Source organism: Hyalella azteca, unplaced genomic scaffold (genome assembly GCF_000764305.2).
Source record: "Hyalella azteca isolate HAZT.00-mixed unplaced genomic scaffold, Hazt_2.0.2 contig12078, whole genome shotgun sequence".
Taxonomy (NCBI): domain Eukaryota; kingdom Metazoa; phylum Arthropoda; class Malacostraca; order Amphipoda; family Hyalellidae; genus Hyalella; species Hyalella azteca.
Genome location: NW_025942046.1, coordinates 306,645 through 450,823, shown reverse-complemented (window position 1 = coordinate 450,823; position 144,179 = coordinate 306,645). Strand labels below are relative to the sequence as shown.

The 144,179-nt window shown below is 36.7% G+C and overlaps 6 protein-coding genes and 1 long non-coding RNA gene across 10 annotated transcripts in view; 2 read left to right on the top strand and 5 right to left on the bottom strand.

Annotated features, from left to right (window-relative positions):
- Window positions 1-12,765, top strand: part of LOC108666673 (cardioacceleratory peptide receptor) — a gene marked incomplete at its 5' end in the record, with an annotated part of 30,497 nt that extends 17,732 nt beyond the window's left edge. The window contains 5 exon segments of the mRNA XM_047883133.1: window positions 2,496-2,675; window positions 3,309-3,431; window positions 4,110-4,281; window positions 9,479-9,643; window positions 11,112-12,765. Coding sequence (XP_047739089.1) covers window positions 2,496-2,675; window positions 3,309-3,431; window positions 4,110-4,281; window positions 9,479-9,643; window positions 11,112-11,724 — 1,253 coding nt within the window.
- Window positions 12,766-36,309: 23,544 nt separating this feature from the next.
- On the top strand, window positions 36,310-73,759 carry LOC108666672. The gene is made up of 10 exons (XM_047883134.1): window positions 36,310-36,564; window positions 48,406-48,541; window positions 48,976-49,079; window positions 50,496-50,589; window positions 55,755-55,850; window positions 59,316-59,537; window positions 59,789-59,911; window positions 64,245-64,425; window positions 69,290-69,326; window positions 71,860-73,759. Exons 1-10 carry the CDS (start codon window positions 36,316-36,318, stop codon window positions 73,054-73,056), a joined length of 2,439 nt encoding a protein of 812 aa, XP_047739090.1. The 5' UTR covers window positions 36,310-36,315; the 3' UTR covers window positions 73,057-73,759.
- A 10,000-nt stretch (window positions 73,760-83,759) lies between these two features.
- Window positions 83,760-94,798, bottom strand: LOC108666676 (chymotrypsin-like elastase family member 2A). Its single transcript, XM_018153594.2, has 12 exons — window positions 94,774-94,798; window positions 94,453-94,577; window positions 93,608-93,723; window positions 92,271-92,401; window positions 91,030-91,102; window positions 90,637-90,742; window positions 89,364-89,473; window positions 88,437-88,612; window positions 88,064-88,162; window positions 85,922-86,023; window positions 84,516-84,649; window positions 83,760-84,172 (listed from the first exon to the last, which is right to left on the bottom strand). The coding sequence occupies exons 1-12, from the start codon at window positions 94,796-94,798 to the stop codon at window positions 83,990-83,992; spliced, it is 1,380 nt and encodes a 459-aa protein (XP_018009083.2). The 3' UTR covers window positions 83,760-83,989.
- Window positions 94,799-94,980: 182 nt separating this feature from the next.
- LOC108666675 lies at window positions 94,981-97,257 on the bottom strand. Its single transcript, XR_001930506.2, has 3 exons — window positions 97,155-97,257; window positions 96,851-96,923; window positions 94,981-95,090 (listed from the first exon to the last, which is right to left on the bottom strand). It is a non-coding gene; the product is annotated as an uncharacterized LOC108666675 (long non-coding RNA).
- A 3,969-nt stretch (window positions 97,258-101,226) lies between these two features.
- On the bottom strand, window positions 101,227-108,231 carry LOC108666671. The gene is made up of 9 exons (XM_047883129.1): window positions 107,986-108,231; window positions 106,223-106,312; window positions 105,818-106,011; window positions 104,977-105,096; window positions 103,954-104,596; window positions 103,057-103,254; window positions 102,079-102,559; window positions 101,717-101,850; window positions 101,227-101,371 (listed from the first exon to the last, which is right to left on the bottom strand). The coding sequence occupies exons 1-9, from the start codon at window positions 108,183-108,185 to the stop codon at window positions 101,227-101,229; spliced, it is 2,205 nt and encodes a 734-aa protein (XP_047739085.1). The 5' UTR covers window positions 108,186-108,231.
- Window positions 108,232-111,531: 3,300 nt separating this feature from the next.
- LOC108666680 lies at window positions 111,532-136,043 on the bottom strand. 2 transcript variants are annotated; one of them, XM_018153597.2, is made up of 10 exons: window positions 135,640-136,043; window positions 122,527-122,688; window positions 118,815-118,984; window positions 118,135-118,297; window positions 117,774-117,857; window positions 117,364-117,441; window positions 116,694-116,906; window positions 115,803-115,961; window positions 114,528-114,624; window positions 111,532-113,850 (listed from the first exon to the last, which is right to left on the bottom strand). In XM_018153597.2, the coding sequence occupies exons 1-10, from the start codon at window positions 135,844-135,846 to the stop codon at window positions 113,141-113,143; spliced, it is 2,043 nt and encodes a 680-aa protein (XP_018009086.1). In that variant the 5' UTR covers window positions 135,847-136,043; the 3' UTR covers window positions 111,532-113,140. The 2 variants fall into 2 exon arrangements, with proteins under 2 accessions (XP_018009086.1, XP_047739086.1); XM_047883130.1 differs by lacking the exon at window positions 135,640-136,043 and adding an exon at window positions 123,186-123,624.
- Window positions 136,044-138,819: 2,776 nt separating this feature from the next.
- The window catches only part of LOC108666681 (protein MCM10 homolog), a 9,803-nt gene continuing 4,443 nt past the window's right edge, over window positions 138,820-144,179 (bottom strand). For all 3 annotated transcript variants that reach the window (XM_018153598.2, XM_047883132.1, XM_047883131.1), the window contains exons 2-9: window positions 143,966-144,179; window positions 143,536-143,698; window positions 142,446-142,592; window positions 141,772-141,878; window positions 141,348-141,528; window positions 140,844-141,076; window positions 140,298-140,472; window positions 138,820-140,145 (exon numbers count right to left, since the gene is read on the bottom strand). The exon at window positions 143,966-144,179 is cut by the window's right edge and continues 738 nt beyond it. In XM_018153598.2, coding sequence (XP_018009087.1) covers window positions 139,315-140,145; window positions 140,298-140,472; window positions 140,844-141,076; window positions 141,348-141,528; window positions 141,772-141,878; window positions 142,446-142,592; window positions 143,536-143,698; window positions 143,966-144,179 — 2,051 coding nt within the window. In that variant the 3' untranslated portion in view covers window positions 138,820-139,314. The remainder of the gene's footprint in view (window positions 140,146-140,297; window positions 140,473-140,843; window positions 141,077-141,347; window positions 141,529-141,771; window positions 141,879-142,445; window positions 142,593-143,535; window positions 143,699-143,965) is intronic.

The following is a 144,179-nucleotide window of genomic DNA, read 5'->3' as shown; positions in this document are numbered from 1 at the left end:
AAGTAATTACTACGCTATAGCTACTAAATTCTCAGCCACCTTTAAAATGTTATAAAACGCCTGCTTTTTAATTAAAAACATGTTTTGCAAGGTCTTGAAATTAGTTAGTCGTTACATTTATTTGGTAGGGAAGACGATCGTTATCCTACGCTATCATTCATATATATACAATTTTTTCAATTTGATATTATTTTGATCTCATATTGTTATAGGAATTGCATTAAACTTTTGAATGTAAAATTCGCTTAGTTTGCGCGCTAACTAATCAGTAAGAGGACCAGTGTATTTTTCGTCGTTTTGAGGGACGAATTAAGAACTAAACTAAGTTGAAGTATTTGGTGCATTTAGAAAGTATGTTGTTTTAATCTTACTGGACCCGAAATTTACTGAACATAAACTGCAGAAAAACTAAGTAAATAGTCGCGGATACTGACAAATCACTTGAGCAAAATAAGGACCATTTAAGCCCGGAATAGTAAATCAATTATCTAAATGTCCACATTCCCTTGACTTGACAACATCAGTCTCTGACTTGCGTTATACAACCACATTCATTCTTTATTACCCTGTGTTCGTCACGGACGTAATTAGAGCGAGCAGCAGTCAATCCGCCTGGCAAGTTTGCTGCATAAGAGCGCAGCACTTTAATCAAGATTTAATGTTGCTGCGCGCGTTCTTTTTAGTAAGGATGCTCAATTTAGGGGTTTCCAGATAGCCGTAATTTACGACGCTTATTCTTCTTATCCGAGGACGCACCACGAGGAAAATGTCACAGATTTTATTTGTCATAAAACGTGCGTTACGAGGCCATGCGGTCCTTGGTAGTTTGGCCGCATCTTTTGTGATAGCGACGCCAGTTTGCACGCTCAAAAAAATGCGGAATTCAATGGTGCTTCAGGGGCCCCGTGCGGCGGCTACGCTGCGAAGAATTATTGCAAGCCAGCGAGCTTCTTCTGCCCGAGTTGCGGACTACAAACATGGGTTCCGGGATCTTGATTGTCCAGTGCGATGCTCCAGTGCGGTGCTCCAGTGCGGTGCTCCAGTGCGGTATGCGGTGCTCCAGTGCGATGCTCCAGTGCGATGCTCCAGTGCGATGCTCCAGTGCGATGCTCCAATGCGGTGCTCCAGTGCGATGCTCCAGTGCGGTGCTCCAGGTCACTGGGTGCGGAGCACAGATATACACGACTGGAATTTGAATTAATTGTACTAGCAAAGTATTTTTTGATGGGAGACAAATTCATAATAGTCCCTGAAACCATTTACAAATTTTGATAAGTCGAAAATACGTGTAATGAATTTTTTGCAACGAATCATGGCAAGACTCATACGGTCTTCTTTAATTTTAAATTCCACCAAAATCAAACAAAGTTAAACTAAAGCATTGAAAAAATGAAGTTGTGAAATACGTAGCATGTTAGTAATGGAAAAAATAAAGTTGTGAAATACGTGGCATGCCAGTAGTTGAAAAAATAGAGTTGTGAAATACGTGGCATGCCAGTAATTGAAAAAAATAAAGTTGTGAAATACGTGGCATGCCACTGCCAGTAATTGAAGAAATGAAGTTGTGAAATACGTGGCATGCCAGTAATTGAAAAAATTAAGTTGCATGCCAGTAATTTAGCAGTGTATGCAAGGCATGTTACACGCGCAAGCCACGTCCCGCTAAGATCGCTCGCTATTGAGCGCCCACTCGGGATGCCACTCCAGGATTTAACTAAGAACGCTGCCGTGTTCTAGAGGCTGTAGGTGAGCGTGATGATCTCAAACCTCTTTGCTTGTAACTTGTTTTGATGGACCGATTACCATAACAAGGATAACTAAAACTTGGGATCTATTGGCCATCGCAGAATTTTCTTATTTTCAAGAATGTTCAGAAAATATATTACGATGCAGAGATATATATGCGACTATGATGTTGTGCTGGGGTATATGCGAGAAAAACTGAGCTACGCGAGGAGGTCAACAAACTACCGGGCAGTTTTATGAATGAAACAATATGATGTATGAAACAGTAAAGTTCTATTTTATGCAAGAAGATTGCATTGATTGTTATTCAGAAAAGTAGCGGATAAAACTTAAAGTATAAATATCTACATATATGCACCAGAACAGTTAAATTTTATGTATGTATGCGACTATCGAGTTCTTCAACTTTAAACCATCGCCATCAGATATAAAGACCAATTGTGGTAAGCAGGCATGAAGCAGTGCTGGATATCGCTGTCAGAGCCATGGCAATGGCAGGTGTACATGGTGCTTGTGGCAGTTGAAGTACATGTGTCTAGTTAGTTGTTAATTTTAATGTAAATCATTGCTATTAAATATAAAGACTAAGAGTGTTGTTCAGGCATGAAGCAGTGCTGGATATCGCTACCGGAGCCGTGGCACCGTCAGGTGCATATGGTACTCGTGGCAGTTGAATTACATTTGACTAGTTAGTTGTTAATTATAATGTAAATAATTTCTATTAAATATAAACCAAGTGTGATGTTCAGGCATGAAGCAGTGCTGGATATCGCTGTCAGAGCCATGGCAATGGCAGGTGTACATGGTGCTCGTGGCACTCACAGTCTTCATCATACCGTGTGCCCTCATCAGCTGCTGCTACATCGTCATCGTACACACCATATGGAGCAAGAGTCGTCTCATGGTCGCACACAGCCCCGCGCACACACGTATGAGAACTTAATCAGAGGGTATTCTTCACATATCAATCTGTATTATATTTTGCCACATGTATGAATAACGTTAAAAATCTCCTGTCTATTTGTCTCTGAGAAATAGCGTTGAGCAATAAAATACTATCTGAAAGAAATACTTTTAACAATTTTCCTGTTATTTTAACTGTTAAATTTTTCATGTAAAGTAATTCAATTATGTATTTCCTTCCAAATTATTTATTTATTTATTTATTTTTTAAAATTATTTATTATTTATTTCTTTTACTTCTAACGGCTTTACTGTTTATCTATTTTTGAGTTTGAAATTAAGTCCTTGAAAACGTAATTTGTAACATCGATATAATATGCACTGTGGGACCACATAACACAGAGTACCTTCTGGCCATACAGTTAACACTTGATATTTTTGCTAATCGTAGTCATAATGCTACAGCTATATGATATTGCACGATTAAATTGCCAACACGAGTAGTGCTACGCTGCTCTGAAAAACTATTTGTATTATTATTACTATTATTATTATTATTGTTATTATTTTTATTATAATCATCATTATTATTAGTATTATTATCATTATTATTATTATTAAAATTATTATTATTATGGTAACTGTGGTGGATGGAACAGAGGGAGACAAGAAGAACGGCATAGCGGCGTATGTAGACGATGACTGCAGGCGCGCCAGCTCCCGAGGCCTCATCCCGAAAGCTAAAGTCAAGACCGTTAAGATGACCTTAGTTATTGTCGTAGGTGAGCTTTAAATTAATTAAAAATATTAAATTTAATCAACTTATATCTGTAGAAACTTTTTACCGCGGGTTTCTTCAAGCTTAAAGTATTTGCAACCAAGTTAGATTCATAAGGAAACATCAATATTTCTGTTGCGTTAGTTTATATTCACAGATGAGACCTCGACTGAAAACATCTGTGATGATTTGACAGTTAGGAATTTCTTTTAATATCTCAAACTTTAGAGAGATGAATTGAAGTAAACAGCACAATAGCAGTTAACTTTAAATGTTAACATACCCATTGGATTTTCACAACTAAAATTGGAATTTTCATGACAAATTTATTATGTTGTAAAATTTTTTAGAAAAATAAATAGTGAAGAATTTTTTTAAACTTGACATGGGAATTTTAGCCAGAAATTTAAATGATGTGACCTACTTGGTGAGTTTCAAACGCAAAAATTCCTGTGTTGCTTCCTTCCTATTCATTTCAATACGAATAACAAAATGAATCCTGGTGTTATGAGTAGGTTTTCTTCTCTGCAATAATCTATGTATTTCATTATGAAACATTGCAAAAATTTTCAAATCACAGAGATACCGGGGAATTTGATTTATTCAGACTGAGAAATGAACAAAACTGTTATATGACCATACTTGATTGCAATCATCTGTTACGTAATGCAACGATGTGCAGTGTTCATCTTATGCTGGTCGCCGTACATCGTGTTCGACTTGCTGCAAGTGTTCGGTCTCGCCCCTAACAACCTGGCCCTCGCTACCCTCATGCAGTCCCTGGCTCCCCTCAACTCTGCCGCCAATCCCTTTATTTACTGCTGGTTCTCTACCAGGCTCTGTAGGAATCTCAGGTATGCGGTCTTTGTTCATGAATATGTCCATATTTAATGGCAATCATCTGCCACCGAGTGCTAAGAACAAAACGTCCATGTAGGTAAATGATCTGCTGGTTCTATACCAGGCTCTGTAGGAATCTCAGGTATGTGGTCTTTCTTCATTAAGATGACCATATTTAATTGCAATCATCTGCCACCGAATGCTAAGAATAAAATGTCCATGTAGGTAAATAATCCGTTGTTTCTATACCAGGCTTTGTAGGAATCTCAGGTATGTGGTCTTTGTTTGTGAATATATCAATATTTAATTGCAATCATCTGCCACCAAATGCTAAGAATAAATGTCGATGTAGGTAAAAAATCCGTTGTTTCTATACCAGGCTCTGTAGGAATCTCAGGTTAGTAGTCTTACGTGATGAATATGATAATACTTGCAATGATGTGTCGCTAATTGCTTAGAATAAATCGTTCATGTATGTAAATGATGAGCAGATAGTTTTCAACCAGGAATTGTAGAAATCTCAATTAAGTGCTCGAACAAATGACGGAAGTTGTTTGGGACATTAGGAATATAAATGCTTATCGGTAAATGATGCGTCTAATTCTTTACTTTTAAATAACCGCTAGACTTGCTTGGTACGATCTTGTGGGACGTGTTTGAACCGATGATATTCTCAGGAACCATCCACAGCATTTCGCATAAGTATCCGTTTTATCACTTCAGTATACACATCCATCAACTATTATATTACTCCTACAGACTTGCCGGAAATATAGTATTGAATTTAAAGAACAAATCTTATTTTATCAGCGGTTCTATAATAGGCAAAGAATGTATTTGCTGATGGAAAACTTCCGTCAAACTTTTAGTGCTTCTTTCATTGTAAGGCTTCCAGGAACCTCATTTATTTATAAAATAAAAAAATACAGCGGTTCATAATGAGCAGCGCTACAAATAGCGTGCCAATCTCTCGAGCACAATAATGTCCTCGATTTCTTTCATTCAAACACAATTAGGTTGTTTGAAAGTCTCCATGATCCTTTTATAATTATCTTGAGCTTTTGCCTCGCGGTTTTCCATCGATATTTTTAGAACTCACTGTTTCATAAGTCAATTGTTCGGTTATTGAACTAATTAATTGGTTCGATTCAACATTCGATGATATGAATTTTCCTTTTGAATGAAATGAAAAACAGTCCCTGTTTACGTGCTTTGTTATCAATTCTTGAATGGGTTGAATGTTAAATTCTTTGTTAACATGTTCAAGGCCCAGCGAATTATTTATTTTTTGTGACTTAAAATGTTTTTCTAATCATGTGACTTAAAATGTTTCTCAACCGTACCTTAGCCATTGTTTGATTGATGCGTGTTCAAATCTAGGCCTTACTCGCTTGAATTTAAGACACGATATTTAACTCATGCAAGGGCGGTTTTTATTTTATAATACATCCTGTAATGTTCTTAGATAAATGCATGGTGTTATGATGAAGTTGATATTGTGCCCGAAATACAGACAAGCTCAATTTATATGTCGGACATGTCTCTCTAGACCTTGCCGGATGCCGGCACTCCCGAAGCTCTCCTTTGTAAGTCCTGCCTGCCATTGATGGCTTTTGCTGCGTCGATTACTTACTTTCCTTGCTTCAGAATCACGATATTTTCAAGATTTTTGCACAACATTAATTTATTTACGAATACACAGCTACTGGTACTTAATAATCATTCATGATAGTTGCACCTGTGATGACTATCATAATATGTCTACTGCATAGTCTTTCGCATTACTCAGACTGCAACATTTGCATCAAATTTCGTTCCTGGCTTTGAATGATAATTTTTTTTGTTCTAAACAATACTATTTTTGCGAGCTCAATGGCTGCAGTTTTGATCTACTTTTGTTAAGAAATAAAATACCACAACGTAAATTACGTGAGTGAATAATACGCTTATAAGGGACGTACAAATGCAACTACAATTTAGCACACAAATAAAAAGGACTTCAATGAGCAAATGAGTAACAAATTAGAGAACATATGAAGCTGTGGGAGACCCTGAACCGAGGCGAAGCAAGTCTTCATAGTTTTACCATTCAATTATAACGTCCAGTTCCAATAACCCAGCTCGAACGTGACTATGAGCCTTCGTTGAAATTTGAAGCGTTGCTTTTTCCCGACTTTCTTTTGAAGGTGCAGAGCAAAAAATTCGAGTGATGTCTGCCCACGTTTGAAGTTCCTTTTGAATCAGAGCCGAATGGATCTAGGCAATCCTGGCTATGATGCTGTAAAATTAATATCAACTTCAGCTCTGGAGAACCACTGCAGTGTCCTATTAGAAACGCTACCTTTCTATTACATTCAATCGAGACCAGGCGCGCTATCTCAAACACGACCAATATTGGATCCGTGCATGTTGAGTGGGCTTTACCAATACCTTACCAATTTACCTCAATGCAAAATACCAACATCAGAGCTGGAAAAATCGAGAAATTGATCGAAATTTCATGGTTTTTAATGCTCACGAACGAACGCTGATGAGTTCACTGTTTTTTGTTCAAAGCCGCTTCTGTTTTGGAGTACCTAACAAATAACCTTGAACAGGTGGGCCGTTCAGTCCTGAATACTACCCACTGGATTTTATTGTATGAAATTTATTCTATGTGAAATTTATTTATTTTGAGAATCTGCTTAGACACAAAAAAAAATAAAAATCTCTAAAAATACAGATAATGCATGCATGATTTATTTAGCGCCCGAAAATGCTGAGTCGTTTAGCATTCAATAAGTAGGGCCCAGATAAATAAACTGAGCCCTCACATAATTTTTATAATGATTGTAGGATTTCAGGTACATTGCCAGTATATGAACCCTTTATTTGAAAAAAAAACTAAACGCTCATAAGTTGTCGAGGTGATACTAGAGAACAGACGCAAGGTGTGGGCTGTGAGCGCTTATATTATCGCCTATATATACGATCGTCAAGTCTACCCGAGCGCGTACTATATGCGCGATCCATACAAAATACACAAGATGCTTGGTTTAATTACCGACGTCCAATGTATGGCAATGTCATCCAAGAAGGCAAACAATTCTCATTTTAATATATTTCGAATTAAAGCGCCAGGTTAAGGCTTCGCACAGTCAGAGTGAGATTTCAATAATCAACTACAAATATCTTTTCTGTGGCGTTTAGAAAAAACCATCAGCAAGCATCGTGGTGATTCTAAGCGGCCACAAAACTGATCTGAGTTCAATTTCACTTCTGCTATTTCTGGAGCATGGAAAGTCATCAATCTCTTTCGCAAGCTTCGTAATTCCAAGGGCAGTATTTTGGTCACGCATTGATCAGGGCGCCCGAAATAACCTTTCGTTGATTCGAGGCTTCAGGCTTTGTTCATATGAGAATAGGTTTCTCGTCTCATATGTGATTCGTTTGCATAGAATATTCATTTCTGTGAATTTTTAGCGAAAAATTTCAAAATAATTTGTGCACGTGGCATACGCAGCAAACGGAGGATCCTTTATCCAAGGCATAAAATTCAATATGATATCAAAAATCAATTCCTGAAACGCAAATTCCAACAGTCAAAACGAAAATTTATGTCTGCGAAGCTAGCATAAGATCGTTTCTCCGAAATTTTTATTTCGACAAAATTTTTTCCTCGCGATCTTCTTCAGGCCTGCACTGGCTTTGCATAAGTATTCATAGTAACGGCATCTTTGAATACGTTTGGCCATTCTTGTTCTTTGTTGGAAGAATCGAACCATATATATGTTTTGAATGTTAATTTTATGCAGTGACTCACATTTTTCAAAGCATTGGTAGCATGAAAGCGTTTAGCTGCTTCCAGTAGTAACAGCTTTTTTGGAATATTTGCTTTCCAGCTATTTAAATACAGTGCAAGAGATATACCACCGTCGCGGGCTATCTTCAATTGGAAAATTGATTCTATTTCTTATATTTTAAGGTTTTTTACTCTTCCATTCAGTCTGATTGCTTGTTTTCATGATAAAGAATACGATTTTCTTAGTGGAGGCATTGACAAATTAGACCATTTCAATCAGATAATCTGAAGTAAGCAATGGCACTGATAGTACTTATACTCCAGTTACGATCTCCAAAGAAAGCATTTCGCTGACAAGCACATCTCTGAACCTGTATACGTATTCGTTCTGGAAATTTCCGATTATTTGACAAATAAATTTGTTCGATTGCACTAGCTTTTTAATACTTCTGATTACCTGGCTTACACGTTTCTGCACCTATACGCTCGTTTTACATAAATGAAATCACTTTGCATTTTTTTGGCCCTCTCTTACTGTCTATAAAGTTTTCAAACCACTTTTGCGGCACAAGAATGTATACAATTCTCAAAAGTTTTTCGATTATCTAATTAAAAAAAACCTTTTCGACTGAAACGTCTAATTCGTAAATTTATTGCATATTTTTATATTTTCATTTAGTGCGGTTAATTTAAGAATTTTTCTCTACATTTTCCCATTTTCTTCCGATTGTATCTCGATTTCTTAAGATATAATTCTATGAAAGCATACATCAGGCTTTGTTCGACTGCACCAAACACTCTGACTTTCCTCATCAACTTTTTTCGTCGATGATGACTCATTGCGCGAGAAGTTGAAGACAAGTCACGATTAGGAGGTAACGTTGCCGCGGATCAAGCCAGAAGATAATGCCAGTTTACTGCATTTTAGATTGTTTCACAATTAATATAGCCTTCCATTTTATAATCACTCCCTGAAATGCCGCTCATTTAGGCCAAAAGTTGTCACAATTAATACAGCTTTCTATTTCTACAAACACTTCCTGAATGCAGTTCATTGTTGCCAAAAGTTGACACAATTAAAAAACTTTCTATTTCTACAAACAATTCCTGAATGCAGTTCATTGTTGCCAAAAGTTGACATACTTAATACAGCTTTCTATATCTATAAACACTCCCTGAAATGCTGCTCATTGTTGCCAAAAGTTGACACAATTAATTCACCTTTCTATTTTTCCGAACACTCCCTGAAATGCGCTCATAAACACTCCCTGGATGCAGCTCATTGTTGCTAAAAGTTGACACAATTAATACAGCCTCCTATTTCTAGAAACATTCCCTGAAATGCTGCTCATTGTTGCCAAAAGTTGACACAATTAATACAGCTTTTTATTTCTCCAAACACTCCCTGAAATGCGGCTCATTGTTGCCAGGAGGTTGCGTGCGGTTGACTGGTGTGCTCGCACTCTGGTGCCATGCAGCCCCTGCCTACACAAGCCCCTCGACGAGTCTCTGCGCCGCCACAACACCGAGTCCACAACCATGACTGACACTCGACGTGTTGGCAACTCGTCTTCAGTAAGATTTGCTTCATTCAGGTTCGCTCATATATTATTTGCACGTTGGCATCTACCCTCCTCTACATGTGCTTCTTGCTGGACCCTTACTGTGTCGATAAATCTTCGTCCAATCGCATCGGTGGTAATTAAACTTAAACGTGTAAGAATAACAGCCAGGCTTGGACAATTCAATATTATACATTGACTGGTTGTTGCCTGAAGATCTAGAAATTTTTAACAAGAATGACGTAGAATAATAAAATGCAGGAATTTACGAGAAGGATAAATCAAAAAGAATTATCCTACTTTTGGCTCAAATAAATTCATTAAAGGAAAATTTACGAGAACTTGTATTTGATATTGTAAGAATACAGATTGCTTGCTGTATGCAAAACAGGGTTTCTGGTTGCTTTCCCGACTTGTAGTAAATAGTTATCTTGCATCTATCAGCCCTGCTCGGTAGAAACGGAATGCTCGATGATAGATTCATATGCACGGATGTTTAGGATGTAAAATTCCGCCTGTCAAGAGCTATACCCTTTATTAACGGGACTAATTGATGTAGATAATTATTGAAAGAAGAATCATTGAATGCATATCACTGGTATAGAAAATCGTTTGCCCTTCGTTCATGTAAGATTCCTTGCATTAATCTTGTAGAATATAGTTAAAAAATTAGTAGCAATTTCTCGCTTGTCTTTGAAAAGCCTCATGGCAGGTTTGAGAATTTGTAGACAGATGTGAGGGGCTGTAAAATTCACTGCTCGTTTATTGCAATGAAAAAGACCTGGTGAATCAACTCCCCTCTCATCACTGCGATAACATTAAGGGTTAAATAAAGAATAATCTTACTTCCAGTTTTTTACGTACAAAATTAAAAATTGTTTACTTGGAAATGAATAATTGCACTACATGTCATGACGTATGTTTTCATGTAATGCATGCAGTTTATGATACATTTGGCTTGAGAGCATAGAAAGCTCGGTGCATGTTATTGGGATAATCCGGACATAAACTGCGCTGCACGCGAAATGGTCAGAAATGGCACGTGACCAATTTTATCGATGTTAAATTCCGCAAAATTGTTCCAACTTTCCTATGGCACTCTGATTTGATAGAAGTTTCCAGCCCCGAGCCATTTTTTGGTCCCTCACTCTTTCTACTTTAATAAAATTCTATAACACCAAGCTCTGCTACCGCAAACAACTGCTATTAATATCACTTCGAGAATTATACTGTTAGAATTATTCAATACCTATTTTAATGATCTGAATATGCAATTTATCCAAGCTATTTAAGATTTTACATTTTAGCATTACAAATTTTATTGATTGTGAGGATTAAAGAACCCAAGTGTTAACTTCATTCGTTACTAATAATTTTCGATTATTTCTCAAGTAAGGTATGAATAGTTTTACGCTAAAAAACTAATCTAATTGCTTGAAAATTTATGAGCAATAAATTTCAGCAATCAGCATTAACTAGAGCTAATTATATCTTTGAACAGGTTCAGGTCAGTTCGGTATGCGAACAACAACGGGGTCTTCTCGACGAAACAAAGAAAGTTCAGTCTACGCGAGCGCATGTGGCTTAACAACATCACTTATCGTGGCTACGATCCTGCGATAGATCGATCGCAGGCCCGCCTTTCTCCTGGAGCTCGTATGAACGGCAGCCATTACTCGGGGAGAGACCTCAGTCTCCGTACGACTTATCGTGGCTACGATCCTGCGATAGATCGATCGCAGGCCCGTCTGTCTCCTGGAGCGCGTATGAACGGCAGCCACTACTCAGGGAGAGACCTCAGTCTTCGTACGACTTATCGTGGCTACGATCCTGCGATAGATCGAACACGGGCCCGCCTTTCTCCTGGAGCTCGTATGAACGGCAGCCACTACTCAGGGAGCGACCTTAGTCTTCGTACGAGTCACAAAAACATGAGTGGATGCGAGGTCGAACTGTCGTCAGTGGAGTCGTTCAATGTAAAATTGTCTCCTAAAAGCATCAATCGCGGCGTTTCGTCTCAGAAAACTTCACTAGTGGTTCACCAGAGTCAGTCGAATTGCGTGGCCGAAAGCATTTTACTAGATCAAAGCTCGGTCTTGGGAACCTTTGTGTAAGCTCAACATGGAATATCATTACTACTGTCATAATCATCACCATAACTCTACATAATCTGCTGAGCTCCAATATAGGTTACTTAAAATATTGTTTGTAAGGAGAAAGTTCAACACTTAACTATATTCCTTACGGGACAAATAAAATTTCCTAATCGATTTAATGTAAACTGTCTGCATTTGTATTGAAGTCGAATGTATCTAATTAATTCTAAAGGTAAATAATTGTGAAAATCACTAGCTAAGTTATCATTTCCAATGACCGAAAGTGACCATAACATAGATGTACTTAATCTTAGATTTTAGTAGACAAACCAAAGATGAAGTTTTAGATGTTTGTGAAAAATGTTTCACGTGTTTGAGAATTAATAGATTGTTGTTCTAATCTTGTTCTAATATGTATCGTGTCGACAGAAAGTGATTTAAGAGCGTTATTTACAACGGAAAAAATTAGGCCAAACATGATGTGAAATCTCCTAGTATGAAATCAAGTTGCTTGAAAAAATTATAAAATAATTGAATTTAAGCTATCTTAAGTTCGTGCTGAGTATCATTTAATTGAAACGATAATATGATACAATTTTATATAAATTGCCAAAATATTCTACATAAATTGACTAGATTCGTTCGAGTTTGGACTGCGGATCCATATCACGTAGAGTGTTCGTGATTAGACTCCTGCGTTTGGTGCTTTTCTCCATTCGAGACGAGACAACAAGGTCTGTCCCAGTTAGCAATAACAACCGGGACAATTTACAGCACACCGTGGGAATTCCGGGACAATACAGTGACGATACTAGACGAGACGTCCCGGTATTTAATATGTCTCGTCTCGACGTCATATTTATATATTTAAGACATGTCTCGTCTCGCTACGTAACGTCTCGTTTTATATCCATCTGTCTCTTATCGTTTCATAATCACCGCTACACGAGTTTTGAAGTCCGGGACACAAGTCATGTCCAGCTTCAAAAGTTATTCCGTGACAAATGTTACCCTTTGTCCCGTTATTTTTTCCCCAAAATTTCTCGTCTCGTCTTGGTTGTCCCGGTTCATTTCGAGAAAATTATTTCTAGACGCAGGAGTCTATTTGTGATTAACGATCTCGAGCACAACCTATGTTTTTCTAAGTCATTCCTAGCGCCAGATCCACCACGCAGTATTATAAACTTATTGTCTATGTGTTAACATATAGTTGCATGCGTCCTAGATGTTAATGCTGTGAGATCCATTACCCATGGACGTTTTGAAGGCAGCTGCTCCCCAATGGTTGTGCATTCATGTCATGTACTGACGCAATTAAAATCTATGATTAATTACCTATAGTTTTGTTTACCTATTTGTATTAAGATTAAAAAGAATCTGGCTGACGTAATTCATTGAATGCTGTTTACTACGTTAATATACATTTCAAAACTATTAATTTTTCCTCATTGTTTCTGGCTTTGGTTCGCTTCATCAAAGTGAATGTATGATCCTACATCGTGGGAAATAATGCATATTACTGGCATCTGTTAAATTCATTAGAATGAATGAAGGATCTGACTATATATGGAAGTTGATGCATTATTGCATTCGTTCCTTTTCGCCAGAATATATTTTGCTTCATATATTCTGCAGCTACCACAGCAAAAGGTACTGATATTATGAAATGAGATGAACGAAATTATTTGATTTTCCACATTAAAATATATAATATATATATATTTTTAAAATATATGGATTAAGTTGCGAAGTGGGAATCACTGCACTAAGATATTCGGCTCAATTCAAGATAAGATTGGAAGTAGTGAAGTAGGCGGTAATGCAGCAAGATATTCGGTTTTAATCATCAGAATAATTGGACAATAATATGAGGGTAGGAGTTGAAAATTTTTGTATTCGGTAACTGCAAAACTTCAGCTGCTATGGTCAAACGGTACTGACATTAGGGAATCAAGTGAATCAAATTATTATTTGTACCTTCAGTTTTAGATAAATTCTCGTTATTTCAACTGAAATTCGTTTTCGTGTAATCATTAATACATTGACGGAGTTTTTTATTACTAACATCGCATTCATATAGATTACTATTTACTAATATATGTTGCGACAGGTCCCACCAGGTCTATTCTTCAGCGCCGACATCACTGAGATACTAAATCTGATATATGATATGATATTTTATATGAAATTTGAAGATATTGTTGGCACAGATTGCGTTGGGTTACCAACCCAAAATTTTCTATAGATTGTTCTCTTTTCATTTCGGACAGTAACTGTTGTATATCAGAACAAATGAATAAACTAAGACTAGAAGACACAATGTTGTTCAAATTTTAATTATAAGCTCCGGCCCAAAAATGCGCTCGGATAAACAAGAAATTGATTTAACTATGAAATTTTTTAATACCTGTAAATTTATTCATAAGTCTTCCACAAATTAAACAAAAGCCGGAGCATGGCAGTAGAGGGCTTTTAATAAAATTATATAAAAGGGAAAGAGATTAGCAATGATGGAAATGATTTCATCTGCCACTTAACTTTCGGTAGATAATGTTTCTGGTTTATAGAGCTGAGTGTATGCAGCCGTTGGTGTGTGAACTCTTTTTAAAAGGGCCATCTTGGCTAACCTAGTATAAACTTGATTTAAAACTTGCTTGGAAATTAGATGGAAACGGAATTAAATAGAATACTGGTTGTAACATCCGTAGATTTGTACAACAATTCAAAACTAATAATAATCTATCTTTATACACACAATTTAATTCAAATTCAATCAAACACTGGCACGTATCTTTTGAAACTATTGAATACTTTTATACTCTCAGTAACGTAAATTTTACCATAGATACAATTAAACATAAATAAAAAAATTATTGAAATATTTTTTATAGGTAAATATAGCGAAGAAGAAATAGGAACGCGACTCTAAGTCCTATTCTAAGCGCCTTCAGCTCATCATCTATTCTAATTACAGTTTATTGAGCTAATGTACATTGGATACAACTGTACATTACAGATTATTGTTCAATAAATGGTACATTACAGTTTATTTTGCTAATTTTTTTCAATATTTATACACTATATTTTTTCACTATATTACACTGCAATATATTGCATCTGTTATAAAATATCATAATATCTGTTCACTATATTGCATCAGTGATAAAAAGTATTCTCATTAGTTATTATAATAATTATTGGCAAAAAATATAATAACAATTGATTTAAGTAAAAACAACAGCGATTAAATATTTTTTATTAGACTGCTTCTTGATAATCATCTTCTTTAATTATCTACAATTTCCAGCGAGACGCATCAAGTGTTTAGCGATGCAAATTCATAAAAGAAAATACATTTGATTTTTACAATGTGAATATTTAAAACTAAATATATGTATTAACAAATGAACCGTAATAAATGACAGAGTGAACTGCTAGCTTCATTCATGCTAAATCAAGGCAATATTCTGATAACGCCGTCAGTTTATAGCATTAATCTGAGAATTGTTGAATTTTAGTACAGACAATATGTGTAAACGTTGACTCATTTAAAAAAAATAAATGAAAGTAGTTTGATTTCCGAAGACAGAATTTCACACCACACATGAATGAGAATCGAGATTAATTATTATTACAACACTTCTCTTTAACTTCACTTCTTGTCTGTCTGTCTTTCTGTCTGTCTGCTACAAATCTTGTAATTGAAATTTAATACACTTCTACTTATCCTATCGATCTGAAATTTTGCACACTTGTTTAAAGTTGGAGACAATGCATGAATTAAATGTCAAAATAAATGATTTTTAAAATTTAAAAAAAAAAAAATTTTTCAGAATCAATTAACAGAATAAATAATTTTGAAAAAAATTTATATATTAAAAAAATTTATATACCTATATCAAAAAAATTAAAAAATAATTTTTTTTTAATTTTCGAAAATTAAATGAGAAATTCATTGTATATCTGTAAGATTGGAGATACTGGATTCTTTGGAAGTGTTGTCTTTAAAAAGAAATTTTTAAACGTATATTATTTTTAATACGCAGTCATCTTTTATCTTCGAACCATTCTATATAGAACCATTTCAAACCAAGACCATGCCCTCGTTCGAACGCTAGGGATACACACCCGCCATAATAACACCCGACACACATATTTTCTTCAAGACTGAGATGTTTCAGCACAAAACGCTCGTTATGAGCCAAAAGAGTTCACGCCTTAAATTGGCAATTACATGTCTGGGTCTGAACTCCAAGCGACTATAGAATGAACGTAACTGCATGCGAGGGCTCAGTGCGCGCAGGCGGCCGTGGTGGGAGGAGTGCGCCGCTGCTGCCCGCTCTCTCATGAGTGCGGCCGACGCGTGATCGCACACGCGACTTACCCGGTGCCAAGATATAATATTCATTGAGAGAAACCACTGGATATTAGGCGACTGAAGTTGTGACGTTTATTAGTCGCTTAAAGGAATAGAGATTATAATGAATGACTAGTGCTGCCTGGAACAATACAACAAATTGTAACAAAAAACTTCTGTTCTGATTGACGTGAATTTTCCGGTGAGATTCTTTGCCCCGAGAAAAAAATTCTTAATCAATACTAATTGACTGGATGTGCATGTTTTTAAATAATGCGCAAAATTTCGGATAACACATTTCGAATAACCAAATTTTCGTAGTTATCTATAATAATAAAAGATCAAGAAGCATTCGCGCCTCAGCGTTAAGTTACTATCTCTAAATTCTAAAGGTAAGCGCCAGAGAAAGAACTGCAACTTCACATGCATAAGTCGCCCGCATTCGGAAACTTAGCATGCGCAATTAGACAATGAATCCATTCGTAAATAGCGGTATTTAAAATTTATAATAAAACCACTCTGTTTTATTATTTTTCACTAGGAATTTGTGATAAAACCACTCACAGTAAAACCACCCGTTATTGGCGATTTGAATATATAATGGGTGTAATATGTTATTGGTGATTGGAATATATAATGGGTTTAGTCCATTATTGGTGATTGGAACATATAATGGGTGTAGTACATTATTGGTGATTTGAATATATATTGGGTGTAGTCCATTATTGGTGATTGTAATATATATTGAGCGTTGTCCGTTATTGTTAATTGCAATATATATTGGGTGTAATCCATTATTGGTGATTGGAATTACTCGTAAATTCATTTAGTTACCGTTATAATTTATTTTGAATTAAATGAACGATGACGCCAGCAAGGCTTACATAATCGTCGACACTGGATACCACTGTGGTAGAATCTAGAGCGTGTAAACGATTCCAAACACATTTATCACGCTGGTCGAAATTAGAAAGGGAAAAAGTATATCGCTTCGCAGTGGCTTGATAAAGATTACCACCCACAGCTACCATAGCATACAAACTACTGCTAAACAGCACATAACTTGCAGCTACTACAGCAAATAACAGCTTCCACAGCATACAACAGCTACCACAGTAAATGACAGCTTCCACAGCATACAACAACTACCACAGCAAATAACAGCTTCCACAGCATGCAACATCTACCCCAGCAAACAACTTGCAGCTACCACAGCATGTCACAACTACCTCAGCACATCACAGCTCCACAGCATATCACAGCTCCACAGCATATTACAGTTATCGCAGCATTTCACAGCTATCGCAGCATATCACAGCACCACAGCATATCACTGCTACCACAGCATACTACAGCAATCAAATCTAACCTCAATTGCATTACTCGTATAAATGTTTTATCGTATAAAAATTGTACAATACTCAGTAGGCAAATAAGACCAGCTATGAACGACTTCTCTTATACCTCTAGCTCAGAGCTGACATAAGGTTGGACATTCGTCGGCCAGCCTTAAACCGGCCGTAACTGCCATCATGGTTAGTATTGGCGTGACAATTAACGATAGTTATCAGGCGCACTGCACGCTTCACTACCGCCCCCTGCATCCCCTTCCTTTATTGCCACGGCAACTGAGATATTTACATGCGAGTATAGGTCACTCGTGCCACCACCTCCGTCATCACTCACAATGCAGCGTGTGAGGTACTCACATGCGAGTATAGGCCACTCGCGCCACCACCTCCGTCATCACTCACAATGCAGCGTGTGAGGTACTCACATGCGAGTATAGGTCACTTGTGCCACCACCTCCGTCATCACTCATAATGCAGCGTGTGAGGTACTCACATGCGAGTATAGGTCACTCGTGTCACCACCTCCATCATCACTCACAATGCAGCGTGTGAGGTACTCACATGCGAATATAGGTCACTCGCGCCACCACCTACGATTAATTAACGTACAAATTTAACCATTGCAGCTATCTATCCCGCGCTAAACTATTGAGCACAGACTAGTTTATTTTATATTGAATATCGTAATGTATCTCCCATGTTTAATCAGGAGTTGGTATTAGTCGGCTATGCTAGATGCAGATCAATAATTCCTCTTGGATATGAGGACAATTTAATTACTGTCCTAGGAACTTTGAGCTTCCATTAAGAGGCCATAAAAATTAGAATTTTAGCTCCTAATTCCGCGAAATTTTACTCCTCAGAAATGGGGGCATTCAGAAATGAATGAAATGGTGAACATAGAAAATTTCCAATAATCATTGTTAAAACCTGACTCAAGCTTACTGCCGATGCTGATAAAATAATGATGGGCGATGCGTCTCGGTGATTTTGAAGGCAGAAGAGCAGTTAAAAAAAGGAAATTTAGTTTGAATTTCTTTCTTTAGACATTACGAGAAAAATGATGTAGTACTTGAGCAGCTAAAATACGAGCGCTTACTACGTTGGAAGAAGTGTTAAGCCGAGGTCGTCTCACCGTAACGAAGAGCACTCCATAAATACGAGCGCTTACTACGTAGGCAGAAATGTTAAGCCTAGGCCGTCTCACCGTAACGAAGAGCACTCCATAAATACGAGCGCTTACTACGTAGGCAGAAGTGTTAAGCCTAGGTCGTCTCACCGTAACGAAGGGCACTCCATAAATCAGAGGCACAGAATGACCTGACTCAAGCTTACTGCCAATGCTTATAAATGAGCGGCGATTCGTCTCGATGATTTTGCCTTCGGCTCTGCAAGCCTCCTCCTTTTTATTTGTTGAAGTTTCCCTCTAGTGTGGCCTTAACTCAGGCTTAGGGACGTCGCTACAGCCGCTGTGCATTAGCCAAGCTTCCTGCCACCTTCTTCGTAACGCCTTATGAATAAACGCAATTTGACCGCTGCATTTGGCTGGGTTAATCGGCTTGTCCTATACATTGCTTAGACCTTCTATCTGGCATAGCAGCCAGAAGCGTTTTTAAGGAATTCTCAGTTATTCTTTTATCATCTTGTATTCAGTAACAAACTATCGTGAACGAGAGCAAACAATTGATTATTCTGAGCAATGTTATTGGTATTATAATTTTTTGAGCACATGTTCGTGTATGTTTTTGATCAACGTCCATTGAGAAAGAATTTTAATTCATGCAAATTTTGAAATTTATGTTATCACCGAGCCTAAACAGGAAGAATCTAATCCCACAGCATTCCGCTTGACCCAACCTTTCATTAAAACACAAGAAAAAAGCAGAGACATATTATAGAGGTTAAGAGAGAGCGGGGATTTACCGCTAACGCTTCCCATTTCTCCTAATTTGGCGTCAAGAAAAACTTTCGCTAAGGAGAGAAACTGAAAACTTATACGAGTTTCCAAATTGATGGGCAAAAACCAAGAGCTTTTGGTTTAATCACAGCTAAGAGAGCGCTTGACCTCAACGGTCTCCGGGACCACGGGAGATCTAGAGGGCCATGGCACCGGCACTTCTTCGTTGCTGCTTGTCCCAAAAATTCTCGATATTTTCAGCAAAATTTCTGTTGCTTGCGCTTCTGTGCTTGTTATTTATGATGAAAGAGACAGATTTTTTTATATTTTTATCATAGCTACGTTAACTATGGGCTAGCAGGTTGATATGTTGTAATTGACATGCAATATATGTATCGTGTTATATATTGGTAATGTATTGGCTAATCTTCTGACATGTTAGAAGAAACAAATGCTATGTTAACGTACAAGGATAGTATCACTGGTCGGCAACGCTGAAGAGCGCAATATATTGGGTCATTCTTATCTAAAATAATAATACGAACTTCATAAATATTTCACATGTATACGCACATAACATAATTGAAGTCCAAAAATCATTTGAAGTTTACATCTGTGGGCATACATTAAGCACGAGAAAAAATTCATCTTGTTTCGCGTCATTAAAAACTCATTTGTAGTTAATGCCCCGCAGCTGATTAAGTGAAAGCTACTTCCCAAAACTGATTTATAAATATTTGTATTTATAATTCTGTTTGATATGTGTGGCGGCTGTTTGAAATATTGCACTGTCACTTAAGGCTTCCAAGTTATTGAATTTATCGACTGATGAACTGAGAGGGCATTAATGAATGTGTCTATAGTCGATCCTATAACAGTTACTGCAAACGTCTTCGTGAGCCTAAGGAATCACTCTTTATACATTAAAATACATAAAAGTTTCCAACATTCCATCTACAGAACTAATTGAAATTACCGCGGGATCTAATATATAGTTAAAAAAATTCAGTTCTTCTACTACTAAATATTTAGAAACAAAAACAATTTTAAAACTCCTATATACAAATTTAAAAATCTCTATTTCTATGTACTTTAGTCTTTAGTCTGCAGCAAGTTTTTTATTGACGATTTTTTGACATTGAACACCCACAAGGGAAATGCAGTCGACGGAAAGAGTCATACCCTCGGTGCCCTCGCATCCTAAACTTGCGGAACTGAATAGTATTTTTTTTGTCATACTTTGTTAAGGGACTTCAAGGCAGAAGTTGATAACAAAATCATGAGACGTTCTTGTGACTTCTCTTCCGAGAGAAAAGATTTTTAAGCCTGCTGTTATCTTATGATATTGCTCAATTATTTCACTTTAGTGGTACAGAAAACACTGTTTCTGTACAGAATTTCTACGCGACGTCTTAATAGAACTATTAACTTGTGTACATTTCTTGACGCGAACGTGAACCTGGTTGTGATACATGAAGGAAAGCAGTGCCACTTCTTATGCATTCAATTATAGGCTCAATATACTTTTATTAAGGAGCGAGTTTCTTTTTTATGAAATATTTTAACTTTGAAACTTTCAAATAATTATTAATATCATAAGTCACGTGCACAAAAAGTAAAAATGTTATGATTGACCAATTTAACTATTGCGAAAGCAATTTTCAAGTGCATTTTCAGAGCTCACAAAATCTCCCGCCCTCAATATGCTGTTTTTTCAAACTTATACCCGCTCATCCAGTGCTGGAGAAGAGCCAAGGCAAAACTTCAAAAACTTCAAACGTTCAATATGGGATAGACGAATTGTTCAGAACTATAGAGCACTTATGTTTGGTTTTTGATCCAATTATATATCATATCACGTCAAATATCAAAGGTTGAAGGAAATTATTTTAGGTTTCACGTGAGTTTGATTCAGTTATGGGGGTTTGGTAATGCAGAGATGAAGCTGAAAACGAGCAACTCTGTGCCGAGGTCCACACGACATGGTGAGACGGTCGACTGTCATGGTGGACGAAGTCCTGCGATCGTTTCTAAGCACGCAAATCAATATCGAAACTGCTGACCGCGGCTCGTATCATAACTCACCGCATCTGCATGGATCCACTGCTTACGCATCTGCCCTGAACTCACAGACCAAGAACATAGCGCAGTCAAACGTCTTATATAAACGTTCTTATTCGTGCAAATATACATTCCAAGCGTCTAAAAAGTCAGAGATGATTTACACTAATTGACTTTCTCCTTGGCATGTTATCCATAAATTCTCAAATTAAGAGAAAATAATTCCAGAAAGAGAAGTGTCATTGCATATGAGATATGATCCATTATTCCAAATATCACTTTTTATATCGCTAAAACTGCTGGCTGTCGCCCATTTCACTGTTTGCCAAACATGTCTCTATTTAGGTGAAAATCTACCCCTAGAACTAGCCACTTTGTGACCTATAAAGTTGCTAATAGAAAAAAATTTTAATGAAGATAAAACATCCGTTACGAGGACAAATACAGAATACGCCACAAAGCAAAATTACTATTGTTACTAGAAGGGTGACAATTGTTACTAGAAGGGTGACAATTGTTACTAGAAGGGTACACAGTGTTGCATCGTTGCATAAGGTCCTAGCAAGAGTTCAAGGGCCTCAACGCCCGCGCCTCCCACGCTGTGCAAACTCAACAAATGAGAGTCCCACATTCGCGCTCGCCCTTAGCGAAGATTTTTAATCAGAGTCAATGGCCGGGAAAAATCACAAGCCTAACAATACGAGCGGCAGATGAATGAACGAGACATACGCGGGCTGCAGCTGCTCATTCATTAGCCTCATTGTTCATTCATGGTTTGAATATAATGTTAGTAATTAGCTGATTTTAGTTATTGCTACAATCGTTGATTATTTATTTCGAATATTTGTTGCAATGAAGAATTTTAAACAAGACCCGAAAAATATTGAAAGTGGTTTAGTAGAAAATAATAGGTTAATGAGACTCAATTATCCCTTATTTGACACCTAAAGAAATGACAATAATTAATAAGCATTTAAAAGACAATAGACATCAATAAAAATACCGAATTCTATTTATAAATTTTGTTGAGATATATTCCTTTGCAATACACTCTTCGCCGTTGAACTGTAGGAAAAAATTGTGATATGAAATATTAGGGATTTTATCATTATTATATAGACATTAATACATTGTTTCTTCAATAATCAAGAGGTTCAAATTAACTCTCTACTGATGATCAAGGCAGCTCCATTTGAGGTAGTTAAATGTCAGGAGTTAAAACCGCAGACTTTTTACAGTGCCCACGTGCAACTATCAAAATGTTCGTTCAGAGATATGGAAATGTGATTAAATTATCAACTAGTCTTATCATAAAGTTGATGAAGAAAAAAATCCGGGAAATAATTTCTTCTGTCATTGTATTACACCATACCCATTGTATTACACCATACCGATTGTATTACACCATCACCATCACAAATCAAATTCAGAAACAGTTTTCTACTTCATTGACATCCACATTAATTTTAATGAAACCAAATTTAGTTATTAAAAATTTAATTGATAGAGCGCCAGAGTTGACATTTTATTAACTGTTTACTTCTGCGTTTGCAGATCGAGAAGCACTTTTCTAAAAGACATTTAAATGTAATGACGACGCATAGAATAAAGATTATTGAAGTGAAGAATTGAAGTGAAGAATTTTTAAGGCATTAAATTGTGATTTTAAAATTAAATAAGTACAATCATTAGGTTTTATGGATTCAGCTCGTAAAATAGAACTTAAATTAATTTACATTTGCAGTTTTACATTTGACTATACAGAAATGTCTCAATGATGTTTGTCGTGATGTTGCAATTACGTATGTTCAGGGTGTTTAAGGTTTTAATTTTTGATTGGTATCAAAAATGCCCACATTGTGTAGTTATTTTATTTTAAAATACGTATTTCACTGGTTGAAAAAAACTTCATTTGTATAATAATGAATAATGTTCACACAATACGTCATTAATACATTAAAATATATTCTGTAAACCTTATATTAGATATACCAATGCTAGTGATGAACAGCACTGGACTCATTGGTAGAAAAAAAATCACCAATAAAATGCATTATCTGACTTTCAATTACATAAAAAACAACTTATACTGGTAAATTTGTCAAAAATTAAAATTTATGCCCAAAATATCATGTATGTAAAATTTTGCATTAACAAGAACAGGGTTTATCTACTCAGTTTTGAAGGCAATTCCAGTCATAAAGAGACTGTAAGAATTGGCCACCTAGGCGAATGCAGGAGGATAGTTTGATATAAAATTTAATGTATTTTAATAAATTAGGCTCAACTTCTAATGAAGAAGGCGCTCGAATAAACCTAACTTAGTTTCATTTATTTGCAAAGTAAACAAGCAAGAGGTCGTCGACGATTCACGTTAGCAAACCTGAATTAATTATATAATAAAGCTTGGCCACGAAAGCTTCCCTGAATTTCAATGCTCCATGTTTGAGGCTACACTGTAATATGAGCCTAACACACGCCCATATATAGGCCTAACTTTTCGTGTCTTGGAGAAGGGAAGCTTGTTGCCTCACTGAAGCTCCTTCACAGGCGGGCGGTTGCTTTGTCCAGCCATCTGCCTAGAGCTTGGCATATGTGCCTGAGTTAGCGTTCACACACCAGCCGAGCAGATCTTGTAACAGACCAGCCTAGCAGAACATGCACAACTTCTGCATGGCGCAAGCTTGTTACATGTGTTATACAAAGCTGCTTCGCGAATAACTGAAAATAACTGAACACAGCTGCTTCGCGAATTTCTCGGACAAGTTGGAAATAATTGTCCACCGTCAAAGCATCACAATCGCAAAATATTTCTCAAATAGTTAAGATAAATTTCTCAAATAAAGAATTTCTCAAATAATAATAATATTGAAAAAAAGTTTGTTATAAATGCAGCTTCAAATCATTCTAAATCATGACATCTAGGTTCACTCTCGCGATTAAGAAAACATATTAAAAAAGTGGCATTTGTTACAAAGAGAGAAGTTTATGTTTTATTCGACATCGCAGGTAGTGGAAACGTATGAGTGATGCTATAACATGGTCGGCCGATGGATGTACGGCTCTCATGATCAAATGCGTTGCTATCAAAGCTCTCACGGTTAAGAAAGAAGCTGATGAACGCAAGGCTTGTAACACGGACACGGCCGAGCGCCAGGTTCGGTGTGGACGCGGTCTCATGCAGGCCTATTCCAGCGCGGTATTAACATCACAAAGAGTTACAATCTGGCCTGTATTCTTAACAACTCGCTGAGCAGCTCCTGTGCGAGCCCTCAAGAAGTTTTACGCACATAATTTAACTGCGAAATTCTGAAAATCGATGTGTATGCTTTAGCCCTCGTGGGATAGGAAACAAAAGCGTCACGAAAAGGGCCGCTTTAACAGCGCATATTCGGCAATTAATATCCAAAGACGTATCAAACAAAATTATAGACTAAAATTAACAGCAATGTAGTGCTGAAAACTCGATTCAAACTATTTCTATGAGTATCTTTACTGGAATTTACGAGGAGCAAAAATTCGAATTTAGTTTATATTTATTCAGTTTTCAATAAACTGTGGAATATCATGAAGCAGCGACAAACAGTTGAAAACAGCATGATGCTGTGTTCACTATTTTTCGGCTATCAGATGTTCATATTTTATGAAAGATTTTAAAATTCTAACATTTTATATAGCTTTCTGTAAATGATCTACGCTTAAGAGAGAAGTATTGAGTCAGAATTTTGTATTATTTAGCTCAAAATCATCGAATAAATTAATATTCGTTGAAATTACTCGCATATTCAGGCTTGATAAGTTATCTTACCGTCAGGAGACAAAGGTTCATTCACAACCACCAAATTTCATAAAATAAATGTTTCCTTGATAAAACCGGGAAATTCCTTTTCTTATTCATATAGGAAACTGTAGTCAAATGTCTCCAACATGAACCATGCTCTTTTTCTTAAAAACCAATTTGCTAAATAATCAAAACTTGATAACAAAGAATCACAGGGACGATGATAATCAATAAACTAGCACGTCTAAGAGGTCGCTAAGATTTTTAAGTGTTGTACCCTCCTTTAATTCGGGACAACGGTGCCTGAGGTTCATTTTTTACAGTGACCCCGCGCTCCATAAGTCATCTCGTGATGGGATAAGTTTTGTACTGAAAGCTTATTGATTTACGGGATGACCTCAATTAGAGCGATTCAAAGCAATAGCCAATAAAGACTTCATTTGGCGGCTCATGAAGACCCAAGTTTCTCGATGGGAGCAACTCAAAGGATATGATAGGGTCTTTTTTGTTATTTTTTATTGTACCTTTTTTGAATTGTTCCTTTTTCAGCACTTGGTATACGTTGCTGTTCGGATTCAAGATTACGTATAAATGTAATGTTTTAAAATTTTCATCTGGTTGCCTTGTATGATAAAACGTTTGTATTGGATGACTGGATCCAGATTATGGAAAATGGGTAAATAATAATAGACGAAATTTCAATTTACGCGTTAGCTATGAAATTTTCACAAATTCAATGCCGTTTAATTAAAAATCTGTTAATTTAAAGCTGAGATCAAAGACATGAAACTACTGATCTCTTCATATAATTAGTATCAATAAGTTTACCTTCCGATGGAATTAAACATGAGGCGGTTATATGAATGATGTAGACTCTGATAAGACTTTCCAGTACGCCTCAGGCCAAAGCCTGAGGCGTACTCATAACTCAGAACTCATAGGCGAACTGAGGCGTACTCATAACTCCAGAACTCATAACCTGCTTGATAATGAATATTGATATATTCGAAACGTATTCCAGTAAAATGTCATTTGGTAATCTGCTTTTTGACCTCCAAGACCCAGCAAGAAATTTCGTTCAGCTTATAGAAAAAAAATAAGAAAATTATTAATAAAAAGTACGATCTGGTCTTCAATCAAACCTGTATAAATGAAAAACTTCTGCCTAACAACACAAGTACCAGAACTCTGCACGTATACCATCCGTTGCAGGCCAAAGTATCACAACTCTGCACGTATACCATCCGTTGTAGGAGCCAAGCCTGCAGCGTGTCGCAGGCCAAAGTACCAGAACTCTGCACGTATACCATCCGTTGTAGGAGCCAAGACTGCAGCGCGTCGCAGGCCAAAGTACCAAAACTCTGCACGTATACCATCCGTTGCAGGCCAAAGTACCAGAACTCTGCACGTATACCATCCGTTGCAGGAGCCAAGACTGCAGCGCGTTGCAGGCAAAAGTACCACAACTCTGCACGTTTACCACGCTATTGCACAGCCAGCACGTCGGACTAGGCTACTTCTTCACCTGGCTTCTCATATCAAAGTTTCTGCGCTGTTTATTGCAGCGATTTTGTTGCTTCAGATGGAATTAATTGGCCCGTCAGTGGTGCAAGTTACGTTTTATTTCGTTGTTTATAAAGACACTCCCTGGGGACAGCGTAGAGCTAACATGTGCCTCGCTCTCAATGATGTTATTGACTGCACATCTTAACTATATTTTGAAAGCAATGAAAGGTTATGAGCTCATTTTAAAGGGTTTAGACTTTTTCATAAGTCCTCACCTGTATCTTGGGAGACATTCATTCCCAAATATTTTTCTGAATCAATTTAATATTGTGTAATGATATGAATAGAAATTGAATCAATTCACAAAAATTGCCTGAATGCATGGATGAACTTGAGACTATGTTAGACTCGCATGTGAAGACAGCGTTGGGTAACGAAATTTGTAGCCTTCACTATAACTTTTCCCAATGCATCCTGGAATCATTCATTGTATTAAATCATGCGTGAGAAATGTTATTCTCCGTAGGATATAAGTTAAAATGTTTTATTGGCTAAAAGTTGAATATTTCATAGAACAAAATGTGTTCGTTGATATACTACTAATTGCGGATTCATAGCATTCGAGCTTGATTTTGTGCAAAACAGAAATGAATTCTCTTTTAAATTTAACTTAGAAGACGGGATTTGCCGGTAGGGATGACATCATTTTTTGCCAAAATAAATAGCTTGTGTATTAAAATTTATCATACGTCAATGATAAAAGAAAGCAAAAGTGAAGCTGTCAGTTCAGCTGTACTGTGTATTGGAATTAGAAAAAACGTAATCGTCTTAAAATTACATAATTTATTTTATAAAAGCTCGGCTTTCAGGACAATGTGTTTTAAAACTTGCACAAATGTTCAGATAAATAAATATTCGATATCACTGCACAAATAACGCGTGAAAACAAACAATGCTTTCGTTCTTTCGTTTGCTTCTTTAAATTAACTGAAATAACTAAACTAGAATTTATATCACACAAATAACGAACATAAACATGGACTATGCAGGTGGTGAAAAGTAAACCCCCATTTAGATATAATCGTGAAATTTTAAATTATTTAATTTTCACGGTTTTGAAATTTTGTCTGCAAGCCAAAAATTTATGGAGAAAACAAGTCAAGTTTAAGATAGTTACCGCCATGCTCGTCCGCTGGCAGCGTCTGCATTAATTCAACGGAGTAAAAAGGATAAATTTTATGTTTCCTGTTGCAGTTAAAATTTGCATTTGTTGTTGGGAGGGCGTGCATGATATGCTGCAGAGGCTGCAGGACGCCCTTCACTCTAGACCATTTATGCTAGAGCAAATTTGATGCTAGATAAAATAGAGGAACTATAGTAATGTTCAAGATGGATTACGGCTAGAGAAAATAGAGAAACTACAGTAATGTTCAAGATGGAGTACGGCTAGATAAAATAGAGAAACTACAGTAATGTTCAAGATGGAGTACGGCTAGATAAAATAGAGGAACTACAGTAATGTTCAAGATGGAGTACGGCTAGATAAAATAGAGGAACTACAGTAATGTTCAAGATGGATTACGGCTAGGTAAAATAGAGAAACTACAGTAATGTTCAAGATGGAGTACGGCTAGATAAAATAGAGGAACTACAGTAATGTTCAAGATGGAAATGGAGTACGGCTAGAGAAAATAGAGGAATACAGTAATGTTCAAGATGGAGTACGGCTAGAGAAAATAGAGGAATTACAGTAATGTTCAAGATGGGGTATGGCTAGATAAAATAGAGGAACTACAGTAATGTTCGAGAAGAAACTCAAAGAACATATGTTCGTTAACAGAATGTTCAATCAGTATTACAATGAAATAAAATTTTCATTCAGCATTTTTCTATCATCGGAAAGAAATGACGCTGTATAATGAATTAGCTAGCAATATAAACGCTGAATAAATCTCTGAATATAGTGGGCCATGGTTTATAAATACAAATTGCATGAATCTTCTCGAACGAACTGCGTGAATACTGACAGTTCAGTCAATACGTCAATACAACAATACCAATATCATTTAAGAATATAACGTCAAAGAATAGCATTCCATCCCGCGTTATCTAATGTTATATGTCAATATATATCATGAGAAATAGGACGATTCTTTAACAAATAATAAAAAATATTTGCTAACCTCAAACGTCAGTAATTCACGGGTTTATGTAAGAAGGATTAATGATTAGGAACTGTTTCCAAGCCTCTAAGTAACGCCATAAACACTTTAAAACTTTATTTTATACGCTAAGAAAAAGGCTTTAATCTTCGAATTATTATAAAGAAATAGATTTTGCCAGGCAAGCGCATGAACTCCAGCATGTTGGTCTACAAGGACGTACTTTGAGGCCGCAAATTGCATTAATTTCGAGCTAATTTAATTTTGGGATCTCGAAGAAGGTCTGGCGACGCTAACAAGATCAGGCGTTTTCCTCCCACACTTGACCTCAGAAGACGCAGCTGACGAGCCCAATCTCACACATGAAGCCTGGTGGTTCCATGTTATTGCCTGAAGTCAACCATAATATAATTGAACTGATCAACAGAAAGAATGGTTTTAGATACTTTTGTGTGGGCTGGAAAGCATTTCGGCTGAATTTCATAACTGGCTGTGTTTTTTCTCTGTAACATTTAGTGTTTGGAATATTTGTATACTTTTGTGGCATATAATCAATAATTAAATTTCTATATATAGATTCTTGGCAAATCTCGAATTTTAAAATAGTCTCAAGGAAATTTATCATTCTTAAATATATAGGCACTCCATCCGTTTCCAAATATTTCAATTTTCATTCGTGACGCTATTGGTAAAATTATTCAATATCAATACCTTTAAGAGAAAATATCTCATGAGGTTGAATTTGCGCATCTCCAAGGTAATTTTTGTTACTTATAAAATTTAGTCCTCAGGAAACAATTTCAACTCCAATTAGTTTTGATCAATCGAGTGAAGGAGGTGAAGAAATTTCCCAGGGTACTCTTCCTATCTTACAATCCATTTAGAATGCAGAGCTTGTTTATAGGAAGACAGCTGATGGACAACGGTTGGCCGCTGATAATACTGCTTTAATTTCAGTGAGATGGGAGCAGCAGAGGCGGAACAGGGTCCCATTGTTGCACTTGTTTTAAGAGGCGCACACAAAAGGCACAAAGAGGCCCACAAGCGATCAAGAGAGCCCTAAATTGCCCCCCTGATTGCTGAACTCGAGACTGATACTCTTGTTTGTGCTCTTGAACTTCCCAGTTCCAATGGCAGGATGCATGCTGAATCTTTTTGTGCTGGCTAGAGTAATAAAATTATTGTCCTAGAGCCTGTGATGAGTTAATCACCTGTGTTGACTAAAGTAATAAACTAGGATTGTGTACCTACAGGAGTTATGAGCCCACTAGGGTTATGATTATACGGCACTGAGCCTACTGGTGTAAAAATTTAATCAATTGTGCCATCTGAGGTAATAAAGTTTTTTTTGCAATAATTAAAGAATTTCATGCCTAAATGGGCTGCATTGAAAGAGCTTCGTGCTTACACAGGCAGGAACCGAAAAGGTGTCGCGCTTATCCATATAATTATACTATGGTATATATGAATACATGTATAGTTTGATATATATACACGGTATTTCTAGTTGTATATATGATTTCCAGTGCCCGAGGTGACAGCAACATGATAATTGTGCTTGCGTGTGCCATATGATCGCAACATCTTCCGCCAATTTTTTTACATTATATATATATATAGCCAGTTCTCATGAAAATTTGATGCCTTTGCCTAAAAATACTCATCCAATACTTATATTTATTATTGGGATTATATAATATTGTCGGCAATTAAATTACTAAGCAAGTCCAAATGATTCAAATTATCATGTTCTCTCCGGCTGAATAATTTCCACGCTTCAGTCCTTCAACTTCAATTTTTTTCCAAGTTCCACGGGCCGCTTTTTCTTGTTTCGTTGCTGTAAGTCCTGTGTTCAGGGCCTATACTTCCAAAAAATGATAAGAGATCGTAAGTTCATCAGTCAATCATTGACGGCCTTTCAAGCAAAATCCACCAATCATAGACAAGAAAATAGTGCGTAAGTACTTACGTTCACTTAACGAGTTTTGAAAGTATGGCCCCACGACTGTATATAGGTACGATATTTCGTGAGTGGAGGATGTCGCACCTTGTGTGTTTGGCCAAATATTCTGTTAACCTTATAACTCATTTGGTTTCAAGGCTTTGGTTTCGAGTAGTTAATAGGCAATCAATCTTTGATGATGATCAAACTTTGAAAACCATTAATCCAGAACGCGTGACTAAATGAGCTATAGAGGTTATCTTGATTATGCATATCTTGATTATGCTGTGGCAGTGTACGTATTTGATTTCTGGCTAAAAATGATGAATAAATTATGAAGCCGCATGCCTTGTTCATCGTCCGAAATGCCACGACGTATCGTCAATCCGCAGGCATAACGCCTGGGGAGGAGCCAGATTAAATGACTCGATTGCGGGTTGAATTTAAATGAACATGCTGGGTTCCATAGTTCTACAGAAATATTGTTAATTAAATGAACGCACAAAGCTAACGGGCAGTCGTGCCTTTTAGCCAATAAAAATGGCGTTCGAGTATGGTGAGCTCCGGTTAAATATCGAAAATATACGACATGATGACTTTCACCGGTTGAAATCTGAATAATATTAATTTTAGCAATATTTATCTTAAACTAGCTTCAGCAAATGCGCAGTCCCATAAATAATAATTTGTCTGTAAATTAAAGCAAGAAGCCAATTCCCTCTCCCCGCCATAGATCAGCTCAAAAAAGAAGTACTCCTAAAAATGCAAGATGTTCGAAAGATAACGGGCAAAACTTGCGAACTTCAAGGCAAGTTTAAAGAAGTTCACGTGATAAATCACCAGTCTTTCCATAAATGAAATACAACCCTGAAAGCAAAACTGTTTAACAAATGAACGTTTCAGGTCTTCAGTCTAGAAATAGATGACGAACTTATAATGTTTGAATTAAAATTATTATATCTAGGCCAAAAAATTGTGTGAATGACTGTAAAGAAACCGCCTTGAATTGGTGTTGTCTTGATGAGCGAGTGTTTGGAAAATTTTCTTGCGGTAAACATCGAGGAGAAGAATTTAAAATATTAATAACCAATGGGTGATTTGTAATGGTTATCGATGGTGTAAGTCTTCTAAGTAATTACTTTGTACTTTAGCCTCGTCTACGTTAACTAACGAACAGAAATTATTAACAACTTTTTGAAATCATTGCGCATAACTACCATTACTCTGTTTGTGCTGATAAAAAAAAATATATGGAAAATGTTAACGATTATTGGGCGTCCAAGAATTTGCAAAACTGCGTTTTTATCCAGTAATGCCTTCCATATTTTACAGGCGTATTATATTGTATAAAATATAAGACATGAGCAAACAGACCCGAGACCTTGTGAACAGCATAGTTTAATGCTCGCCTCGGCTGAATAGATTCCCTTATGTGTATTTGTAATTTATGTATAGACAATAAGCATGGGAGCTTAAATTTGGGCTAACAAAAGCTGGAGTAATGTAGAATTTACTGGCGCACATCATTCTATAGCCTTATACATAATCATCAAACCACGGACCTGATGGTTCTAAAACTCACATTTATAATGAATATTCGTATTAAAGTACACTTGCTGGAAGTTATCAGTTCTTTTTAGTAGACGCAGAGCCCAAGCAAGCCTCGACTGGACGGACTGTCAGAAGGTTTTTCCGGCTCAAACGCAGCAGATGGGGCGGATGTACGGCTCCTCAGACTCCAGGAAGCTTTTGATGATTCCTCCCGTCCGTCCGTCTGCCAAACACACCAAAAACAATCCAGAAAAAACTCTCCACTCAAAAGCAACGGCCATTCAGACGCCAGCATCATAGAAGTACGAGTTTCTTTTAAGCTATAAGTTGGATCCTGCTCATGGAAGGCGAGTGATTTTCGAATGCCGGCTGGTAGTTGAATTTCAAATGTTATACGAAGTTTGATACGTCGTAAAGCGAAGTAAAGGTTAGTTATAAAATTGAGATTTACTACTTAAAAGATGGTAAAAGTATCGTATGAGATTAACCAAGTAATTCCCTGTTTCAAAATGTTTTCCGGCTCTAACAATTATTTTTACGCAGAAGTAACTGTTCGGTTTCAGCGACGCCAAAACCCTATTATGGCCTGGCTCATTTGAAAAAAATAATTCGTCAATAAATCAAAACAATAGTAAATATTTGGAAGGATTTGAACGCGATTTGGTGCAAGCAATCCTGAAGGTTAGCCTCACACGAGTGTTGGCTATGGGAAAGACTTCTCGCCCGCTTCACTTACGCGTTGTAGTTGTATTTGGCATGAAATTAAACTCAGTAATCCCTTAAATAGTTAAGGGCTCCACTATTCCAACTTGCCAAGAATAATAAGACAAAGGCCCCTACAAATACACTCAATAATTTTTGCCAGGAACGCCCTGGAAGACAAGGGAGCATCAAGCGAAATGCAGCGAAGCGCCTTAATTACGAGAAAGATTCTTACGCTTGTGAAGCCAACTTCCGTATGTCTGAGACCAGAGTAATTATAAACGTTCAAATTCTAGATGGCTTTAGCTTAATGGCTTCCAGAAACTATGCCAAGCTTTCGCTTGCAGTATGAATCCTGCTACATTGTGATCCGCATTACACAACGAACTTCTATTTGATCCCTGCACTTGGTGATGTGGGGCTGGAGCACTGAAATTGTCTTCGATTAAAACTAATAATTTCAGTAATGGGACTCTGTTTTATTGGAATACTTATCATAATTGAATTGTGATATTTGCTGACTCATTCATAAAAAAATTAATTAGTCCTGTAAAATTGATATGCAATGCGTAATAATTTAGTTTTTATATTGACTTTTTTCTAATTTTTGAACGTATCTTTTTATCAGGAGCCAGTTGGCCTTCGCCTGATGATCTCCCGATACCAGCTGTTTGAGTAGCATAAAAGAACCAGTGTCATATGAGGCAACATGTCGAGCTTACTAAAACCAAGCCCTGCCTTCAATAATCTCGTCAAACGTGAATAAAGTTTTCATCCAGTGTCTTTCAGCCTGTAGGTGCGCATGATCACCATTTCTGAATCTTAGATGGCATGAGTAACTTTTCTAATCCTGTTACTCTGCGATTAGTATGTTCGTAACTTGTTTCTGCCTCTGGTTGTCTACCATAGGAACCTCACCCGCACATAAATCATGTCGTCAGCCTGTGTCTATCTCGCAAAACAGTATAGCTCCTATCCCTGTGATGGATATTCGAGGGGCTACTTGTTCACTTGTCTACGGTCGCACTCACCGCTAATTTATGGATGAACTTTGCAGCTGATTTACAGCACAGTGTAACTGATGCTATTCTTGCTTGTGTCATCCACGATAGTAATTGTGCTGCACACTGTTGATAACCATGGAGGATGATCTGCTGCCTCCAAGGTAGGCATTAATACTGACGCTTTTAGCGAAATGAGATGTCGAATGTTTGTTAGCACACAGGTTTCTGGTGCCAATGTTTTGGTTACCTTCGTGGTTAGGCCATTCGATTGTCTGATAAATAAACATTGAAATTATAATAGTGTTTGACGACGAATTAATCCTCTTAATTTTATAGCGAACATTACATTTAATCTTTTGTGCCATAGAATAAAATTATAATAATAACATAATAAATTAGCATTATGCTACAGAGACTTGAAATAGTAGTCAAATAGTTGCAATACAGCAGGATAAGCCAGCTATCACATAACCATGAATCAAGTGATTCGAAACTATGAAGCATTAATTCCTTTCCTCAAAGGAGTCTTCGTTTCATATAAGATGAAATAAAACACATATATCATATAGAGACAAAAAAGATCTTATGAGATCTTATATAACATTAGATTAATTTTATGAGCAGTGAAATAAGGAATTGACTTAAATTGTTCGCTATATATTGTAATTGAATTTGCGAAGAACGAATTATTTCTCTAGAAGTTGACAATTTGTCCAAAGTACAAAATTAGAAGTAAAATTTTCCACAAACATATCTATTGATGACAAGATTATGCTTTTGTGCAAGGTCGTAAAGAATAGCTTACATTTCAGCGAGAAAGGCTCGTTGATGTTAAAGAAATGTTTTCGCATTAGCGTCAGGAAACAAGAGAAATTTTTTACCTCTTCAGACCTGCCGTAAAGCCTCGCTAAATGCAAAATTAAAAGCGTTACAAATCTCTTTTTGTCAGCGCTGCGGAATTTATACGACGGGAAATTCATCTAATTTGTGACTTCATTTTGCGCAGCACACGCGTTAAAACACGGCTGTTTGTTTGCCAGTCTCAGTTGCGAGATTTTCAATCTCGAAACGTTATTAAAATCCTTGATAAATCTACATAAGTCCAGAGAATTGCATTCCAGACCAAGTATAAGATTGACATTAATGCTGTAATGCATATTTGAATAGAGCCATTCATGTCAAAACCGCGCTATGTAATGCCGGGACTTTTCTTTTCTTTAACTATCGCAGAAAATTTAACAATGTATTCATAATTCGATTTCAAGCCATCATCATTTCTGATGATTTTAAGAAAACCAAGACGGATGTGATCCACAGCTAATTAATGTTTACACTATTACACTGCATGTGGTCTGATACAAAATTTGCAGATTTGCTGAATTTAACTGTCCTAAATGGAAATTTAATTTTTCAAAATGGTTTTTTGAATGCTCCATACACCTGTATTTAACTAAATGAATAAAACATGATTATTAAACCCCTGTAGCCTCTTGTAAGCACATGAAGCCGCGTTTATTTTCATCAAACCTTTTTTAAACTTTAATGAACCCTACGATTAAAGGTAAACTTAATTCTTAACAATTGAACAGCCGTTACAGTTTAAATGGATATTTTGATAGGTTGGGCAGTTGCATTGCTGTTTGCTATTTCTATCTAAAGTTAACGAAGAAGTAATTTCGTTATTAATCGAAAGTTTATATAAATATCTTATCATTCGTCAAAATCACTGTTATTTATTCGTTCAAGCAAAATTGTTCGTTACTTAACAAAGAGGCGACAATTGATTGAAATAACACTTTATAATATGCGTTTCCTAAGTTAAAACTATAATTACTAATTATTATAAATAATAAATTTAATTTAGCTAGATAAACATTGAGGAGCGCTGAGGAGTTTGCAGCTAATGAACAACATTCATGCCCTCAATAGTTCTGAATAATAGTCGGCTAATTAGGAATTATTGCTCATATTTTGCTTAATGATATAATATTATATGTTTTCATTTGAATATGACCTAATTACATGTATTTCGCTCCGGTGATTTGCAGATCTACAATTGAAGAATTTATCAGACATTTTCAACTAAACCGTGGAAAAGTTTCTCACTTTTGGATTAAAAATTAGAATCTGTGAAATTAGTTTACATTAAAAATTTGTGCTCAATTAGGTTCAAAGAAAGTGTTATACATACTTAATTATTTTGCTTCTCTAATAAAAAATAAATCTTGAACTTTTTAAAGCTATTGTTTATGTGCATACAATAATTCACGCAACCGAATTCATAATCCTAGGCAATGAGTCAGCCAGACAAGATGGCAGCCATATCCACATCGTGGAAGAGCCCCCACGATCCTCCCCCAGGCATCACATCCCTCACGTTCTCGAGGAGTGTGGATGTATGGATGGATGATGTAGACGAGGGAAATTGTAGCTACAACGCCACAACCTTCGAATATAACGCATGTACCAACGCCTCCAACGCTTTCTTACTGAACGTCAATTCCTCGACAACTGCAGACCAGCACTCCTACTACTTCTATGAGGTGAGTTCTATTATTATTATTATTATTATTATTATTATTATTATTTATTATTATTATTTATTATTATTATTATTATTATTGTTATTATTATTCAACCGGTTGATTACGGCAGCAAGTTACGAATGAAATCTCGACGGATGAAAACGTTACGGATAAAAAAGTGATTAGTGAAAACGTTACGGCTGAAAACATTACGGATGACAATGTAACTGTTAAAACGTTGCGGTTGATTTTTAATATTGCTTGTGTTGTACCCGAGCTTGGTAGTTACACTGCTATTAATTTACCCATAACAACCAGTAGTTGTATTCGTAACTCATTTTTCACGCAATTTTAGCTGCTACCATGTAGATTCTTCAGAGATAAGGTCGAGAGCCTAGCGTAACAAAGAGTTTATTGAATGTTATATGATTTTGTTTGCCACAATTTTTAAACAGAACTTAAGCGGAATTTCAAAGTTTAATTAAACGCGATATAAAACAAGAAGTTTTAATCCTTCCCAAAAAGAGGAGAATAAATAAGCAGTAATAAATAAGCAGTACAATAACTCCGGGCACAAAATTCCAAGTCCCAAGATCGCTTGGTACGAAAATCCAATTCAGAGTCGAGCATCTGCATTGCATTGGATTTTTGGGGAGGCCTCGTGCGAATTCTTAGGGAACAGGAGCCCATTGCAGGACTCATTCGGACCCACATTGCTCACTGCCTTTATCTCATCCAGGCTGAACTGCAAGCCACGTCGTCACCAAAACATGCACGTCTTGTCCCGATACCCGCTCTGTATTGTCGACGCAGCGTCGTGGGGGTAACGCTTTGTTGTGGCTTGCATCAAGTTTCCAAACAAGAGTTGTCCCTGGCACGCCAGGGATGTACTGGCAAATTAAAGCAAGCGGCGATAAGTTATTTTAACAATGCATCATCATTGCGGTATTATAATAAATGGTTTGGTAAAACACGAATATTGTAAATACAATAACGTTTGAAAACATGTTAATCCGTAAGAACTGATTTCCTTTTTTAAAGTGCCAACAGCAATTAAAAAGCGAAAAATACAAACGTTTGAGAAGAAGTTTGCCAAGATTTCTTTGACATGAGTTCCAATTTCGTTTTTTAAAGCGTAAAATATTCTTCAACATTTTCTAAATTTTAAAATTGGCTCGTTCTGAGTCAATTTGACTGAGTCGCACGATCTTTGCAAGTGCTGAGAAATATTTCAATGAAATGAATGAGAAAATATTGCAGCCACAGACATTGTTTTTCATAACAGCGAAGACAATCAAGCGAAAGGGAACATTTGCGGCAATTTATTAGTAAGGCTGACCCTGAACTGCGAAGGTCGTGTTTTGAAGTTGCCGTAGAAGCCAACGAGCGTCGGGTCTTCGATCATAGGCGTTTTCTGCTCCATTGAAAGCAACCGATATCTTCACTAACTAAAACCCGACCACAGCTGATCCCCTTTGGCCTCAGCAAGCCCAACTTTGGCCGGACTTCCACCGTTCCTTCTTCTTGATTTGAACGAGGACAAGTTTGCAAAATCAACACTACAAGCCAAAACTTAGATTACGATCGAATACACACATTAATCAAGAGCATTTATTAATCAATTAATTAATTAATTAATTATGAAAGCTCTAAATGAACTATACTATGAAAATTAATTGCACGTTTTCTTCTGTGGGAATTCATTCCATCAATGAAATCATTTGTATAGCAGGGCAAATGATTTGTAAACGTATACGAGATGATTAATTGTACGTTCCACAACCATCGAACTTCCATGTATCGACGAAGTTTACTAGGCACATTCTCGAACAATCGAACAATGAACAGGAATTTATATAATTATCGAACTACACTCCGGATGACATCTCATCTACTGGTAAATCTAGCCACGGATCGAAAATTGCCGCAGTTAAACCAATAGTTGCGAGCGTAATAAAGTATGCATCTTTTTCCGACAAAATAAATAATTGGAATTCAAGTCCATAAAAATCAAAATCCGTGTAGGTATGGATTATTCATTGCGGAAATCACAGATGGTGGATAACAAATGCCGATGGTGAGAAAGAATCCGCGTCGCTGGCAAGGCGAAAAACATTCGGACGAGACTGATGCGAGGCAATAAGGAACCAATCTGTTGTTTCATTTCAAGAAGTGGACAAATCTTAATGTTGTTCTTGAAATCAGAAACAGATACCTTCTACCCTCAGAACAGATTTCAATGCAATGAACAATAAACGAAATTGCTCATAGAAATAACTCACTGATGACTTGGAACATATGAGCAGATAATTATAATACATGAGCTTTAAAAAATATGCACGTTCTGATCTATGCACTATGAAACTAAGATGTTTTCAGGATAATTTACGGCATCCGCATGACTGGACACAGAGTCCTGAATATGAAAATATGAATTCCGATACGACGCAGTATATTGCAGCACTGCAACGATTAACTCATCCAAGTGCTCCGACAATTATTTTGATACGGCGCACTACAGAGGCTCTGCAACGCACTATTCGATCAACCCATTCAAGTGCTTATATAAACGCTCGTAAAGTAACGGCTGCACTTATCATCACTAGAGAGTCAGCGAAATATATGCTTTCAAGACGCAATTCTCAACCATAGCTAAGCTAAATAGTGAAAGCCCTGAATGGTTTTGAATTGCATTTGTTTCAAAGTTTAATTGATTTATTTTTCTAAAAATTTAGTTCGATTAACAATCTAGTTTGATGCTAACGAATTAGTTAGGAAAATATTTGCTGAATAAGTAATAGTATGCAAAATACTGCATCAAAAAACTTCAGAACACTTTACCTTTTAGCAATAAAATAAATAATCTCATTTCAAAACAACAAAAAATTCCATATCAATCTCCATCTTTGCAATACAGCCCCGACCAAACGATCCACAAATGTAAGTCATGTTTGGCTTCCACTGTATAATTAAACTTCTGTGAAAAAGTAATAGTCGAGTTGATGAGATATTCGGGGTGCGGCATATGTAATATGTTAGTTCCAAGGCAGTTTCTTGAATTACCCCATTTACAAATCACGTCATTGTGTGGTAGTTTGTTAAGTAACTACATAAGCATGACGCTTTGATGTTGCAGATTGATTATTTCGAGTTTAATCCAGTAATTTAAAGTAGTGAGAACACCTATCAGGCGATATCAGACTATATACATTTAAATTAATGCACTCAGCAAGTAGGCAGACAAAACAGTACTTTATTGCGATGCTTTCACGATCGCCATTTTTAATAAGTTAGAAATGAAAGTCTTTCAGTTCTGCCTGTTTTTATTAAGAGTACTCACAGGAAACATCGCAATAAAGGGCAAGCTCTACAATTACAATATTTCCTCATTATTTTGATGAGAAATTGATGTAGGGTAGATATAATTCTGAACAAATGAACTACGCAGAAAATCAAATGTCGAACAGACTCACGAAAACTTTCTGGACAAGCGGGAGTTTGGCCCGGACTCCAAAAAGCGAATCAAAGTGCAGTTTGCGCGGAAAAATCGAGTTTACCTCAGCATTGATTGGCCAGTCACCGGTGAGGCGGCATCTCCGCTCGACATCCTGCGACTACTGAAAGAACTTCGATTTATTCCGAAGGGATTCCAGCAAAATCATGTAACATTATTTTACTTTTTATTTGAGGAGAATTTAGTTTTGATCTCGATAAATCGTATATTTATCACATAAATGCGTTAATTCGTATTTTATTTCCTTCAAACCGTGACAATTTCAAGGAATAAACTAAAACTTCCAAAGAGAAGTTAGATTCATCGCAATAGCAGCGTTCCCTGGAGTCGGGTAAGAATGTGTCGTTTTGAGCGAGCAGAAAAGCAGTATAAGTTGGAGCGAGTCGAGTTTTACAAGGGCTCTAAAGACAGGCAATAAAGTGCACATGATACGCCCTTAGAAGGGCTGCTCTTGACGGCACAAGAGGGTAATCAAAGAAACTCAGCAGCTCTCGTGATGAGAACTGCTCAACGTTACATCACATTTTCAACACACTTTTAATTGTACATCTCAATAAATTCTTTTCGGAATTTTCTTTTTTTGTATGAATAAGTTACGTTCAACATTTCAAGAATATGCAGAAAGAGGTTGAAATTATAAATTCTTCTGTTAACGAACATTGAATCAATTCAGATTCTTATTATCTCTTCTGTTAAATTAAGCGTTACATTATAATTATCTCATCTGTTGAATTAAACATTAAATTGATTGAGATTCTTGACGTTTTTGATGGAATTTAAACTTGATTTTTGGAATGTCAGGTGTAGGCGACTGAAATCGATCGATCTGGAATCATTTCTGGGAACCGGTCTCTGGAAAAGTTCAATGCGACATTACGGAGAACCTAATTTGACATTTTAGAGTCACTCGGCAGGCATCAGGAGCGCGGCAGGGTCATCATATTTTATAGTCGCACTTTATTAGCATCGGAAATATATTCTGGCAGCATTTGCAAGTTATTCCGTCGTATAAACTTTCAGGGGAGATTCAATCATTTTTGTTATGCTTTCGTAGTCGGACTTTATTATTTGCGGCCATGAATAAGTGGATTCCATAAATACTTTTTCCTGCTTTCGAATATATGGTAAATATTTTTCCATTCGACGGTCTTGCATCACAATTTACGAAAACGGTTTAGCTAAATAATGGAGTTTTAAGGGATGTTGAATCTATTTTAGGTAAAATCCCTCAGCGTTTCTTGCAAACGTCGGTTCATTAGAATTAAACTTAATAATTTTAAATATCCAAAATTTGAAATGAGCATAAACTCCAATAGGGAATAAATTTTCGTAGATGCATTCGAAGGTTTTTACTTTTTCCACTGAAATATTATTTTACATTATTTTGCGACTTTATCAAATGACATTTGTAGATTTGCACAACTAAAATATAATCCTAATTTCCTTAAAACAAGTTCGATCTGTCAAGTAACGCCATCAATAGAGTTAGTGAAGTCCCTCAGCTGAATAAGAATAGTCAATTCTATCAACCAAACTGAATTTGTCAAGTCCCCAAACAGACACAATTTGAGAATTCCCATCACCAAATAAATCTTATTAACCAAATAAAAGTCCCTGAACCAAATAGGACATAATTGATAAATTCCCAAATTCGAATAAAATTTCTTTAGTGGCTCGACCGAGAAATACTTATCATTTCTCAACCCAATTACTTTTTTCAATATTTCGTTCAATCGAATACGATTTCTTGAGCCGCTGAAGCAAAGCGGATTTGTTGAATCTCTCCACTAAATGGGTTCCATTTATTCTCTTAACCAAATATTATTTGACCGTGAATTATAATTCATTGAGCCAACATATGGGTATGAGGGGCAGCGTGAGCTATAAGAGGTTGACGTCTATTCCTAGAGCTCTAGGTTTGTTTAGAAGCGCCATATTCTATTTGTACACGTCAGCTAAAGCAAACAGTTTGCCACGCCTGCTCGTGCACAATTAATACCCTAGTCATTGCTGCCTCACATCAAACTTTAAATTATATTTAGTCTCCTGAATTTAGCCTATACTGGCTTATATAACTGGCTATGAAAATAATAAGTGAATATCAACCATGTGGATGGAAGCAGGACAAATTAAAGTGTTCAAAATCTAATCTTCTTTATTGACACTCATACGTCCTTTGGTTTAAAAAAATACTTCTATAGTTTTCTGATTTCATAAAAATCAATTGCATATGTTAAAAACATCAATTGATTCAGTAATAAATAATCCTAGCACAATAATTGCATGCTTAAAATGTGTCATATAATAACCCTAAAACGTTCAATACATAAAAATTTCTATCATGACGTACACTCACCTTTTGTGCTACATATAATCTGAGTAAAAATTAAATGTTCTAACAATAATTGTCCTTCTTCACACCACCCTCACGACCAACCCAGCATTCATATTTTAAACTAGCCATAAATTCAGGTAGTAACACCATCAATAGTGCGTCGTTTTTAGGCAAAGATTGTGCCGATTTTCACGACGTCAAACCACAGTCAGCATTCGATAAACCTGCTACAGTCGACACTCTATAAATCGTTCAGTTGGGGGCCAAAAGCTTCCCTCGTTGCGACGACATGTAAAGAGAGCATAATCGATATCAGCATCCATCAATTTCAAGGCATGAGTTTGCATCAAACAAGATGTGTTTGGCTGGCACGAAAGCACCAGTCTCTGCCTCACTCTGGCTTATCGAATGACAGTAAACAAACAAGAAGATCTCACTGATGTTCGCTGTGTGAGAACTAGCGCAGCTACCGTGAGTTTAAGATATTGAAGGTTCTTAACTTCATCTCAATGCGAGAATTTTACGATCACGGTTTGTCGCTGGTTAGTGACACAAGGATGGCGAAAAAATAAGTCAGTCAAGATTGATGACGAAGAGAGTACCTGAAGTTAAAGATGTTTATCGCAGAAAATCTATTCTTAGAGGTAAAAGTAAAAGTGTTTCTAAATTAGTCTTACAACTGCGCACTTACTAAAGATTTTTATCTTGAATATATAACAGAAATATCGATATGCTCCAGAAGTAATTTTTTAGCGTTGCTAATTTTTGTCCGTCATCATCTGAGTGATCTTATAGGGCATAATACGTAGATACAATTTCGCAAGTATCACAATTTGTGGAACTTAACACATCGTTTGCCTCAATTGTACCATTAAAGTTATGATTTGCGATGATTAATGCAGCTATCAATGCAATAAGATAATCATCGTCCCTTGCTGTGCCCGACACGTGTGAAACCTTGCCAGGTCTTCATCATCCGACACCGCAACCCAGAAATCCTGGTCACGACTCCACCCCCTTAATTGTGAACGCACGCTAGAGCAGACATCGAGCAACACATTCATTTCTTCTACTACATTTTCCCAATCTTCCGACGTCACGAACTCGCCGTAGATAATCATTAATTGAAGGTTCATTGAGCGAATGCTCGTTTAAAACAAAGGGAATTTTCATTGTGTTTACATGGAGTCAACTGTGAGAGCAGTTCTGAGGTCAGGCAAACTTCATTAATTTAATCAGCGAGTGTATTACTTCCAAATGTTTTGTAAAGGCTTCATTAAATTTTTTAGCTAGTGTATTACTTCCAGATATAGTGTGAAGGCAGAAATTCGGGATATAATTATCCAGATTTTGGTCACGCAACTTATCACGAGGAGCCTGGGGGAGGGTGGTCCGAAGGAGTGTCCGGAGGGCAGTTTATTAACATAATGCATTGCCGCGGGTACAGCGAGCATCAAATACAATGCAATCCAGTACCAACTTCTCCTTATTATTCTAGAGAGGAAGTTTACTGCCAGGTTTGTACCACGTATATCAATCATAGGAAAGAGAGTTCTTAGTATATGTAGCTCGCCTTATCTATTTTAAAGTAAAACTTTCTCAGCACAATGATATGCACTGAAAACTTAAACCTCATCGTAACTTTACTATTACCTTTCTTCATCAGTGGCAAGTGTTATTAAAAGTATATTATGTACTTTTTTGAAACATTTGCCTTAAAAATAAATCATTCACTACATTTTATTCAATTTAAAAACATTAAATAGGGATAACTTGACATATTTTGATTGCACGTTCACTTCTCCGCTTCATAAAGTATATTTTGAAGTCATTTGCAATCAATACAGCCAGAAAAAAAACAACTGAGTTGTCGAGAAACAAGAAAGGATTTTTTGTTAAATAAATGCCTTGCTGCTATGTAAAAATACAAGAGTTTTCTGGGGAAAATTACATCAATTTTACAACACTTCTCTTTAACTTCACTTCTTGTTTGTCTGTCTGTCTGTCTGTCTGTCTGTCTGCTACAAATCTTGTAATCGAAATTTAATACACTTCTACTTATCCTATTGATCTGAAATTTTGCACACTTGTTTAAAGTTGGAGACAATGCATGAATCAGATGTCGAAATAAATGATTTTTAAAATTAAAAAAAAAAATTTTAAATATTAAAAAAAATTGAAAAAATAATTTTGTCAGCTACAAATCTTATAACTGATATTTGACACACTTTTACCTGTCTAATTGATCTGAAATTTTGCACACTTGTGTGAAGTCAGAGGCAATGCATGAATCAATTAACAGAATATATAATTTTGAAAAAAATTTATATATTAAAAAAATTTATATATATTAAAAAAATTGAAAAAAAATTTTTTCTAATTTTCGAAAATTAGATGAGAAATTCATTGTACATCTGTAAGATTGGAGATACTGGATTCTTTGGAAGTGTTGTCTTTAAAAAGTAATTTTTAAACGTATATTATTTCCATTATTATTACAACACTTCTCTTTAACTTCACTTCTTGTTTGTCTGTCTGTCTGTCTGTTTGTCTGTCTGTCTGTCTGTCTGTTACAAATCTTGTAATCAAAATTTAATACACTTCTACTTATCCTATCGATCTAAAATTTTGCCCACTTGTGTAAAGTTGGAGACAATGCATGAATCGAATGTCAAAATAAATGATTTTAGAAAATAAAATTTTTTTTTCAATATTAAAAAAATTGAAAAAATAATTTTTTCTCCTACAAATCTTATAACTGATATTTGACACACTTTTACCTGTCTAATTGAGCTGAAATTTTGCACACTGGTGTGAAATCAGAGGCAATGCACGAATCAATTAACAGAATAAATAATTTTGAGAAAAAAATTATATATTAAAAATTGAAAAGGTAATTTTTTTAATTTTCGAAAATTAGATGAGAAATTCATCGTACATCTGTAAGATTGAAGATACTGGATTCTTTGGAAGTGTTGTCTTTAAAAAGTAGTTTTTAAACGTATATTATTCTAAGTTAAGGAAGCATGTTTGATTTTCGAAAAGTAAGAAAAACAATACTAATTAAGCTTTTAAAATATATTTCTGCATTTACGGAAGGTCACCTTGGTCAGAATAGCAAAAAAAATCTATAAGGATTTATGCAAGAAAACTTGTTATTTCCTCAGAAGTTATCCATCTAGAGGCGGCGAATTGTGCGGTGACACGGCAGCGAGAAAGGCGAGCGGCCAACAGGAAATTGATGGATAGTGGCAGTCTTGAAACACACTTGATCATCTCCGCCATTTATTATACAGAAAAAATCCCCCCTTCCCAGGAGTGATTGATCAAATAGTTTTAGTTTATTGCTGCACGACTCCCTTGTGAGCTGCCACTCAGGAGCTCGCTTTGATCTCATTTGCGTGCACTTGAAATTATCAAAGAAATACCGAGTTTCCCATCGAAATTTTCAGTGCAGGTCACTATATTCTGTCTCTTTAAATATAAATCATGCAGTTGGAACTCTAATTTTTTCATTATACATTATTTTTTCTCGAACACTTACAGTCCAGTAACGCCTTACCAAAAAATTTCAACTCAATTTTTTTCTTCACTGTCTTGTAATATTTGTAAAATATAATTATTATCAAAATACAAACGTAAAAGAAAACGTAAGATAGCAACACAGACACACCGGAAGCACGCGAGCACATGATTGATATTTAGAACACGACTTAAGATCAAACTTCAAATTCGTGGTAAACGCGTGGAATATCTGTGGCTTTGAAACAAGTTGAAAAAGCGCCATTAAACACGTTAAAAACTTATGTTTAAAGCCAACATTTAATTGAACGTAGCTCCCGGAAGTGAATATAAGTAAGATCATGCCAGGCATATCATCGGCCGACGATCAGCCGCTAATAATTCAAGATCTACGCGACAAGAATCAGATCTACGCAGCCATCAACCGGAAGTACATAGTACGCACTATATACACGGTCATGGCCTTTAAATTGGTGCTTTTTTGTAGCCATTCTTTGCGACTGATAGAGGCTCGAGCACCTGCTTCCGTACCCGCTCATTACTGTGACTCGCAAGGGGAAATCGTGCAAGATGTCATAATTCACATAAATGGTAAAATTCGCTGAACCTTCCCGTGCAGAAAAAAATGAAAAAGTGGTTAACTGAATACTGAGTAGCAATAGGAAAAACTTTGTAGATTCTTACCAATTTTTTTAACAATTTACAACACAACATGAATGCTTTGTGTTTTGGAGAATGAACTGAATAATTTGTGATATATAGAAGTGCTAGCCTACAATTCCCTTGCGTGACGAAAGAAATCTTACGTTTTTTGAAGCAACGCAGTTAATTAGTTAATGTAGTTTTTCAGATTGAATAGGCATCCAGCTAACTTTTTAGAACGGGCTCGGTTGTAGCTGGCATTGACACATTAGAATTTCCTCAATTTCATTTCGAATCAATATTATTGGAGCGACTAGGTTAATGTTAGTTAATAAAGTTAAAATAATTATATTTAGAGTTGAATGTAACAATTAAATTTATCTCTCAAACTGAACGTCACCTCTGAATGCAGTATTACTTAACTTCGTCCGACTTTTATTTTTATAGAATAATTGCTTCAGAATCTATTATTATTATAATTACTAACGTATATGAGTTGCTATTGTGAGCTTAAAATAACATAAAATAATTTGAATTCGTATAATTGTATATTACTAATATATTTACTCATGTAACAATGTATGTATGACTTGTTCATACAGGATTCAATACTCAGACTGAAGAAAAAACTTAATGAAATGCGGCATCGTTTTCCTACCTCAATATAAGCCTCAGAATTTGCCGTACGCTTTAGTGTAAACTGTAAAGTAAACTACTGTTTTCTCTGAGCGATGTTGAAAAATGATCCTATAAGGGTTAAAAATCGTAAAGTATTATTAATGTTACATTTTGAGACTATTTTCATTTTAGAAATTGTTTATTATTCGTAATTTGATATTGTCGTTTTAGTTTTTAGTCTGTTGAGGTAAAGTGCAGGTGGATGAGACGGTGACATTATTGCGTCGTGTATAGTCAGGCAAGGAGGTATTTGCTTTGCGATGTGATACGTGAGTTGATTTGCGAATGAATTAGATTGTAAATAGATTTGTGAACATTTAGATTTCATTTTTATTGATACTTTTCTTATGTTTATTTCACAATTGATTATTTAACAATATTTTATTTGATTATTTTAGGAAAGCCTCAATACCAAGACTTAAAAACTCAAAGCGAACCACGTTGAAACAACAGCTCACGGTGCACAAGTTCATGATTTTTTATATAGGTGAAGAATATTGATTATTTAATTTGTTTACTTAAGGAACATACACACAATAAAGTGTTGTAAGCACCCCTAAACCTATGCAATCATGTAGGCAAGTTGAGAGTGTTAAAAGCCCTAATAACTCAAAATAAAGAACTTTCTTCATTAGAGCTTGGAATGTGTCTGAAACAAGAGCGAAAAAATACGAATTTTGAGCTTGATCCCACGTACATACAATATTTCAATTTCCACAATATTGATGGATTATAAACATACGTAAAACCGCTGCTATTACCCGTTCATTTTACTAACTTAGAGCATAGAGCAGGAAAGTTAGAGCCTTTCATAGAGAAGCAGCAAGACCCAATGAATTATTGGGTCTAGATGCTGCACAGGATAGGTCTAGCTGCTGCACATGATGGGTCTAGCTGCTACACACGAACGTGACACTGTTTTGACTGTTGACTGATTGGCAAGATATACAGCGCATCATATTGAAAAGTACAAAACGAGCATGGTTATTGTCGAGAGGCCTCTGCCAATTATTATTAAAAGCGTTTGAATTCATTAGTTAAATGGCAGCCAATTCTAAGCGAAAAATTCATTGTACCACTTCATATTATATAAACGTTTCCATCGCCCGTAAGGATAAATTTGAATTGCGCGCTGGTAATTTGATTTGATCGGTTGGCATGCCATCAGGCGGAGCAGTTCGCGGTGCTGTGGCTGCTGCTGCTGTCCATCGTGCTGGGCAACGCGGCGGTGATAGCGGCGCTGCGGCTCTCCAAGGCACGCAAGTCTCGCACTAACTTCTTCATCATGCACCTCGCACTGGCAGGTGAGTAAAATGCGTGAATTGCATTGGCAGCCTATTTCGATCAACTTTTAAATGAATGTGAAACACGAAATACAATACGCACGAGACGCGCGATGTTCCGATTGTGGTCGTAGGCGATGATTGTGGTCGTAGGCGATGATTGTGGTCGTAGGCGATGATTGTGGTCGTAGGCGATGATTGTGGTCGTAGGCGATGATTGTGGTCGTAGGCGATTTGTAATGACAACGAATAACTACTTAATTTAAATTTAGTTATCATTTACTTAGTTTTTATTTGGCAGAGGCACGGCGTATGGAAGACTTCCATATTTCTCGATCAGAAAATCATTTCCTCTGTATTAGGTAATTGATTGCATATTTTTTTCTTGCTAACGATGATTACATTAAATTAAATTTTGATCTCACCTTGTAATTCATGACTGTTGTTGTTGGCAGACCTGTCCGTGGGTCTGATCCATGTGCTGACAGACCTCGCATGGAAGACCACGGTGGGGTGGTATGCCGGCAACGTGGTCTGTAAAGCCGTCAGGTTTGCACAGGTAGGAAGCAATATGTGATAATGAAGTGTTTTTATGGAACTTTTAATAGTAAACAAAAATTATTTACTTAATCACTTTTATGGTGCAACATTTTTTTCTTTCTCGTAGATATTCATCATTTAAAAGGAGCATTCACTGGTAGGTACGCAGTACAATCACCGGTACGAAATGAAAACCAGAAAGGTGCTTCGAACTTGCAGTGTAAAATCATTCACTATTTTTCGACGCAATTTTATTTAGACATACATGTATACCATAATCAGGGCCGTAAAAATAATCAATTTTGTAAATGTTTTGTAATTCAAAATCATGTAAGAAAAATCACATACCTTCGAAAATAACTACTGTCGGCTGTGGAGGCTGAGTCACTGATATATTTCACCAACAAAGTTCGACTGCCAATCTCGAGTATCTTGCCTAGCGGAAAACATTTTACCCGCAATAAAGCGCAGTGGAAGCAATTTTCGAGCGAATAACTCCGACGACGACTTTCTTGAAGAAGTATATTTCGAATGTGGCTTGAGAAGTTTAGTGTGGCATATCTTGATCCGTTTACGATGTTATCAAAATTTATGAAAATGTTCACCTGTAAATTTACAACGGGTATCACGAGTGTTCTTTAACTTCTGTAAGCGAATTGTTTTACTACACCTCAAGCTAAATATGGATAATTTTGCACTACCATCGCAGTTAAACTTGTTTTTTTGGTGAGTTTTGGAAATAAAGTAGTGAAATTTATCAAGAATGGTGCAAGGCTTGGAAACAACATTTGAAAATAATATACGTTTAAAAATTACTTTTTAAAGATAACACTTCCAAAGAATCCAGTATCTCTAATCTTGCGGATGTACAATGAATTTCTCATCTAATTTTCAAAAATTAAAAAAATTAATTTTTCAATTTTTTTAATATATATAATTTTTTTCAAAATTATTTATTCTGTTAATTGATTCATGCATTGCCTCTGACTTCACACAAGTGTGCAAAATTTCAGATCAATTAGACAGGTGAAAGTGTGTCAAATATCTGTTATAAGATTTGGAGCTGACAAAATTATTTTTTCAATTTTTTTAATTAAAAAAAAATTTTTAATTTTTAAAATAATTCATTTTGACATTTGATTCATGCATTGTCTCCAACTTTACACAAGTGTTCAAAATTTCAGATCGATAGGATAAGTAGAAAAGAATTAAATTTCGATTACAAGATTTGTAGCAGACAGACAGACAAGAGGTGAAGTTAAAGAGAAGTGATGTAAAAAAACACACACATGCAGTTAGCATTTCTAACGATTTGTGTGAGGATTTCTCCGAATTTCACTATTTGATTATTGACAAGCGTTGCTAAAAGTAAATGTTATTGACAACTCTGTTGCATCAAAAAATATATTATTCATTATATGCGTTTTTCTCGCAGACGCTGGTGACGTACTCGTCAACGTACGTGCTCGTGGCGCTCAGCATCGACCGCTACGACGCCATTACTCACCCGATGAATTTCTCCGGCAGCTGTGAGTCAGATTGCAAACTGTACAACTCGTCTTTAGGAAAAATTGCAAGAGAACATTCATAAATGCTTTGATGCACTAGAAACTGTATAATAATGACACAGTAGATCACTATTTTAACCTAAATAAATCTGCATTCGGTTGATGACCTATGTCGATGTTAAGCTTACAATATTACAAGTCCCAATCATAAGAATTTTCGACAATATTCACAAAAATGATCGAAGTTTGATTTTGCTAGTCATAAAGAATTTGATTATATGATGTCGTTCTTTGTTTTGTCATCAATTCATCTAATCCATCATAGAAGCTACGTGGATTGCTTCCAACGCACAATATTTACCTTACTATAATCCATGGTTGAACTATATATCTACTAGTTCAACCATGACTATAATCTGCTTACTATATATCAGGTTTAAGGTTTAGTTAGGCTAGGCAAGGCAAAGTTAGGTTTGGATAGGTTAGGTTATATTCTAAACTGCTTATTTCATAGAATATACTACATCTACTACTGTATGCATATTTATTTTTTGTGTGCAAAATTAGAAAATTAATGCATCAGAGTTAGTAATTATTTCTGAACATATTCATTTGGTGATAAAATCCATCATATTGAAACATACCTAAGACGTGCTGAGGTAGTACACGTATGCTCCCGGAGAGCTACTGCATGACCGTTAATTCTGAGCAAGGCAGCACGTTCAGATATTGCTTGTATTCATTTTGTTTATGGCCCTTCATTGTACAAGTGGCCCATTTATTTGAACTACCAATGCAACAGGTAATTACTTCAGTTTCACGAACCACTCCATGTGCATAACTGATAATCATCAAGACAAATGGGTCAATTCGTCCAAATAATTACACTTTTTCTGCATATAGCACTGATACGCCCGTTCGCCGGGCCATACTGGGTCAGGGTGTCCCAAACAAGGGCAAAAGTGCATCGCTATTTAGACAAAATTTAACGCATTTATCCGTGAAAAGACATGCAGTTATAGCGTCATGAGTCAGCATACGATATGGTCGTCATTGATTGAAGGAAGCAATTCATTGTTCATTTAATAATAACACAGTGAAGAAAGAGGCGACTTCGCTCAGACTAGTCGTATAGGGTGAATTATCAATTGTAGTATGCATGTCATTATGATAAATGCGACTCTTTTTGCAGAGAAGGCTAACTCACATCAACCATATCGTGTGTATACAATATTAGCTACACACAAGTGCAGTGATCAGCAAAACCAACTGTCACATTAAAAATACTGTTATGCACGAAATCGCATTAAAACTGTTCTTTATACGCAAGGAACGATTTCAAGCCTACTGTTTATCAGGTTTTTACCCTTGTATTTGCTGAGGTTTCAAGCTGAAGTCATTAATATGAGGAATTAAAAAGCAGCAAATGATAATTGCCCCAGAAAAATCCTGCTACAAAGTCCAGACTGAGTTACTGGAGGCTCAACTGGGCTGAGGAAATCATGCATATCACGAGAGCCTTTGAAGTTCTGTCGTGTCCGGCGGCAATATTCGACGATTGCGTTAACATTTCACGCTAATTTTCTGGAGTATACGTGTAGTGATGTACACTTCAGTAACGATGCCATTTAGGAACGACTGAATGACTTAAGCAACGACTGTAGTGATGTACACTTCAGCAACGATGCCATTTGGGGACGACTGAATGACTTAAGCAACGACTGTAGTGATGTACACTTCAGCAACGTTGCCATTTGGGGACGACTGAATGACTTAAGCAACGACTGTAGTGATGTACACTTCAGTAACGTTGCCATTTAAGAACGATAGAAAGGATGTAGCTGGTAACTGCGCTACCAATACCCATGTGCAAATTATAATAAAATGTGTAATTCAAGAAACTCAATGACATACCACATAAATTAAGAATGCGAAAATTATCTGGAAGAGAGTGAAAAATTATATATCTTCGTTTTAAAATAAATAAATATTTCAACTAGTTTTCCGCGTCAAATCGAAATGTCATGAGGCAAATTCAATTACTGAAGTCAAGCACAATTTCAGCAGTTAAAGCACGCCACACTATTCAAAAAAAATTGAACCAGTTCTTGATTCTCTGATCAATTCTTTGGGACTACAAAACATATTGGTGCAAAATTCGCACTTTAATTTTGCATTTACTTTCAGTAAAAGTCTGATCATCACATGACACGCTAAGATGATGCGCTGAAGCTACGCCTACAAGTATATCAATTATAGATTTGTTTGATAGTTTTAATATTCATTTACGTTGAGCTACACATTTCGAATGTTACCTAAAGACACATTTGACATTGAGAGACGTCGAGTCATGTGACGCTGTGCGTGGGTTGTAGTCGAGCTACCGCCGCCAATATCAGGGACTGGAGACTAATTGAAACTCGTTCTCTGGGACGCGGCTGCAGCTCATTGGAGTTCTCATTAAACCGTCACTGGGAGTAGTTCAAGTGCCCGATACTTGGGCAATATCCACACCAAACTTGGAACTCAGAGCTAAAATTCACTACATTCTGGAATGTTATATGGGCAACGTGTGTGAATATTCCGGTGTATATTATTGATTGCGAATTTTCGCAATAGTCTTTTCAGATTTTTTTGTATGCATGTAGTATTCAAAATATGATGATTTTAAAGGGATAATGATTTGATAATATCAGATGAATTTCGGCAATTACGCTACATGTGGTCGAATTTGATTGTTATGATATATTTTTTATATATGTCCGTCGATTTTGCTGTAGTTGTGTGTTCACTATGGAGGGAACCATCTAATTTCTCCAGCCCTAGAACGCATTTAATATCTCCATGGATTGTACATGCCATCAGCAGTTTTTATCTTTAATATATTGGAGGATGAAAGGAATAAACTATCGGACAACGACAATGGAAATTTTCATTCATGAGAATTTACGATGAAGAAATCTATCACCAAAAGCGAAAACAAATGTTATCTACTTCGCTAATAACGAAGATAAAAAAATAAGGAAGAAAAATAAATATATTGTAAAGCAATAATTCAAGTCAACACTAATAGGACTGTAAGATCCTGGAAAATAGGCTCGTCCCAAAAGAAAGGGCGGCAAAATTATCTTCATTGTATCTTTTAAGTTGTACTCGCTGAGAAAATTCTAGGCTATCTTAGAGCCCTAGGCCTTGGCTACGCTCGGTCTACTGCCAATACACGGACCGATGGCCGGTCTAATAGAGCCAATAAAGCCAATGGCATTTATTTCCAAGGTCGTGAACAAACGGGCGTTCCGAGACAGACTGTAGACAAGAAAAAGAAAGGAGGGCTGTGAAGAAATATGGCGTAGATAGTCTGAAGACAAGAAATAGAAAGTAGGGCTGTGAAAGAACATAACGTCTGAGACGGACTGTAGGCATGAAAAGAAAGGAGGGCTGTGAAGATATATGGCGTTCGAGACAGACTGTAGACAAGAATAAGAAAGGGGGCTGTGAAGAAACATGAAAAACAGAGCTTCAGAACAATTGCATTGTGTCGTAAAAATCTGGTGGAATTAATAAGTTAATGAATTGATGGGAAGTCCACCATAATACCATGATGTGGAATAAATTCTACAAAGTTCCGAACAAGGATTGCTTTGGTCGTAAAAAGATTACTTCAGGATATATTATGTCATGTATTCACACCTGTGAAAAATATTTCATGGATGCGCGTATTAATTTGGAAATTCATTGGCGTATATTCGAAAATAAGACTACATTGGACTGAAACGGAACCAGTAACTTTATTCAATGTTTCATAACATGTGGGAAAAATACGGTAATATCAGTTAATTCGCAGTTAATATTGTATTGTAATACCAGTTAATTTGCAGTTAATATTGTACACACTGCACCATAATCAAGTCAATTGTTCATTAATTAACTATCGGGACAGAAGAAGAATAAATTCAATTAATTAGAAGTTTAACTTATCGTCAAAAATTCCACAACATTTTTATCGTAATGAGAGGTCAGTTACCTCACCTGAACCTCTTGCTAGGTTCGTTCAAATCTTTAGTTGAATGTAGGGTATGAGTCCACCTTCACTGGCCTCTGCCTAGAGTCTGCAAATATCTGTCAGTGTTGACGCGCCTGAAACAAAGGTAGAATTTTTCTGTAAGTGGTGTCGTTGGAATTCTAGATTTGATTCGCTGGCTTGTGGACACAGCAGAGGCTTGATAACGAGCAAACGTTGGCCTACAGATTCCCATTGTATTTTGCTTGTCATGTTGACGTAGTCGTCCTGTTTATGTTCCACCAGATGCATTACCAAGGAATTTTTGGGGTACATTTTTACATCATCAGAACAGCAAATTTTTATTTACTTAGTATTTATTTACTTACTCATTTCTTTATCACTTATTATTATTATTATTGTTCATGAAAAATGATGAATTTTTTAACAACGGTGGAAAATGGAGGCTGTTCTTTTTCAAAAATGAACATGACTAATTATCTTTGCAGTTTATTATTAGTGAAAAATTATAAATGAACTTCATGGTGGATGAAAATTGTGTTTAAATTCTGAAAAGATAACCCAATTCATCGGTACTAATTTTGATGATGTATGGGTAAGACGTATGGGTAAGATGTATAGGTAAGATGTATGAGTAAGATGTATTAGTAAGATGTATGAGTAAGATGTATGGGTAAGATGTATGGGTAAGATGCATGGGTAAGATGTATGAGTAAGATATATTAGTAAGATGTATGGGTAAGATGCATGGGTAAGATAAATGGATAAAATGTATGAGTAAGATGTATGGGTAAGATGTATGGGTAAGATGTATGGGTAAGATGTATGGGTAAGATGTATGGGAAGATGTATTAATAAGATGTATGGGTATGATGTATGAGTAAGATGTATGAGTAAGATATATGAGTAAGATGTATGAGTAAGATGTATGAGTAAGATGTACGAGTAAGATGTATGAGTAAGATGCATAAGCTAGGTGTATGTATAAGATGTATTAGCAAGATGTATGGATAAGATGTATAGGTAAGATGTACGGGTAAAATGAATAGTTAAGGTGGATGGATAAGATGTATGAGTAAAATGTATGAGTAAGATGTATAAGCTAAGTGTATGGATATGGGTTAAAGTTTGTTTGTTTATTTAAGTTTGTTGGTGTGGCGGGCAGGGAGGCGGGCACGGCAGTTGGTGGCGGTAGCGTGGGCGCTGTCTGCGGTGTTCGCAGCGCCCATCCTCGTGCTGTTCGAGGAGACAGAAGTTGACGGTAAGTCAACGATAATATGTTATATTACATCAACCGTTAGAAAAATCATCATTATTGAGAAGTTGATATTAAAATGTCTAATTTTTTAAACAAACTTAAAGAATTTCAACCATTTACGCTAATATGTAATGAATAAATGTCTCGAATACGTTGAAAATAGTCAGACATGGACAAAACCTGATTTAAGATTTGGGACCTGAAAATAGGGCTAAACTGCCTCATCCATTTCAATTCTTGTAATTTCGAGTTAGCGCTTATATAATAGATAATAATAATATCTGGAAAATAATTTCAAAGTCCCAACACATAATTATCTTATTACCATCTGATAAATATCAATCGTTTCGTCAAATTTAGAAAATAAAATAAAAAACTTTTAATAAAAAAAAATTTAATAAAAAAGTAAATATAAAAACTTTTTTTACTTCTACTTGAAAGTAGAAGTAAAAAAAGAACAAAAAGTTTTCTAGTAAAGCTAATTAAAGTTTTTTTTTGTCACTTAACTCAGCTTTTAAATAGTGAGTTGACGACGATGTGTTCGTTGGCTTAGGAAGCAATCAAAAGATGAATATAGGTGAGTATAAAATGTGAGTGTCCGTCGATTGCCGCCTGCGGTCTCTGAACGACCACCGTTTACTATATTAATGGAACTATATACTATGCTCGTATTGGCTATACTTATGGGGTTCGGGGTCCAGTAAACAAGCCGTTAGGCTGCATACATTTTCTTCAAGTTTATTTTGGTTTGAATTTTCGGTGGCAGAATTATTCAATAGTACATTGTGATCACACATCTGGAAATATATTTGCTGAATTGTATTCATGCCGGTAGCAAGCTTTTAATTAACTTAATCGAACAAATTTCTTTGTGTTAAATTCTATTGCATTGTGCGCCTATGTTCGAATTCAAGTTTAAATTTGAGATAAAATTTTTAGAAATGAAACAAGAAATCTGCCACGACCAAAGAACTTGTTAAGCATCTGCCTGCTCTAGTTTATTTGCCCAGGGAAGATATTGTTCAATCCGCAAAGGCTCTGTTCGAAGGCTGCAAATTAGGTTCAAAATTTGGTGCTGTATACAACCACCATTATTCATCTGAATATTTTTTTTATTAATTTATTTTTATTATATATTTCAATAGAGTTAACAGGTTGAAGTAGGAAAAATTAATGAAAAAATCTCTCTCAATTATTACAACTAAGTTTTTGTTAACCTATTAACCTGCTGCTTACACCTTGACATTTGTAGTAAAGCCAATTGATGAAGATACCCCAATTGATTAAATAGACAATAATCAAATGAATATAGATTGACCCCCAGGAAGGGAAAAAAGCAAATGTATATGTCAAAACGTTGTATATCAAAACCCTATTAACTAATGATATTAATAAATTTTCCCATCTTCAAAAAGGAGCAAAAGCATTGAGGTAACTAACCAGGAAACCATCACAAAGTGATTGAAATACGTTATTTTACTCAGCAAAATATGGTAAACGGAGTTGGAATAACAAACTCATGCATAACCATCAGTCATCAATACAGAGGGGTTAATTCAGCCCCAATAATGGAGTTATCCAGCTAAGGTATTGCGTGGAAACTTCAAATCGAGGTGCCACGGCGGAGTTTCTCGAAAGAAACTCGCGAGCCTTTACAGTGAGAAGCAAATGCGCATTTACATAATCTTGACGCGAGCTCATGACTGCAAACTGCAGAATAGTTCACGCTGGCAAATCTGGCGTCCTTTGCAATGCCGATGATCGCTCTTAGGACATTCGTAAGTAGGAGTGGATTTTGTGAATGCACTGCGATATCATTATCATTATCATCAAGAGTATTATTCGGCAAGGCTCGTGAATGTCGGAGCTTTGGCCGAGAATTCTCTAATGGATAACATTCCTTAGACGCCAATGTGAATGAGAATGATATTTATGCACTGTAATGGCCGAACATGCATCCTCAACGAGCTGGATACATTTTCTCCGCTTCATTAAGCTTGAAAAGAGACCATCAGAGATTGTGCAAGTCTTTCAATTTTTCATCTCAAAAACTGAGGTATAACTTTTTCTGCTGCCTATGAGATTCAAGAAGTGCGTTAGGAATATCGTCCAAAAATATGAATAAGAGTTTTGAATGTAATATGAATTTTTCGTGGAAATTTTTTGAGCGGGCTAAGGATAACCAAGCATCAGTATCTTCCACTACATCTTTCACTGCTGAACAACACGAGTCCCACAGCACGCTTCTGTACACGAACAATAAATCTTATGTCTTCACCGCACTCAACTCACCGGCTTCTAACAAAAGCCATCTATTGCTGGACAAAAACATATTTTCTTCAGTTTAAATTCGAAATTAGTAGAAATTTAAGTATAACTAGAAAGTTATGATGAAATTCGGTTGTTAAAATATTTGGTTTATAAAGTTGTGGAGCGACTCTTAAACAGTGACTACTCATGTTTAATTGAGTGTTTTAACGTTAATTATTATTTAAATTTAATTTTTCAATGTATTGATCCTAAATGTGATAATATGATATTTATTGTGTTCAAAAAATTTAGTGTTCATACTAAAAATTCTTTATTCAGAGGTCAATTGGATCTGCGTTTTTTATTCCACGCCTGGCAATTTCACTCCACTGACAAATCTCGATTGCTTCCGTGCAAGGACTCGTAGCATCAGAACATTTCAGTGGCCGACACAAACTGAAAAATGCAGAGCGATTCAACCGTCTTAGATTTTCATGCACTTTCCTTCAGTGATAGTGAAACGCTAAGAGATTCAATAACAACAACAAAAAAACCAAGCAGGATGATAAAAAAATTGAAGTCCAATCTCCACATTTTTAATTAAAATTATCTTCCAATGAATAGAAATAGTAATTTTGTTGTTACTGAAGCATCAAATATGATTTAAAATTATATCAAAGCTTGAGCTGAATTTAGGTTAGCACTCTGAAGCTTGTTACAATATTTTCGAATATAGACAAATTTCTTCTGAATTTTATGTTTTCAAGTAGGCGAAAAATAAAAATTAGGTCAACTTCCTAGCGATTCCAATTTAATTGATTGAATAGTGCGCTAAAAACGAATTTTGCAAATTTTACTGTACAATTTTAATTCTGTTTTGGCAAAAAATTAAAATTAGGTCAACATCCTAACGATCCCAATATAATTCATGTTGAATAGTGCACAAAAACTAATTTATCATATTTTACTGTTCAGTTTTAATTCTGTTTTGGCGGAAAATTAAAATTAGGTCAACATCCTAACGATCCCAATATGATTCATATTGAATAGTGCACTGAAAACTAATTTATCATATTTTACTATTCAATTTTAATTCTGTTTTGGCAAAAAAAATAAAATTAGGTCAACATCCTCACGATCTCAATATAATTCATGTTGAATAGTGCACAAAAAACTAATTTTGTAAATTTTACTATACAATTAAAATTGTGTTGTCAGGCGAGTTGCAGTGCTGGAACTGGCTGACAGAGCCGTGGCACTGGCAGGTGTATATGGTGCTAGTGGCACTCACAGTCTTCATCATACCGTGTCTGCTGATAAGCGCCTGCTACGTCACCATCGTGTTCACCATCTGGAGTAAAAGCAAACTGATGATGAACGCTCAGCGACCCATGACGGCCTCTGCCATCGTCACCGCTACGGCACCTCAATCTTGCCAGAGTTTGTTGCGCTCTCATTTATTATTTTAAATTTCTTCTTTTATTTTTTTTAAAGTATTCTCCTGTTTTTTTTCTTTATTCATTGTTTTATTTTCTTATCACTATTCTTTTCATTGAATATTGCGAAAAAAATTGAATAATGCACACACACATACCAGTAAATTGAATAGTTCGAAAAAATTTAATAACGCACACACACATACCAGTAATGAAAATAAAATAATGTTTTATATATATATGACCTTCCTGAAGACGGTGGTGAGCGAAGCTCAATGCGCGCGACGTGCGACGAAGACTCGCGCAGAGCGAGCTCCCGCGGACTCATCCCGAAGGCGAAGATAAAAACCGTCAAGATGACTCTCGTCATCGTCTTAGGTGAGTTGAATGATTCTTACTTCAATGTAAAAATTAATTTTCTGAAATTATAAACGGAAAATTATTGCAATTTCATTTTAACTCATAACGATAACAGTGCTATTCCGTAAGGACGTAAGTTTGTACCATTAGTATAAAATGCGAAAAATTCCCAGACGTATGGGTAAACCAACCCTGCCTCGAGGCATGAAAATGATGGCCCACGCGAGACGCTATATACTCGAAGGCAAACAGTTACCTGGAACGGACTCATGTCCGCACCTCGTTTGTTCTAAATTGAATTCTAAGTTATTCGGACCACCAGGGAACTGAGACAACAACTTTCCATGCAAAAGAGCCCCGAACTCCTCATGTTCCACGTGTCTCGACTCCTCCGACTCGCGCATACAAACGAGGTTGCTGGGTGCCAGGGACTGCAGCAAGAAGTTCATAATTCTCGGTAGCGCCAGACGACATTCAAAGACCAAGTCCATCGAGGGCGGCCACAAAAACTCTTCGCTTGAAAACAATGTCATCAAATGCTATCACGGAGACTATAAAATTCGGCCTTGAAGACGGTGACCAATTTTCAAAAGCTCTCGAAGTCGAAGTCTACATTTTTAGTGGCAAAACTACGGAGGTCGCGAGTGACGTTGGCGAATGAAGCACCTCTATTGCGGCCATCAAAAAAGACGACCTTCTCCGCGAAGGAAACTGATGGCCTTAAAAACACTCCCAAGAAAGAACACAAAGGCTTCCATATAATTCGCGAACGAATTTTTTTAGACTCATGCTGATATTGTAATCGACACTGAAAAGGTTGGATTTTTGTCCTATAATTAAGTAGCAACATTTTGATACTATATATTTATTATTATTTGATATCTTTACCTTCTTCACATTTCATACCGTGGAACAAGTGGCAGAGGCTCCGGTGAAATAAATGTGTGAACTCATATATGGCAGGTGAATGTGTGTTTTGACAGAATTATGTATTTTTGGGATGGTCCGTACGGGAAGATTGAGAGATGCCGAATTTGGCCTTCAGAAGCCCGTAACTAAAAATTCAAATCAAATGAATTAAAGTATTTTTCATTTATGATAGTCAGTTAACTCTTTCCTAATCTATAATAGGCATAAAACTTGCTCTATGAACAATTATTATTATTTTAAACTTGAAGTATTAAGTTATTCTACAGATGCCATCTGCAACATTTACCACTAGCAGACGTAATTGTCTAAAACGCGAGTTGAGAATGTCAAATTTATGGGTAACATAAACAATTTCACTCGAAACATAACAAAACACAATCGGGGGCTTCAAAGTTTTCGGTTGTCCTGAAACTTTGTTTACCAGCAGTAATGGCGGCTGCATGGCTTAATTCTTGAATTTTGACAGTTGTGTTATAGCTTGTATTTTGACTCCGCTAAGCCGGGATCATTTGCATTTCTTGCATGTAGGCCGCCAGGAGAAGTTCCACCCTTAAGAAATATCTTTACGAGAGGTACAAAGCGGAATCTCCTGAAGACGACGAGCCGAAGTTCACTTTATAGCCTAGACTTTCCTCTATGGGATCACTTGTACATACATGTACGTATATCGAGATACTCACGCTTTACTGCTGATAAGCCGTACTAAATGTTGGAGATTTGACAGGCATTCGCTGGACGAACTTCTGAGATAAGAGGCTGCAGCTCAAGAATTATGACGAGGCTGATATGTGCAATGATGATCGTGTCTGTGAGTTGCATGCGTGCGTCTCTACAAGATATCTTTTAGGGCTAATCTGGAGGCAAATTAACGGTACATGTTTATTGTTGATTATGTGACGCATTATATTTTACGCGTAGAAAAAAAATATGCACTAATGGGATATGTTGATAGGAAATACGAATAACGAAAGCTTGAGCTCCGGCCAAAATTTAAACATTTCATTTTTCGTTGCATTGAAAAGTTTTCGTTGGCATTATTTATGGTGTATACAGTGAATCAGTGATGTTATACTATATCCAGTATGCCAGTATCCTGTTGTAAAAATCCTCCAACATTTTCATTGCGGTTCAGACACAAAACTTACTTTTATATTCTTCATTAATCTGAAATATTTGTTGCTCCTATTCGTTATCCGTGATGCTGACAATCGACTTCGACTACCATCTGGAAACCCTCAAGAAGTAAAAAAATTAATCAATCGATACACAAGAAATAAATGTGACTAAAATTCAACGTGTGTTGATCTTTGTTCATGAATTATACCTGTGAATAATAATCATTCTCGAATTTTCGTGATAATTTTCGTGAGTTAATGTCAAAGGAATTTCCTGTGCCAGTTAATTTTCTGCACGTTATTTTAATAGAACCTGCGTTCCTGATGATAATGTGAGAACAACTGCAATGCTTCCCAATAGTGACGCAAGACAAAGTCTAAACGATGAAATACCGGTCTAGGAATTCAGGACTACAGCTAAATTTAATGGGTTAGTTGCGTGCTTTTATTTGTCAAGAAAATATTGCTATTGTATTGCATTAGTCTTTCAAAGATTTTTATCTCTAGGGAAATCCGATTAGCACTTGAGTTTTGTCAGAATTTTAATAAATACGTACAAGTTTCTGATTTTCTGATAAAAACTATTCCACGTGCTCAGAGGAGTCGTGAGTCAGAGAGAAAATCTCGCGTACATTCCCAGAAACCTCAAAAGAATCACTCGGGTAAATTTTACGATAAATAATCCGTGTCTAAAAATTTCTGAAGAATATTCTTTCGTTTCCAATCTATTCGACGATGAAGAGTTTTGTATCGTTTATTTACAAATCCACGTTTCCATTAGGACGGGAAATTCAGGCCAAAGAAGCTGCACGGATCTTATTACACGGAACGACGACGAGTTTAATACGAGGCCCGCTTGTCGAGGATCTTGGAAAGTCGTCGTTTTATGGTCGGTGGGGTGATTTTTTTACTTCATATTTTATTTCACAGTTTTTGTTTCCATTTTCTTCCCCGAAGCTCACGATCGACCTCGGAAGAGAGATTTTACGGGCGTGTTTTGTGGTGATGTTTCCAGCCCTAGGTTTTGGCATGGTCTGTACCGCCCACTGCTCCTTGAGATTCCGTTAACTCAACCGATTATTTCAAATCCGTGTTTCGTTTGGAGCTCTCCGACGTCAAGAGTTTGTCGTGACAATCCTCCATGAGATCTTTTATGTCTTTCACCAATCATAAACTCACCGTGATTGTCGCAAGTATTTCATGTAAGGAATTTATTCACATCGCATAACTCACCGAAGATAACCCAGAGATGTGTTGTTATGCATTGTATATTATCCCATCGTACCTGACACCGGAATCGTTGATACGAAGCGTCCGCAGAGACCGTCCTCGCTCGTTACTCGTACGTCCGTAACTGCCATTCGCAACAATTGCCCGGTGGGCCTTTGGCGTGATTCATTCCATTCCCGGAGGATGAAGACTGCAATCCACGTACATGTGTCTGTCATTATAGAGGATAAATGCAAGTCTTGTTTCCGTACCCTCCGTAACACGCGAAAATATAACTCAGTACTCACTGCAGTGAGTGACAGAAAGCGCATTTTCTCGTCGACGAAAACTTGAGGTCACGGACAGACGGACGGACAGACGGACGGACAGACGGACATGGCGAGCACAATAGTGCATTTTTTCCATAAATGAGAAAATGCGCTAAAAATGGACTGCTTTAAGTTATGCCACTTGCCATGTATTTGAAAAAATCTCAATATTTTCATTTTTTATTGAACTATTACATTATTACATATTATTACATCGACATTATTTGGGATGAAGTTAATTTATTATTATTAATGAAAAATTGAAGGAAATTATTAATGAAGATTTGAAGGAACATTTCCGAGGCTAGAATACTAAATGATGATTTATAGTGTTCAAGTTTCAGAGGCATGAATAATTGTGGAAGCTTTCACGCTCAATCTTTATCTTTAACAGTAAGTTTTGTTTAATATCTTGGCTATTGCCATTATATCATTCAATTGTACAATTCAAAATTTTATTTTTATTTTGTTGGAGTTATTACAGTCCACGTGTTGCGCCTGAAAAATACCAAGTGTTTTCTCTTTATCCGATGTTTAGATTTAGTGTCAGAAGCCTATTTTTCAATAAGAACTTAAATAATAATGATATTAATTATGAATCTAATACTTTCTTTCCCGTTGAAATTTTGATGTTCATCGCCTGAAAATCGCACTTCTCTCCCGCCCCCTGGAAATGGTTCTCTTACCAATACGGTACCTCAAATACATGACTCTTGTAATACATTCAAATTATAATCCATCTTCAACTATACCTATTCACACCGACAGTGTTCATCATCTGCTGGTCGCCGTACATCGTGTTCGACTTGCTGCAAGTGTTCGGTTACGTGCCACGAACTCCCAAGAACATGGCGCTCGCTACCTTCATCCAGTCCTTGGCTCCCCTCAACTCCGCCGCCAACCCCGTCATCTACTGCCTCTTCTCCACCCACGTGTGCCGCAACATCAGGTATAGTGAACCTTATTCAATAACTACGCTTGTTTATAATCTTTTATAATCTTTGGACTTTGACAACAGTCATTACTGCCTCTTCTCTACCCACGCGTGCCGCGTGGGTACCTCAGATTCACTGTACCTCAGGTTCAGTGAACTTTATTCCATAACTACGCTTGTTCATAATCTTTTTATAGTCTTTTACAACAGTCATTACTGCCTCTTCTCCACCCACGTGTGTCGCAACCTCAGGTACAGTGAACCTCATTCAATAACTACGCTTGTTTATAATATTTTTATAATCTTTGACAACAGTCATCTACTGCCTCTTCTCCACCCACGTGTGCCGCAACCTCAGGTATAGTATAGTAGTATAGTATAGTATAGTATAGTATAGTATAGTATAGTATCTTCGGCATTGAAGAATAGGCCTGGATAGGCCTGTCGCCGATTCTTGTACTTTTCTTGACTAGACTGGCCTTTTGATCAGATCTTTTCAACGGACGGTAGATTAAAAATCGCTTCTAGATATCAGTTGTTCCGTTGGGTACGAGGCATTTTAAGACTAAACATATGCTCATGCATGGCCTTGTCTAGTCTGTTCTTGAACGCGTTCATACTCGGAGCGTCAACAATATCTTCAGGGAGGCTGTTCCACATGTCAGTGACTCGAAGCGAGAAGAAATGTTGTCGCGTGGATAAGTTGCACCGCAGTTTTTTTAGTTTATAGTTGCGGCCTCTGGTGTTGGTTCTTGTTTCAAATTCTAGTAATCCTTCTGGGACCTTGTACAAACCATGAGGATACTTGTATACTTCAATGAGGTCACCACGCAGGCGACGACTGGGAAGCTTCATAATCTTCAATCTTTCTTCATAAGACTTGCCCTTTAATCCTGGGATTATCCTTGTTGCACGTCTTTGAACACTCTCAACTAAATTTTTGTCCTTTTCAAGTCTCGGTGACCACACAACGTTTCCAAACTCTAGGTTCGGGAGCACGACAGAGGTGAACAACAGCTTCATCATTTCTTTATCTAGGTACTCATAGGAGCGTCTGATCAGCCCAAGCAGTTTATTGGATGTATTAACTTGCGTTTCAATATGCCTATAAAATTTTAGCTCCTCGTCGACATAAACTCCAAGATCTTTTTCCACGCAAGTCTTCTGTTAATACTGTTAAAGGGCCGGCCAGGACAGTTGCTAATTCGTTGAGCAATCTAGGGTGGAGCATTCTAGTGAACCCCATTCAATATCTACGCTTGTTTATAATCTTTGACAACAGTTATTACTGCCTCTTCTCCACCCACGTGTTCTGCAACCTCGGGTGATTAATACGATGATTGCGTATTAAATGAACCTCTTTAGATACGTACGCTTGTTTATAATCTTTGATAACGGCCATTACTACCTCGTTTCTACCCTAACCCTTCAATTTAAGAATAATTCAAACCTCATTGAATATCCACGCTCACCTATTCCCTTTCATTATTTTATTATTATTATCAATTTAATAATCCCGAATCTAATGCCCCTATAATTATTTACAACTCTTTTACGATTTAGTCATGTTATCTCGATTGCTTCGAAGCTCAGTGCGGTAAATATGTAGGAGTTGTTTAAGTGTGTACTTGGGATGAAAATCTTACAGTTTTATTACCTCGACCTACATCATTTTCAGTTTTTAAACCTGGAACCCCCGTAAAGCTGAGACAGGAAAATTGGAACTGTATTTAATAAGAATTTGAACATGAATAAAAATCATCAGAAATTTAGGGTCTAATATTTTTCAAAATTAAAAACGTATGTTCGGTGTCACTTAAATAAAGTCCCTATTGCAGTATATACATTCTGGGCAACACTGTGTTAACTTGTTGGTTTATAACAACTGGCAGCCTGTCCACTCAATTGACGAAAATTTAATCGAATAAAATAATCGTATGAAATCATATAAATCGTAAAGGATATTTCTTCCTGACCTATAATTCAGAAAAAATTCCGACGTCGGTAAGTTTAATGATTTCGAATGAAATGCGCATCTCGCGAGGGACATTTTCTTTCGGGGCCACTGAATGCTTTAGCCAATAATCGATGGTCCAATAGCTTCATAATATTTCCTAGCAGAGCTCATTCCTCGAAGTGAAAATTACGTTTGAGGCAGAATGAAAATCCGAAGCGTATATCAAATCTCATGTATTGAACGAATGCGGTGTTGTGGAGCCCTAAAATTCAGGGAGAAATAATTCTGTTTATTTTGTCGTGGCAATTCTTTTCATTTTGACGGGAACATTCTATTCAGCTTAATGATGCTATTCAGTTTTTTATTCATATTAGATTAAGATTTTTACATTATTACCACATTAGATTTTTTTTATTTAATATTTTTATATTATTCAGACTATTCTTTTAATCGTTGACATACATTTCAATATCGAATATATTTATATTATAACAATGGAGATCATTTTGAGCAATGCAACGCGAAGGGACATTTTAGTTGATATGAATATTCCAGTTTATCTAAAAATTTAGTTCGACGCAAACATTCCGACGACTGAAACTGGATATCTGGCCGCTGAGTTTGCCAGTGAGCTGTAAAACTGCGTTCACCGTAAATATCTGCGGAGCACAGTCAGGATTCCACTTTGGTTGCTCAAGATCTTCGGGTAAATTCTCGGTGACGTGCAAACAGGCTGGGTGGCGACGAGGCAGCCTTTGCATTTAGATGAGAGTCAACAGAAAGGAAATGCCATGCTCCGCGGATTAACATGTTTTATCCATGGTTGAATTCAGGAACGTATCTCACTGTCAAGTGAGTTGTCGCAGCAAGTATTCATGTCTATCTTGAGCATGAAAAAATACAGTAGATCATTTCGGCAGTATTCAATACACGCCGATAAATGCCTATTTATTTCCTTCGGTGTGGTTTCAGTGTGACACTTTATTGTGTATCGATAAGTTATATGATTTACTCGCCTGTTATCTTCACGGTCTTAGAAATGAAAATGAAAGCGGAGAAGGCTTCATGCCCCCCGAGTTTATCCATTGCAATAAATTCATACCATTTGCTGTACATTCGTCGTAACTTAGAAAATTGGTATCTGGAACTCATGCTCTTCCACACCACTCGCCCAGCGTTCATACCATTGATGAATCAACTCACAACAATACTGGCATCACCAGTCGCACCATTAACCATTACGCCGTGCTCAACGTTATCTAAAATGCCAAATCACACACGCCATAATTGATAATGCAAATCATTATAATAATTATAACTGTGCGCAAGACCATACAATTCTACACTGTATTCAACACCACAAACACAACACCTCTCAATGCCCCACTCATCACAGCCCGAGCTCGCCTCAAGCAGCATTAATTCCCCAGCCCCCTCGAAATGATCCCTCCATCTAAACGTTCGAATTAATGGCTTGGAAGACGTCCGGCCAACGACGTAGCTTAGCTTCACCTCTGCCATCGCAACCCGAGCCTGCCTTCATATATTGTGTGTGTGCTCGTGCGTGCGTTGTGAACTTGTGAGCTGATATGCTGTGTGTGAACAAAAACAAATTGTGAATGTGTGATTCAACACTCTATGTGTGAGCCAATACGTGTTTTGATCGAGTGATATAATAAGTTTTGTGTGAGCACAAGACGCGTTGTGAAAATGTGAGCTAATACGCCAAGTGCATGCCTGCCCTTTGTATGCATGTGTTCTGATACGCCATGCGAACATGTACGCTTTTGAACATTGAGCTTGTTCTCAAATTAAAGGTAATTGTAAGAAGGCAGTTGAAACTACATCGAGTGAGTATTAAATTCAAGAACGAGTGAGTATTAAATTCAAACACTGAAAACTCTATTACAGTGAAAGACGAGTCAACCACTTTATTTTCCAAGTGCAAAATTATTCCGAAGCAATCTAGGCAGCAGACAGCAGTTCCTCTTTACAGTCTTCACTCAGGCACGGCAATCCAAAAGTCAGTTATTGTGATAGTGAAATAGAAACTCCGTATAAACTGACCGCCTGCTTGCGTTTTTCTCTATAACCCTGAGTAGAAAAAAAAAACAGGAAGCTTTCGAATGCTTTCTCTGCTGTGGCAGTGAGTTGATTAAATGTTCGGCATCTAAGACTGTAAACTCATTCATTGAAATTAAAGTTCGTCGCTATATTCAGAAGACAAAAGAAGGACGCAGCACAAGCAATATTGGCGAGGCGAGAGCGCAGTTGTGCTCGCCAATATCAGAATATTAAAGAACAATGTATGTTATACAGTAGCTCAATTACGTCAATGGACGGTAAAACATAGAGGCAATTTTATTCTGCAGGTTATTTGCATGGATGAACATCGTAATCTCTGGGAGGCTTTTATCGCCAATTGCATTTCGGTTACGCAAATTGACTGTAAAGTCTGGTTATACTGAGACTTAGTTTATTGTATTCATTGTGGTTATATTTTCTTGCTTTTTTATGGACGGAATATTATCAGGCTTTCCATGAAAATTTCGCGGAATGATAAGTTATAAAAATTATAGTTCCGTGCAAAGATTGCATTTGTGTAGGCGAACATTTGCTGCGTTAGTCTGAATCGGTGGAACGAATGTATTTTATTGAGAATTTTATTGTTTGTTCGGTGTAAAATTGGCATGACTACTCAAATTTTCTAAATATCTGATAAAATAATTTAAATTCAGTGTATTATATTCAATCCATAAGAGTGTGAAGAATTTTTTAGTTTGAATGACGTCTAAAAGGAATCACTAGTTATGATAATAATTTTTTTCAACATTGCATGTTCCACATTTTTATTTGATAATCTTTAAGTAAGTTGTTTATTCTTATTATAGGTTTTCTTTTAATGGCATTAATGTTCCGCAGGCAAAGGTGTTGTCCGAACAAGAAGCTACCGGCTAAAGTGAGTACTTCCATTAACTTATACTTTTACATTTATTTGCCTGTTACATAGTTATGCATATTATAATATACTGATTTTTATTCAATTTACGGAGCTACGCATCGGCGAGTGTAGTTTGAAAAAGCGTTTAAAAGTAACGTCAAGGCGTAAGATCGCCTGAAAATTCTTTACGGTAACCTCCTTGATGCGAATATTGTAGTAGGCTAATTATAAATCATAAATGATTCATTATTATTACCTTTTGGACATAACGAACACATTTAGAGTTGATTGTTCTAATTCGACGCTATGGTTAAATTTCAATATTAATTTCTTCTTTTTCCACCCGAACCAAATTTTTCAAATTAAATGGCCTATCATTTTTTGACTTGATGTTTTTCTTGTGTGGGACGAACATCCATAACGGTTCAGAAATGATGTAAAACTCTAGGAAGTCCCAGCATTAGCCAGCCCATTTTTCAAAATAACGGCCTCCTTTTCTCTATTTCTTGTAACTTCAACAGGACTTTTGAAGGAGATAAATTCCTACATCGAGTGCCATGTCTCACAACATCGGTTTCTGCTGCGGCCGATGCCAAGGAATGCATCGGCGTAGACCGCGTGGAATGTTTTTCTTGGGAAATTCTCGACCCAAATTGAGCGATTCAATGCCATTGGTGTTGCTCTTTGAGAACGAAAATTTGTTGCTTAAAAGCATCAACTGAAGGGACGAGTCTAGCAAATCCCAAATAACACGCTTGTCCATTGACGATGAAAATAGATGATTTTAATTTGTATAATATGAAGCTTGATATATTAATATTCCTGTATGCCATTATATACATTTTTTGTCAGTTATAATCATTAATATTCGTCATCAAATGGAGTGAAATAAATTTCTGCTCGTTTATTTAAATGAGCAGAATATTTAAATAATTTATTGAGCATAAATATGTTCTTCATGGCTGAATCGTTGTATTACTCAAAATACTTACATTTTGAAATGAATCAACCATGGCTTGGGGGCAACATTAAACTTCCATTTGGAAATCAAACGATTCTCGAAGCAAAACTCTTGCAATATTTAACCCAGCGTTTTGACGAAACCATTTCCTAGATCTAGAAATTTTCGACTCAAATCTACGAAGTCATTTGATCTTTCACGTAGACTTCGATTGGCATGTAGCCAGAAGATGGATCGTGACTCACCAGATTTAGTTACACTTTGAATTATTTGTTATTTTAGGCAAACCTGTGGATACAATATTTATTTCCTCGAACTCGAAGGCTTAGATGACCATTGATGATGATTTAGTTTCCTCGTTATAGGGTTTAATATGAATGCAATGTGTGGCCGTTCATACAACTAAAGGCCTATTGATTAAGGGTATAATAAAATTCACAGTCAGTAGTGCATGCAAATCTTCGTGAAGTTTGAGTTTGACATAAGTATTGAGCGTAAAGTAATAAGCGACCATAGCAGCATGAGATTTATTGCGACCGTTCAGCATGAGATTTATTGCATTGTTCGCGCCTTATTCGGCATATATTTACGCTGAAGCTCACACAGACAGTGAAGGCAGCGCTGAAGGCATATAGTTTAGCCGCGTAATTAATTGGTGTCTGTGAAGGCCATCGAAGCCGCAAGTAATGATGCTCGAAATTGATAAATGGAGCGCCTCTAAAATCTCTTCCGGATCCTGCGCCGAGACTTGGTTTGGGTCGGTCCTTTGCTTGTAGCCATCTTTGTTGCTTGAAGCTGAAATGATCTTAGCCATCAGCTAAAGACATCGACATCTTAGCCTTCATTTAAAGACATCTTATCCTTTAGATAAAGGCATCTTTTCCCTCAGCTAAAGGCATTTATCCTTCGGGTAAAGAGGTTTCATCCCTCAGCTAAAGGGATCTCATGAAATCTTATCCCTCAACAAAAAACATCTTATCCATTAGCTAAAGGCTTCTTATCCCTCAGCCAAAGGCATTTTAGCCCTCAGCTAAATATGTCACATTCCTCAGCTAAAGGCATCTCGGCCCTCAGCTAACGAAATCTTATCCCTCAGTTAAAAACATCTTAGCGCAAAGCTCAAGGTTTAGTTATTTTTTACTCATGTCTTCTTTGCCTACCGCGCAAGTTGTTCGCTGCCACGGCTGGAGACGGACTAGAGGAAAATATTTTAATTTCGGGAACTATAGAAAAGTTTCTGTTTCAGGGCCTGATGGTCAAGCGTGAATAAACGTGTAACAAAAGTTACCATTGAGCTGAATTTGACCAATATTTGCTGGGTTTATTCAGGCCCGCGAAATTTGAACAGCAATAGCTTCTTGAGAGTTATTAAAATATTTGGCACCACAGAGATTTAGTTTTTAACTTACAACGAACAGAAAACGGCTACAATGAGTAATTTCATGCTTGACAGAAAGAATATTTTATATTTAATTTAATAAAAAAAATTAATGCGTAATTTTATGATGAACAGAACACCGCTTCCATTCATAATTTAATGCCTAACAGAAACTCTATTTAATTTGTATTTGTTAATTTTGTAACCAACAGAAAACAGCGCTGAGCGGACTGGCAGGGGCAGCGGTGATGCCTCTGGTGCGAGTGCCAGCGAGGACGCTAGCGCCTCAGGTTCCGGACCTTCAAACAAACCTGGAAACTAAAACTGACAGTAAAAATAAAAATCAAGGGCAACAACCAGCCAGTGTCATGTCCAACAAATCTCCAGAAGACATAGGTTCCGAGATAATAACTACGCAAAATTATATCAAAAATAATAAACCTCATGACCTTCCGAAAGCTAAAGACGTCGTCGAACTTGTCCTGGTAAACGAGAAACAGAAGCAACTACCCACCAACTTTTTGTTCAACCAAACTCTTGATGGCATCTCACAGCACGAAAATAATTTTCTGAATATGGCCTTCAATCAGCGAACCCTGGCGGAGTTTCCAGCAGCTCCGGAGAATCGACTTAATATGAGGTCTGTAGGAATGGAAAACATGGAATGCATGGAACGTAAGATAAAATCTCGAGAAGATTTGCATGAAAGAAATAATGAATTGTCTTTATGGACAAAAGTGTGTGATGCAGCTCAGGTGCAAACTGTTATTGTGTCGCCAAGTCAGCAAAATTTCCCACCTTTGCTGAAAAATAGACTAAGCTTTCAGGGATTGGCATCTCTGGAACCTCATGGCGCTCTCAAAAAGAGATCGTCTGAAGGAATCCTAAATTCATGTAAAGATTCTTCCGTTCATGTTCAGAAAAATCCTTTGCCTGAGAATCATGAAACATCAAATTCCACGACGACCAAAAATGGTTGTAAAAAAGTTTCTCTGAATCTTACCATCAACAATGTGCTCGATGACTTTGTTACGAAAAATTCCTTACCACCGATCTTGAGGAAAAAGGAACCGATACATGATCGAGGTCCACCAGATCGTAGATCTGTACAGTACTTGTTGGGCAGTAGATCATCGCATCACTTACGATCGTCGCGACGATCTCTCCACATGGACACCAATGTTCCCTCTGATCAACTCAGCGCCGATGTCACGCAGAAACCGCAGAATGTCAGCGCATCTCGTCGCAAAAGTTCTGGATGCTCAACGCTGGCATCCACCAGGAATGTCAGTAATAAAATCGGATCGGATTCAAACCTTGAGCTTCCTTTGCGCTATTCGGTATTGTGTCGATTTTCTAAATCGACTTCGAATCCTTGTATTTCTCAATCCAAGCTTAGTCATCTATAAAACATAAAGATTTATGATAATTATTACCACAACATGATTGTTGTCTGATTATTATAATGACAGCAATGGTTTGGGCAAATCTCATGCACTGTTAACATTAACCAATATAAAAGTAGGGTTTTAGTTGCAACGTAAAGCGGAAATCAATTAAAGTTAAATAAGTTTAGCATCTGCGTCTTCCGTAAGAGTTACAATAAATTGTATTAACTTAACTTTAAAAATTTGAGAAATATATTATATGTTATAAACGTCCATGTTGAGAATTACGTCGCTATATCCGTCCTGTTTTGATAATAACGTTAAACTAAAAATATCAGTCGATGAGATTTTCCTTCAATTAAAAACTAATGATAAAGGAGCTCCATCTTCCAGGTAGAAAAACGTTTGGAGTTCAAATAAAAGTTTTGTTCGTATATAAAAAAAATTGTATGAGGAATCCAACCTATTAACGATTACTTAATGAAGTAGCAAATATTATTTCGGCTTGAATTATTATTTCGGCTTATTTGAAGTAGCAACAATAATTTAATGTTCAAGCTAGTCGCGAGCATCTAGTGCGTTAATTAATTTTATTATTGATAAACGTACTTAACTATAAGTGTTTCGTATGATGAATAGGCTTAATAAGTAAATTCACTTAGAGAATGTGTTCAATACCGTAATTGTAACGTAATTTTACATGTATATTTAGAATAGCACTGGACTCATAACACTATATTTTCATTTATCCCAGATTTGTTAGAAGTTAGTGTTGACTCGTCTGACCTTCTTTAAAGTTATTTATTAGGCTCAAATTCTTTACATTTTTCGGTGACAAGATGAGAAAAAGAATGAAATAAAAAATGCAGGTTGAGGCCTTCAATTGATTATAGAATATTTAAATGAATAAACACTTCAAGAAAATAACTCAATTTCGTGTTATAGGTGATGAAAAACATTTTCTGTGATCTTTCAGCTCGTCAGCAGACATATAAACTTTACCCGTCTTTACCCGTATGTATCAAATATCTGATCAATGATCACATAGCTCAAAACCATCATCTGTTGTAGCTCTTGCATCGACTTGAAATATTTAGACCATCTGCAAAGTCCGACACGTTTTGCAGCATGAAATAGAGCTGTAAAGACGTCATTAATGTACGACTAGGATCACCTGACAATTTAGTTTAGTTCCTTCGTTTCACTAGCAAATCCCGATTAAAGGAACAATTTGCTTGCATTTACAAAATATCGCATAACTTTGAAACTCGACGAACTTCTACGAGATTAGCTAGAACAGAAATTGTCTAAAAACCTCAATTGTATTATTAAATAAATGATATCCAATAAACTAATAAGCTCGAAAATTATTAAGTGGATCGTGACATCCTGTGTTCATAATTATCTTTGTATTCTTAATTGTTCACGAAAAGATTCAGTTCGCATGGGGTACAGTTGTAGGTAAATCAAATATAATTGTATTTCGTTTCTCATACCGGGAAACACAATTGATTATTTCTCGAAAGATCGATGAAAGGACAATAAAGTCACTAAAGTCAAAAAGTCCCAGTCACAATAATTGCTTGAAGAAATGGTAGTAAGTTGGGAACGCTATTGGGAAAATGTATCATAAAAAGTCAATCGTGATAAGTAATGGAAGTGAAAGTAGATCTCTGTAGGAGAAATACCCTCTCTTATATACTAATTACGGGAACTAATATAAACACAATACGGTCATTTATTTGGAAAATGATCATTTTTTAACGGTTTTTTAAATAAGTAATGGAACTACAGGGGATTCCTGTAACAGAAGCGTTCCTTTATGTGATCGATGCAAGAAAAGCGTTCACTTTCGCAGCAAACATGCAATGTACAGCAATGTTTCAGAGGTAAGTCTCAGGCATAATGGCTCGCTCAAGACGCTCGCACACTTATAAGACAAGCTTAATATATGACGGTTAAGAGCTCGTCAAAAATTCATTACAGGTCCAAAAAGTACGCTCGTGTTGGAGAGGAATGCCTGCTCGGGAATAAAACTTACGTTGCCTGATGAGATGATGCCAGCAGGCGACGTTGTGCTTGTATGGCCGGCAGTCTTTTATGAGACAAGCATAACATTCCCGTCATGTTGGCAATGGCGTCGGATAATAAGATGGGTTCAAGTAAAACATTGGATAATGCTCAGAGAGGAGCGAGAAATTGAGATATAGAAGGATTCTTGCAAAGCAACGATAAGCTTTGATGATCGATTACATGATTTACAGCAAAAATGTGCATAAATGCCAATATTACCATTCACATTTAGATTATTATTGAAATTATAAATAATACGATTATTGCTTAGAAGCATAATTATACTAAATTATATGAATATCATTATATTTTACAATTCAATGTTCGATTAAATCGGAACGTGTAAGTTAGTTCAACGCACATAAGTTTGTTGAGACTGTCCACTGAGGAAGATGAGTTGAAATCAAACGATGATGTGAGCATAATGGTAAGTATAACCCTCGCAAAGTTTGTTGACGTTGGTCAGCGAGGCTTGGAGATCAGTTCGAAGTCATCTGATAGCAAGACTTTGATGGACAAAGTTTGATATAAGACGACCGGAAGACCAACCGAAAAATGGGAGACGCTGCGCGAATGCTGTTCGAGCGACGCTCAAATGACGGATAAGCTCGAAGCACAGATCGTCTGCTATTTTCTCCGAATTCTTATTTTTTATTCGTGAAATGAATACGTATTTCTGATAGCTCTGTATGATTCATATTCATGATCAATTTAATACTGTCATCACATCAAAATTAGATCGTTTTAGCAGATTAGTGTTGGATTTAATAGTGATTATCCAACCTGTGTTGCATAATCACTGATTTATGAGGATGTCATTCACTATACCAAATAGGATTATTAATTTTAAAATAATATGTGCAAATCAATGAGAAACCTATTTTCAAAAAAATCAACGAAGGACTCAAATCATAATGTCAAATCATAACCATATATATAGTTCAAAAATCGTTGTCGGTTTACACGTAATTTGACGTAATTTGAAGAATAAAATATTATACATGGTAGGGGGTTCTTTCTGATATTGCTAAGGCAAATCAATAATTACTTCTATTTAGTAGGTGCATTCTTGAAATGGTAGAGCAGAAAAATTAGTTAAATTATAATAATTTATGTGTATGTTTATAAGACTTGCAAGAACTTACTTTAACTTAAAGGAAGTATAAAGAAACTTCACGGGAGTATAACGAAGACAATATATATGAACATAAATGGCAACTCTCAAAATGAGAACGAAATCGAGTCTGTGGCCAAGCCAACAAAGATGGTCACATGATACAAGCTTCAGTTATAGTTGGGAATTCGAAAAGTTCTGATACGCTAAAACTTACCAAAAACTTTGAGAGTATTTCATGAATAATCCATGCTTGTGTTTTCCTATGTATGAAGGAACGTCTGTCACGTATACAGGATACACACATGTATACTGTTCCTCTGTCTGTCATGTATACTGAATAAAATTGAAGGAGAGAAACCGATTCACATATGTGCATTCCACATTTAAGTAAACTTATCTAAATCTTATCTTAAGTAAACTTATCCAAAATCTAATACTTTAAAGTAGACATTTGGGACTGGATTATAATTTCAATTCGTCAAATAAGGCCTCATACTTTTACTAAAATTCATTACTTCTTAACTTCTAATTCGTTTACTTTTTTTTATTTGGTTCTTTCTGCTTTTTTTCTTGAGTGAATTCCAAACATTTAATGTCATATTTCAGAGGGAAAATCGCCACAAGCTTTCAAAGAGTTTCCTCATAAAGCTCATCAGAAACAAGTTCGTGCCATTAACGCCCACAGAAGCGATTTAGAAAGCGCAAAAAATCTATGAGAATATTTCGATAATACGGTGTATAAAAATGTGATCGGAACGCCAAACGTTTTAGACTGAGTGCAGTTGACGTTAATTGGATCGGAAGCTTGAAAAAAATACTTGTCATAAACATATAACTTCTGGGAAAATTAAAGGTTAATTTCGCGAAACGTCGATAAATTAATTTTCTTCAACGTTACAGTTAAACCCATTGCGTAAAAAATTTTCAATTTGTTTGGATCAGATTGGAAGGAAAATATTTTTTTCAGGCCATATTTCGTTCAAGTTATTAAGCTTGGGAGTCATGCAGTGTCGTTATGGAAACGAGTTTTACGGGGCGATTGCTTGACGGAAACGACATTTGTGGCAGAAGACAAGCTTGACATGACCGACCATATTTTTGCTAACGTACGACTTGCTTCAGGAACTTGAAAACATTTACTGAACTAAAAAAGTTTATCAACTAAACATCTGCGAAGGCTATAAACTATTTTTGAACGAAACTCGGTATATTTTCTTTGCATCCCAGCAGGCAAATGATGCCGAATGAATATTTAATTGAAGTTGATTCATCGTCCAACTTCTGGAGAGAAAGTTTCCTCGATTTGTAAACAATAGTTCTCTAAAATTTTTTAGTTGCATCTGCTTCTATCATCATTTGCGAAACAAAAAAAATTAAAACGTCCGTGTTGAACGTGATTGAACAATGCACCACTTAACCAAAATGTTTTACAGTTATAAATGATGTAGATATATACTTTAAACTATTTTTTAATCTGGTTTCGATTCTGATACGATGTGTATAATATGTTTCGATGAAATATGTCGCTCTCACGAGAATGTGTCATCATGAAAGCGACTCATGCCTCTGACGAGGATGAATATCAGCACAAAGGCTGCTCGTGTCTCTGACGAGGATGTATCAGCACGAAAGCTGTTAGTGTCTCTGACGAGGATGTATCAGCACGAAGGCTGCTCGTGTCTCTGACAAGGCTGTATATCAGCACGAAGGCTGCTCGTGTCTCTGACAAGGCTGTATATCAGCATGAAGGCTGCACATGATGGGCCATGCATTAGAATTGTCTCACTTTGTCTGTGGTTTAATGAAGACGAATGCATAAAGGCCAAATGTATTTTAGGCGGTGCAAACAAATTACTACGCGATGAAAACATTCGAATTCAAGTCGATGAAGTAAATCTACTTCTTAAGTTGCACTACTTTTTTCATTATAAGCATTAGAATTCCATGTTGAATTTAATAAGTGATTTCTTGGTTTGTGTTTTCCTCAGTATTCTGCTACAGAAGGTTTCTTCGGGTCGTGGTTTCCGGAGCAGGCTTGTAAATATCGCCGCTTCTGGGCTTGAGTGACATCGTTTGGCTTTCTCGGCTCCCCAGAATTTATGTGTTTCGCGAAAAAGTTAATTAACGGAGACTGTAGGACCTACCGAGTCTTGCACAGTATTGGTATAAAGGAACTGTCTCAAGAAGCCGGTGTAGCTACAGAACATTACCGTCAACTGGGGTGACTTCGGCCACCAGGGATGACTTCGAAGTCACCCCAGTTGACGGTACTGCAATCGTGTGGAAGGGTTAATTTTTCGAATGGAATATTGTTAGCTGAATTAAATGTATTGAACGCGTCATTTTAATAGCCAAATAATACCTAAAAAATTTTTTAACCCACTGCTTCACCTGAACATGAAATTTGTTCACTGAATAACTACCACTTAGTTCTTCAGTGCTTGTTTTTAATGGTGCCATGTATCGAAAAATTCCAAAAATATTCAATTCTCTTTATTCAATCTTTGTATTTATTTGAAAATATTCAATTCTCATTCAAAAATATTCAACTCTCTTGTAATAATATTCAATTATCATTCGAAAATATTCAATTCTCATTCGAAAATATTTAATTCGACATATAAAAACTAACATACAGATACGAACTAACTTACGACATTGGATACGCTTATTGTTGCTGGATTTCAATGTCATGAGGCGCATGAACGCATAAACTGCATCAGAAATAGAGCGCACGGAGAGGCTCGTCACAAGTTTGTGTCTCCGGCAAATTTCCGCTCAGTTGCCGGCGCTGGTGCGGGATTCGCTGCTGGGAGACGCTGCTGTTAAATGTCGTGGAAGTCACGACGGGGAGAGCTGGGCTGCATGTGGTGGCTGCTGCTATACTGCTGCGCTTACTGGTTTGTTATTTGAAGTGGCTATTTGTCTGCTACTTGATATGGCTACTGGTTTGTTATTTGACGTGGCTACTGGTTTGATACTTGGTATGGCTACTGGTTTGATACTTGGTATGGCTACTGGCCTGCTACGTGATATGGCTACTGGCCTGCTACTTGATATGGCTACTGGCCTGCTACTTGATATGGCTACTGGACTGATACTTGATATGGCTACTGGACTGCTACTGGGGCATAAGTAACAGATTTGCTACTTGTCATGGCTGCTTGACTGCTCATTCCTAAGACCACTTAATTAAGTTCTTCTTACTGTGGCTATTTTATACTCACCTATCTTATCTGTTAATACTGCTTGTCATGACAACTTAAAGCTACTTGCTATGGCTACTGTGCTCCATTTTGCTATCACTACTATAGAATCTTAATTGTTCTGGCGAATGGCCACAACTTGCAATGGCTAATCTCGTTCAAATTATATCAGGATAATAATAATAATAATAATAAGGCTACCAGACCAATAATTTTTAACAGATATTCCGCAGTTCCTTCGTTAACCAATTCGCTTGCTACCTGCTATGGCTGTTTGACTCGTAATTTTTACGGCAATATGAATTCTCCTTACAATTTTTGCTTGAATTATGCTTTCTATTACTATTTTACTGCACCTTACTACGAATATATGACTTCTATTTGTCATAACTGCTAGTCTGCTGATAGTTACGACAATTTAACTGCTATTTGCCATGGCCGTTTCAAAGCTAATTTCAGAAACTGCTAAGTTACACTAATTGCTGTAAATACCTAACTGCTACGGACCAGTGATGCAATCACCAAATAATTTCAAACTAATTGACATTCCATGTCGGTAATGATCAACGCCATGTTGCTCAACGGTGACGGTGTCAACAGACGCTTTGTTTCGATCCTGGATTCGGTTGCTCTTTGGACAGCCTCTTATTGACTTCAGTGCGACACATTCTGGCGGCCACTGCGAGATGATTGTCATGAAATTTCTGTTGTAGCGCCCACATGTACCTAGTATTCCGTACTATAGTTCCTACTAGTAAGTTACTTCGCTCTAGAACTAGTGGCCATTGTTAGCATTGACTCGGCTCTTGTACGTTCAAGACCTAGAGCTATTGTTCTCCTTGTAAGTATTCTGTAAACAGTTTCGTTATGAGCAAGACCGTTACATATGAATATATTCTTATTACGTTACCGTTATCCTGTTTTATAGTAGTGTTATTTTGTTCCAGGATGTTGCGTTCTTGTTGAATAAAGCTCTTGATGAGTTACCTCGGCTTTCGCTTACAACAATAGTTTCTATTGAGCACGATTACTGGAAGAAAGTGCTCTGTGTTCAGACGGTAGCGCTCGAGGTGTTTTCAGAAATTTACAGCCATGCCTAAAGAAAATCCAATTGCATATTAAATTAGGCGTCTTGAACTCGATTTTAATTCATTTGGGAACTGATTCATTGATGTTTTGAAAACGTTATTGACCATACGTCATCGTCATGGTTCGAAAGATGAAACAAGTTAGAAGAAATAATCTGGTGAACTGTGTTTCCATCTCCTCTCGTCGACGTTGGGTCTCTAAATTATAGGACTGCTTGTTTAAGTAGCTTAGTAAACAGTCTCAACGATGGAGAGAAGCCACACTTCGAGAGATGAGGTGCCAAACTTCGGGAGCGAAACCTTCAGGATTCAGACATATCACAACGAGAGAAGTGGGAGACTGTGCAAGATCCCCCCCCCCCTACGTAACAGATCCGCAGTCAGATTTCAATCCCTGCGGGAAGGATCACTTTCCGTGGCAGGACCAAGGCTGTTCAACGCCCTACCAAGGGATCTAAGAGAGGGGGAGTTCACTCAGGAGACCTTCAAGAGACAACTAGACGTGTTCCTGAGCACAATCCCAGATCGACCTCCCTTGCAACACTACAAGCGGCGAGAAGCAAGCAACAGCATCGTGCATCAGGTGGCCCAAATGAGGGCGGATGAACGATAATCAGAGGCGGCGATCCATCGTGGCCTGGGACTGCTATGTCCCAAACAAATACTAAGTATACTAAGGATACTAAGGATACATACTACGTTGTCTGCTGAAATAAACAGTTACTGAAAAATAACATTAATGAAGTTACTTTGAGTTAACAAATCTTTAATAGCCACGAAAACAGTTACAGCCTGACGCAAAAAATATCGGCGTAAAAATTTTTCTACCTGGCAAAGTTGGTTCATTTCAGCGACGCCTGACATCTCACACGATCGCTCGAATTCAACATTTAATTTCCGACGTTTGGTTACTGTATCAAGTTAAATTACAAACACACCGACACCGTCGATCAAACTTTGCGACGCGACTATTGCTCTTTTCTTGGAGTTTAGGGTTGAGGGTCAATGTCGTGGTAGAAAAGAGGTCAGCGACCCATAGGAGGTCAAGGAGAGAAGTTTATATTGAGAATAATTAACTTTGCAATTGTTTTTCGCTTCTTAAATTGGAGAAGCGAAGAAAATAATACTAATGTTGATATTCCTAGCATCAGTTCGGTATATAAATTAAAATAATTTTTTATCATATAATTTCTTGCCAAATTCTTGATGTTGGTTGACATATATTAACAATATAATCGGCGGTAGCAATCTGCAGTTTTTCAAACCGAGATAAAGTTTGTAATTTACCAACGCAGTACATTTGAAACCAATTTCATATACTGATTGTGAGACATCAGTATATTCGGTCCTAACAGCTATTGAATTCAACACAGAGAGAAGACCTTTTCTGCTCCACTGTTTCCTGGCTACGATAATTCGAATCCACTGAGCTGGCTTGAACTCGCATTGCGGATCTGGGTGACTACAGGCAAGCTAAGCCGGCCCCGCTGCTGCCGACAGACCGGAAAAACGAAGCGTCATCGCATCGGAAAGAATTTCGTGTTCGAGACTGCAAATGCATGCCCCAGGCGGAGTAAAGTTCACTGCCGTTCACGGGCAATGTTGCTCTTAGGCCTCCAAATTAACAGGAATAAGTCGAGGTGTTTTCAAGCAAGGCCGTTCGAGTGGCAAAACAGTCCCGGGTGATAGCATATTGCATGGTCGTGCACCATGGCATTAACCCATTATAAAATTAAGGTAGATCTATACGTGGCCTGCGCATAGCACATTATCGGCCATCGAAATTCCGCTGATGGTTCTAAGTTAGGATCCTGATAGCTTGCACGAAACATCGCTCGGCGCGAGTGCTGTTTAAATTTGTGGTCCCTGAAACCAGCACATCAGGGACAATCATGCCGCAACAGTCCCTTTTCACACATATAATTTCAACATTGCCTGCATACAAACAGCTCAATATAATAATATAAATCACATCAATAACACACCTAGTCAATTCAATCACCAGCGCACTCTTTTCACATCATAACCAATTCACTCACCACAAACAACTCCATCATTAAGGCATATACAATATATACTCACAGTTCTATATCTTATCACTTCTAAAAACAATCAATTTCAAAAAGCCATCATTAAAATAGCACACTTCCACCAAAACAACTCCTGTAAAGAATTCCAATACTCACAGTCACAATTCATATCTAATCAATTGCAACATTAGACAGCACTCAAGCAATCATCAGCTCACTCTGCCAATATCGTATTTAAACTCAAACGCAATTCCGAAAACATCAAAAGAATTGACCACTTCCATATATTTTAAAACCTTGCCTACTCTCTCTGNCGTGCAAGCAACGGCTGATTTTTGGTGAATTTTTGAAAAAATTATTCGTTTTTGGGGATTTGTGTCTTCCCCATGGGGAATTTTGGGGATCCGACTTTTGATTCGTCAATCTAAAATCAGGCTCTATTATGGGCCAAAATTTCATCTTCGTAGCAGGGCTGGAAGTACGAAAGTGGGTCTAAAAGTGTCGATTTCACGTAGGTACCAATACGGCGAGGACAAGGACGTAAAGTCAAAATCAAAATCTGAATGCGGATCTGAATCTAAGTGTTTCTTCGAAATTCTTTCGGGGTCCCTGCGCCATTAATGAAAGCTGAATTGAGAATTGTTGGGAAATTTTACGCGTCCAATTTGATGGGTTGGTTATGCAGACACTTGAATAATTCTCTCCTAGTCTTAGATCATTAAGGTAAATAAAATTACTAACGATGATCATGCAATGTATGCAAGTTAATTAGCTTAACTAGATTAAGGTTATGAACAACGGAAACTAGAAAAAATCAGGAAGTGTTCAGTTATCCGATCTTTATGCATGGTTCCATGAGCATTTAGTGCATCGAGCTTTTCAAGTAAATGGAAAAAAAAATTTCTTACTAAAAACCTATTTTTTAATACAACCGTTGAATGGTATAGTTTGAGGGAAACCTGCTGTGACCATCATATTCATAAGGTTTGTCGATACACAAACTTCATTCCGAAGTACATTTATTAACTTTAGATTTCTAAGCATTAATATAATATAATAAAGCGGTTTCAGCGTTTATTAGGCCGAAGGCCTATCACCGATTCTTAACATCGCAAAACATTCACAGCTTGTTGCGGGTTAGAACTCGCAACTTACTGCTTCAAAATTTATTTGCTTAACCGCCCGGCCTCCTCGCCGATTCTGGCCAGAAACTGTCGCACAGAGCTGGGATCAAACCCGCGCTTCTCTGCTCCAATTTTCGTACTCTGAACTTGAACCACTGGGGCGGGAGCGCCTATGTTCAAGAGTTAAAAAAGTTTTTTTTCACGAGTTTTTCACGAGATGACAGATAGTTTTAATTCTTCGCTGAACAAGCTTTGGAGATATTCGATTTCACGTGAGAATAGAATTGATGGAATGTTTGATTAAAGTGCGAATTGTTTACATAAACTGTGAGAAGTCCTCGCCGGTGACCTCGCGTATCCACGACACGTACAGAGGCAGGAGGGTGTTGCCTGAAGGGTATCCTGTCTCACAGCCCACGGCCGCACCGAACGACAGCACTCCGACCTGCACCCATCGGCCGTCCCTCATCAGAAGCTGGGCGGGGGAGCCACTGTCGCCCTGAAGCAGGAAAAATTACAGGATATGTTCTCAAATTTGCTTTTAAAAATTGTTAAGATAATGGAACTTTAGGCAGGTAAGTTATCTGTATTTAATTTGAACCTGTTTCAATCACTTTAAAATTAAATGGTGGATGAATCTTTAGCGGGACAAATTGTGGAAAAAAAATCAGTTTGAATATGAAGGCTAAAACCTTCTCCTTGCTATATTATTTTACAGTTAGCACACGTGCTAAAAAATCTTACTCATTACCACGGACAGCCACACATGCCAAAAGCTGGTGGGTAGCTCTAACTTATTTCGGATGGAGCACTACGACAGGCATACAAGTATTAGTGATTACTTTGCATGGTCCGTTGCCGTTGGCGCCCGAGGTACAGAACATGGACTCCGTCATGAGGCCGAAGTACCAGTCACAGAGTTTGTTGTTGAGGATCTCGACGGTGGCGCCACGCAGCTCCACGCCGAGCGTTCCAGCTGCGCATTCATTTCGTTATGTGTAACATTTATTCGTTGCAACATCACATTTATTCGTTAAATAACCTTGAACACTCATACGAAAGCTGAATGTCTGTGTAAGGTAACGAAACGAATAGCTAAGTTAGTTATGAATAGTTAAGATAGTTATGAATAGTTAAGAAATTTTCCAAAATAACTTTACGGAAATTCAAGGTATATGGAATCGAAAAAGAAAAATAATTTAGTAAATTTACTGCTCATTTTTATTTTTAAGGTGTAAATGTACTGAAATTGGCTAAGGGAATTCGAAAATTCATCTCATAACTTATGGTATCGCTGTCTTGTAAATATCACTTCAGGTTGGGAAGAACAAATAATTTGTTGTATATATATTCCCTAAAATTATGGAAGAACAACGAAAAGTCTGGGAAAACTATCTGCAAGATTTCTTTTTTGATTTAGCTAATAAAAATTTCTTTCCTAAATTCAGCTAGAAATTCACAATGGCAATAAACCTCGCAGTTCTTTTGTTGTTCATAAAGCCTTTCGAGTTTCTCTTCACTCAGATCGCTTGACATTCACAACACATAAGGAGCAGCGAACAAGATTCAATTTTGGAAGTTGAAGTGCGGGCTCTTGAAAGGGATTTCACTTGGAAAGATTTCTATTGGAATTGCAGCTCGTCATAAAGATAGATCTTTACGACAACCTCATCGTCCGTGATGGTCCGCTCCAGATTTTTTTAACAGATGGGAACGTCATCCTATAATACGATGTAGGACTCAATGTCAGAAGGCATTTAAGTTGTATGAAGTGGGCCCTTCATTTTGTCACAGGTTCCAAAATAAGTCCCATTTTAAGATAAATTCAAATCGAATTTGGGAGAGAAGAAATGAAATCCTTGTAATGGTGTTCCTTAATCTCGTTTCTAAATTAGCTACATAACGTGCGTATAAAATAAACTTGGTAGAGCCTTCGTCTTATAATTTCCTAAGAAATACCAACAACGACGTCAACTTCATAACGGCAATGTTGAAGGTTTAAAGCGAATATAGCAAAAGACGAGTCTTGAGAAATGAGCATCTTATAGATTCCTCCACTATTAAAATAAAATCATAAAATATTGAAATAATCTAGTGATTGGGAGAGAATGATATATTTGTTTCATTAGAAACCTAATTAAACATCCAGGATTTTAATTTAGTACAATATTTTAAACCTTGTGTACAATTTTACTTTAAGAATTTTTATGAATACCTGATAGGGGTCTATATTATATCTTACACTTACCGTCATCGGTTGTGCCCCAGCCAAAGACAGACACGTTGCGATGGATGAGCAGCGGGTGCAGCACTGGATTTGCTAGCGGAACTTGCGTGCTGTAGTACGGAACTGTAATGTAAAGAGTAGGTGTCTGTAGGACGGAACTGTACTGTAAAGAGTAGGTGTCTGTAGTACGGAACTGTAATATAAAGAGTAGGTGTCTGTAGTACGGAACTGTACTGTAAAGAGTAGGTGTCTGTAGTACGGAACTGTACTGTAAAGAGTTGGTGTCTGTAGTACGGAACTGTACTGTAAAGAGTAGGTGTCTGTAGTATGGAACTGTACTGTAAAGAGTAGGTGTCTGCAGTACGGAACTGTAACGTAAAGAGTAACCCAGCGGGCAATGCCAGGTTGAAACAACGCTGAAACAAAAAAACTCGCGACGTTGAAATAACGTTGAATATTAGTTTAGAACAAAGCAACGTCACTTTTTCAACGTCGTATATTTCGACGTTGTTTCAACGTTGAAATTGCGTAAAATTCTGACTTTAGATTCGCACATATGTATACGCGATCTTACCGTCAGATGTCAACGCGATTTTAACGTTGAAACAACGTCGAAATGAAAGACGTTAAAAAATGACGTTGCTTCAATTTTCATTCTAAACTAATATTCAACTTTATTTCACGTCGTAAATTTTGTTGTTTCAACGCTGATTCAACCTGACATAACCAGCTGTGATAAGTGTATAGGAGGCTCTACATTACTTGAGCTTTGAGAAAGTCGTACCGTTTAATTTCATGGGTAATTTTTTAATGTAAGTTTATGGAAAAGAAATAAGGTATGACGTAGTATAAATTCAGTGTAACTCGTCAAACTTATTATCTCCGAGGAGAGCATGGAACTGAGACATCCATAATAAGAGTACTGGATGCTCCACGCTATTTATACTATAAAAAACTTATACTAATATAATTTTGGGTATGTTAACTATAACATAATCATTAGACCAATATAATTCATGAAACTTATTTTCTTCCACGAAAAAAACTTTTTAAAAACAAAGAAATATTTAAATGACAAGTTACTTTTCCTACGGAATTATTTCGAGATATTCTATTTCACAGAATAAAGACGATACCATTAAGCACGTATTTCAGGAAAGTTAGCTTTGAATCATCGATGCTAAATATCAGAGTTTACAATGTTAAGCAAACTCCGTCGATGGTAAAAAGCTTCCTAGTAAGGCCGTCAAAATCGAAAACAATAAAACGCGCGCATCGACATGAGCGCATAAACACAGCCATTATTTTTATCACCAGGATACTGCCGTCGGATCCCAGCGAAGATTTGGAAGGGCAAGACAAAAAAAACTATAGATTGTATTTGACTAACGAGTCCCGGATGCAAAGATCGAAAAGGCTTTAAAAATTTAGGAGCTTCTGACAAATGGCGTGGAAATCGAGGATTATTGGAACGAGCTTCATCGCTGATAATCCTAATTGAAAATCATAGGTGGTCAAGAATCATAGTCGACCGTCCTTTGTTTGTCTGTTATTTAACGACTTTCTTTCAATGGCTCACAAAACAAATCCAATGATTAATGCTGGGTAATGAGTCGTTGCGAAGTCGTGCATTGGAAATCCCTCTATAAAATATATCTACTTTGATTGAGGTGCCCAGTATATGAGAAAAGATTGGAATTGTGGAGCAGTGGAATACATTCATGCGAGAACATAATCCTGAATTGATACAATTTATTGCGAACTATTTTACGAGGAATCTTGATGACATGGAGATTTTACGAATAATTATTTGCGTTTCCTTTTAAATTTGGACCTATTTTCTTCTTCCTCGACTATTGCGGTTTAAAGTTTGGCAACGATATCTCTAATTGAAAAGTTCAAACAATCAGTCCTTGTCGAGAGCCAAAAGCTCCATTTATGTCATAATTGACGACTTTCTACTAATAATTATCATTTTGTCGATTAAAATACAATAATATGATGATCAGAATCAAATTAACAGAATTCCATAATAAATAAAAAATTTAAAAATCATCATGTAAGATACATTTTTTTATAAATTAAATGGTGATACATAGAAACATGTATAAACTTTTGATAATGGATTCATTGTCAATAGACATTTGTTGGTGTGTGCCTCACGTTTAGTTGTGCCGGGTTGCTGCACGTCTTCCATGTCAGGCAGGGAGGCCACGAAGCGAGCTGTGTCAGGGTCAGGTAGGCACACGGGCGCGATGTATCCTGGTGAAAGTGAAATCAACAGAAAATAATTACTCACTATTTCAATACAATGGTAAACAACAACTTATAATTACTATGGTGACTATTACTATTCTTTTCGTTTTTTCGAAGGATTACGATCAATCTGTTGTAGTTCCCCGGTCTCATTTTTACAAGAGACCCGAGAAATATTAAAAACCCGGGAATGTAGATATGATCGGCACTGTGAAATATGCAATATTACTGACCAATTGTAAAATTTTATTAGACATGTCGTAATTTAGCTTAGATTAACTTGAGAAGAAGATAGTTTGCGGCAGCATTATGAGGGCAATGTCATTGTTGAGGGGAGAGGGCGTGTTGAACCGAGGGTGGATGATGGCTTGCTGGACGCGGAAGAATTTCTGGGAGGGTGTCAGGGTGTAGAGGTTGTGGTCACCCAGCAGCACTCCCAGCTTCGCCACTGCAATGCTAATGACTTCTTTATTTAGATTATCATCAGCTTGAAGAAGATTTTATAGTTATTCTATATGAAGTTTTTGCAGAGTTGATTTTAATGTAGCCTTTTCAACTCTAAAGTAAAATGGTCTATGTAAAAGATATCAAGCGACATGAATAGTTCCTTTGCAATAGTTGTAATGTCAATAAATATCGAGTCTCTTCAAATATCGATATAATTATCGCGCGAAGGTCGAAATATGTGCACTAACAACTTTTCAAGCACAAGCGAAACGCTGATTGTAATAATTAGTAGACTATTTGATATTAAAAGGACCTCCAAAGCGAATTCAAGCAAATTAAAAGAATGGTGTTAAACAAAGGCACAAGAATAAAAATACGTCATTTTCTAGATAAGTCCTCTCACTCGAAGCTCAAAAATACTTTGGACACAAAAATAAAGTCGAAAAACAAGGCACCACTCGAAAGCTGAGAGAAATAAAAGTTACTGCTTCACTTTGAGGGTGAATCATTAGATGTCACCATTTGCGACATCTAAAAAAACTTCACAGAGGTACGCGCCAGAAAATCCAGAGGGAAAGCTGGATGGAACAAGAAAAACTGAGTTTATGTTTTCAATCATACTGTGTATACTAACGTAAATTACTTGGGATTAGAAGCATTAATTTTTTATGCAAATCCGTTGCCTTTCATTGAAGAATTTGACAAAACATGTAAACATTTTGCAGAATTTCGTTACCATGGATTCTGGTCATTCGAGTACCTGGCGATGCAGTGTGCACTGGTGAGCACCCAGCGATGGTGGATGACAGTACCTCCACACACGTGACAATAATGCGCCTCGTCATGCCCGCACTTCTTTAGTATTGCGACCTGTACATGGAATGTTCAGACCTGTTGATAACATGTTGCTGGCTCTAAATGTATTGTTTAGACCTGTTGATTACATGTTGCTGGGTATAAATGTATTGTTTAGACCTGTTGATTACATGTTGCTGGGTATAAATATATTGTTCAGACCTGTTGATTACATGTTGCTGGGTATAAATATATTGTTTAGACCTGTTGATTACATGTTGCTGAGTCTAAATAATATGTTAAAATCTAAATGTTCATAATATTTTGCTGGTTCTAAATGAAATGTTAACATGTTGATTACATGTCACTGGCTGTAAATAAAATTTACAAATTTTGATTACATGTTGCTGGCTATTAATAAAATATTTAGTCCTGTTGATTACATATTGCATGCTCTTATTAAAATGTTCAGACCTGTTGATAATATGTTGCTGAGTATAAATAAAATTTAGACCTGTTGAATACATGTTGCTGGCTCTTATTAAAATGCAAAGACATGTTGATTTTTGCTGGCTTTAACTGAATTGTTTAGACCTGTTGATAACATGCTGTAAGCTCTAAATAAAATATTTATACCCCATAAATAGAATGAAGTGACCTCTAGGTACAATGTCTAGATCAATAACTGATATGGTATGGCCTATTATCATATTGCTTTCTTTGTAAAATGTTGATAACGATTGCGTCAACGATAAAAAATTTAAAACTCTCATTATTATATCACTGCCTTATATCGTAAAGTTGTAATCTGCAATTAATAAGTAGCACTATGAACACTTTTAAGCCTTTTCAAAAATATTACAGCCTACAGAGATGAAATAGTAGATCGAGAGGAAAACAAATGTCGATTGAATGAAGTGATTCACAATCTGCGCATGAATGCCGTAATCTGAGGGAATATACCCCAATAAAAAACACTAAAATTTTCCACCTGTACTCTGAATATTGCGGAAGTTGGATAGAGAAATAATAACAAAGCGTCTAAGAATATAACAACCATTTTGAGAACAATTGGAATGAAAGCAGATTCAAATAAAACCTGGCGTCTTCGAAGCCGGTGATAGTAGTTCAGCATTGTGTCAAGTTGTCTCGAAACAAATAATATTATTTCAACTATCTTTTCACTGCAGATGACAAGGGTTATGTTAAGGGAAGAAAATCCTTCAGTAGTTTCTCACCATCCACGGGAAATCGTTTGCATGCACCGGCTCCCCTCCAACGATGCGCGACGCTTCGTGTTCCCTTGTCGGCTGAGTCCCACATTTACCAGACCACCCCCCACCCCTTCATGAGAATAAAACATATTATATTATTTTATAAACTTGTTTACTAATTCACTTTAATTTTTTTATTTACGTGTATACATCTGGTTTTCAATGCATTAATATTTAAATGTGTAAAAATAATCAAAATTAGGCAATATTATTAGTGTGTTGACTTGCAAATGCCGTCAAATGAATCATTATCAAATGAATTTAATAACTAATCGTGAAAACGTACTAATTTAATTCAATGTTTTTATATGCTCGCATACATAAGAATATTAAAAAATATTTAAAGAAAACCATTACCGGTTTCCATCCGAGCACAAAGAAGAGAGGTGTGAATTTTCCGTCGAGTTGTCCTGACTCCATCCGCCGACTCCTGCGCAATGAAGACAAGAAGCTACAATGACAGCAACTAACGGGTTAGATTGAGGGAAAATGTAGTTTTTATATAATTTTTTTGCTTAGATCGCCAATTAACCAAGAAGTGAATACAAAAAAAAACAGGAAAATTAAGTATATTTGAAATGAAAAGTTGTTAATGATAAGCTCTAATCCTCACGCAATCCTCAGTTCTAATCCCCCAAGGCATTTTTCTTCATTATCATAACTTAAAACAATCGTTGATCGAATTAACCATTAAGATGGAAGCCAGTAATAATTTTTCAATTCTTTATTGCAGAGAAACGGTCGCGTTCAGGTTTTAAATTTCCTCACGAATTTCCCTGGTTTGTAAATCACTTTCATTCCGTTAGCTTTTCCAACTTTCATTTTATATTGCAATGAATTTAAACATCACTACCCTGGATAACGAATTTGTTCCGTCTCTCAATCTATGCAATTTTCAGTAAATTTATCTCCGAAGAACTCTGTGTTATCACAAATTAAGAAGTTTAACAAAACACCGTTGAAGGAGTTATCGTTCTTGAACTCTACTTGCCTATCTTCTTCAATCAGTTATGTGCATTCATGCCTAACATTGCGGCGTGCTTGCATCCAAAGGCTATTTTTAATATACTAGCTAACTTTTACCTCCGATGCCTTAGATTTTAGGATTATGAAAACTTTGCTTATTTTTAAACGGAAATCGTGCCTGAATGGCGCTTTTAGTTCCTACTCGCCTGAATATTTTGCTTTTTTTTGCGCTACTTCACCTATATTTATCATATATATTTTCATCCTATTAATTTTATTTAGTTCTTTGTTCGATTATACTTGTATCATTGAATTGTAAAATGATGATGAAACTTGACGAAACTTTTTTAATCAAAATATGATAAATTTTCTTGCATTTTTCCCGGTTTGTAAATTGAGTTTAAGTGTGGTACAAGGTACACAATTCAAAAAGGAAATGCGATTTTCAAGTTTTAAGTTGGAAGTTCATTGTTTCATTACTTACTTAAAAAATGTTATCTGCCACTGTAATTGAGAATTTTATTAAATTTTTGAAAACAAAACTTTATTTAGAATTAATCTATGGAAAGAATGAACGCGTCGAATATCTTAATTTCGTCTTCTTAGCAGCCGATAACGTGCACGTTACTCACCGTATCCTCGCTCATCCAGTGCAGTGTACCGACAGAGGAAGCCACGGTATTGGTAATTGCCATTACTTCGGAATACTAAGCGTACTTCAGTACCATTCAGTGTAATGGACGGCTTCAAGTCACCACAGTACCTGGTAACAGAAATTAAATAACTTTCTGAAGCAAAACTCTATTGAATATTATTGTGCTTCAGGTGATTTTAGGTTGAACTGGGAATTTTGGTGCGTTATCTGATCGGTGTTCCCTCTATAGTTGAGTGTTAAAAAAATGTACCTATGGGCTATTATATCAGTGCAATTGTCACCAGATTACTGTCGCTATTTTTTTACAAATGTTATTATGTTGAAATTATATTATGAAATGTCTTATTAAAGTTGTAACTCATAAATTTGAAATGTTCCAAGACGCCCAATACTTATTCGACTCCTTTGAAGAGAGGTTCAAGCTTGATTAATTCTTTGATGCATGATCTTAACAATTAACTATTATGCTCTTAACATGATATTATGCAACGGAGTATACGTAATTATTCTTCAATACGAACCTAACAGTTCCTAATTATACTTCAATACAAACTAAACAGTTTCAAATTTTATTTCAATACGAACCTAACAGTTTCTAACTATTCTTCAATACGAACCTAACACTTTCTTATTATGCTTCAGTACGAACCTAACAATTCCCAATTATTTTTTAGTACGAACCTAACAATTCCTAATTATTTTTACAACACTTCTCTTTAACTTCACTTCTTGTTTGTCTGTCTGCTACAAATCTTGTAATCAAAATTTAGCACACTTCTACTTATCCTATTGATCTAAAATTTTGTATACTTGTTTAAAGTTGGAGACAATGCATGAATCAAATGTCAAATAAATGATTTTGAGAAGTAGAATTTTTTTTTTTTCAATATTAAAAAAATTGAAAAAATAATTTTGTCAGCTCCAAATCTTATAACTGATATTTGACACACTTTTACCTGTCTGATTGATCTGAAATTTTGCACACTTGTGTGAAGTCAGAGGCAATGCATGAATCAATTAATAGAATAAATAATTTTGAAAAAAAAATTTATGTAATAAAAAAATTATATATTAAAAACTTGACAAATTAATTTTTTTAATATTCAAAAATTAAATGAGAAATTCATGGTACATCTTTAAGATTGGAAACACTGGATTCTTTGGAAGTGTTGTCTTTAAAAAGTAATTTTTAAACGTATATTTTTATTTAGTACGAACCTAACAATTCCTAATTATTTTTTAGTACGAACCTAACAATTCCCAATTATTTTTTAGTACGAACCTAACAATTCCCAATTATTTTTTAGTACTAACCTAACAGTAGCGTTTCCTGTGACGACCAAAGCGAGGAAGTCGTTCTCGCAGGCGTCGTATCCAGGCTGGAGGGAGAAGTCGCTGCACTCGATCGAAATTTGCACTCCTGCTTCAACCTGAACAAAGATTTTATCATTATACTTATTTATTATACCTTTGACATTTAGAATTAAAATTATTTACAGAAGAATGAAAAGATACAATAAAATATTTTTTTTGTATGTTATTATTGCTCCAGCTCAGTGAAAGTCTAACAAACATATCGAATCTTGATTCGCAAATTAACGTAATTTGCGTTTTGACCAACTTTTATTACCAGTCGTTTCATTACAAGTGAAATTGTTCCTCATTCATTAAGCAGCAGTTTCCTTGCAATAAAATTGTCACATTAATGCATTATATGAAATTTCTACTCCAATTTTTCATTTAGTAACCATCGTTAGAGTAGAGTATCTGGGAGTTTTTATTGATTGCAATTCAATACAATAACTCTATTCGGTTGTTAAAAAGTAAGCTAAATATTCGTCGAAAAATTTCGTTTTATCGCCCATTAATTTCGCTCAGGAACACGAGTGTTATCCGATCGTTAAAAATATGGAAAGTTTTTCTTAATTAAAAGAAAGCACGATCATTTCTCTTAAAAGGACGATCTTTTTCATACAGAAACAAGGGGCTTATTGCGGTCGATATGAAATGCAAACATATCTCTCAAAATAACAATATTTCTACACATTTCTTTAAGAATGTTTATCCTTTTTATACATCTATCAAGCTAACAATAAACCTGAACATTTATTTAAGAAGAGTGATCGTTTTTATACAGGTATACCGGTCTTATTGCTGACCCTAATATCATAAGTGCAGGTGACATCGCTGGGATATTTGTACGGGTATCCTGGCGACGTGAGCACGCCGCGCACGCCTGAGAAGGAGCCTCCGCAGCCTGAGAGGTCGTCCCACGGGTCCGCGCCTCGAGGGCAAACGACGCCATTAATTACGAATTAAATCGCCCCATGCCGGTAAAGTTTACTTATAAATAGCAGATAGAATAAATTGTTGAAATATTTACTTTTTATTTTTTGCTGATAAGATAATTATTTGTCTATTACTATCATTTTGTCGTGAAATTATCGGGCCAAACTATGTGATTAATTAATTAATCAAGCGTGGAAAGTTGTTTAATGGGTTCATCCAGTATACTGCAAGTCGATCAAATGAAAAATTAGTTTCTAAGTTCGAAACTACAACTTAATCTTCGTGCGTAAATTTATTCTCCTATGCTGAATTCCTCACAAAACTTCTTTCCTTAAAAAATACTAATAATTCCAATTATTCAGTGGCAACAATACCTGCCTGTTGCTCCTTACCTTCCTGCCGTGCTAGGTTCGCCTGCACGCACTCAGGCGGCCGAGTGTCCAGCTTCTCGCCTGAAGGATACCTGATGCTCGTACCTCCGCCAGGCGTCAACTCCACCAAGGGATGTCTGAGCATAATATTGTAGACTCATATAATATATAATATGATATAATATAATATAATATAATATAAAATAATATAATAATATAATATAATATAATATAATATAATATAATATAATATAATATAATATTGTCGTGCGTAAAGTGGCAGGTTCTGGTGCCAGGTGATAAAACCAACAATCATTAAAAATACTTTATTGAACATCAATCATCGTTACAGACTTTCTGCATAAACTGGGATACGTAGCACATGTTCACGTGGCACACAGGTAATTAACAGTCTTCGTTGGAACAGCTACGTTCCACAACACGTGACGATGTCTTCCTCATCAAGTCCACGTTCCTACGGCTCGTTCCTAATCCGCAATCACTATTCTCGATTCTCAACTTTCTCTAAAACATTCTTACAATACTAATTCTAATCAATTACAAATTTACAATATATATTTAATAGAAGCCTTATATTCCGACAGTAAAATACAATTTACAACAAGCCCTCTGCAATATAATATAATATAATGAAATTATATATTATAATATTACAGACATAGATTTCACTCAAGGTCAGATATTTTGCTTTCAATTTAGAATGAAACACTCAGAAAGATCAGTCTTATTTCAATAATATTTTGCGTATCATATGATGCTCAATTCTTTCACTGGTAAGAAGAAACTAATGTAAACAAGCATCAATATGTGAAAATATCTTTTACCTTCATTTTTCGTACGTAGATCTTGTATCATAAAACAAAGAGGAAGTAATTCATTTTATATGAATAGACACGATGTTACTCATTGAATCTGTACGGTTAGAAGATTTGTAACTGTTGAATAGAATTTTTCTACGTACGTCGGTTATTATCAATTAGTAATGATATATAGGTTCTGAACATTTTATTAAATTACAGTTATCAGAATTAAACTAAGTGGTGCATTTAGGCAAATTTAACAAGGCTAAGCCAACTAGTGCAAGGAACTTTAACGAGGTTAACGCCAACTAGAGCAGTGAAAGTTAATGAGATTAACGCCAACTAGTGAGAGTAAATTTAACGAGGTTAACGCCAACTAGTGCAAGGAAATGTAACGAAATTAGCGCCAAATAGTGCAAAGAAATTCAACGAAGTTAGCGCCAACTAGTGCAAAGAAATTTAACGCAGTTAACGCCAACTAGTGCAGGGAATTTAACAAAGTTAGCGCCAACTAGTGCAAGGAAATTTAACGAGGTTAACGCCAACTAGTGCAGGGAATTTAACAAAGTTAGCGCCAACTAGTGCAAGGAAATTTAACGAAGTTTGCGTCAACTAGTGCAGGGAATTTAACAAAGTTAGCGCCAACTAGTGCAAGGAAATTTAACGAGGCTAACGCCAACTAGTGCAGAGAAATTTAACGAGGTTAACGCCAACTAGTGCAANGATGATTTTGCTACCAATAGAATCGTCAGAAAGTAAGCTTTAACATGAGTATATGCACCGGATAATGCCATGATTGGCCGCTTTACGTCAGGCGTTCCTTTTTAGTTTGTCCAGCCCTCTAATTAGTTCCATAGGTAATAGTTAAAGGGCCTAAAAACTGCCCTTCTTTGGGAAGCTGTCACGAAATCATTTTTAGACGCACAGGGATGATTCTGGTACCGTTGAATGCGTTGAAAAGTGAGCTTTAAGATGAGCCCAAAAAGTGGAAAACGCCTAAATTGAAAATTTTAGGTTAGACGGTCCCCTTAACGAAGTTAGCGCCAACTAGTGCAAGGAGCAGATAAACTACGCACCTGAAGGCCCGACGTATGTTCAGGATCGTGGTTGCCGGTGGGGTTTGCTGGTACTCTTCCGCCGTCTCCTTGTCTGATGAATATACAGCGATTGTATTAATAGTTACGATCAAAATTAGATGTTCTATACTCAAATGTGATACTATTGTAAAGCAAAATTAGCTTCCATTTTTATTTCATATGTGATTTTCAAATTAAATAAATTAGAAGTATTATTTATCTGGTATAACTCATCCCAGTGGTCGAGTATATCGATTAAAACAAATTTTTCTTGAAAAATAATCGTTTTAATTGATAGAATCACCATTATTTGGTTGCGAAAAGTTGTGAAGATCGTAGATTTTGCACCGTTCATTCGCATCAGAGTAACCAACGTATGGTATGAGCGGCCGCTGCTCGTGTGGAATACTTTGATCATTCGCTTCGGAAGACGGCGTCCCAACCGCATCCGTGTTAGCTTCAGATTCGCTAGGGTAACGTTCAGTAGTGAAGGAATTGGGTGAGTGCTGAGTAGTGAAGGCATTCGGTGAGTGCTCAGACATCTCTGCATTTCCAGGAACTCCCATGGCAAAGCCAGTTGTTGAGATGTTATAACTTGAATCCAATGTCGAGGGTTCGGTGTTCGGGAGTTTAGAATTAAAGTTAGAAGTTGTTGGGTTGGTTTCAAATGTGTAGAACTCGGTGCTTGATGAAGTAGAATTAGCACTATCATCCAAAGAGCTCTCTACATTAGGAGAAAAATTAGTGCTCATAGAAGAAGAATTATTACTATTGAGAGAAGAGATAGAATTAAAGTTGGTATTATTTACGTTTAAAATGTCTAGACTGGTATCATGAATATTTTCAGTACCATCGGTAGCTGATGTATTGGAGGTTGAAATGATTCCTTCATTGAAACTTGCCGCAGGACCGTGAGAAGCATCGGGAGGGAAAATCAATTCATTTTGATTTTGAATTGCCGAAATAATCTGATTGTGCGTTTTCTTATCGTCCTCTGCATGTGGATTCGTCGAAGCATTACTGAGAGTCAGCGAGTCGTCAGCTGTGGCAGGAGCCTTGTTCTTGAATGAGGAAATAAGCAAATTAATTTTTATTGGCAGGACGATTTATACATATTGCTTTACATTTTGGCATTAAAAGAAAGGCTTCAGTTTAAAATAAAGCTTGCAAAAAAGAAAGGTTTCTGTCGAATAACACAAATTTTAGTAGTAGTAAACATCTTTTATACTTAATTTAATATTATAAAAAAATCAGGCCTTAAAATTTTGTTCAATCAACTACAATCATCAATAAAACAGAGCTGTATTTTTGTACAAATGAAAATATAAGATATTCGAAAACCAGTGATTCAGGGCCGCTTGAAACTACAAGTCATTTGGAATTCATGTCTCGTAATCTTGCTCAAATTCAAGGTATCCTTCTCCGACTTGACCGAAGAATGAAGTCCGTTCTAACGTCCGGACTTACGCGCTGTTTCGATCACAGCTCAGCAGGCCAGAACAATGAATTCGGCCATAAAGGAATTCACTATTCGTTCATTTCTAGATTTGTATAATATAATAGTATTTTTGATCTGAAAAAAAATCTTGGAAAAGCCTCTTTGTATACAATTTTTTCAGTGTTTGTTGTCAGCCACTGTCGGGCGGCAGGATGAGACTTTCTTTTTGATGGTCAAAGTGGCCTGGGCTCAGCCTTTTGTTCGCTTTCTATTTTGAAGCTTTGGTGTAGAATCAGAGAGGTCTGCTTCCGGAATATCAAAAAGGGAGGCAAAGGCGGTCATTATTTTTTGAGAAGACTGTTTTTGGTGCCATTGAACCAGTTGAGCTCGGCCAGTGGGGCTACGCTTTGCATAATGGTGGTTTCTAAAACTACAGGAACGTTGGCCTCTCCGCACGTACAGTGTTGGGTGTCGAACGGTCTCAATATAGCTTCGTATTTTGGTCACAGAATACGCGAATATTGTCTTGGAGAAACGGGTTTTAGTCGCGTTGGGAAATGAGACTACTTCAAATATCAAATGTGAGTTACTCATTTTCATCTGTTTTTAATGTTTCAATGTTGAACATTGCCGAGAATATTAAGATTTAATTATTTATTATTATATTAATGACAGTTAATGTATTGATTGTCGAAATATTTCATTGAAACAAATTTAGTTAGCAATTGTAATAAATCAAGTTAAGTTCTAAAGTACTTCTCGAGAAGTAAATTTCCTAACATCAACAGGCTTTTATACAGAAGCCTGGACTTCAATTTTATTTGTTTATTAATTTGATGTAGTTAGTTACTCAATTCTCGTCTGAGGAATAGGCTATGCTGGTACGAGGCATTTGCAGCATAAAAGAAGCCATTCTAGCCGCTCGTTTTCATGAGTTTGGCCCGGCAATTGCTAGTTAGCTTTCACTAGCTTACTTGCAAACGACGTCATCGCCAACCCCAGCTGCAGCTCGACATATGTTCTTTTTATGCGAAATGTTTTTCGTTCTTTCGTGAACTCATATGACGGAAGGATTTAAAACACCACGAGACGTATAATAACGATGTTTAATAGTAGTTTATCAACAAGGTTTTCTCTTATCATGAATTTCAAAATTAAATCTACATAGCCAATTCAATTCACAATTCGAGTGCAAATTAAAACATTTTCTTAATGGTGCATGAAAATATCGCTCACCTTCGTCGCCGCCGAAAAAGTCCCCGATGCATGGAAAGACAGAACTACAGTCGACAGTAGGAATGAAATTGGCAACATTCTCTTACCATGAAAAGTTCTGAACTTTGCAACACAAACTCGAGTGAGCAAAGACACTATGCTTTACTTTATCAACAGTTCAGGTCAACAAATAACTTTTACTTAACGTGCAATCTTTAACGGTGTGAATAAAAAAACCGTTATTTTGATTTGAGTATAGGATTAATTTTAAGTCTCGAAAAATATTCGTTGAGAGTAAATATCTGAAAATAATAAATTTCATTTGCCAAACATTGAATTAAGGCAAAGAAAGTTATGAGTCCCAACACTTAAATTAGGAACTAGAAACCAATGTACTCTATTTCTAAAAGAAATTTTTTACCGATGAAATTAAAATAACCAGAACAAAAATTTCACTGTGGTGCTTTCTGAAGCTACTCGATACCTTATACATCCGGGAATAATTTGGCCTGTACTTATACCCGCAGCACTGCGTCACCAACAGGTGTTCTCTTCGTATTTACGTGACCAATATTTCACAGCTCATTTTTAGATGCCGAAATTGCCGTCCGACGGACACTTTTTGCCAGCGAAAAGAGGTGCGGCTAAGCGGCCGGGGGCTATGAATTACATGACGCGTAGATATTGTATCGTTGACGAGACAAGATGTGTCGTGCTATATGAAGGCAATGATTTTCGCTCGGTAAAGAAATAGATACCATGCAATTTTTCGGTGAAACATAATTTTACAGCAGCGTAAAAAGTACGCTGTATATCTTTTTCATGCTGACACCAAAACTTCAGCATAATGATGAAGTATTCAAGCGCGTCACAATATTTTCACGTAAAATATGCACGTGAAAGTGACAATGAGCACATACATCCTTATCAAAAATAATATTTATTATTTTGAGATAATTGACTCCTGAAAGGATTTTGAAAGTATTTAATAAGAGTTAAACAACATAATTCTTCACGATTTTAAATAAGGCAACAACTGCAAACTAATCATCCAGAGAGTTCCGACGATAATACTGCTACGATATCAGAGCTGTTATCTTCAATAAAGTGGACGGAGCTGAGAATTAGAAGAAATTATTATTTATAAAAGTACCGAAAGTAATATTTCTTTCCAGCAGTGAGCGGGACAAGCAAGTCATATGCAAAGTTCCTTTTTGTTGCGTTCAAATCCTGTATTTTGCAGCTCTCGCTTTAAGACCGACGGAGCTGACAATTTATTTTCTGGCAGACGTTTCTTCAGTAGACAATATCCTTCCAATATCCGGTGTGGTCCTTGAATAATTTATATGCAGATAATTTATCTAAACATAGCCTCCCTAGGAGCTTTTCCCTTGCCGTAACGCGAATTTGTTCGTTTCTCCTTAAAATAAATGACAAGAAGTTCTTCTCGGGAAGAAAAAATTTTAAGCCGCTCCTTCCATGAGAAAATAAAATTCACTTTATTTGTAAATTATAGTGACGAATAACTTCGTGTCTAGTCAATTAATGACGCCCAGATTGATCAAACTTGCCATTTTTAATTCTAAATTAATGATATAATATTATACGTATTCCATGAGTTTTAATCATTCTACTAATTAAAATATAATATTAATTACCAGCAATTTTCTCTTGACTGTTAGAAAATAGCCAAATGATTAATAATTACATTTAAAAATTGCAATCAAGGTTGAAGCCCCAAAATCCTAATTGTTTCACTCGATTTTCTCGAAATTTGAGTTTTGTGCAGCCACATCCGCTCGTCGCGAACAAGCAGCGGTCTAAATTTTGTTTCACATTCTAGCTGACTTTCACCCTGACACTTCGCCCTGAAAATAGAGATGGTATACAGTTACTTCATGGAATTATTAGCATTTCAGTGAAGTAATAAATAGGGAATCAGTTCAGTCTAACCTAAACATAACTATGCAAACAGGGCATGATGACCATGATGAAGGGTTTTTCATGAAGTGTAACAGCTATACATTTCAAGAACTGTAAGCTATGTAAGCTATGGCAAGTCTATACCTGCCATAGCTTCATTAATTTTGCTTGTGAATCGATTGCATGTGAATTAAACAGACTGAATAACAGTAACTTTTACCTACAGTTAATTTACAGTCTACATAAACACTTCTTTCGAACAGGTATTGTATGTTCATAATTATGTTTACCTGTAGTGAGCGAGGTAAGCCTCATCACTGGGGTACAGGTTGTAGAGGTCTCGTGATCGGTGCACGACTCCCGTGTTGCTGTACAGTGCAAAATGAGCGTGCAAACCCAAGGCTCGGGATGTGTCATGCACTGCCTGTGCATAAAATATAATGATAAATGCCGTGCAAGAAATGGTAAAGATCAGATTTTCTTCGCCGCAAAGTCAAGTAAAATCATTAATCTGTCAAACAATGTATAAACAATATATTTATAAATTTTTTATTCGTTTCACCAAATAAAGATACACCGAAACTTTTTTACTGAATCAGTATTACACAACCGAATTTAATACCATTTCATGAAGTAAATGGTAAAAAGTAACCTTGGTATGGACTTGAGGGAGCGTGACTCTAAAGGTCCGCGTGACGTGACTCAGCATGTGTAGGCCTTGCCTCGCGTTGTCCGCAGTCTCTAGCAAATCATCGAAGAAGTAAGAACCACGTCCAAGATATGAAACTGGCGGCAGACATTCAGAGGGAAAATATTTCTCCTTGTCTTGGTCTATAAACTTGATTATGGTCTCTACTTCAAATTCATTCTGATTCTGAGTTGGGTCCAGAACTTTTGCCTCAATAATTGGATCAACTAAATCTTTTTCTACATGGAAATGCTGCGAGCATTTTTGGGAGTGAGCTCTGAACCATTTCAGCTTGGCGTGGTCCAGCAGTTGAGGTATGGATGAAAAAGGTGACACGGGAAGCATAAACTCGTCCATGTCCCACACAGCGACGTAGCGGTGGCTGTACAGGTGTCGCAGCAGGCAGTCCGTGTACGGAATATTTTCCAGGGTAAAAAGTGCGTACCTGTTGTTAGATGTGAGTAAATAAGCATAACGATGATTAATATTTCAGTTAAAATCAAAATACAAATCCGAAATCGGGTATGAATTTAATCTTTCTTTCGCAGACGAGATTATATTAAGAATCGAAATATTGATAAAGGACAATCAAATCTGAGCCCGAGGCACGTCTGAGCCCAAGGCTAGTCTGAGACCCTTCTGAACACTGAGCCCATAGCTTTTTAAATGGTTAAGAGCAAAGTTAAAGTAATATTTACAGACAATGCATTATTCCTCTTAATAGAAAGTTTAACTTATAATTAATTAAACCACCAAAAAAGATGGTTGGTATATTTTCAAAACAATAAACATGCTGAATATATTGTACTTTTGCGCGAAGAATTTTTCCTTACTCACTTTTTCTCACACGACGCAATAACGAATTATTGCATGTCATTCGATTTTATCATAATTCTAGATAATAAAAATTAATTAAGAAATCATGTATTGAGTATCATAGACCTTTGAGTATCATAGAGCGCCCTCTGCAGCGCAGGGTTGTTAGGATAGTGCCCAGGATTCGTCCAGGGCAGGATGGTCACAAGTCCTTGTTGCATGTAATGCTTGAGGACGCGCAGGACGTTAGCGTGCGCGCTGGCGACGTAAACTGTGACGTCATCCACACCCCACGCCCGCGCTGCCTCCAGCCACTCTATTAGCCTGCAGTGAAGCAAATCATTGATTTTGTGCTTCTGAATTCAATTTTGTGTTAAAAAAGCGCCCACCAATGACATTAAAGCCCCCACCAATGCCTTTAAAATTTTTTTATTATAATCATGTGAGTATAATCATGGGATTTAGTGATCAATAAGACAATTAAAATATTTTTTGCTACGGTAAGGTGATATACGTTGAGCTGAAGAAAAATATTTAGCTACGTGGCAAATGATCGAACAATTCTGTAAGTTATTGGCATGAATTGAGATTAATTAATTTAATTAATACGGACTAAATTTTCCCATTTATACGAAATTTAGAATCAAAAGAATACAAAAAGGCCTACCAAGAGTGAAAGAAATGAAAGAATCTGCAGCCACTCGTTGATTTGGTCCTCCACGTAAATTTACAGACGCGGTAGCTTCTGATTTGGATTACCAGAAGCTGGGGCGACTCTAAATTTTGTTAGGGCCTACAGACGCAGCAGCTTCTGATTTGGATTACCAGAAGCTGGGGCGACTCTAAATTTTATTAGTGCCTATATAGACGCAGCAGCTTCTGATTTGGATTACCAGAAGCTGGGGCGACTCTAAATTTTATTAGTGCCTATATAGACGCAGCAGCTTCTGATTTGGATCACCAGAAGCTGGGGCGACTCTAAATTTTGTTAGGAACCAAGCCCATCAGGTAGCGGCATCTCACCTGATCGAGTCGTCGCGCTGCTCGTTGAACAGAAACTTCGTGCAGAGCGCTAAGTTCTTCTTCTTTAATTTGCTTCCAATGAGGTTCTGTTCATTTTTACTCCAGCCTGACTTGATTTTTTCATCGAAATTTTCATTATTGTGAGGAGAATTTGACGGGAAGGTATTATTGTTTCGTTCTGATCCTGAAGAATTAATTTCTAATTCTGAGTAAGATAATGATTCATTCCTTCTTAATTTTATAATATGATTCTGGGTTTCTGCGGCATCGGAACCAAAACGTTTTCTGACTTTAAAGTCTTTGTTTGAAATGAAACTTCGATTCTCAAATTTCATTACTTTGTTAATTAAAGTTTTTTCCTCATATTTCCCGTCATATCCCGATGTATGGATAACCTCAAGCGGAGATTCGTGCTTTATAAATTTATTATTTTCATCTAAATTTCTGACACTAGGAATATTTAGAGATCCTCCGTCGTGATTCAACAAGTCCCAGGCTGGGATGTTGACTTTAATGGCATTGGTGGGCGCTGAGCACGCAGAGCCCACCACGGACACAGCTGAGGGTCTAACTTGTCCGCTGCTGCAGGATATCAGGAAGGGATGCCAGTAGCCTTCTTGCGGGTACTGCCAGTGAAGAAAATCTAGAATAAATAAAAGAAACTGCAGGTCTTTTAGCTGGACGATACCTGTGAATCTAAACTGAAAAAAATTAAAAACTTATGAAAATATTTCAATAAAATGAAGGGAAATTTACAATTATTATAAACTCCCCCAGAGTTTATCCTCTAACGTTAATCGTATCCGCTATTGTTCTCAGGCGGTGCAAATGAGGAGGTTAAAATAGGTCGATAATCAAATAATTAGGTTAAACTAGGTTAATATACTGTGTTAGCTCACCCGCTGCCACGGCGTGGGTGGAGACGGGAGGGAGGCCAGGTTAATATACTGTATGAGCTCACCCGTTGCCACGGCGCGGGTGGAGACGGGAGGGAGGCCAGGTTAATATACTGTGTGAGCTCACCCGTTGCCACGGCGCGGGTGGAGACGGGAGGGCGGCCAGGCTGGGTGTGCAGGAGACACCAAGGCGTCGACGGGGAAGGAGTGTCCGAGACTCCCAATATTCGCACCATATTTTCCCCACCTACATAACCAAAAAATAATTTGTGTGGATTACATAGATTTACTATGCATTTTATTAGTTCTATTAATTTAGATTATTAGCCATGTTTTGCGATTTAGTTCAACCCCAAATCTTTCAAAACGTGAGATCAAAATATGTGCGTGCAACAGATATCATAGTATTTACTACTATCTTTCCATTGAGATTGAAATCAGAGAAATAAGAAAATAATAATTAGTGAAATTATGAGTGTATATAATACGTATTCTGTATTTTTCAGGCAGCCAAAGTGACTCTACACATGATTCTTGAGTTGAGAGATCTGCTCTTGCTAGAAGGCGTACGCATCCGTAATCGCAAGGCAACTTACAACTTACGGTAAGATTTACATAAACAATCCAGAAAAGAATCAACTGACGGTAAGTACTTGTGATAAGGTGACCGAATTCATTGTAGTTTTTTATAATAAATACAAGTAGAATTATTTGATAAAGAAACTGAGGCACAGCTATTTTCATTATTTTATTTACTCAAAAATTTTCAACAAGGTACGAGTACAATAAAATTTATTCAAACTAGGATTTTTGGTAATAAAGTTCCATCAAGAAAAATTAAAATTTACTAAATAAAATAAAACTTGTCCAAATACTTCAGTCTTCCCAGATTACTCAGGGCGATGGCATTGGGGACTAATGAATAATTAGACTTTCAGTGACCCCAAATTAACATATAAAGAACTCACCTCTGTTGTCCCAGTAAGCTGAGTAGATCAGCAAAGTATTGGCCCCAAGACTAGCCTCCTGCCACAGCAAGTTGTTGTGTCTGATGGAGAAGAGTCCTGGCGAGCCACTACAACGGTGACCAGCGTACTCTGCCTGTAGTAGCAGGGATACCGCCAGGGATGGGTTCTCTTCCTGCAAACTCTGCGCAGCACTCCTGCAGGAGGTGGAAAAGGATTAAATGGAGCGTTTAATAAGGTATTTAGAAAGCTTCTTGTCCGAGTTGAATATTCATCATGGATCATTCATCGGTGAATGTATGTTTCAATCATGCATGCACCGGTGGCAGTTGAACAAATTTCTAGCGCATCAGATAAGGGCATTCTAAATAAAAATTTTTGAAATGAAAAGAAAATTAATGGGCATACTTGTTGGTTGTAATGTCAACTTCTTCCATGATTTGTTTGAGGTATCGCGCTTCTCGCTCTCCCGTAGCGATGACGGACCCGCACGCGCATCTACAAAATAACTTAAATTAGTACAATTAAATAGAAGCATGGAACTTCCAGGAAGTGCTCAACGCGTTAGAATTCCATGAGTTAAAACAATTTTCTTCACTTATCAGTATTTGCATTGAGGTTGACAGCATATCTAATATTTAAAAAAAAATTCTGAACTTAAGTTCGTGCATTCAACTTAAATAGTGACCGTCTTCAACTTTATCGTCATTTAATATACTATCACTAGCCCCTCCATCAAGCATTAACATTTAGGTACACTCATTAAAATGCGCTGAGCGAAAATATCTGCATTTTATTTTTACTTAAATGCATTCGATCATAAGGGCAGGCCTGCATAAAATCTCCACGCAAATGACGGCCGTAAATTGCAGAGACGCGAGGCTAGTCATTCCATGCCGATGATAATTGAAAGTCTTGGGTACTGGCCGCCAATTTATAATTAATTTATTTAGAGCTCAGCCGCTGCCAAGCTCTCACGCGGATTAAACTCAGAAGAAAGGACGGCAAAATTTCGATAAAATATTTGCCGCGGTATCGTCATCAGTGTATTATACATTCCTATTTAATTGTGTGATCAGGTAAGAATTTCTCCAGGCAGTGCTAGATCATCATAAGCCCCGTAAAGTTTCGGGCTAAATCCATCATCAAGCTCAAGTTAAGTCTATACGATCATCAGTCATTAGAGTTTCTCTAATAAACCAAAACTAAGATAATCTGGTGCGCGAAAGCGCATCCAGAGACAGTGTTTATCTCAGGACCACAGAGACGCAGCTTGAGGCCGGACGCGGCATCTTGAGCCCTATTAAAGCTTGCCTGCTAAGGAACTGCATCGTAAAGTTGCGGCGACGCGTGAACTTTGGGGTGATCATAAATGAGATGAGCGCTTCATGAACTGTGTTTTATGAAGCTCTTATAAAGGCTTCCTACAAATCGCTACGCAATAAAAAGTCAAGCGTCATATCGTAATCGGCGAGTAATGAAGATTAGTGCGGTGGGAATCGACTTCGAAATCCAGCCGCCACCGTGTATGGAAGTTGTAAGGGATTAGAGTACGTTTTTACCAATAACTCCATTTTATATTGTAAACTTTCAGTCTTGGTGAACCTGTAACTCATTATTAAGCAGAGAGCAGAATTAAGTCATCGGACAACTTTGCTAGAAACTTTACGAGCGAATTGAGCGAACACATTCAGCGAACAACTATTATTCGCCTAAGTGTTTCACATATTATTTTTTCATGAACGAATAGGAGGCCAAATCCTCTTCAGGTCAGAGAAAAAACAATTAAACTGTATAATAAAAAGACCGGCAAAACTGTTCATCAATATTTTAGGTTATTCTGAAGGTTTTCTTCAGTGTTACTGGAATGGTTTATTATTTTTCCTGCAATAATTGAAAGAAAATTGCAAATCACAAGTAGATGTTCTTACTTAATGTGTTTTAATTAAGAGTATGCACCCTGCTGACAAAATCTGGTGCAATTAATGTCCGATGAGGAATAATCTGTGACTATTGAAGAACGCTCGTAAATAAACATCATATTTGTTAAATTAATTTTGTACTAAGCCAGAACTAATTTTTGAGACTTAAATTACTTAGCAAATGTAGGGAAGAAGCGTCACAGTTGTTATTAAAATCTTACCGTAGAAAAAAAAAAGTCTGATACTCACTGGACGTGAACACCGTATCCTGTGGTCGTGATCATCCTGACCACGAATAAAAAAAATCCTAGGGTTAATAACGGAAGGATTTGTCGGAGCAGCTGTCCCCACACAGAATGAATGGTTCTGGGGTAAAAAATCCTCCTCATTAATGCTTGGAACAGCGACCGTGGGGCGAGCCGAGGCAGGGAAGTGAGATGGGGCCTCATCTGGTTGGGGAGAGGGAGGGGAGCAGTGGGACTTAGGGTAAATCAGAGGAAGTAGTGAGTGAATGTAATATTGGGACTTGGGGTAAATCTGAGGAAGAAGTGAGTGTCTGACTGAGTGAATGTAACAGTGGGACCTAGAGAAAACCTCCGCTGAAATCGCAAAAAAAATCGCTTGAGGTGACTAGAATCGATTGATCAAAAAATAATGAATGTTTGAGGTTTCGCCAAATTGTGGAGTTGAACGAAAAACTAAGAATTGTCTACATAATTTGGTATATAAATTGAATCTGTTATCAATTCTACGCGATCTGAGTGTTGAATATTCAGTCCTTTAACGTTGCATTCCGTGGAACACAAGAGAAAGAAGCTAGTTAGCTAGTTCCGTGTCTCGTTGAGCGGTATCATTTTGAACCTTAAATTTTTGGTCAATGAATTTTTGGAAAAAAAAACACAACCACTCTCCGCGCACAAAAATTGACTCTGTTCATTTAGAAGCATGTAGCTAATCAACGCTTTAAATTTATCATATCATATCCCTTTACGCCCTGGGGTGACGAATTCGTCACACAGAAAAAAACATCGGTTTTCCAACAATTTCACGTTTTCTGTCATTTTTTCGAAAAATTCACATGAATAAAAAAAGTCTTAGATTCTTCAGGTTGTCTATTTATGTGCCCGACCAGTAATTTTCGCCCATATTAAATGTTAAAGAACTCCCCCACCCCTAACCCCTTCACGAACTGTCGTCAAGGCATAAATCAACGTACAGAGACGATTTTGGTACCGTTGGATAGGTCAGAATGTCAGCTTTGAAGTGAGACTTAAAACAGAAAAAGTAAATTTTACGATTTTCATCCCAGAAATTCAGGGCGTAAAGGGATATAAATAACTGAGTTTAAAGTTTACTTAGCACTCCTCTATTTACGTTTCAAATGTCTCCCGACATGCTTCTCAATTTTCATGGTTCCGACAAGAAGTGTATATGTACATTGTTCATCAAGAGTTGATGCAAATCATGCAATGATGGAGATCCAGTGACAAAATTTTTAATGAACGAATAAGGTTTAAAAATTCCCAACTAATATTACAGCTCTATGCCGTGCCTGTTATTGTCAATGGTAAGTAATTCGGACGTGAGCCTGAAGACCCAAACTGAACACGTGACCTCTTGAATGTTCCACTAGGGCGTGTACGAAACTCATGGTTAGTCTGAAGAGTTCACTTCCAATTCTGAGTAAGATGATGATTCATTCCTTCTTAATTTTACAATATGATTCTTGGTTTCTGCGGCATCGGAACCAAAGCGTTTAAGAAATAAACAGGCCCAAGAAATAAACAGGCCTGCATAACCTTTTAGAGCGCCATCACAGTGAATCAAACTTTTTTTCAGTTGTGGAGTTTTTTATTTTGACACTTGAACTACTTGTATGCTTTGATATTCATAAGTCGATCAATACACTGCACTCCACACACATGCAAATCAAGCGAGACAATGAATGACTCGTGGACGGAGCGACTCTGGTATCACTAGGTTTATCTGTCGTCCTCTTATCAGTTCTCCAGATGTCAGACGATTTGGAAAGCTATTCTGTGCGCTGGCTGTGCTAAAAAAATAATTTAACCTTGAAGATGATTGCTTAAATTTCAACCGCTTTTTAGCGCATTTTCTCAGTTATGGGAAAAATGCACTATTGTGCTCGCCATGTCCGTCTGTCTGTCCGTCCGTGACTTCAAGTTTTCGTCGACGAGAAAATGCGCTCTCTGTCACTCACTGCAGTGAGTAATGAGTTATATTTTTTTACTTTAAATGAGAAAACGATTTACTTTTTCCATCAAAAATTACTGCCGAGATAAAGAATTGCTTACATTTTGGGATATGCATTAGGCATAGAATGGTGACAGACACAGTTATGTTGCTAGTACAAGTCCGTACCCGATTTAGTAACTTTCAGTAATTTTGTATCAAGTGCGTGGACCCCTGGGGTACGGAGAGGCAGCAGTCTAGTCTGATAGCTTTTACCCTGTCAAGGCGTTAATCAAATACCTACACGACCATCGCAGACATCGCTTTAATCGAGCGCTTAAATCTCCAGTGACCATTGGTCACAGTTTACACAAGTTTACGAGCTCTTCATTTATTAATCTTCGTCAAGAATCATAATTTTTCAATGTTCTATAGTACCTACCAAGTGTAGGTAAATTCGGATCTTTGTAGTCCGACAATGGTTCAAAACTATGATTCATCCTGATCCACCATAGCGGCTGGACAATGAGCTCATCATTGGTGATGAAAAACCCCAGAAGATAAATAAGTTTTATTTGATCATCAACTTGTAATGTGACGGCACCGTAGCCGACGAATGTTTTGAGATTAGAACGACCCCACGGCTGCAACACCTACAGCGGACAACAGAGGCTACACACAGCACAATCATATTATTAATAATTTCTAAAGTCAAGAATGAAATAGGAAAAAACATAACTTCATTCTATAGCAGGAGTATGATTAAGTTAAGAAAGTATCCTTTACAAAATCAAGGCGGTAATCCTTGCATTGGCTTAGATTCTAACGATGATAGATGCGTCACACACCACCAAAAAACCGTACCAGAATATGAGAAAATACAAGAACAACAGCACTTCTATGCGATAATAAAATGTTAATGTATTGACACCAAACGTAAACAGAATTAATGGAAACACACGCCTAGTAATTAAGTTATTGAATGAAGAATAATGAACAGTCACATAAAGAAGTATCTACAAAAAATAAAATAAAATAATTCGGATAAAAAGAGTTTAACTCCACTGCAACAAATCTAATTAGCTGCTAATAAAATCTGAAGAATTATCGAAAGAAGGTGTTGATCATACGACTAATATTGTATAACAAAGAGTGAAAGTTATAAAGAGTTGTGGATAAATTAATACTTCAGGTAGCTTAGATTTTATTTTACGCTCGTAAATGGCAATGTCATGAGGCCGCTATATCGTCAACATATTGCAAAACTTCAACTAAGCTAAACCAAAGAAACGGCTTGTGCTATTTACAGTAATATTTCAAACGTTGAAACCTCCACAATGTGCTTAATATACAGTGGGGGGAAATAAATATTCGTACACTTGAAAAATCGTATTTTAATGTATGTAAGTACACAAACTTAACAGGAAATAACATGTTGCATTGTTTTTTGTTGCATTGAGATTTAATTTCTTTTGATAGTATTTTTGAATACTATGCGTCTCTATACATAATTTAAATCACTTTTCCTGTTAAGTTTGTGTACTTACATACATTAAAATACGATTTTTCAAGTGTACGAATATTTATTTCCCCCCACTGTAATTTCACCCTCAACGAATGGAGATCTGTATAAGGGACATCCTAACGGCAATCACAGGAATCTCGTCTAAACAGGTAACATTAAATAGTCGTAGATGACGATTATAAATAGTGTAATTTCCGTACCGAACGACGGAGGAATGCAACATCCAAGAAAAATAGAACGCGACAAATTTATCAGACGGGAGCTAAATCCTATTTTATTATGAACTCATTCTTTATTATGTAAATGCTAGTAAAACCTGCATATAACTATCTCCTGTTACCACTTCTTAGTCTTCAACACATTTCTATGATTTAAGCTAATAGAAAGAAACAAACCATATGTAATAAAAGAGTATATACGAACAGAAATGATGATCATAACGTAACCACGATGAATGTCAGAACTGGTGTAAGACCATATTTTAATAAGTACGGCACACAAGAGCTCCTTAGATTTAGAAATAAATAATTATCATAGCTTAGTAAATCTCTCGGCAAACTAATAGCCATCCTTATTTCCAATCTTGTGATCAGAAATTACACAATTCAGCCACGGATACCTTAGAATAAAATGTAAGGCTATGATCTATTGAACAAATAAAACGGGTTATATCCTTTAACGTCACCAGTCAAACAAATATAAAGTAGGTACAAAATAATAATTCCACTACAAACATAAGTCAATAATCAAAATACGGAACAAATAATTCTATTTGAGTAACTCATGTAGAACCGTGTCACCGAAATTCAAATCGTGACATAGAACTTCGTATAAAAATACCCAATAAGAGTTTGATCACATGATATGGCTATAGTTTCCATGTAAAATCCTACGTACAAATCTTGGCAAGTCACGGTGTTTGGCACGGATATGAACGTTCGGCCACAGAAGTGCAGCTAGAAAATCAGTCGAAGTGAATCGATCGCTACAAAATTGAATCAATATTACATTGAAAATCTCCCATTAGGTTCTCGTATAAAAGTGTTGCTCAAGCACGAATGCTCTGAAGAAAACCAGAGAGAAGGCTTATTAAAGAAACATTTGAGACGGGAAATTTATTCCTTGCAAAAGTATTTATTTCTCGATTTTGGAAAATTTCGTCCTCTACGTTCGAAAAAAAGCTTGAAATTTAGGCCACAATGAAGGTTCTTTATGTGAAATAACTAGATAAAATTTCTCGCACTGGAGATTAGCGTTCACTTCAACATAGTAGATAAAGGAGGCTTGGATAACAAAGAGGTTTTCAATTTGACATTGTAACTGAAGGCTCAGATTAGAAATGATGTAACCGTTGTAGATACATTAGCTAATATCCCTGACGTAAGTATAATCGAAATGGTATTTAAATATACACATCAAGTAAAAATATGAAAATTTTATCAGACCAAAGCGTTCAGCAAACTCAATATGAGCAACTATAAACGTCAATCCCCATTAATTCACAAGAGGATTCACGGGGATTGATACAAGGGGATTCAAGGTGATTGTGGCGGCCGTCACCGTCATATGGCAAAAGTTAGTTCGACAATAAAGAAATCGATTCATATAATATGAGCATCGCCGGTGAAGCCAAAAGAAGAGGCTGATCCACGGAGTCTTTCAACCACCTAAAGTGGTAAGGTGTTTTCATAGCGGCCATGACTTCTTATCCTTGACGACAACAAGCAGCTCAGTATCTGACTCATCTGAAAGGAACTCTGGGGAGAAACCCTCCTTGGATGTTGAGGTGGACGACGCAACAACACCTTGGGGAGGTAATGGGGAAGAGTGTGATCCGTCGAGGAGATTATTAACGTAATAGTCAGATGACGCCTCAGCTTTGTCTGTGTCGTCCAACTCAATTAGCTTAACTGAACTTGAAAGAGTCACAGGTCTTCGTTCTAAAGCCTCTGGATCAAAATAACGTCCGTTGTCGGTTGTGACGAGTACGTCATTTCTGTTAACTTGAAACTCGTACTTAGCGGGGCTATTCATCTGATTCGAGACACCAGAACGGGCTCGATCCGTTACCCCGAAAATATGGAGATCAGATACACCGGACTCGAGTGTTCCTGAAAACCGTTCAAACTGAACTGTTTCCTCAGCATCTAACAGGTCTGTGTATGGCACTCGCATGTCTCCGTTCTCACCCAGGCCTTCACTGAGACTAGACCGCTGGTCCCCGCGACGAAGACGCTGTGCGCGACGATGCAGCACTTGCGGCGCCTGGTCCAAGAAGTCCAGTTCTTCGCAGTGGTCCTCTGGAGTGGCTAGGATGACGTACGGATGAGATTGCCGAGGGTATAAAGTGTACGCCATGAAGACATGCGCTAGAAAATCTGCAGTGTACCGGAACCCTGCGAATTAAGAGCGAAATGAGCTGGAATCACTTTTACCCCAAATTACCAATAACCTCAAAGCAATGTAAAAAAATTGCAGAGGAAATGAAATTAAAAATCAGTGCAATGTAATCGGAAGCATACCGTAGCAATGCAAAAATATCTGACAAATATAGGTAAATGCCAGAATCTTTTACAAACAAAAGTGCATTTAAAATTTTGCAAACGCTTGAAATCTCCATGAATAATGTTTGAGGACTTCGAAAAATACAACAATGCACGAGGATTCTCAGAATCTGAAAGTTCTCATAGTGAACTTGCAGATAAGCAAACTACTTACAAATAGCTATTCAGAAAAAAATTACACGATGGGACTTTGATTGCGGAACAGAAGATCCAAAGTGATTCTTTTACAGTTATGAGCTAAAAAATCTCTGTTGATTTCAGCCATCATTTAAAAACGTTGTTTATCCCTACCTCAATTTCAATAGCACAGGTTTCAATGGCAGCTAAGACTTGGTTTTGCTAACAAAGTAGTTATTAGGAAAAAAAGATAATTATGACAAAACATACGTCAAAATCATTTACTAAGATTTAAGACTGGCGCATAAATACATTCAGCTTGCGCACTTCACACTTAGTTGCTAATCGCTAAAAGATACAAAAGTTAACTATAGATAAGAGCTCGACTCGACCTTGCAATAGCTTGGGTCTCCACAGCGGAGAGACTTGGAGGGCGACGAGAGCCACCACGGGCAGGTACACCAGCCACACCAGGGACGCCGCCCCCAGCTGAATAAATCAAACTCTATTAATTTGTTCCATAAGTAGTAGTAGTAGTATAGTTTGCTAGCGCTTCAGCTATCAAGCTATTTCGCACCGAAAGTCAAAATATAACATCGCCAGCGAGGCGGAAGGTCTCAATTATTCAAAATCTCAAATTAATCATCACCCACAAGGGGCGGAAGGTCTCAATTGTCCAGCCCGCCGAAGCTGGCTCGACAGAAGCAGCGTTAGCATCTCAAAGAGACGAAGTGACAAGGAGGGACAGGTGAAAAGCAACAGAAACTAAGACACGCGAACAAGAGGTCGCTTACACGGGACGTCGGCCGCCCGCACGAGAGAGACAGAGAAGGGAAATGCAAGGAATCCTACCTACATAATAACTTAATGTAAGGTATCTTACCTACATAATAACTTAATGTAAGGAATCCTACCTACATAATAACTTGATGCAAGGAATCCTACCTACATAACTTAATGTACCTACATAATAACTTGACCCCACAACTGAGACCTGCAGTCAGACACTGCACGCTCAGCGGTGGGGCGCTCAGGAACAATCCCCCTAAGAGCGAGAAATCCCATAGGACTTCTGACGAGCACAGACACGCGTCAGAAGTCCCCCCTGAGGGGAATTTGTTACATGATCTTTATAATAATAGAATATTACTACGTGATTTCTGTATCTTCGGTAACCAATGTAACTTGCATAATGTGTTCAGAAAAATTTCCCCAACACTCAACTTCAAGTTCGAAATGATAAATTTAAGATGATGTAAATTCTGAGAACATAATTTGCTGAAGCACGATACTCGAGAGCATATTTTTGTTTACTAGAAACTCCATATTTTATCCACATTTCCATAGTTGCATCAACACGGCTTTCCCATGTCAAACTAAATCATAGAACTTCAACACACATTATGTCTGCCTACACTCAAACTTTGCTGTTCACGAAATTATTCGATGATCAATTTATTGCAAAATAAAAACAACAACATTCTCCCTTTGTTTGGTAAGTAGTTATCAATATACCGTATATTATTCATTAAATGAAACACTGTTCACAATATCTTGAATTTATGTATCACTTAGAAATCAACATTTTTGAAATCCACTTTCTACAGAACAAGAAATGTACGAAAACAATTTGAACGTGTAGAAAACGCATTGTGTTGCGTATAGACCTGAAGCAGAAAGTGCAGCGTGTTAGGATGGTGCTGAATGAGCATCGTGTTGCGCAGCTCCCACAAATACCAGACAGTGAGCACCCCGCGCAGCACCAGCGCGAAGATACCCAGCCACGCCCCGTACTGGTACGAGTCCTCCATGGGCGACACCATCACCTGCACACACAGACTCGTCACAACGAATATGTGCATGTTGTTCACATACATTTTCAAGGAGAAAGAAATGTTTGTGAGAATGAAAATGCAGGAGCTCCTACATGCATTTCGCATGTACAATCTTGAAAGAAACGTTCGTGAGAACCAAAACTGCTCAGCTACTCATTTTTTTCTGGCTTTCATGGAATGTTGGTAAGAAAAGAAAAAACAAATATATACGTCTCAGACATATATTTTTTTACTTGAATGAATTTTTTCAGAGTATAAAATCAGTTGCGTTGATCACATAGTATGTAAATTTTTATATTTGATATCAACGTGTGCAGTATCTCATCATATGGCAAAGTTAGACCAAGTAAAAATAATTGTGTCTTATTTTATCTCGTTTGTAATAGAGAAGAATTGATTAGAGGCCGTAAGCTCACATCTTACAAGATCGTCAATTTCAACAATATTTATTTGCATCAATTATAAGTTTCAGCAGTGCCTTCAAGTTTTCTAATAGTGTCTCAAATTCAAGAATTGAGTATTCTCTTATCTTCAGACTTAACAAACCAAGCAATAAAATCTCATTAAACAATGAGCATAATAACGCCTATCGACTGGGACTATTCAGTCATTGCAAAAACAACAGTTATAGAAAATATCCCATCAATCAATGCTTTAATATTTTTTGGATCTAAAAGCCTGATGACAGGATCAGCTTGAGTTTTGGCTTAAGATTCAACAAACCAAGTTCCAGGTACAGAGGACGAGCGTGACGGCAGTGTAGGAGCCCCAGATAAGGTAGAGACCGACTGTGTGCTGTCCCGTGGCGGCCGTCACCGACCAGCCTCGTGCCAGCAGCACCAGCAGCAGGAGGAACACGGCTTCGCAGAGCAGCGTGCAGATTTGACCTGCTGCTGCCACCCAAGCCACCCACTTGCCGCTGGCACCCATTATGATCTAGCCAACAAGTGCTCGTATATTAAACAGGCAATTTCCAAAATTAAAAAATCTGAAGAGATAATACATTGTTTTCAACAACCACGATCATATATAATAGATGTTCTTAGTGAATCAACCAAAATTTCACTCAGGAAATTTACCCTCAAATTATTCACAAATAGAAATGATCAACGAAAATAATATTTGTTGATCACTTCAATGATTCATGAACAGAAAACAGAAGTGAACAGAGCTTGTTTACCAATATTTGCCTCATCAAAGGGATGAGCAAAGAGAGTGTTTGCTATTAGCCACATCAATGGTCAACAGAAATTCCCATATCAGAGTAGTTGATTTTTCACACTTAGCAGAATTGGAATTAAATGATGAATGTTTTATGGTGAGCTTCAAAAATATTCAGTAATTCATTTTTAATATTATTTTCTAATGAGTACCGGTTATATATGCAGCTCACCTGTGCAGTCATGGCAAACACAAGTCCAAGGCTTTGCAGGGATAGAACACAGAGGAACACTTCGAGTACACGCAGCCGCTGGAGGGAGATAATTACCTAGTTTATTTTTCGGCTTTCCTAAAACAAATAGCAGGGGTTACCATTCAAGTCGACTTAAAAGCTACTGAAAACTGTACTTGTGCTGGTTCAGTTTTTGAACAATTGACATAGAATTGTCAATGAGGACTCACAATGGGTCTTTTATTTTATCCTCATCACACTGCTGCATGATTTGCAATGTTATAATAATACCTAGCATCCAACCTGTTCTTTATGTACCTACCTATGCAGTGAGAAAAAATTTCATGTCAGCATGTAGGTAAATGGAGTAAATAAAAAATAATCCAATAAAAAAGGGACAATTTTCTCACCATTTTATAAGTAGCATAAATTTGGAGAGGCAGCAACAGAAAAAAATATAGCAGCAGACACACCAACACCAGTTCTCCAACATCCTAGGGAAGGAATGAGCTTTGAGCATTTCTACAGGAATGTAGAAATCAGGAAATGCTTTTGAGAGGAAAAAATGTCATTACAAGGCAGTAATACCTATGTCTCAAATGAAATTTATTGAAATAAAAAGGTTATGAATATTTATAAATATTTGAAGACTGTGAGAAACAAGCAGATAATCACAATTGAACACTCGAACAACAAATTCCATTCACATTAATATCAGTAGTATTTGACATACCTTATTTAAGATATGTGTAATAAGACAGACTGTCTTACTTGTTGTTCACAAGAGAAATGATAAGCAAAGAAGTCATGATCTTTGGCAGGTGGTTTGCCATTGACAAGAGTGAGGTGGTATGACACCTTGATGTCATCTCCGCTGTACTGCCACCCGCATGAAGCATTCAGACCACAAGCCACTAAGGACAGGTACCAAAATCTGCACAAAGCAGGGAAATACTGTAACATCTCTTTCAATTATTTTCAAATAGTTTACTAGTAATAGAAAGTAGTAATACAAATTTACCAGTATTCAATATTTCAGAGCTAGGACAGAACAGTTGCTAATAAAAATTAATCCTCATCAACAAATTTCAGAAATTAAGATACAGATGCAAGAGATACAGATACAGATGCAAGAAGCTAATAGACTCAACATAATGAATATTACACTAAAGATCTAACTTGCTCAAAAATTACCTACTAGATGTGAATAATATCAAACTCAATGATCCTAGCAAAAATTAGCATGGTTTTTAGCCCTTCAGAAAACAAGGGCTTTGCATTAGGGTATGTTCCAAACACATACTGAAACAGAGACACAACCAAAGAATACAGTCAACAAACATCTGTCTTGGTTTGTCAGGGCAGTAATGACAATTCAAAATGAAATTAGAAGGTCCCATTTCATTAAAAATCAATTGCTTATATTAAATCAATTGGTATCAATAGGAAACCTAGGATTATTGATGTCCTTGATAGCATAAGTTAGCTGAGACTGAGGAATGACATTTGCAGGATTATCTTCATCAACACAAAGCTGATCCACTGGACAGGGGATGTGGCGCAAGAAGTCTTCACGACCAGTGTCATGGCAGCGAGCATCGTATGCTTCCAACCACACGTCCTGAGAACATTTTTTGTATCGAGTAAATGAAAGTAGTTAGGCTGAACAATTTGAAAGAAATATGTCAATAAAATGATTATGAAATACAAAACAAGTAAACATAATTCTTAATACTAACATGAAGATCAAAATTGGATATTAAACAATTGTAGATTAGGAGTAGAAATTGACAAGCAATTTAACCATATTTTCATGACAAAAAATACAACTCTTCAATATTGAGCATTGAACAATGACTGATGCCAAGGATTGTTAGATCATAAGTAATTGTTATGTTGTTACAGGGAGCATAATTAAGCAAGGTTTTCGCACATCCCTTACTGCCTTCTCCCATTTAGCTGATTTTAACCTATCTCAGATGTATTCATTAGTAACATTGCCATGTTTTCTCTTATCTCATTCCAGCATCAATTTATTTTCCATTGCCAGTGTCATTGCCTTGATGTGAAGCTGTGGTAGTTTGTCTGATCAATTGGGAATCCAGAAGGCTATTATTACAGTACTAGTTAGAAGGACTATTGCCTAGGTGAGTTACTGCTGATGTTGTCCCTTCAGGCTAATGGAAAGATGATGTTAAGTGTCTGAGTGTTACTGTCTTGCTTAAGTCTTTCTTACTTAAGCTTCATTTTCACAATTTTCACTAGAGGCTTTTGGTTCTTAATTTGACTGTTGTCATTGCAAGATTTTCTGATGTGCATTTTGTTATGTGCTTGTATTATGTGTTTATTTAGTCTGTACCAGCTATTCGAATCCATGCTTTGTGATGCTCTTCTAAGTGCCAATATGATTCATTACCATTTTTAGTCAAAGTTATATTATTTGTTAAGTTATATATCTACAGTCATTAACACGTTTCCTGCAATGTGACCCACCGGTGGGTCACCACTGTGTTATGTGTACGGTGACAGCCAATATCGATGCTATTCTCCTGTTGCGACGGTGGTATATGTATGATAACTTCAGTTGCATCTGAGATAGCATGGAGTGAGGTTGTCAGAGTTTTGTTCTCATATGTTACAGCTTGATTAGGTAAGAAAAACAGTGACCCACGGGTGGGTCCCATCGCATCTGAAGATAATGTTTTTCTTGTAATGCGATGGGACCCACCAGTGGGTCCCATGTTAAAAAATTTTATATGTTGAATTCACGATGCATAAGTTGTTTGTTCAATGTTTTAATTAATTGATATTTTTTGTAGGTGTGACCATGAATGTTTCTGCTTTCTATAAGGGTCAAAAAATATTGACTACTACTGCTAGCTCTAGTTCTGAAGATATCGTTTCAGGGTGCAGTGATGACAGTTCCGATCTTGAATATGCGCTTTGAATATGCGCGATCTTGAATATGCGCGTCCTCCTATTATTCTCCTCTAAAGAAGTCGAGGAAATGGTACAAAAAATTTGCCTTAGAATTATATACTGGAACTTCTATTGTGAATGCGTGGGTACTGTACAATAAATACTACTCAAAAAAGAAAATTACAATGAGAGCATTCTAGGAATCCATTGTACTGTACTACCTATACTTGTGGCGTTATGGAGCAGAAAATAAAGCCTGGAAAATCTTCCCTGAAAATTTCTGAAACATCTGGACATCATCTTCAGGAAGCTGAAGGGCCCATAAGGGAAACAAGAAAAAGGTGCCGCGGCTGCTATGAAATGATATCCGAAAACGAAGGTTCCAAAGCAACTAAAACCAAATCTCGAAAAGTATCTACATTTTGTGACTCATGTGATGGTTCACCTTATCTCTGCCTACCATGTTTCAATATGAAACATGAAAAGTAAAATATTTATTTACTAACAAATGTAATGATATTTTTATTCTGCATCTTTTTCATGAATTTTAGAATTAGAAGTTCGAATTAGATTCTAATTTTCATGAATTAGAAGTTCGATAAACCTTTGTTCTTACATATCTTTCTTTAATTTAACCTTTATATAGTAATACTAGGACACATGTATAACGCGTAGTCAATATAGACTTATATTTTTTTGCAAATTATAAAAGGAAGAAAAAATTAAAGTGGGACCCACCGGTGGGTCACATCGCAACAATGGAAAGAAGACTGGGACCCACCGGTGGGTCACATCGCAGGTGTCGTGCATAGCAGCAAAAGAGCCGTCGCAGGAAACGTGTTAAGTTTAGAGTTTTAAGCTTGAAATCTTAATTTGTTCATTGTACCTTCATAAACTATGATTCTGATTCTGTTCCATTACTTAATTTATGCTTCAAGCATGTTTATTGTCTTAATTGGCATGATGGCCATGATTGGTTAATTTACCTTAAAATATTTCTCATTTTCCAAAGCTTTGTCATGAGCGTTGCCATTTAATTTCTGTCAATTAATTTTAGTTATGCTTTTCAGTTAACTGGCACATAAACCACCTACGCCTGCCCATGCTCTAATTTCTAGTACACTTTTAGAATCCACTACACATTTGCAATCCACACATTATTTTTATTAGTCATTAATACCCTTAGAGTTTGTTTTGTACTTGAGTCATGTGTTTTGATTGATTTTGTACAAGATCCCTTTATTAATTTTATAGAGAAATTGTTTCATTATCCTTTCACCTTGATAGTTACCTCTAAATCCATAAGCAGACAATTAGTTTGTCTCGCCCACTAGAGACACATGGTAACAATGTTACGGTAATTTATTCATAACCAGAATGTTATGCTAGCAATCCCCTGGATTGGATATTCAGGACAATTGCTAATAAAAATATGATTGTCACGAAAAAAGTCAATAGGTACCTACCTACCTAATATTAAAACAAAATTTTGTTAGTTAGAGGGAGACCAGTTCAAATACATAGTTATGAAAGAACTTCCAGTTAAATCCCATACTGAAATTCATACAAGATTAAAGTTTTTATTATGAACTTTTTATAAATTAAAAATGTGAATGGTTACTAAATAAAAATCTTTTTCTAATATTTTAATCTAACTCTCAGGTACATTTTTCAATTCCTCATGACTTCCACAAATGAAAAATAAGCCAAGGAAATGTTACAAAAAAGTCTTTTTGTATTGGTTGAACAATTCTTTAGATGACATTGGTAAATCAAAAGGCAAATTTAGCAAATAAAAGTATCAAACCCCTGTAAAAAAGGTGTCTAGCAATGTAATGTGGTGTTTTATACACACCAACCTCGACTTCCTATCCTAGGGTTGGCATTTTTTTAAATGTCTGGTAATGTAGTTTATGTATTTTTGTATACAGTTTTCAAGTAGAAGCTAATTAGTACAGAGTGCAGTGCAAAACCAGACTCAATTTCCCCAGATTTCTAACCACCGTCCAGTAAATTTATCAACCTGGTACGTACTGCTATTGACTGAAATTGGTCAATATGAGTTCAATCAGCCCCTGTAGTTTTCAAGCACTGTGCTTCAAACCTTATAGGTAGTAAGTTTATAGTAAACCACTACTCAATCTGTATATAGATAAGTTGTAGGAATTACAACTTAGAGGAAATAACTCTAGTGCATTATGATAGGCTAAAATTATTGAATTTTATAAATAATTAATTACCTACCTTGAACATAGCTTGACATATCTTATCGTAATCTTCAGAAGATTTTGTTCCAGAAGTTGAACTGTTGCCATAGAAGTTGAAGAAAAATTGCCGTGGCAACAACACAAGCATTGCTCCAACTTCTTTGTTGAAGGAGACACCAGAACTGGTAGATTGATCATCCTAGGAGTACATGAGAGGAAAAATTTTTCATAACCACACACAATACATACATACAATAAGGAAAATATGACCTTAAAAAACCCTTATTTGATCAAAGTCTATGTGAACAATCAGTTGAGTCAATTATGATTGAAAATTCAGTAAAAAGTAGTGTACAATTTGCACACACATTAACCAGGTGTCATATGACAGCAATATATTGCTAGTTAATCTTATAGGGATATATGGTTGAATTTATTGAAATAGGTTTCTACATCTTAGCAAAAAATTTTCTAGAAAAAGCCTTCATATATGCTAGAAAAATATAAACTACTACTGGTATAGTACCTCAGTTGTAAGATTCATATACTGTCAAACAGGGTAATAGGGGACACGCAGGGTAAATTAGGACAGTTCTCCAGGCACCGCTACAGTGACTGTGGAATTCTAGATAGGCAATATATTGTCACGTTTGCATCAGCATAACAAAATGGATTGGAAGGCCAACCATGTTTTACCTCCCAAGAAGCATGGAATATATCTACTTGGCAAGCCACAACTGAATTTTTGGAACCATGGTTTTGTGGATTTTCCAGCCGTGACTCCATTTCTTCGAGCCATGATTTAATTGTTTTGAGCCATAAATTCCATATCTCAGCCATTGAAAGCCATTTACAAGCCAGCAGCTGCAAACTTTTTACTAAGTCCCATGCACGTGTCAACACTAACATTTGTCTTCACTTGAGTGGCAACTGATCACGTGATAATGCAGTCAGACCGTTCTGACTTGACCACAACTACCTATGTGATCTATAGAGAAATGTTTTAGGTTGACTTGTAGGTAGTTGTTTTGTGGTGCAGGATATTTTGGCACATGGTGGGATCATTGAAAAAGTGCAGCTTACGGAAGTTGGAAATTTTATTAAATGACATATTTGCAGAGTGCAAACTGCAATTTTTTCAATCAAACAAAAATACATGACATTAGAGACAGAGATTTCATACCTACTGAAATTATATGACATTAGAGCCGCTATATTTCAGAAAAAAAAAGACTTTTCCAGCCCTGCCTCCCACCAGTCTATCACTGTCAATTTGTAAAGGGTAAACACACCATATTCCAACACCTTGAGGATGTAGCAAGAAATAAATGGCTATAAATAGATCAGCGAATGCGCAACTTGAGTTCTGCTTGGTAAACGTCACTCTCAATGTCTCAAAACACCACACTATGCGCCAGCAATGATGAAATGTCACAAACTGTTGCCATATTTATTTAAAAGCCTCTAGAATTTAAATCTACAAAATCGCTAAATTCCGACACTGTGTGTGACTAAATGTGGCATAATGTGAGACTAATTCTGACAGCGCTTCAAACTTTTACTAATTCGTAATTCCGACGCCCTGTGTGAGCTGTATCGGAATACGACACAGCTCGGAACAAGCTTAATTAACAAATTTTTATTCTTTAATTAGGCTTTTAATTAAGAGCTATTAAGCTTTTAATTAAGAACATTTTAATTTTTGAACATAGCTCAGAACAAGCTGTGTGTGTCCAATTCCAAGGTGTGTCGGAATTAGTTTTTACCTATGTGTCTAAAACCGTCTCTTAACTTAATCATCTTTGAATTTATTTACCACTTAAAATCAGCAAATACAAGTATACTTAAAGGATTCCTAATATATTCACAGACTTATTTAAAAGTCTCAAACCATAACATTCTTTCTACCCAAACACTTTATCACTATTTGGTAGAGCAAGGTCAACTATCAACTTTGACACATTTTTCGATGTTCTCACTGGATGACACGCACTGTCTCTCTTTGGATCTCAACATTTCTTTCTACATCTTAGCAAAAAATTTTCTAGAAAAAGCCTTCAAACATGCTAGAAAAATATAAACTACTACCGGTATTCCTCTGTTGTAAGATTCATATAGGTACTGTCAAACAGGGTACCTAATAAGGGACATGCAGGGTAAATTAGGACAGTTCTCCAGGCACCGCTACAGTGACTGCGGAATTCTAGATAGGCATTATATTTTCACGTTTGCATCAGCATAACAAAATGGATTGGAAGGCCAACCATGTTTTACCTCCCAAGAAACATGAAATATATCTACTTGGCAAGCCACAACTAAATTTTTAGAGCCATGGTTTTATGGATTTTCCAGCCATGATTCCATTTCTTCGAGCCATGATTTAATTTTTTTAGCCATAAATTCCATATCTCAGCCATTGAAAGCCATTGACAAGCCAGCAGCCGCAAACTTTTTACTAAGTCCCATGCACGTGTTGCCCTAATCTCTAATTTTACCCTAAAAACAGTCAACACTAACATTTGTCTTCACTTGAGTGGCAACTGATCACGTGATAATGCAGTCTGACTGTTCTGACTAGACCACAACTATGCGATCTATAAAGAAATGTTTTAGGTTGACTTGTAGTTGTTTTGTTGTGCAGGATATTTTGGCACATGGTGGGATCATTGAAAAAGTGCAGCTCACGGAAGTTGGAAATTTTATTAAATGACATATTTGCGGAGTGCAAACTGCAATTTTTTCAATCAAACAAAAATACATGACATTAGAGACAGAGATTTCATACCTACTGAAATTATATGACATTAGAGCCACTATATTTCAGAAAAAAACATTTTTTTCCAGCCCTGCCTCCCACCAGTCTATCTCTGTCAATTTGTAAAGGGTAAACACACTACATTCCGACACTTTGAGGATGTAGCAAGAAATAAATGGCTATAAATAAATCACCGAATGCGCAACTTGAGTTCTGATTGGTTTACATCACTCTCAATGTCTCAAAACACCACACTATGCGCCAGCAATGATGAAATGTCACAAACTGTTGCCATATTTATTTAAAAGCCTCTAGAATTCAAATCTACAAAATTGCTAAATTCCAACACTGTGTGTGACTAAATGTGGCATATTGTGAGACTAATTCTGACAGCGCTTCAAACTCCTACTAATTTGTAATTCCGACACCCTGTGTGAGCTGCATCGGAATACGACACAGCTCGGAACAAGCTTGATTAAAAAATTGTTATTCTTTAATTAAGCTTTTAATTAAGAGCTATTAAGGTTTTAATTAAGAACATTTTAATTTTTGAACATAGCTCAGAACAAGCTGTGTGTGTCCTATTCCAAGGTGTGTGGGAATTAGTTTTTATGTGTCTAAAACCGTCTCTTAACTTAATCATCTTTTAATTTATTTACCACTTAAAATCAGGCATCAGCAAATACAAGTATACTTAAAGGATTCCTAATATATTCACTGACTTATGTAAAAGTCTCAAACCATAACATACTTTCTACATAAAAACTTTATCACTATTTGGTAGAGCAAGGTCAACTATCAACTTTGACACATTTTTCGATGTTCTCACTGGGTGACGAGCACTGTCTCTCTTTGGATCTCAACATTTTCCCGCCAGACGGCCCAGACCTAGTGTTCCGGCAATAGTATGGCACGCAATAGTATGACGTCACTATTTCAACCATCAACTAATGCGTAGAACTAAGAAAAAGCTTAATATAAAGGAAAAAAGTCAAGAAGTGTCAGAATTACCAACAATGTCGGAATATACCAAGTTTACCCTACAACTTCCTAGTGATTAGGTACTTTATAGAAACTGAGCAAGTTAGCGTAGGGTAAACGCGGTATATTCCGACATCGTGGGTAATTCCGACACCTCTCTAGTTTTTCCTTTATATTAAGCTTTGTCTTAGTCCCACACATTCGTTGAAGGTTGAAATAGTGACGTCATACCTTTGCGCGCCAAACTATTGCCAAAACACTAGGTTTGGGCCGTCTGGCCGGAAAATGTTGAGATCCAAAGAGAGACGGTTCATGCCACCCAGTGAGATCATCGAAAAATGTGTCAAAGTTGATAGTTGACCTTGCTCTACCAAATAGAGATAAACTGTTTTTGTAGAAAGAATGTTATGGCTTGAGACTTTTAAATACATCTGTGAATATGTTAGGAATCCTTTAAGTATACTTGTATTTGCTGATATCAAGTGGTTAAATAAATTAATGAATGATTAGGTTAATAAACGGAATTAGACACATAAAAACTAATTCCGACACAACTTGAATTGGACACACACAGCTCGTTCCAAAATCCAACTTCCAAGCCACACTCAGGATGATGTATGTTTTTGGTGAATTTTCCCGCGCATTTTCACTTTTTTTAAGCTATTGCTGTGCACAGTTGGCACAATGTAATGAAAATTGATTATCTTCGCGCACGTGTTTGCGCAATCCCGGCAATCTTTATTTTAGAAGAAATTTTCTCCAAAGTCATATGGCAACACTGAACACCGTCTGTTTACATTTCGTATGTATAACAGCCGCAGTTTACAATTACCGTACGTTCCGTATCTGACAAGGCGGACAACCGGAAGAGTCAGAAGTAACCCGGACATGTCTTACATTTTATTATTGTCAGTTCGACTTGCGTAGTCAATATACTCGCGTATATTGTAGACTAAAATAGTAGAACTATTTTAGCTTTCTAAAGTACGGCACACGGCACATTTTTTTACCAATGTAGTACGGCGCACCGCGCAGGTCGTTAAAATGACAAAATAAATTCCCGTGCACCTGGCACATCTTCCTGACCATGGCTTCCAAGCTGTGTGCAAAATTAAAATTTTCCTAATTAAATGCTTAATAGCTGTTAATTAAAAGCCTAAGTAAATAGTGTTCAATATTCAATAGTGTTCTAATTCAAAGCCCTGTCGTATTCCAATACAGCTCACACAGCGATCAGAAATTCAGAATTTGAACACAAGTATGTCGGAATTACGTATTAGTAGTTTGAAGCACAGCTGTAATTTGTATTACAACGTGCCAAATTTAGTCACACAGTGTCGCAAATCAAATAGGTATTAGTCCAGGAAACCTAGTGAAAAAAGGGGGTCAACCTAGAACAATTTGCAAAAGAATTTTCTCCATCACCATAACATGTAGAAAGGCCTCAGAAAAGACATATAAAAAATCCTCTAAAATATAATTGGTGGAAAGGCTTCAAATCAGTGATTTTCAAAATGACAGCCAAATATGCAGCAGTTTGAATTAGTAGACTGGAACAGTTTTGCTGCCAAAAACCAATTTTTTTAGGCTAATAAATCAAATTATATCTATATTATGAGCTAAATTATATAAACTAAGAAATGTTGCAATATTTTGTAATAAAAATACCATTTTATCGATAATTTTATGCTTTTTAAAGTCTGATGAATTCTCAGCGTTTCTATTTTTCTTCCTCTACTGATAAAATTTGGCATAAATGTATTTGTCTGATGTAAAATAAGTAGGGAAACAGTCATTATGCTCAGAAAATCATTAATTATGATGGTCAACTTTGGAAAACTATTTCTAAGGTGAAATAAGAGGACGTCAGCTATGTAGACAAAAAGAGAAAATATCAGACATATGAATGATGAATGGGATAGAAAAAGTCTTTTTTATTTCAGCTTGGGCAATTTTATTTATTCATTTTGGACGTATAATAAAGTGAGAAAGAAATATACTGTGATAATTAAGAAGTTATACTAACAAAAAATCCAGTTATGATGCTTAAGCTATAGAACTAGTAGGTACGTTTTATTAACGTAAAGTTTAACTGTCCATAGTAGGGTAACATGGGGCAGCGAGCCCACTGCGGGTCATGGGCTCGCTAAGTATGGCAGATATTGGTCCGTGTTCTCTACCGCCGGTCGACAGTTTCACTGGGATGAAGTGTACGGATTTACGTTTTGCTGAATGTTTGCGTTATTAAGATCTTTGTGAATAACTGTTATAGCTCAGATAAAAGTTTTTTGCTTCTAAATAAAACTGTTTTTAGATTACTGTAGATGAAGCTTTTGAAATTACTGTGAATTATATTTTGAAAGTAATATTTATAGGGATAACTTTGAGTTCAAGTTTAGACTATTAGCTTATATAATAAAATGTTGACACAATATAAATGGAAATGATGCCTAGTGGGGCAGCGGGCCCACGCGTGTCACGGGGCAAAGCGCCCATGGTGAAGTCTTGTGTTTTACATCATTAGATTTGTCTCAATGGTCATTTTAAAACTATGACTAGCTTTTTGAATTACAAATTTCACTTAGTATTGCATGATTTTTTTATTTGCTGCCTCTAGGCAACAGGTTCTAGTTTCTAGTTATACGTATTTATGACCCCTTAACGAGTTTTTGACTCTTGACTTGCCAAAAGTTGATTTCAGCCTACACCAATGAGCCAAAAGTTGATGAATTTTTATGGTGTTGGCTGAAATCACGATTAAATAAGAATTATCTGCACATAATATCTTTATTATGGACGAAGCTGGAACGAAGTTTTTTCTGATCAACTAAATATATTTTTTCTAGTCAAGGATACATTTTTTCATTTTGAGGATAAATTTTTTATCGCAAGGATATATTTTTCCAGTCAAGGAAATATACATTTTATGTCAAGGAAATATTTTTCTTCACGTCAGTGATAGATTTTTTAAGCCAAGAACATATTTTTTCAAGTTAAGGATATGATTTTTTAAGTTGTTAATAATGAATGAATGTCATATTTTTCATTACATTTTTCTTATTCATAACTGTAAAGTGTTGTTTTATCATTTTTAAACGAAAAATATGCAATTGTGGTATAGGGATCAAGGGTAGGCGCCTTGCCCAAAGCCCATGGGCCCATTGCCCCAGGGGTGGGGCAATGGGCCCATTTTGACACTTTTTATAAAATAGTGTTCCATTAAAAATTGAATAACTCTATAGGCGTCTAATTCACATCATACATTCCTCATTAGATGTACCTTTAAACATAACAAAGAACCACCTCTTATCAATTAAAACTTCATCAAAAATTTAGTTTAAAAAGGGGGGGGGCTGCCCCATGTTACTCAACTGTGATTATTCTATACAATATATCAAAGTGGAATGATGTCGTCCATCAGGAGTATCAGCAATGGCTACATGCTGCCGAACACTCCTTTTTATCATATTCGCCCTTATACCACCACCATTAGTCTTGAGGTCACTCATCGGAAGAGTTAGAATCACTGTCAAATACTTGATTTGTGTTACTGCACACACCATGGCACTGGCCAAATGCTGGTGAACATTCCATATCCCGTTTCCGACAGGCACTCCTCCTTGTTGAACAATCTGTCGAACAATTGCATCTCATCATTTCTAGTAGCTCAGGTGGGAAAACTTCTCGATCTGTGGGAATAGGCATGCATTGTCCATTTCTTATTTCCCATCCCTACTCTAGCTACATGTTTCATTCTGTGGCCCAGGCACTCTTGCACTTGGCAAAATGTCCTCAGACTATGAAACTGGGCAGCTGCTGATGCAGGTGGAAGCACCTGGGGGTCTACAAATGCTTTTGCTAACAACTTTTCTGTGAAAGTTCTTGAATTGAAGTTTGTCCAGAGACTCTCCGCTAGCACCCTTGTACAGAAAGACTAGTGCAATCTCTCAAGCCACAAACTGTACCCTGGATTTCACCTTCAGACCCCACTCACATTCTCTCTCAGACCCCAGGATTGAGTTTTGAACACTGTATTCCATGAAAGGTGTCAGCACTAAGTCTTTCTTCTTAACACCATATCTGTCCCCTGTCCCGCAATAGATACAGTTACTTTTGTAATCAAAGCCGGTTCCAGTAGATCTCAGTTGGCGTGCTCCGTCTTCAGAAGACTCATTTGCTCTTTTTCAGTTCTGGGCTTCAATACTGAATGATCTAATATGGTCCTTGCGACATTGTGTGTGTACTTTTTGTCCAGGCACTACTGTTGTTACAACTTTTCTTCTTTCACTGGCTTTCTGGATACCTTCACAACCCTTGGGTGTTAGTGTTGCACAATTTCACCTTCTACGACAGGCCTGCTGCAAAGGGCACATTGGGCAACATCCATCTTGGTGCTACCTGTAGGACATGATGTGATCACCCTCTACCAAGCTTATGTACAAGCTAGACATTCTGTAACAGTGACTAAGCATGTAATAATCACAAAATACCTCTATGGTGTGTCCTGTCTTGAAGTCTGATCAGAGGGCTGCTCTATTAATAATAATAATAGCGGTTTCAGCGTTTAGTAGGCCGTAGGCCTGTCGCCGATTCTTAACATCGCAGAACATTCACAGCATTTTGCGGTCTCGAACTCGCGACTCACTGTTACAATTATGCTGTGCTTAACCGCCCGGCCTCCTCGCCGATTCTGACCAGAAACTGACTCACAGAGCTGGGATCGAACCCGCGCCTCTCTGCACCAATCCTGGTACTCTGAACTGTAACCACTGGGCCACCCTCTCTTGCTGGCCATGTTCTAAAAACTTACACCAGAGGGTCTAGACAATGCTGCTCTCTTACTACAATTAGCACACCATTTATGATATAGACACACACTCACCCTGCATTACACACACACTCCAGGTGCATGCCTGTATATATATCATAGGCATTTTTCCACATGCCTACATAATCACAATTTTTCACTTTATGGGTGGTTTTTTTGCAAATACTAGATTGCTACCACCTTGGATGAATTTTAGTTACTATTAGTGAATACCCTCTACATGAAAACATACATACAGTCACAAAAATAACTGTCGGTTATATTTTTAAAATGTGTTATCGGGCTTATATTGCCATTCGGCGGCCATTTTTTTTAATCTTAAATTTGACACCCTTCCACTAATTGCATTTTAGAGGATTTTTAGTATGTTCTTTCTATTGCCCTTCTGGTGCATTGGTGAAAAAATCATTTCTTTTGCAATTTGTTCCGGGTCAAACCTTATTTTTCCTGGACTATATAGGGATTTGGTAGGTTTGCATTCTAAAGGCTTTTAAATAAATATGGCAACACTTTGTGACCTTTCATTGTTTCTGGCGCATAGTGCAGTGTTTTGAGAGTCGCGTAAAGCTCACAGAACTTGAGTAACGCATATGGTTATTTTCTTATAGTTTTTCATTTCCCACTGTGCAGAGAGTGGATGAATATTGCAAGATCTTTGGCGACGCTTCAGCAGCCAAATTTTCGCCTTCAGAAGATCTTGCCGACACATTTAGATTGAAATTCTTGCATTTAATACATTTCTCAGTCTTTGGCCAACTATTTAGAAAAAAAGTAAGGTTTCCGGTGCGTTGGATGGAATACGATGCAGCGAAGCTTGTCCGGAAATCAGTTGCGATGAGTTCCCGCAAAAATGAAAACAACATTTTTTTGATTGCGTAGTTTCGGTCACATTAGAGTGGTCAGACTGCTTTATTACATGTTCAGTTGACACTTGCTGTACAATCGGACTGTTTTTAGGGTAAAATTAGTTATTTGGGGCAGGATGGAATTCTAAAATTTACAGTTCATATATTATTTTCACTACACCTAGACCAGTTTTTCGATACAACATTATTTGAGGCAAAAAAACAAACTTTTTATAGGCTTAAACACGTATAGGTAAAGGTATAAAAAGTTTCTAATAAAACTTTCTATAAAGTAATCACTTCACTTGGAAATGTTGCGTGTCTGCAGGACAGCTTGCACTCAACAATTAAAATTATAAAAAGTACTAGTTCGTTAAAGATTTGTCTCTTAATGTGACAGCAAAGAACTTTTTCATGATGCACACAATAATCACGCAATTCATGGGAGCGAGAATACATAGAACAACAATGAAAGCAGGCTCCCGGCATGCAACTGACAAACGAATGACGATCGCGGATGCGGCAGCACGAGGCATAACGTTCATATGCTCAATGCAAGAGAATGATTAATTATGATATTTTTGATAGAGATTTGAAATATTTTCAGAAGCCTAAACGTGAACAAATTATTTCGTTACTCTGACATGGTTAATTTCAAAATAAATATTTTAATGCAAATTCATGAGAAGCAATTAAAATATATTGAATGATGTTCATTTATATCAATAGGTGGAAGTAAACAATTACGAATCGATTTATTATCCTTTAAATAAGAATCTTTGCATTGAAACATCTTTATGATGTGTCTACCACAATATTTGTACAATAGTATGGGTATCATGAGTCAAAGCCATTAACCGATCATTAAATGGCTGCAAATATGTAGCATCTTTCTACCTATTAGGCTATTACGGTCAATAGAACCTAAATAAACTCTGTTTATCGAAAGGACAAAAAGCTTATAAGCTTTTATCAAGCTTACGTAGTAGTAACGGAGTCCAACTAATCATTCGTATACTTAGTGCAAGAGAATGAATAATTATGTAGTTCATGACCAAACGAACGAAAACTTCTGATCAAACGAACGAAAACTTCTGATCAAACAAATGAAAACTTCTGATCAAACGAACGAAAACACACTTTTAAGATAATTCTGAAATCAAAACGTCTATTGAATTCTAATACGGATCTTTAATTTTAGCATCGTATTTCCAAAAATCAAGTATTGCATTTCTTTTAATTTAAAAACATTCTTTTACATCAAAAACAACAAATTTTCGCTTACAGCTTCTATGATGATTGACGAATGACAAATTTGACGGTCTCACTCATATAGCTAAAATTTTTAAATTGAACAATTTTGTCATTATCGAAGACCTCATTGATTGCAGAACTTTAGTTTTCGCAAGTGTATTCAAGAAAAGTTTCTGAAATAGTTGGAACATTTCCATTATCGTTCTGAAATAGAAACGTCATTTCCGTTCTTACATATAAACATGATTAATAAAATACCTATTAAATCCATCCATTGTCACTCAATTTGTGATGTATGAATGACAGTTTTACTTTCATTCCTATGATGCTCATTTTTACCGGTTGAAGCTGTAGAATTAAATTAAAAAATTAATTAAAATTAAATTTTACTAAATCAAATTTTATTATTTAATACACTAGATGGTACAAGCTGTAGAATTAAATTCTCTTAGAAAAATGTTGAATTAAGAATCTGATTATATTTTTTATATTAAAAATTAATTTTTATTAAATTAATTTGTATTATTAATGCACTATATGGTACGTGCTCTACGTTTTATATAATGAAATAGTTTCCCATGTTAAACAACGAAAATTTTCTAAAAGACACAAAACAAGACACAAAACGTTCGAAAACGCGGGATAGCAGACAAAATCATTCAGAATTTGAAGTGAATTTATCAAGACAAATTCAACATAATAGGGCAAAAAATTCAAATCTGGAACGTATAAATAGGTTTTTATAATTTAAAAAAAACTTTCAATCATTTAAATCTCAGAATTGAATGTGAATCAAGTCTATTTATTGTGAAATCAAACTAGACACAACCAAAACATAAGTGTGTGACACCGTCTTGTGAGAAGTAAACAGAAAACGCCATGTGAATGTAAGCAGTGAAAGAGTCAAAGTTTATCTCATAATTTTGTGTGAAATCAAACACTTTGTGGGTGTTCTCCAATCGTGAGAATTTTTTTTGAAGCTGGATGTTTTTTTTTTATTTTAGAACGTATTCATTGCAAAAATGTGTCTGCAAGCCTACAGATAAACGACTAGTTAACTTGATTAGTCGTTGGCAACTCGGGAGTGGATTTCAAACCACGCACGATTTTGGAAGCACGCTACGTAGTTTCCAATGAGCTCAGTTTATAAATTTTCATTGCAGTGGAAGGTGGTGTTAGGCGGTTGTAGGGTTGGTATTTCGATACGTTTTCTTATATTGACATGAGAATATATTACCTATACAGAATTCCACACTGATTTTGGGGTAACACGTGCATGCAACCTTGTAACTAAGTTTGTGGCTTGTAAATAGTTCGTCAATAATCGTCATTACTCAGCGTAAATGGCTTTTCATTAAAAATTACCCGGCAACGCATCTTTAAAATGGCCGGCGATGCTTTGGGCTTAAAAATCCATATATTGGCGACGCTGCATCCACCCTCTGCACAGTGGTTCATTTCTTGATGCATCCTTAATGTGTTGCCGACGGCCAACACATTAAAGACGCCTTCAAAATGTAACTGCTGCTTTCATATAATTCATAGTGGCAAACCAGAGATTTTTTAGAATCAGTTCATTTTAAATTTTGTCATCTACTCAATATTTTAATCAATTTCTTATGTATGAAAATGCTGGTATCCAAGATACTTTCCTGGTCTACTTATAGGACTCAAAAATGAACTTGATGAAGAGTCTAAAAAAAACTGCTGCTTTGCCCCTGTCAGGCCTGCTTTATACTAAATAGGGTAAACGCGGTATATTCCGACACATTAAGGACGCATCGAGAAATGAAAAACTATAAAAAAAACGTATGCGTTACGTAAGTTCTGTTGCCTTCACATGACTCTCAAAACACTTCACTACGCGTCAGCAACGATGAAACGTCACATATGCACGTGTTACCCCAAATCTCTAATCTTACCCTTAAACAGTCAAACGGCAACAATAAAATTTGTCTCTACTGTAAGTTCAGCACACGTTAGTGCAGTCTGACCACTTTGACATGACCGCAACTATGCGCGATCTTCAACAAAACGTTTCATTGATTTGTTTACATTACGATGTTTATGGTTTTTCTGCAAGATATTTTTGGCGGGAACGGTAAAGCAATGCGGATTGCAGAAGTTGAAAATTTTATGAAATGACATGTTTGCAAAGTGCAAACCGCGATTTTTTAATCAAACAAAAATTTATGACATTCGAGCCGCGAGATTTCATACCTACTGAAATTATATGATATTAGAACCGCGATATTTCAGACAAAAATAGGACTTTTCCAGACTAGCAAGACCTAGTGTTTTTACAGTATTTTGACACGCAAATGTATGACATCACCATTTCAACCATCAATGAACGCATGGAACTAAAACAAAGCTTAATATAAAGGAAAAGCTGGAGAGGTGACGGAATTACCTACGATGTCAGAATATACCGCATTTACCCTATGAAAAATTATTTAACCTAAAATCTATCAATAAAATACTTACATTTTCCAAAGAAGTTATATTTCCAAAAATAAATCCTTCAGAAAATGCACCTTCATGAGAATTTGTTTTTTGAAACCCAAATTTGGATAAAAACAGAAAAAATTCACTATCAGAATGCCATTTTCCCTCTAGCACTAAGGAGTTGCCCTCAAGCAACAAACTGGCAATAAACGTCAGGAATAATTTCTTCATTTTGATTTTTAACATAAATATTTTTAAAACAATCTCAATTCCAGATGTTCCAGCTCCAGCCTTCCAGGCACTATGCAATGTGCATACTAGAAAATTACTCGGGAGTGCATTGGTTAACTAAATTTACTTTAGTCTAAACTCTGAAGTTTCATGTTTAAAACTGAAAGAACCGCAGCAAAAATTAGTTATTATCCACTTTTTTTGTCGTTGACGCCTGTCATAGTGGCAAACCAGAGCTTATCTAGAATCAGTTCCTTTTTAATTTCCTCATTTACTCAAAATTTAAACCAATTTCTTAAGCATGATAAAGCTTGTATCCATGATACTTTACTGGTCTACTTATAGGACTCAAAAATGAACTTGAGGGAGAGTCTAAAAAACTCTCTGCTTTGCCACTATGACGCCTGTAATCATTCCCAACATGTATTTAGAAAATCAAGATAAATTTTGATGGAATAGGTAGCCATTTCACTTCCATAAGCAAAAGATTCTGCAAAATCCGGACCAACCAAAACATTGGAGAGTATTCCGCACGACAGCTCAACTGGTGGTTAGAGACTAGTCTAAAACAGTATATTAAGTATGGACTGAAAAGCGAAGAAAATTGCCTGGGATAACAATTTCATGAATGATTTTACTAAAATTCTCGAAAATAACGGATAACTGGTGTAAAACGCAATATTAGGCAGACAAACAAAAGATTAAAATATGGTATCATAAAGTTTATTCCGAACGTCTCTGACAAATTTACGGCTGGTCTCCCCAAATTCAGTGAGCATGGAATATATCCCAAAGTAATGAACGTAGCTTATCTTAATGAACGTAGCTCCTTAATTCGTGAGTTATATGGCGATACGTGCCGAAATTTGAAGTGAGCATGACATTTATTCTAAACTACTGTACAGATTTGAAAGAAACTTTGCATATAGAAACTTAACCTTCAAACGGTGATGTTTAGATAGTGACAATTTTCTAGATTTTGCCTTCGCTTGAGTTTTTTCCACTTTTACTTCTTTCGTGATTTAAACTGCAATTCATGCTTGAATTCGCAGTGAGCATTGAATTTCTCCTAAAATACTTAACAGATTTGAACGAAACTTCGGACGTGAATACCTAACCTTCCAACGGTGATGTTTAGCTCATGACAATTTTGTTCGATCTTGCCTTCGTTTGCGATTTATACGGCTTTACGTAGGTATATGGCTCTTTGTCAACGCAAATCAATGCAAGTGCACTGCAGTGAAAAACTTCGAAAAAAATATTGCTAAAAATGCCAAAAAGAATCCGAAAGCCTTCTTTTTGTACGCTAGTTCGAAGTGTAAGCCAAAGAACGGTATATCTGATTTGAAAGTAGACCAACGAAAAATTTCCTCTGATGAGGGCAAGGCTAACGTTCTTAATCAGTTCTTCAGCAGTATGTTCACAGATGAGGACTTTACAGAAATTTAATAGAGAATGTTCAAAGACGTGCAACAAGGATAATTCCAGGCTTGAAGGGCAAGTCCTATGAAGAAATATTGAAGATTATGAAGCTTCCAAGCCTCAGTTATCGACGTCTGCGTGGGGACCTCATTGAAGTATACAAGTATACTCATGGTCTACACAAGGTCCCTGAAGGGTTACTAGAATTTGAAACAAGAACCAACACCAGGGGCCACGGCTATAAGCTAAAAAAATTGCGCTGCAACTTCTCCACGCGACAAAATTTCTTCTCGCTTCGAATCACCGACATGTGGAAGTGGAACAGCCTCCCCGATGACATCGTTGGCGCTCCAAGTATGAACGCGTTCAAGAACAGACTAAATAAAGCTATGGAAAAATATATGTTCAGATTTGAAATGCCTAGCTCCTTATCGAACCCGGTGAGAGTCTAGTGGCTACTTCAAACTATCGCCAGTCATGAAAAGATCCGGTCAAATGACACGAGTTTAGATCTATGAACAAGGCACGAAAAGGAAAAGAATCGGCGACAGGCCACATCAGGCCTACACTTCAGCGCCGACATCACTATGTTATGTTATGTTAAGTTTAGAAATCCGCCTGAGAAATGCCGGTCGTTTCTCCATATATCCGTATAACTCGGAAAGAAGGCAAAATCGAAAAAAATAGTTACGAGCTAAACATCACCGTTGGAAGGTTAGGTTTCTCTATGCAAAGTTTCGTTCAAATCTGTACAGTAGTTAATAAGAAATGTCATGCTCGCTGCAATTTTCAGCACGTATCATCATATAACTCACGAATTAAAGACGAAAATCCACAAATGTTCACGAGCTAAACATCACCGTTAGGTACTAATGAATTCGTGTACCAAGTTTTATCGAGCCACGTTCATTACTCTGAGAGATATTCCATGCTCACTGAATTTAGTGAGACCGTCCGTAAATTTTGTCCGAGACGTGTTTCCTCGCCAATTTCAGCTGGAATGTTGTTTCATCGTTTGATGTGCGAGCGGTGCAGATTCTTTTTCTGCGTCGTGTGCCTACCTCCTTTGTATCGGTATCTGAAGCTGATGTGGCTTTCGTAGATCGTCTCGCTGCTTACTCAGATTACAACTCGAATTATCATCTAAGTCATACGGCAAATCTTCATTCACTCCTCTAGCTCTTAATAAGTAACATATCGTTAGAATTTTAGATATATTCTCTCGCACTCTTCTCAGCTCAGTCTTTTATCGTACTCGAACTTGAGGAACAAAACACCCTGCTAGAAAATATGCTCAATCATGCAACGTATGGTTCAATGAGACAATGCCACAATTTGCTGTCTATGAAGTGCTTTCAACTTCTGAGACAGTTGCTATAATAGTTTTGGAATATCCAAGTGTTTTGGTCAACATTACTTCGACAAAATGAGGATAGATTGCTTCAAGTTATTTCATCCTGCCCCGAATTAATCGTTCCAAAATTACAATTTGCTGAAATTGACGACTAAATCAAGTTTCAAATTCAGATACCAGTAAAAATTGAATGACGATAATAAAACTAACTCTCAGAAATGTGGCCAGAGATCACAAACATTTGATACATAAATTTCCGTTGAAGAATAACGATAAAATAAAAATCACACAAGAGAATCATGCTATAATGGTAATCAAGTTTCGTCCCAATCGTCAACTAGCCCTCTGAAGTGAAGCTACAGCGCTATTGTCAAGTAATTGCAGCATTAAATTGAAGGTGAAATTCAAACAATTGAAGATTAAAACAGCTAGCTAGTTGCCATTGATTGGAACAATGACTTCCTCCCATTCACATTAATGCACTTGATGGTAGTTCGCGTTAAGCATAAAATTTTGTACTTTCACTTACGTTTATACATTAATGTTTACTCGAATATTGATTCAGATTAATTCGATCTTCATCAATAAGCCATCAGTTTGAACAAATGTGGCTTTCAGCGATGCACGCCGGCACGCCACAAGCTTATTTTGCACGCCGGCTCCGGCATTTAGTTCGCATTTATGCAGGCAGGTTTAAGCATTAGAAATCATCCATCAATGTGAAGAAAAGCTTTCTCAGCACAGCCACCGAAATGCTTCTGTTCGTTGCCACGCAAACAGAGCACTTCGGAGTCGAGCACGGGCCCCTTCTTCTCTTTTCCCATGGCAACTCTGCGCCAAGATGTCTGTTCACAGTTGCCGCATGACTTGACTGGCATTTTTTCTAGGGTAACTGTTCTTTTTTTGCACTTGGAACACTCGAAGAATCTCTTGCTTGCCTTTACCGCTTTCACAACGTGGCCTTGGTCTTTGCAAAACTGACTCTGGAGTACAGCTTGATACTTACATTTGATACACACAACAGCGTTAGTGGGCACTTCCATAGTTGAAGCGAGCTTCTCTTCAAGTTTCTCCTTATACTCCAGTTTAGAATAATATTTGTCCATTTGGGCGTTTTCTACATCGTCCACTAAATTACTATGCTTAGATTTTCGCTCAAGCATCGCTTGTATTTTTTCATTATTAAGGTCAACACTGCCGAGCAATGACCGCGACTCTTCATCTTGCTTTTGCTTTTTACATGTTGCTTCCTCATCACTCCCGCTGGGACAGCCTGATTCTCTTAGCCTTTTCTGGACACGATCTTGAAACTGGGGGTCTGCCACTTTGTCCTTGCTTCTTATAGAGTTTTTCTCACTGGGCTGCAAAGCTTCGCCTTTTCTTTTGAGAATTGCTAGAGCTTTTGCTTTTACAGGATCGAAAGCTGACTTAGATGGCGGTGAGAGGTCAAAATCTACCAGCTGTCCCGGGCACAACCCGCGACCCAGGGTAGGAATGCTGGATGCAGATCCGGCAGTCAATGACTTCCGCTTGGCTTGCTGCAACAAGAGAATTTATTTAAAGACTTGCATATCGTAAAGACAGCCAAGAACTCAGTGAAATTTATCAAGTTTTCTACATTTATTGTTGAAGACATGACATTGACTTCGAGTATAGTAGTTGATTGGATGGCATGTCACGCAGTGCCTACCTCAATCTTGCGCTGCTGTATCTCCGAGTGAGTCATCTTCAGGAGATCTTTAGCTGTTACAAGCTTAGAAAGCCCATTGGCTTTCCTGGTCTCTTGAAGCTGCGCTTCGTCATCTTTGGCCTTATAACGTAGCAGGTTACGGGCGCCGGGAGTTGGTGCGAGGAGTCTTTCACCTCTGATTAGTGAATGGAAACCGTTAATTCAGGAGTATGTATGGAAAAAATAAATAAATGGAACCAGAAAACGTTCTTCTCTGGTGAATGCATAGAGAATTCAAGCAATTAGTTTCAGCAGTAGATCGTAACATACGGGTAACTGATGAATATTCACCTATGTAACAAGATGTAAAACCATAACCAGGCTAGAGAAGTTTTCTTTAACTGACATATTTTCTGTCATATGTAAAATATAGACAGAAACCAGCTAAACCACGATACACAGATAATAATTTAACGCAAGAAGAATTCAATTAACCACCACAAAAGAAAAAATAATCTGGATATAATTTCTGAAATTCCAAAATTGCATCCAGCCTCCCCTACTCACAAGGAATCATTCTCTTTGACCATATTCTGTACGACAGAAACCTCTTTTTGCGAGAGGTGTTTCAAGACGAATGAGTTCTTCTTGTCCTCATCCTTGAGCTGGTCGCTCTTCATTTTGAGCTTGAGAGAGCTGAGTGTCGCCAGGTCCTTGGCTCGGTGGGAAGTGTTCTGGCGGCCAGGTATGCTGGGGGCAGAGAGCGGTGCTCCAGTGAACAAATTCCCGCCATAGAATACCTGTAGACAGTTATGTAAAGTAATTGCAATTCGTACATTGTTTATGTTATCAACATGACGGTGTAAGCAGAAAACTTTCGTCCATCTTGAGTTGAGTTATATATTTAAAAGAAGTAATTGGAAGTAATACCAGCGGAATCGATCAAAATAACAATTTATGGTGGAAAGAGCAAACTATGATTAGCAGTAGTGATGCATACGCAATTGCCCTGATTGACACTTGTATTAGCGGCCCTAACGTGGAAAACTTGAATTGTTCGGGGCTCTGCACCTTGTCTTTGCCAAGAACTTTCTGTTTCAAGGACGAGGACTGAGGGCCGCGGGCCGAAAAGCTGCTCTGCAAGTCTGCCCGCTTAGACGATGTCTTTTGATACTCCCGCTGAACGTGGAACACACAAAACTCACACACCGATTTATTAACAAACTGGCGACATGAAGCGTTGGCTTTGGTCCTGCACACAAAATTTTGTAGACTGCTTATACACGGATTACACTTGATGCATTTGACGTACTATATTAGGCTCTAGGCTCAGATTAATTCAAGTTCAAACCAATAGAAACTTATATCGCAAGCCTATCGAAAAACTATGATCACTGATCAACAATCATATACACAGGTTTAATAATGGCAAAATTTGCGGTTAACACGTCATATTTTACTTAGATTTTTTATAATACATCTCAGTGCCACGTACCGGCCTTTGCACCAGCCTAGATCTCTGGCAGTTCCCATGAGCATGAGATTCATTGCATTGTTGATGGATAACGTCACTAGGTTGGAGGAAGAGTCGCCCTGACGGTCCTAAACAGGCAATAACAAAAAAAATAAGCTTAAGTAGTCGTGATGAAATATGAGGTGAATTATAAAAAAAGTATAATCCCGCTTGATGGCTGGGAGGAAACATATAGGAAGTAATCAACAGACTCGCCCTGACGGTCCTAAAAAGACAACAAAATAATAACCTGTAGTAATCGTGATGAAACATAAGGTGAATTATGAAAAAGAGATAATCCCGCTTGATGGTTGGGAGGAAACGTATAGTAAGTAGGTAATCAACAAGGTAAGTTTCTCAGGGTCAGGACGAAGCATAGAATCTTATGAGTCTGAGGACAATCTAATACCAGGTAGAGTTTTAAGGCATAAGATATGAGAAGCCCAAGCTCAAGTCAATGATATATTAAGATTATAGAAAAAATATAACTCGGTACTCACTGCAGTGAGCGAAAGAGCGCGCATTTTCTCGTCGAAAAAAAGTTGAGACAGGACAGGCAGACAGACAGACGGACGAACATGGCGAGCACAATAGCGCCTTTTTTCCATAAATGAGAAAATGCGCTAAAAAGACTTTACAGTACAATGTTGAGTTACCTTCATGATTTGTGCATTGAGTATGGCAACAACGCTGCCCACTGTAGTCTTCCACAAGCCAGAGTGAGCACCTGAGAAAAGGAAGAGGCCAACCGTCTTGGTACAGTCACGTAGGTCGGTCAGCTGCCAAACTGAATACTGGGTGCCCTGAGAATAACGTGGCATACAAATAAACATGTAACAAAAATTGCAGTCGGAGTCTATGTTAGACCAATGAGAAAACACCTAAGCAATAATATTTTTGCATAATAACTACTCACTAAATTTGTTTCCATTACTTGGTGTATGGTTGTTGAAAAGAAGAAATACATTTACAATAAATACACTGAAGTTGTTATAGAGCGACAGAACAAGCTTCTTCATTTTTTTCACATTTTGCAATAACCCCAAACAAAATATACCTACTATACTAGTCATAGCTTCTAATTCTTGCAATCAGACACTAGAGTGGCTTACAAGGTTTGAAAGGTTTTTTCTACAGGTGCAAAGATACCGTATTCTTCATTTATACAAATAATCATCTTGACTTTCTGAAAATGGCTGTTCATGAAGTGCATCAGCCTATGGCGCAATGTCATAATCCAACTTCTTGTCTATTTTGGTGGAGCATAATTGTACAAGGTTTTGGTCATAATCCAACTTATTCCCACCTCATTCAGCAGCAAGCATTCAAGCTGAACAGCTCAACTTCTTGATACATGATAGTAACTTTAATATTATTTTTAGAAATTACATTATTAAATACCTATTTTATTTATCGTCTGCTTGAAATTGTTGAAAGATTGGTTTGACTGACAGACATTACATACATTGTAGATTTAGTTGTGTAAATTTATTATACTTGTATTCTATTAATTCTCAAGTAGATGATGGAGACAAACGCAAAAACATATTCAATGAAAATATTTTGTTGGAAGTTTCTTTGCCACTAAATTTCAAATTCATGACTTTTAGTTAAGGTTGATAAAATATTTTCATTAATTGGTTGGTCAACTTATAATCAGCCTATGCTGAATGGTGCTCAGAAAAGAAGTAAATACATTAATAAAGTGAAAATATTAGTATTTCCATTATTAGTATCTTATATTACTTTTTGCGAGGTTTTAGGAGGGGTTTTGGCAACAAGAACAGCAATGGTGACCCAATCCCCTTCTATTTCTCCTCCTCGCATCTGAAGAGGAATTGTCGAGAAAGATACAAAGCGGCGACCCTCCATGCGCTCCTGCATCTGAGATGCTGACACTTGCGGAGACCTGAAAAAGTACTAACATGAATTTCAAAAAGTTATAATATAGGTATTTAAATCTAAGCTGTGACAGTAAACTGTATAATAATAATAACTAAGAAAACAGAAACATAATAGTTAGTAATAGTTAAAATTTAATATGAAAAAAATAGGACAAAATTTTCCTCTTAGATCATTGCTAGGCAAAAAAGTTGAGTCCATTAATCCTATAAAGAATATTATGGTTATGCTTATTCATGCTGATAACTGTATGATACAAACGAAATATACTCACACAACAAATATACCAGAGTATGCACATCTGACAGCATTTTTCTCAGCAGGAGTCATTTTAGTTAAACTGCCCCCAGCAGGCACAAGAGATCCACTAGCCTCCTGCCAATTTTGATCATTTTTAATTTTTTTAACAACTTGTTGACGCTTTGCAGCCAGTGCCTTGAGAACTTCAAAATTGTCAGATTTTAGGACTTGGTGTGAAGCCCCACCAT

Coding starts and splice junctions, on each gene's coding strand:
- LOC108666680 (XM_047883130.1), bottom strand. CDS start 123,398: ATGTTAGTGTTGACACGTGCATGGGACTTAGTAAAAAGTTTGCAGCTG. Junction 115,962..116,693: donor TCCTCTGTACCTGGAACTTG/GTTTGTTGAATC, acceptor CTGTGTGTGCAG/GTGATGGTGTCGCCCATGGA. Junction 113,851..114,527: donor GAGACCCAAGCTATTGCAAG/GTCGAGTCGAGC, acceptor CTTAATTCGCAG/GGTTCCGGTACACTGCAGAT.
- LOC108666672 (XM_047883134.1), top strand. CDS start 36,316: ATGAGTCAGCCAGACAAGATGGCAGCCATATCCACATCGTGGAAGAGC. Junction 55,851..59,315: donor CGAGGAGACAGAAGTTGACG/GTAAGTCAACGA, acceptor TTGTGTTGTCAG/GCGAGTTGCAGTGCTGGAAC. Junction 59,912..64,244: donor GACTCTCGTCATCGTCTTAG/GTGAGTTGAATG, acceptor TCACACCGACAG/TGTTCATCATCTGCTGGTCG.
- LOC108666671 (XM_047883129.1), bottom strand. CDS start 108,185: ATGAGGCCCCATCTCACTTCCCTGCCTCGGCTCGCCCCACGGTCGCTG. Junction 105,097..105,817: donor AGCTTACTGGGACAACAGAG/GTGAGTTCTTTA, acceptor TTGGTTATGTAG/GTGGGGAAAATATGGTGCGA. Junction 103,255..103,953: donor CAGCGCGACGACTCGATCAG/GTGAGATGCCGC, acceptor GCTTCACTGCAG/GCTAATAGAGTGGCTGGAGG.
- LOC108666676 (XM_018153594.2), bottom strand. CDS start 94,798: ATGAACCCATTAAACAACTTTCCAC. Junction 93,724..94,452: donor CCTGCACTTATGATATTAGG/GTCAGCAATAAG, acceptor ATCTTTGTTCAG/GTTGAAGCAGGAGTGCAAAT. Junction 90,743..91,029: donor TTGTGCTCGGATGGAAACCG/GTAATGGTTTTC, acceptor ATTCTCATGAAG/GGGTGGGGGGTGGTCTGGTA.